This window comes from Bos indicus x Bos taurus, chromosome 28 (genome assembly GCF_003369695.1).
Source record: "Bos indicus x Bos taurus breed Angus x Brahman F1 hybrid chromosome 28, Bos_hybrid_MaternalHap_v2.0, whole genome shotgun sequence".
NCBI classification, from domain to species: domain Eukaryota; kingdom Metazoa; phylum Chordata; class Mammalia; order Artiodactyla; family Bovidae; genus Bos; species Bos indicus x Bos taurus.
In genome coordinates, this window is record NC_040103.1 from 25,772,422 (window position 1) to 25,915,379 (window position 142,958).

Genomic DNA, 142,958 nt, shown 5'->3' on the forward strand with positions numbered 1-142,958 from the left:
GCACACTAGCTCTCTGTAGAGACGCTCTGCACACTCTCTCCCACGCCCCCCAACGCGCCTTAGCACCAGCGCTTCCAGATTTGCCCGCGACCTGGTTCGCACAACCCTCGCCCCCGCCCCTGCCTTGGCCTCCTCTGGGTCCAGGGCCTCCGCCCCGCCCCAGGCCCGCCCCCTCCCCGAGCGCCCATTGGCCTCTGGGGCTGGTTGGTCCCGGGCCGGAGCTGTGATTGCAGCTCGCCGGTGTCAGTCCTCGAGCGAGCGCCGGTGGCGGGGCCGGGAGCCGGTCCGGCAGCCGCAGGTGGGGCTGCGGGCAGCGAGGGACCCAGCCCGGGAGCCCCCCAGGATGCCCCGCGGGGACTCGGAGCAGGTGCGCTACTGCGCGCGCTTCTCCTACCTCTGGCTCAAGTTCTCGCTCGTCATCTACTCCACGGTGTTCTGGGTGAGTGACCCCAGTCGGGCCCCGGGATGGGAGGGGGAGAACGCACTCCCTTGTTCACCCGCACAATGCGCCGGGGGTGGGGGAATGCGGGTTGGGTTGGGTGCAGACTTGTCTGCTCCAGGGAGGCGGCAGAAGCGCACAACTGGATTCTCGTCCCACTTTCCTTGGGAACCAGGAAATTCTGGCTGCTCGAGCTTAGCCTGAATTTCAGCCGCCGGGTGGGGAGCCTTAGAGCTTGTTGGTAAGGACTACGACTAAGGAGCTCCGCGTGGCTCACCTGTGTGCACCTGACCAGCAGTTTGGTTCTAGAGTCCACCAGCCTACGCTGGTGCGGTAGGCTGTGGTTACCACGTTGGCCGCTCCCGCCCCGCCTGCCGGGTGTTACTGAGTTCGCCTCCCCATCATTCTGTGGAGCAGTGGTCAGGCTTTGTGGTCTGGGGTTGGGAGACCTGGACTCCTTATCCTGTCCCACTATATACCTGCCGACGTCCCTGAGGATGCCTCCCCCTCGTGCCGCGGTTTCCTCTAGGGTGGAAGGAGGATGCTTTGTGGGAGGTGTGGTCAGGCGGATTCCACCAGAAGTGTCCGAGGACATCTCCAGCTGCTTTTAGGTGCTCAGAACTTTAAAAAGCCCCTGCACTTTACCTTCTTTTCTCTCCTGTTGGGGGACAGGATGGTTGTGGTTGGACATGAACCAGCTTCGAATCCTGCCACTACCACTTTCCAGCTGAGTGATAGTGAGGAAGTTACTTCATCTCCTGAGGCCATGGTTTCCTCATCTGCCAATAGAAACAGAGATGATACTCAACTTTCTGAATGGTTGTGGGGATTAACTGAAACAGGTCAAGTCCATTGCTTAGTACAGGGACCAGCAAAGAGCTCAGGAAGTCTCAGCCATTGTTATTATTATGGACAGGGGAGCTGGCCCTCCTGGTAAGCTGACCCAATAGACTGGGTTTCGCTATGGAGATTTCAGACTGGGCTGGGCCCCCTCCTAGAAATGAGGACTTCTTTCTACAGGCCAGTGCCAGCCCTGCCACTCTAGAATAGTTCCCCTGCCCCCAACATGCCACAGGGCAGACTTGCCCAGGTACCTGACACCCATCCCCTGCAAACACATGCACACTCTGGTCTCTTTCTCAACCTTCACTGAGTCTTTTCTTCTGGCGGGAAATGCTAGATCTGCCATCAGGTTTTCCTTGTGACCTCTCTGTGGATGTGACCTTACCTGGTGTCCAGATCCAGATTCTCGATTTGTTCTGTTACTGACTCAATGGGAGATCTTAGGCAAGTCACTTCCCTGTTTGGGGCCTCAGAGCTGTGAATTGACTCACCCAGCTCCTAGTTCAGTTCTCTGACTCTATGTAATGAGCAAGAGTGATGAGCGGTATGTATGGGGGCTGGAGGATGTAGCACAGACTCACTGATGGATGGTCCAGGGAGGCAGAAGTGTTTTGTTTTGTTTTTTAATATTTATTATTTTGTATTTTGGCTGTGCCAGGTCTTAGTTGGTGCACGCAGGAGCTTTAGTTGCCAACTGTTAGTTGCAGCATGTGGGATATAGTTCCTCAATCAGGGATCAAACCTGGGCCCCCTGCATTAGGAGTGTGGAGTCTTAGCCACTAGACCACCAGGGAAGTCCCTGGGGCAGACGGTTTTATATGAAACTGGGATGGGGATGATCTGAGCTGTCACTCAGTGGTTCTCTCTCAAAGTTACACCAGAATCAGAATTTTAAAAACTCAGAATTTTAAAAACACCCTAGATGCCTGGGCCCTGGCATACATATTTATTTAAACTTATTTAACCTCCCCAGGTAAGTGTATAATAAGTGTTAAAAACTGCCAGGCTAGATGGTCTCATGGGCCCCTTGATTCTGGGATTTTTTTGCCTGCTCCTTCTTTGTCTGGCCTCAGAAGCTCCTTCCCTGTAGGTCAGAGTTGGCAGGGAGAAGGCTAAAGTTGATGGGTGGGGAGATGGGGAAACAGGAGAAGACCAGGAGCCAGAAGGTGGGGGTTACTTTTTTGGCTTCACCGCTTCTCTCAACGTTGTCATTGTCAGTCGCTAAGTTGTGTCTGACTCTTTTTGACCCCGTGGATTGCAGCATGCCAGGCCTCCCTGCCCCTCACCATCTCCTGGAGTTCACTCAAGTTCATGTCCATTGAATCAGTGATGCCGTGCAACTGTCTCATCCTCTGCTGCCCTCTTCTCCTTTTGCCTTCAATCTTTCCCAGCATTAGGGTCTTCCAATGAGTTGGCTGTTTGCATCAGGTGACCAAAGTATTGGAGCTTCAGCTTCAGCATCAGTCCTTCCAAAGAATATTCAAGGTTGATTTCCCTTAAGATTGACAGGTTTGATCTCCTTGATGTCCAAGAGACTCTCAAGTCTTTTCCAATACCACAATTCGAAAGCATCAATTCTTTGGCACTCAGCCTTCTTTATGGTCCAACTCTCACATCCATATGTGACTACTGAAAAGACCATAGCTTTGTCTCCTAATTTCTTTGCATCTCCATTTTTCCATCTACAAAATGGATAACTGATATCCTGCCTCACACCTCACTAGATTGTTCTTAGGTTAGCCATGTGGGGAGAAGGTGACACGTGGACAAAGCAAGTGCTATAAAAAAGAAAGTCACACAGTTAAAACGAAACTTGAATTTTCAAGGCCCTGCTTGCCACTGTCCCTGCAGCCTTAAGAAAAGACCACTCTGTGGCCCTTGCTCTGTCTCTTCTGAAGCAGGATGGGACTCAGAACTTGGAATCCTCCCTTTTCAGCCACCTGAGACTGACTTAAAAAATCTTTAACTTCCCACCCCTGGAGGTATTAGTGCTTAATAATCTCCTTATGCATGCCAAGAACCCAGCCACCTGCCAGGGCAACTCCAGGTGCCAGAATTTGACTTCAGGGTGGAGGCCCAGTTTAAGTGATTTGTCTTAGACTGGGTTTGTGGTTATTTGGAAACCATTACAGGAAAGCTTATTAGCTCAGTGCCATCCCTTGGGAGGAGCAGTGGGGCCAAGGGTTACTTGCTTTGTAAGCCCAAGGAGCTAACATTTTCATCTCAGTATCTAAGGAGGTAAAAGTTTTACCATAGCTATGCACCTTCTGTAGGACTTTATGCTTTAAAACTTAATATCAAATAGGAAATGCAAGGACATTGTACAAAATTTAAATGTATGAAAGAGTAATCATCAGTTATAAGCCTTCCTCCAATCCCTCTCTGGTATGCCCTGTCCATAACTTTTGTGAGTTTCTTTAGTCTTCCTTTTTTTTTTTTGGCCTTGCCCTGTGGCATGTGGGATCTTAGTTCCCCAACTAGAGATCAGACCATACCCCCTGTATTGGAAGCATGGCATCTTAACCACTGGACTGCCAGGGAAGTCTCTGTTAGGAGTTTCTTGTGAGTCTTTTCTGGGATACTACCCTAGGCACAAACATGTGGATGTGTTATATACTCTTTTTTTCCCCCTGCATTCTGGACTTCCCAGGTAGCACTAGTGGTAAAGAACCTTACTGCCAATGCAGGAGACTTAATAGACATGGGTTCAATACCTGGGTCAGGAAGATCCCGAGGAGAAGGAAATGGCAACCCGCTCCGGTGTTCTTGCCTGGGAAATCCCATCGATACAGGAGCCTGCGGGCTACAGTCCTTGGGGTTGCAAAGAGTCAGACACGATTGAACACACACAGACAAAGTAGCATACTGTACACAGTTCTGTCCTTACCTTTTCACTTAAATTTAAATCCGTGTAAATTGTGGAGCTCTGATAGGGGCTGCCTCATTCTATTTGATGGCTGTGTAGAATTTACTGTGGGTGCATGCTAAGTCGCTTCAGTTTGTGTCCTACTCTTTGTGACCCCATGGACTGTAGACCGCCAGGCTCCTCTGTCCATGGGATTCTCCAGGCATGAATACTGGAATGGGCTGCCATGCCCTCCTCCAGGGGAATCTTCCTAACCCAGGGAACAAACCCACATCTCTTTTGTCTCCTGCATTGGCAGACAGATTCTTTACCACTAAAGAATCTGGGCTGTCTGGGAAGCCCAGAATTCACTGTAGGCTATGCCAAAATATATTTCATCAGTCTCCAGCTTGGGGACTCAGGACTAAAGATTAAGGACCAATCTTTAATTACTGCAAATAGTGCATCTTTGAATGTGTCATTTTGCACATGTGTGTGTATGTCTGCAGGGTGATTTCTAGAAGTGGAATTGCTGGGTTAAAGGCTATATGAATACATAATATACATATGGGTATGAGTCATCTTAAGTGTATACAACTTAGTGAAGTTTTACAAAGCGAGCATCACTGTATAATCAGCCCCCAGGTCAACCAACAGAACTGTCAGCAGAAGCAGAAACCCACCTTGTGTCCACTGCCAGTTGCTACCACCCCTCAGCAGTAGTAATCACTATTGGGATGTCTAATAACACAGAACAGCTTTGCCTGTTTTTGTATGTGCATTAAAACTTTTGATTAATGTTAAAACAGCCATACTAGAAGCTATAAGTATTATAAATTATTTATGTGTAATATTATATTACTTTAAACTGATTCACTTTTTAAACTTAAATTTATGTCCCCTGTGACTTGCAGGATCTTAGTACCCCAACCATGGAATGAACTTGTGCCCTTGGCAGTGAAAGCGTGGAATTCTAACCACTGGACTGCCAGGGAATTCCCTAAACTTAAATTTATTTTTAAAAGGAGGCTTTATATCACTACTTCCAACGGGGAAGGCTTCCTAAATGGTGCAGTGGTAAAAAATCCGCCTGCCAATGAGGGAGAAACAAGAGACTTGGGTTTGAGCCCTGATTCAGGAAGATCCCTTGGCGGTCTACATGGCAATCCACTCCAGTATTCTTGCCTGGAAAAGTCAATGGACAGAGGAACCTGACAGGCTACAATCCATGGGGTCACAAGAGTCAGATACGACTGAGCACACACACACACACACACACACACACGCACACAACGGGGAACCAAAATTCCTCATCGAAAATAGCTGGTAACAGTGGCAGTAAATACAGTGCAGGGAACAAAATAACTATTAAATCCTAGCTAGATACTGTGCATGCTGGAGGCTGCGAACCCGAGGCTTGGCTGGGTTGTCCCAAAGGCAGGTTGGCAGATGTTTTGAGAGGCGTAAAGACAAACTGACACCAAAGCCGAGATTTGCTCCTTGACGAGATTGGAAGGATCAGAAGGGAAATGAGCAACGAAAACTTCTCTTAGTCTGTGAGTCAATATGAACATGACCTTGAACCACTTACGAGATCTCTGTTGCCACACTTGGGGGCCCTTTCATTTTTTTAGAGGGTGACCCCAGGGCTCAGACAGGGCATGCCTCAAGGTCACTCAGCACAGCTGGCACTAGCCTGCAGGTGTCCTCGTTTCCAGTTCAGTGAGAAATGAGCTCATCCACAGGCTCTTGGAGCCTCCTCTTCCCACTGCACGGGTGAATCATTCTGACACATGTGCCCTCAGCCCACTGGGGACACGCCTCTAATTATAGCACCGACCACAGGGTATCCTAGAGATCCGTTTACATGACTTTTTCCTCGCTGGACTGTGGGCTTCTGGAGGTCAGGGGAGTAGCTCTTTTATATCCTCTTCCAGATACTGGTCTCAGGGCTAGGTACACAGTAGGTGCTCAGGAAAGGCTTGTTGCATTGGAGTGGCTGAGTCCCGACCTGTACCTTGGAAGCAGAGATTGGAGATATGGGCACCTGGATCAGAGGCCAAACTGGGTGTGTAGCCAGCAGTGGTCAAGTTTGCTGACGCTTTGAATTTGCAAAGTAGGCTGGACTGATCATGGAGACACTGGCTGTCTAGAAAGCACCAAGCCTATTCCCTTACAATGAGGTAGGGTTTTCGGTTGGGTAAGGGTGTCAGGGCTGAGTGGTGTCGATAATCGGGAAGGAAGTGGATGTGGATAGGTGGTGGAGGTTATAAATGCTGGAGGCAATATTAAGTCTTTCTTGTCCCTTCAAGGATGGGCCTCATTACCATAGTTCTTGTTACCCAAAGTTTAATGGTTAAGAGTGTGGACTCTGTACCAAGCTATCTGGGTTCAAATCTGGACTCTGACACTTACAGGTTGAGTGACATAGGCATTAACTTCCATCTGCCTCAGTCGTCTTATCTGAAAAACGGGTAATACCAGAACCTACCTGAGAGTCCTGAGACCCTTAAATGGATTAATTATCGGAAGGGCTGAAAGCAATGCCTGCCACATGATAAACACTACACCAGCTACTTAAGAGTTAGCCACTCTTTCCCGGCCTTCCTTTCTATTCTTCTTGGTGCTCAAGAGCCATAGACTGAGAATTAGAAGGGCCCTTGAAGCCACCTCTAGTGTGAACTTTTCATTTTACTGAGAAGGAAACAGGCCTGGAGAGGAGAAGCAAAGATCGGAAACCCCACAGCAAGTTAATGACAGACCCAGATCAGGACTTAGCCCCCCGACTTCAGTTTCTTCATGGGGGTCACCGTGACCTCTACCAGCAATGGTATCCCCCTTCCCCATCCCCCGGTGGTCCCTCCACTTGTCAGGGTTCCAGGTATAAGTGGACAACAGCATTTCTGGAAGGAGCTAGGTACCTGGCCTCCCTCTTGAGCACAGCAGGAATTTTTAAGTTTTGAAAAGAGCTTTGTTTGTGCGAAAATAATATGTGGCACATAGTTGAAAAAGAATTCCAAGCAATTCAGGTAAGCACAGAGATGAAAATAAAAGTCACTTTTGATTCTATCACCAAAAGAACCATTATTGGCATAAATACTCATTTGGACACCTCATTACACATTTGGGCGTGCGTGCTAAGTGACTTCAGTTGTGTCTGACTCTTTGCAACCCCATGGACTGTAGCCTGCCAGACTCCTCCGTCCATGGGATTCTTCAGGCAAGAATACTAGAGTGGGTTGCCATGCCCTCCTCCAGGGGATCTTTCCAACCCAGGGATCGAACCCCCATCTCTTATGTCTCCTGCATTGGCAGTCAGGTTCTTTACCACTAGCACCACTTGGGAATCCCCTTCCTTATACATATATGTAGATATTTAAATTTTTTTTTTTAATGTGTTTGATTGGCAAGTTCTATTTCTTTCTTGTTCTAGGCAAGCATTTCAAAGAGAAAATATTGAAACTCAAGAAAGTGAGGCAGCTTTCATAGTGGAGGCGGTCACCTTGCCTCATGCGCCCAGAGATGGCCTGGGCTGGGCTCAGGCCTCAGGCCCAGGGAGGTCCCTCCCCTCCCCTAGCCAGGCCACAGGACCTTTACAATCCAGAGAATCCAGAAGGCAGCCCCTGAAGGGGTTTGGAGAATTTTCTAATGCCTTCATTTTCCAGATGAGCAAGTATGGCCCCAAGAAAGTTTCTTTGTGGTTAGTCGAGGCTTCTGTGGGTAAACCCACCTTTTCCTGTAAGAGAAGGGTTGTTTATGCTGCAGGACTGGGTTGGGACCTCACTGCTACCTTCGGTTGGTTGTTCGTGAGAAGCAGGAGTAACAGCCTGCCCTTCTCCTTCCCTCTGCCCAGTGCCTCTTCTCCCTGGGTGGCTCAAATTGCTGACCTGGGGTAGGACTCAGAGTCAACCAGACTAGGGACTGATAATGAAATTTCTGGAGCAGCTGGCTCCAAATACAGGGGAAAGATGTCTTCTGGGTAAGCCTGGGCATGGGGGATTGAAAAGACAGACCTTTCCCAGAGAGCACCTCTGGATGTGAGTGGGTTGAAATCGACATCTTCATGGAAGGCAGGAGAGTCCAGTCTTGACACGCCGTTCCCTCCAGGGTGGGGACCATTTGTTTGCTTATTCAGTCAACAAAATAGTTATTTAATGCCTACTGTGTATACCAGCCACAGTGATAGTTAACCAGGAAACAACCGTGAACAAGACAGACTTGTCTGGAAGACATACAGACCACTAAATACACATAGCTGTGATAGGTGTTAAGGAGCAAATTAGGGAGGAAGTGGGGAAAGGTGGAAGTTCCTACTTTAAATGGAGTGGTCAAGGAAAGACTTTATGAGGGGCTCAAAGACTGAGAGACTTCCCGGGTGGTTCAGTGGTAAAGAATCAGCCTGCCAATGCAGGAGATGCAGAAGACGTGGCTTTGATCCATGAGTTGGGAAGATCCCCTGCAGGAGAAAATGGCAGCCCACTCCAGTATTCTTGCCTGGAAAATCCCATGAACGGAGGAGCCTGGCGGGCTACAGCCCATAGGGTCGCAAAGAATCGGACACGACTGAGCAACTGAACACACATGCAAAGACTGAGAAGGAGCCAGCCACACAAAGGCCTGTAGAGGATATCTCAGATGGAGAGGACAGCAAGTGCACAGGCCCTGAGGTAGGCAAATATGGTTGCAGCACATGAGGAAGCCTAAGAGGACTAAATTATGGGAGGAGAGACTGGTGGGAGTCTGGTCATATGAGGAGTCTGGGGTCTGAGTGACCTAGGGGGGAGGTTTCATTGTCAGGACTTGATGGCAGTGCCATCTGGAGACATGGATCAAGTGCTGGTTCTGCTGTGACTCTGGGTAAAGAGCGGACTCCCTGAGCCTGCTAGATGACTCATCTATGGATACTGTGGGGAGGATCCTGCAAGATGAGAGATGCGGAAGCTCCCAGCTCACTGTAGGCCTGGTCCACGGAGGGATGGAGATTTACCTGGGGAGCCTTACAGAGCTCAAGGGAACTGGGACATTAGATGTGATAACTTCTGGAACTTGTCTTATCAGAGGAGGTTACTTTCTGCTGGGGATGCTCTGCCTGCTTAGAGCAGATGGCTGTGGCTTTGCCCTTGGGTAGAAAAGTCTGACCCCTTGGGAGAACGTGGGGCTTCTTCTAGGAGCTGGGTCCTTCCTACACTTTAGTTCTTGGCTTTAATGGTGCACCAGTAGAGGCTCTGCACCATATGCCAAGCATGTGAGTCTAGCCTAACTAGAAGGTGCTGAGAACACCCAGATGGGAGAAGAGGGGATGGGAGAAGCACTTCCAGGAACCTAGAGGCAGGGTCTGCCCCTGCCAGAGAATGTCAGACAGATGATGTCAACAGGGGCACTGTTCAGCTCCAGGCTGGGCCTTCTTGCCTAGGCCAGGAGGAGGAGAGACCAAGAAGCAGATTAGGAGAAGAGAAGATGAAGAGGTCAGCCCACAGGGGAGATGGAAACTGAAATCAGGCAGCAGTGGCCAGCTGGAGATGGTGTGTGGTTTTCTGCCTGACTGGCTGTGATGGCAGAGGAGCCCTGGGGAGACTTCCAGGAGGTGGGATCTGGGCTGGAGGGGCGCAGAAGCCAGGCTGAAAGGAGTGGAGATGAGCTTCAGGAGGGGAGGGTGGGTCACTGCAGAATTGGATGCTTCTTGGGCCTGGTTGTTGAGGTCAGAAACACCCCCTGGGGGAACTAGGCCTGGAGGCCCAGCTCTAGGCAACTCCTTAGGAGAATTCGCGCTTCTTGTTTGATGGGTGGGGAGCAGGTCTGATTGACTGAGTGACCATGGACAAGTCACAAGCAACTCTGTGCCTCAGTTTCTTGTCTGTGGAAATGAGGTAACCCTTGTACCTTGAATAGAACCAGGCTTGGGTGGGCAATGCCTCCAGAACTCTTAGCAGGGTGTCTTGTGTAATAAGCATCAGCGTGGATGCTGGGAGAAGTGGCATCACTGGGTGGGAGCTAGGTGGCAGCTTGCTGGGTGTTGACAGAGAGGCTGGAGGGTGGGAGGAGCCTCCACTTTGCACTTACATCACTGAACTTGCACTTCACTTCTCTGGGTTCTCAGAACAACTCTGTAAGCTGGACACTCCTCCCCTTTTACAGCTGAAGGGACTGAGGCCTAGGGAGGGAGACATGACTGACACAACCCACTGTTTGCCTCCAACCCTGAGACCAGAGCTGTTTCACTGTGAAAATTGTACCTGTTGTGTTTTGTTTAATTCTTTCCAAAGGAGACTTTCTTACTAATGGAGATATTTGCATCTTAGTCTGCAGGGAAGTAAACATTTGCCCAGAGGGTAGAAGGAGGACAGCCTTGGCCTGGTCATTCTCAGAGCCCTCCCCTTCCTGTGGGAAAGCCCCTCCCAGATGTGGCGGGTGGCCTTGGACAAGTCACAGGGCTCCCTGTGCTGTTTGCCATCCCTACCAGAAGATGGGCTGTACTGGGTTCAGTGTAGGGGGCTGCGGTCAGTTCCTGTGCATCCACTGAGAGGTGGGCACTGGGCCCAGAGAAGGGAGCACTGTGCTTGGTGGTGGGCAGAGGGCAGCCTCCAGCCTGCCCCATCACAGACCGGGACCAAGTACCTGGCTGGAGTGGAGTAGGGTGCTGGCTTCTGAGGCTGGCACGAATTTAGAGACTGGGTCACTTCCTGAGGTCACACAACAGGACCTTCTAGGCCATTGGATCTGTGAGGCCTCCATCTCGCGGATTTCACAAGTACATGTGTCTAAGATCCATCTTCACAGCTGATTCCATGGGTCTGGGTTGGGGCCCAGGCACCTATAATTTTTAAACTTCCCCAGACGATTCTAAGGAGCTGCTGGAGTAAAATCTGCAGCTCATGGTGGTGTCTGTGAGGGGATTCTGGTGGAGTGGCCTGGTTTCCAAGCTGACTTTCTCACTAGCTGAATCCTGACTGACTTGCTGAACGTTTTCCCAACCTTGCTGACCATCTGGACAGTGTCTGTGGGCTGGGGAAGTCGGTGTGCCTGTTTAGGGGAAGCTCGCTGGGAGGGAGCTGTCCTGGAAGTGGAGAGAGCATGCTAGGCAGGCGCGGACAAGTTGGTGGCGTGGGGGGTGTTGGCAGCACCCAGTCGGGGCTGGTGGAGGTGTGTAGAGACCACCAGCCTTGGCATGTGGGTGACTGTGTGGAGGCTGGGCTTCTCTGGGGATCTAGATGTATCTGGTTGTGGGTGGGTATCCATAGTTCTAGAATTCTGTTTTCCTTTTGTTATCTTTACAACATCCCTTTATCTGCTTTAAAGGCAACGCTTCTCTGTAGTTAACTTTGTAACTTGAAGACGTTTTGTATAGAACCAGACTTGAAGTTTCTTGAGTCAGGGATTCATGCACTTAGAGGGTGAGCTGTGATCATTTCTCCCCTTCAATTATGTCTCCAGTTTGAGAACAGCTGATCTGTCGGCATTGCGTTGGAAGGCTGACTGTGATCTACTGAGTATCAGTGACCTAAAGTAATGACCCTACAGGGGAGGTGCGGCAAGGAGGGGAAGCAGAGTTTCAGATGGCTGTGATGAACCTGCTCAGGGTCACTGTAATGGCCCAGTTAGTGGAAGGATGAGGACTTGACTTCTGACTCTGACCATGAGCTCTGTAGTGGGTTGAATGGTTCCCTCCCCCCGACCCCCAACAACAACAGAAAAGATATGTTCATGTCACAGAACTTGTGAATGTGGCCTTATTTGGGAAAAGGGTCTTTGCAGATATAATTGGGCTCAGAATCTTGTGATGAAGTCACCCTGGATTGACTGAACATGGCTTAAACTGAAATGACAAGCATCCTTGTAAGAGAAAGGCAGAGGGCCTTGACGCAGAAGAGAAGACAGACACGCCGAGGGGAAAGCCGTGTGAATGCAGAGGCCAAGGAATGCCTGGAGTCACCCACAGAAGCTGGAAGAGGTGAGAGAGGATATTCCCCTGGACCCTCTGGAGGAGGCATGGCCCTGCCACACCTTGGTTTCAGGCTTCTGGCCTCCAGAATTTTGAGAGAATGCGTTTCTGTTATTCTAAGCCCTTTGTGGTAATTTGCTGTGGCAGCCCAGAGAACCAGTGCAAGCCCTTTCTGCTTCACCCGGTTGCCTGGCTAGGGAGGGGCCCAGTTGAGCAAGGCCTTGAAAACTCCTTTCCCTTCAGCAGGTGCTGAATGCGGAGGAGAAGGGGTGGGGCGGGGGGAGGAGCCTGGCTGGCCAGGTGGAAGGCCCATAGTCCCACCCACTGGGGCCCCGCCCCTCAAGCAGCCGGGCTCCACGCAGGCCCCGCCCCTTTCCAGCCTCTGCCCACGCAGATCGAAGGCTGTGCTCTACAACTGATTTCTCAAGGGTTTTTCCTCTGCGAGGAAAGCCTTATAGAAAGAGGGTAAAGCATGGGGAGGGAGTACAAGTTAGCTCTCAGGAAGGGCTTCTGATTCTGAAAATAGTTAAATCTAAGCTTCTTGCCGAGCGGGGCTGTGAAACACCTGCTGTTTCCCTACAGCCTCTCAGAACAGGAGTGTCACCCATCCCTTGGGGCATTTAGGATGTGGTGGAGTTCCAGTTGGGCTAACTTCGAAGGGCCATGGTGAGCATCTGGTGTAGCAACACCTTCCTTCGGGAGCAGAGGGAACTGAGACCAGACCACACAGAAAGTGCCTCTGGTTCGAATACCTCCATTCAGAGGGGACAACGGGAACTGCTTAGTGATTTCACCCCAGTGACTTCCTCTCTCGCTGGCATTATTGGTGTCCTCCCCTGTAAACGGGCCTGCTGCTGCACCTGCTGCAGAGGCCTGATGTGTGACCTGTCACAGACTGGCCTTCTCTGCAGAGCTAGAAAGAACTCAGGCAGCGGGAACTCTGTACGTGCCTCTGACCTGGTTCTCTTCCGCCTTTGACGAGGGAGCTGTATTTGCCTGACCCTATGCTGGGTCGGGGGACAGATGATCCAGTCGTGTCCCTGTTCCTTGAGAGGCTGGCACTCACTGCGTCCTAGCAGTGTGCTCACATCAGCGGCAGACGTTCTGTGATTGGGGTGGAGCCGGCCAGCAGCTCCCAGGAGGCTCCGGCTGATGGGAAGGCTTAGTCAGCAGTGGAGACTTGGGTTCTGGGCGGAAGCAGCCACTTGACTTTCCATCCTGGAGAGAAGGTAGGCTTAGCATCAGAGCAGAAAGAAGATGAGGACAGGAGTTGTTCAGGGGCCCACAGTCCTGAGACAGGAGTGGCCCTGTTTTTGCCTTTCGTTTCCACTGCAGTCTCCTTTGGTGCTCACCTTACTTAGAATTAAGCTTTCCCTTTGCAATTAGAAAACGCCCCTTGTCTGTCCTCTGTCTAATCTGGTTGTGCCTTGTGCTTCCTCCTCTTTTGTCTTTTTAATTTTTATTTCAGCTTTATTGAGATATGATTGACATACAGGACTGTATATGTTTAAGGTGTACATAATGATTTGATAATGGTTTGAATTAAATCATGAAATGATTATCACAGTAACTTTAGTTACCATCATCTTATGTATCAATAGATATAAAATTAAAGAAATAGAAAAGAGAAATTTTTCCTCATGATGAGAATGCTTAGGATTTACTCTTTTAAAAGTTTCATATATGACATACAGTAGTGTTAATTATATTTATCATATACTAAATTACATTTCTTGGAGAAGGCAATGGCCACCCACTCCAGTACTCTTGCCTGGAAAATCCCATGGACAGAGGAGCCTGGTGGGCTGCCGTCTATGGGGTCGCACAGAGTCTGATATGGCTGAAGTGACTTAGCAGCAAATTACATTTCTAGTATTAATTTACCTTTTAACTGGGCATGTGGGATCTTAAGTTCCTTGACCAGGGATTGAAGCTGTGTCCCCTGAAGTGGAAGTGAGAAGTCTTAACCCCTGGATTGCCAGGGAAGACTCTTGTCTTTTAAAAGCTAACAATGAATGAGCCCTTCCTATGTGCTAGACTGTGTTGTTTCCTAGACATTCTTTCCTTTAATCCTCCAGCAACCCTAAGAGCAGTTTTAGGGTTATTGCTCCATTCTACACTGAGGTAAAGAGAGGCTCAGAGAGGTTAGGGAACTTGCAAGTAAATGCAAAGCCTTTCTCTCTTCTGGCAAACTTCTCGATGCCTTCCTGTCCCAGGTATTTGTCCTTAGGAGGAGAACACTTTTAAGGGAGGTGGGCTGTTTGGGGATGAGTTGTTTGTTCTTTGGTTCTATCCTTTAGTCACTCATTTAACATTTCCTAGGCATACAGGAAGTACTTGGGAGCTTCCCAAGTGGCGCTAGTAGTAAAGAACCTGCCTGCCAGTGTAAGAGACGTGGGTTCGATCCCTGGGTCAGGAAGATCTCCTGGAGGAGGGCATGGCAATGCACTCCAGTATTCTTGCCTGGAGAATCCCCATGGACAGAGGAGCCTGGGGGCTACAGTCCATGGGGTCACAAAGAGTCAGACATAACAGCGTGTGCACACACACACACATCATTCCTAATTAGCAGCAGTCAGCTGACTCTCCAAGAGGAAAGTGGTCTATCCAAGGTCACACAACTCCTGAGTGGGCTCAGCTGGCACATGCTCTTTGCCAGTCCCACCAGCGCAGCCTCAGGGAGCTCAGTTCACATGGCCTTTGCCTCCTCCCATGGCTGGCACCGGCTGACCTCATATTGTTGGTTTCCATGTGCCTTTTCTCTGTTCCTAACTTCCTTAAACGATGCAATCGAAGGTAACGAGAGACCCTCTCTGTCCCTTCCTCCAGGCTTTTCCCCCAGGCATAGGGAGGAGCATGTCCCACAGCCCCGGGGGCTGTTTTCCTGTGTTCTTGCTGATTGGGTAATAGGCAGGTTCTCATCACAGCCAGTATTTAGTCCTGGTTGGCAGTTAGTGGAACATCTGGTGAGGGCATTAATTCCAGGCTAGAGGAGGCTGCCGGCCCTGAGCCCTCATTGAGCCGGCCCCTGGCTGTGGCCACTGAGACCTCCCAGGCCAAAGGGACACTCAGACTGTGAGCAGATCTTCTCTTAGAAGAAATGGAACTTGGACCTTGCTTGCTGCTTCAATATTTTTATTGTAAAAAAATTTTTAAACATAAAAAGTGAAAGAATGATAGTGAATACCCATATGCCCACTTTGCTGTGCAGTGCTTAGTCACTCAGTCATGTCCGACTCTTTGGGGCCCCATGGACCAGCCTGCCAGGCTCCTCTGTCCGTGGGATTCTCCAGGCAAGAATACTGGAGTGGGTTGCCATTTCCTTCTCCAATGCATGAAAGTGGAAAGTGAAAGGGAAGTCGCTCAGTCGTGTCCGACTCTTTGCAACCACGTGGACTGCAGCCCACCAGGCGCCTCCGTCCATGGGACTTTCCAGGTAAGAGTACTGAGGTGGGTTGCCATTGCCTTCTCCGATATATGCCCACTCAGTTCAGTCAGTTCAGTCGCTCAGTCGTGTCCGACTCTTTTCGACCCCATGAATTGCAGCAACTAAGACCCGGTACAGCCAAATAAATACTTAAAATACTTTAAAAAGAAAGAAAGTGGAGAGGGAGAGGCTTGCTGGGCCTGGATATACAAGTGGATCTGCCAGCCCTGCCTGCATGAGCCCTCTTCCTGCCTCTTCCTGTTGGAAGGAGAACTGCTCAGTGGTTGGAGCCTAGACACAGGACTCCCGAGTCCTATCCCCTCACCCCCGCCCCAATCACCAGTGGCACGTGCTGGGTCCTGTGCCAGGTGCTGTGGGGCGATGTTCTGAAGAGCTATGAGACCCGGGTCTGGCTGCCTGCAGTCTGCAGGGACACCTCATAGATGCTCTGTTTGCAGATAACCAGCGAGTATGGATGTGTGGGGTGGAGCCTCTTTGTTCCTTGGCTTTGCTGCTTGGGGTCTGGTTGGGGTGGAGTGGGAGAAGCCTCTTGTGTAAGATGGAAAGCACTAAATCAATAGTACCTAATTAGCCGTGACAGGGAAATGAACTTTGAAAAAAAATTGAAACCCATAGAAAATTTGAAAGAGAAATTCAAAGAATATCTGTATGTTATTATTAGCATCTTGTTTTAATATCTTTCTCCCTATCTTTCTTCCCCCTTCTCTCTCAATACTTGTTTTTTTTTTTTTTTTGACTGCAGCTTTTGTGACCATAGCCTTACATACCCCAGCAAGCAGCTCTCCAAAAGGGGCATTTTTCCACATGCTGCCATTGTCCATCTGAAAACAAATTACCATTAGATAGAACATCTATGCCGTCCATATCCAGATTTCCCTCCTTGTTTGCCAAATGTCTTTTGTAGTGAATATTTTACCCAATCTAGGTCCACATGTTTCGGCTGTCATATGTCTCTTTCATCTCCCCTAACCTAGACTCTCTTTACTGCTTTTGATTCCTTTGAAGCCTCCCAGGCCCTTGTTCTGTAGAACATCAGCATTCTGGATTTACTTTATGATCTCCTGGTAATTAGGTTCAGGTCATACATTTCAAACTGTGGTGCTGGAGAAGACTCTTGAGAGTCCCCTGGGTAGCAAGGAGATCAAACCAGTCAATCCTAAAGGAAATCAACCCTGAATATTCTTTGGAAGGACTGATGCTGAAGCTGAAGCTCCAATACTTTGGCTACCTGATATGAAGAGCTGACTCACTGGAAAAGACCCTGATGCTGGGAAAGATTAAGGGCAGGACAGGAAAGGAGCAACAGAAGATGAGATGGTTGGATGGCATCACTGACTCAATGGACATGAGTTTGAGCAAACTTCGGGAGATAGTGAAGGACAGGGAAGCCTAGTGTGCTGCAGTCCCTGGGGTCACAAAGAGTTGAACGTGACTTAGTGGCTGAACAACAGCAACATAAATTTCCCGTATGAGTGCTGCACAGGGTATGTGGGAGGTATAGGAGGTGTGATGCTCGGCCACTCAGCTGCTCTCCATGCCAGGCTGGACCCCCAGTTCTCTCCATTGCAAGCATGCATTTCCCCGTGATAACGAATGCCTAAGCTGTGGGTGACACCTGAGGCTGTGTGAATATTCTGTCTACCAAATAACTTTTGAAAGCAAATCTGAGCATGGGACTCCCTGCTTAAAATATGTCAGTGATCTTCCTTCAGAATATGTCCAGTCTGCCTGCTCCTTGCTACCTGCACATGCCCGTCCTGGTCCAGGCCACCATCACCAGCATCTAGGTTGCTGCAGTAGATTCCTGACCATTCCGATTCCGTATCTCCATCCCCCAGTTCTCAGCACAGCAGTTTCAGGGTAACTCATTTAAAAATCAAAGTCAGATCAGATCACTCCTCTGCAAACTTGGAGTGCCTTTCGCCCACTCAGAGCAAAAGTCAGAGTCCTCTCAATAGCTTCAAAGGTTCCGCCTGCTCTGCAACCCACACCGCTGCCCTCTCACCTCCTCCCCTCTGCTCTCCCCACCATCGGGCTGGAGCAGCTATTCTCTGAACACATGGGCACATTCCAAGGTCTTGGTATGTTCACCTGTGTATCTGTGTGGATGATAGAGAGCCCGCTACCCCTTCACGTCTTCACTCCAATATCACTCTCCCTGGCTGTGGTATTGAAAATGCCAGCCCCCTCCATCAGCCTTCCTGGCCTCCTTTCCTGTTTCTATCTTCATGGCCCTCATAACCAAGACATACCATTTATTTATTTATTTATTTATTTCTCCCCAACTGGAACATGAGCTCCCCCATAGCTGAGACTTTTGTGTTCGGTTGGTTAACTGCTGCTGCTGCTGCTAAGTTACTTCAGTCGTGTCCGACTCTGTGCGACCCCATAAACGGCAGCCCACCAGGCTCCGCCGTCCCTGGAATTCTCCAGGCAAGAACACTGGAGTGGGTTGCCATTTCCTTCTCCAGTGTATGAAAGTGAAAAGTGAAAGTGAAGTCGCTCAGTTGTGTCCGACAGGTAGCAACCCCATGCTTTATAGCCTACCAGGCTCCTCCGTCCATGGGATTTTCCAGGCAAGAGTACTGGCGTGGGGTGCCATTGCCTTCTCCGTAGCTGGGCCCAACTCCCCATCCTGTACCCCATTCCTTTTTTTTTTTTTTAATGTGGAGCATTTTTAAAGTCTTTATTAAATTTGTTACAGTATTGCTTCTGTCTTATGTTTTGGTTTTTTTTGGCCATCAGGCATATGGGATCTTATCTCCTCAACCAGGGCTCGAGCCCACACCCCCACACCCCCTGCAGTGGAAGGTGAAGTCTTAACCACTGGACCACCAGGGAAGCCCTCCGCACCCTGTTCTTAACAGCTGCTCCCAGAGTGTGCTCCAGGAATCCTTGGTGGGTGGAGCCTTTTCAGGGGATCTGTGAAGTCAAAATCATTTTCGTGGTAATACTAGGATGCTATTTGCTTTCCTGCTGTCATCCTCTCAGGATTGGGGGAATTTCAAGGACATATGATGGTGATGTGGCAGCAAATTGAGTGAGGAGCAGCTTCAAGAATCTACCAGCTCTTCTCATCAGCCAGATATTTACATTTGCAAAAATGTAAAGCCCATGCCACCCTTCCTCTTGCAATTTTTTGGGAAAATTTTTAACAAAAAATATGCTATTTATGTTAACATGTAAATCTATTATTGTTATTTCTAAATTAGTTAATAAATATTTAAAATAGGTCTTTTAATTTCTTATATAGTAAATGATCGATAGATATAATCCCCCAAAACAGAAACTCTAGGGTCCTCAGAAATTTTTAAGAGTAAAAATGAATCCTAAGACCAAAAACTTGGAGAATCACTGGCCTACACAACCTGTCAGTAAAGAGAGATCAAAGAAATGAATGAACTTTTTGGTTTAGGCTGAGAGACTTTGCCATGGTGGTCTGACTCCTGAGCTCTTCCCTGGCCTCCTCCATCTCCTGTCTGCCTCTTCTCAGTTCTAACTATGCTGACCTGCTTTCCTCGTGGCACCTTCATGGGCATCTAAAATTCCTTATCCATTTCAGAAATTCTTGCTTGTCCATTACATTCATCAAATGGAACTCAGTTCACACTCACCTCCCCCAGGAGACCTTCCTTGATCTCACTGGTATTGCCCTTGATTTAGTGTTTCCTCCTATCCAGCTCTTCTGCACACTCAGTTACCTCTCCCTCAGTGTTCCCCATTTCTGTTGCATTTGTTGGTATACAGATATGTCTTACCAGACTGAGCTTCTTGAGGGCAGAAACTAGATCTTACCTTTTTATGTCCAGTGCCTGGGACATACTAGGCACTTTCTAAAATATGTGTTGAATCAGTGAGTGATGCCTTGGAATTCAGAATTGGGACTCCCTTTCTTCTGATTTACCCTTGGACCAAAGTGCCTCTAAAGGGGGCATGGTTTCTGGCATCTGATTTGAGCCTTGAAATGTCAGAGTGACAGCAGTACTTCATCTTCACTCAGAAGAAACATTTATTGAGCACCTACTGGGTGCTGGGAACCTTTGCATGGTATCTTGTTTCAGGGGCACTGTGGTTCATTAGGCCATTGGGAACTGGCTTGGGCTCTAATCACTTTTCATATGGCTTCTGTGGAGATAACATGGTCTGGGAGCTAAGCTAAACTTCCTGTGGACTTCTGGGACTAATGCATTTGCATTATATATGCAGACTGTGAGGTTGTTGACGTCAAAGATGGTGTGGTAGGTGTGTTGCTGGGTCCTGCTACCACACCATGTATACAGTAGGTAGTAAATAGCTGGAATAATTTGTTCAATGGGCATAGTTAGTACTGGAAATAACAGTACAATGAGGGCTTCCCATTGGTGGTTTCATAGGTGATCATAAGTGGAGAGAGATCTCTATAGCTGGAGTGATCCAGGAAGTCTTCCCAGGGGAAGAGTCTTTGAGATGAACTTTGGAGGATGAGTGTTAGCCCCTTTCATTTTTGTTATTTCCAAAAACAGCTGGTCTCCTTTCCGTGGCTGCTGTGGGAGGCAGTGCCGGAGTCGTATGCCTTGATCAGGCTGGAGTGGGAAGGATATCTCTGTTCCCTGTAGGACCTACTCATGCAGAAGTGTGGCATCTCCTGGCCAGGTGGGAAAGCAAGGGCGGACCCATGCAGAAGGACTCAGTAGCGGAAAAGACTTTGGACCACCATGGTCTGCCGATGGCTGGGGTTCTTGCGAGGGCTGTCTGGGCATGGGTTTCCTGGAGCAATGAAGGGATCCTAGGGCTTGTGGCCAAACATCTCCCTTTTTGAGCAGGGAAATTGAGGCCCAGAGAGGGGAAGGACTTGCCCAAGGTCACATGGGATTAGTGACAGAATTGGGATTAAAGTTCAGGGCTCCCCTCTCATCCCCCTCCCCCACCCTCAGCGCTCCTTGTAATGTATGATGCTGCCTCTTTTTCCCTTTGACCTCTTTGGAGTCATAAGCCTTTGGAGTGAGGGACCTTTGGGTCCCCAGGGGTAAATCCTGTGCTGTCTCAGGGAAGAATGGGGATGCCTGGCCCAGTTCCTGGTGGGCAGGTGTGGATTCTGGGACCTGAACTGGAGGCCATTGTTGAGGACAAAGTCCACTTGTCACCTCTGTGAGCCTGTGGCTGCTTTTATTTTTTTTTTTTCCATTGGGTAGAACCATTTTTAGTGCGTATTCATGTATTTAATTAGCATTTACCGCAGCTCAGTTTTTCTTATGCATTCTGCTATGTACAGAATTTGGGACCTGGGAAGCTGCCAGTAAAAATCAGTAAAGCACACTGCCTTAAGGATTGACAAGTTGAGGATGGGGGAGTATAGAGAAACAATCATGTGAATAATAAATGATAATACACAGAAGAATCAGAAGTAGTCCTCAAAGGTAAAAATGACATAATAATACATGCTGATGTTAGCTTTCAGTTCAGTTCAGTTCAGTCTCTCAGTCGTGTCTGACTGTTTGCAATGAATCGCAATTGCCCATCATTAGCCAAGGAGTTGCCTCTGTGCAGTGGGTGTTAGGTCATTTCCCCAGCATCCATTCCCTTCTCCATTATCTCATATTTAATGTACAGTTTATAGGCAGATAAATACTTTCCAGGATTTGTAATCTCTTCTCTATGCTACAGCGATTGGTCCATTTGAGCAGGTCTGAGCCAATTAGTAATTCCTCTGCTTCAGGCATTGGTTTAGGAATGGAGTTGTTATTCGCATCTGGACAATGGGACCTGAGGGGTTTCCTAGAATGTCTGGAAATGTCTGAGTAAAGGGGAGACTTGGGCCCTCTTACTCACTCCTGCCAGCGGCCTGCAGCTATGAGCGAGGAGCCTGTGCCATCTGGGACAGAGGACAAAGGAATGGGAACCAGCAGTGGTTTGGCACAGAATGTACTCCTGAGTGTACTCCAGCAGGAGGCACTGTGCCTGGGCTGAGACCTGGGGAGATAATCACCCAGGTGCCATGGTAATACAGCGCCGGGAGGTGGGGTGTGACTTTCCTGGTGCTGACCTGTGGACAGTGGAGAGGAGGGGATCCAGAGAGGGCAGGGAAAAGAAAAACCAGGGAGAAGTGTCTGTTGGGTAGAGGTGACGTGTTCTTGGCTCTCCTTTGCCCCTTGGCTGTTTCTGTTTTCAGATTAACCAGATAAGTCTTGTTAGTATTATTTTTAAATGGAGGTTCCTCTGGGAAATCTGCTCTTATTCACTGTAATGAATTAGGGTTACCTGCCTCAGGTCTTGATAACATAAGACACCTATCTTTCTGAGCACCTCGATTCTCTTTTTAATGCGAGTTTTCAGGACTGTAAGTCATTTTATCCTGAAGCTTCAGAGTACTCTGGAGTGGGATCATTAGCTTCTTCTTTGGGTTTGTAGGCATCTAAAGCAATAGCATTTCTCAGATTCATTCCTCCGGTAGATCTGGCGGCTGGTCCCTGTGTTGGTGGAACGTCCAGTAGTGTGAAGTCAAACTCCTGTACAGGCTCAGCTCCAATGGACCTGCTCTCATTTCCCAGGAGGAAGTCACTGCCAGGCCTCTTGTTTCAGAATATTTTCCCTAGCTGTTTGTTATACCATTCCCCATCTGCCTGCCCCTGAACGCTTCTCAAAGAGAGTCCGGCCTCCATCAGATCTTAACTTCCAGTGCTTCATTTGTTTGTGATTAGACATTCCACTCTGCTCCTGCTGGGTTGAGTAGTTGGGGCTTGCAAACCTCCCAGTGTAGCTCTTTCACAGCCTGGAATGTGCTGCATGCTTGTAGGAGTCTTTTTATTATTATTATTATAGGAATGTGGAAGATCATTTAGAGAGAGAAAGTGACAAGGCAGACCTCCAAAAAAACTTCACAATACAGAGAACAGATATGTGTGTGGGTCTTTTATCTTTTTAATCTAATTTTTATTTTATATCAGAGTACAGTTGATTTACAGTGTTAGGTTAGTTTCAGGTGTACAGCAAAGTGATTCAGTGATATTCATTCTTTTTCAGATTCTTTTCCATTATAAGTCATTTAAGAATATTGACTAGAGTTCCCTGTGCTATAGTGGGTCCATGTTGATTATCTGTTTTACATATAGTAATGTGTATATGCAGGCTTCCCACAGACGCTTCTGGTAAAGAACCTTCCTGCCAATGCAGGAGACGTGAGAGACATAGGTTCGATTCCTGGGTCAGGAAGGTCCCCTGGAGGAGGGCATGGCAGCCCACTCCAGTGTCCAGATTCTCCAGTGCCTGGAGAATCCCATGGACAGAGGAGCCTGGTGGGCTGCGATCCATAGAGTTGCAAAGAGTTGGACATGACTGAAGTAATTTAGCACGTGCACACATGCACAAATGTGTGTATGTTAATCCCAGACTCCTAATTTATCATGCAGGACTGGGTGTTTGTAACTGTTGGTGACAGGAGGGTAGCAAAACAGGGTGTTATGTCCACTTTGCTTCTTAGAGAGAAGGCCATGTTTCCCACCCTGGGCCGAGCTGGAGAGAGAGGCAGGCCTGGGTAATACTTCAGGAAGTTTCTCCCCGAATCTGTCTAGACAGCTATGGGAAAGCTTGAGGGCGGTGGAGACCACTGTTGTTAGAGAGGTCATAATAAAGATGATATAAATAAAGAAGGAATAAACCATGCCTATGGGCAGGAAAACCTGGTAAAGGTGTCGATTTTCTCCGAAGGGATCTATAGATTCAATGTGATTCCAGTCAAACCTCAGGAGATGTTTTTCAAGGAAGTTGATAAGATGATTCTAATACATACGCAAGAGTCAAGGTCTAAGAATATCCAGGACGCTTCCGAAGAAGGCAGGAAGGAGGGGCGTGGGCTTGCAGATGCCACAGTGATATTATAAAACTGTAGTCACTACGGAAGGGAGGTTTGTTTAGAGACAGACTGACTGATGGGAGAGACTGGGAGCCAGAAAGAGACCTAGGCATGTGTAGAACCTCAGTGTAAGACAGCAGAGTTGTAGCAGATCCATGGGGACAGGAGGACTAGTTAGTAAGTGGTACCTGTTACATTCTAAACAAAAGCAGATTGTCAGAAAATGTCATGGACCAAGGGTTGCAGTTAAGCAAGTTCTCTGCATGGATGTCAAGTTTTTTTTTGTTTTGTTTTGTGTTTTAAGAAGAAGTTCAGGGTCAAGGCAGAGTTGACAGCAGAGTATCGGTGACAAAGACCAGGGGCCGGCTCTTTTGCTGGCAGTAGCAGTCTGCTGCTGCTTCCTCCAGGGCTGGCTTTGCCTTGGGCTTGAGAGGAACCCTATTCCTCCCGCACAGACTGCCTGAATTTAGCGCTGGGGCCTGGTCAATGGCACCAAGTCCAGGGCCCCAGAGCTTAGAATACTGCCCTGTCATTCTGGAGGTGGGTCTGGCACCCTCCTGGGAGACAGAATGAGCCCTAGATCAGTTTGGGTTGGGAGCTCTGGATCTGGTCTGTCCTGCTTTTTGTAGTGCAAAGAGAAGTGGGGTGGCAGGAGCTGAGCTTTCTTGGGGAAAGTGAGAGAAGAGATTGCTTTCTCTTGGATGCAAGTCAGTGAATATAAGCTTCCTAGTGGTAGGATGATTAGGGCACATGACTCTTAGATAAGGATAGTCTCTACATCAGAAAGGAGCAAGGCAGGAATGTTAAGGGGCAGCATCCAAGGAGAACTGCTCTGGAGCTGTGCTGTCCAGCACAGTGACCACCAGCTACCCCTGTCACATCTAAACTGTCTTAAATGAAGTAAAATGAAAAACCTGGGCTTTGCTGGTGACTCAGTGGTAAAGAATCTGCCTGCCAATGCAGGAGACACAGGTTTAGTCCCTGGGTTGGGAAGATCTCCTGGAGAAGGAAATGGCAATCCACTCCAGTATTCTTGCCTGAAAAATCTCATGAACGGAGGAGGCTGGGAGGTCACAAAAGAGCTGGACATGACTTAGCAACTAAACAATAACAACAAAATGAAAAATTCAGCTTTCCGGGCACACAAGCCATGTTTCAAGAGCTTGCTAGTTCCATATGGCTAGTGACTAACCACACTGGATGTTACCATCATCATAGAAGATTCTTTTGGGAGCACTGCTCTGCTACCGGCACCTTTGTATTTTGCAGAGACATTTGGGACCCATTCTCTCCCAGATCAAAGTGAAAGGCCCGTCTGGTAGATTTAGTGGCAGGCAGACAAGTTTTGGCTGTGCATGCTGACTCCGCCGCTTATAAGCTCTGTGTCACTTAACCTCACTGAGTCTGGTCTTTAAATGCAATTAGCTGTTTTTTAGACGTGCCAGGGTGTGTGACAGTCAGGGAGATGCTGGTATGGCACTTTGCAGGATGCTGGTGCCGTGTAATCACTCTGTACATGGCAGCGGGCATTACTATTTTACAAGTGAAAAGTGAGGCTCAGAGAGGCAAAGTGACATGGCCAAGCCGCTAAACTAATGCATAAAGGCCCAGAATGCCAACTCCCATCTCCTATCTCACCTCCATCCAGCCCCAGTCTGTGCAGGAGAGATGCTGGTAGAATGTGCTGAGCAGGAGCACACTCCTGCAGGGTGGGCTCAGCCCTGGACCAGGCAGGATCAGTCTGGGACCAAAGGGCTGGTGGGTATGAGGTCCAGGGCTTCCTGGCTGGATACAGGGGCCCTGCTAGCCCCACCTTATTTAAAATCTCTCTCAGGCCTTGGAGTTTATTCTTTTAAGCTCAAACCTCAGAAAAGTGCTTTGTTTGGGCCATATAGAGCCTTGCAGCCTTTGCGTGCCCCTTAGGTTGCTCCAATGTGGAGCAGTTATTGGAGGCTTCAAGAAAACACTGGCTCCTCCAGGAAGCTCATCCTGATTTTCTGACATTTCCTTTCGCCCCCTTAGTTTTGTTCAAATTCCCAGAGTCTTCCCCATGGGAGAGATTCAGCATGCTTCCCCTAGATCTGAGGTTCTTCCTCTTTTGGTGTGTGCCAGGAACACTTCAGTTGGAGGATAATGATAGTAAAGGTTGACTCTTTTCTCCATCCCCAGTTCAGAGATCCCTGAATCCCATCCATCAGACCATAGAGATCATTTCAAGACTCTCAACCTGTCTTCCCCCAGACTTAGCCCATGAATAGTCTTGTGACCCCTTGTGACCCTCAGGGTCTGGGACACAATAGGTGCCTGGCATGTGCCTTTGGGGGTAAAGATAGGCCTTGTGGGTCCCCTCTGAGTGCAGACCTGCCCCGGCTGGGGGTGAGCCAGCCGGAACCAGATGCTTCCTGAAGGAGGAGGCAGTGCAGGTGCTGGAAGGCCTCACATGCTTGCCAGCAGCAGCACGAAGCTGGGCCTCAGCTTGCAGAGGAGGAAGACGGTTCCCAGGCTGCAGGGCTCAGAGGGGACTTCAGGCCTGGTTCACAGTGGGCAACAGGCTCCCAAGCAGCCTTTTGAAGATGCCACGTGACTTGTGGCAAAATCTGGGGCTCTTAGCCTGGCCCATGGACTGCCAGCAGCATGTTCTTTCCTTCTCTGGCCCCAAATGGGCATGGCCGTGTGCCCCTCACCCCCAGCCAAGTTTAGCTGAAGCTGTCCTGCTTGACAAATGGGCCATTTGCTTCCTGTGCTGGAGCTGAGTGGCTGGGTGCCCAAAGAGAGACTATAATTAGCAGAGAAAAGGGGATGGGATTGCACACTAGCATTGACAGTTAATTTTATACTCACAGGGAAACATAAACTGATGTTCTCGGAGATGTAAATATCATTTGGAAATCATGAAGTTCCTGGGAAGGGTATGTCAGCCTCTCCCCATGCCTGCTGCTCCTGGAACCCTTGAAGAAGGAGCCTAGATCTGCTTGTGCTGTGTCTGGCGCCACCTCAGGGGCTACCCGGTGGCTTCTGGAAGGACTGAGGTGGCAGCACCCCTGGCTGGACCGGGAGAGATGAGCCTGTGATGGCTCAGCACACAGTGGTGCCGGAGTCCAGAGGTTTGGGTCTGCATTTGCTGCGGTAGCTTTCTATGGCTTTAGTGGTCTGGAAATGTTGCAAGGCTGACTCGCAAGGAAAATGTGATCTTTTGTAACAGGAGGGAGATCAGACCAAAGAAAGTTTTGTTTCCTGCCAGGAAGGCCGTTCTGGAGTGGGTCCCGAGGCTCTGGGGAGCTTATAAAAATAGAAGAAGCCACTGACTGCTTTTACAAAGAGGGCTAGGGTCAATTCTGCTCAGAATGCAGGCCTACAACAGCTTGGTGTTTTGGGGGTGGTTTCCAAAGCAGAGTACCTGAACCCAGAAGCATAGCATCAGATGGGAAGCAGGGAGGGCGGGCAGCCTAGGATGGTGGTTAGATGTCCATCCTGCCCAAGAAGAGCTTTTATATCTAAACAAACATACAAAAAAACTGAAACACATAAGTCTCAAAAGTATGTGGAATCAATCCTGAAAATATTAAGGTGTTATCTTGTTGGTTCAGTGACAACATGCAAATTACAATTTTCACCAAGATAGAGGATGAAACACCACTTCTGTTGCCCGAAGCACACTGCGTCCTTGCATATTGATTGCACGCCCTGCCGGGGCTCTGATCATGTGGGGTTCTTCTTTAACTGTCAACCCTGGCTCTAGGGCTGAAGGATCTCTGGGGTTCTGTGTCTGGTTCAGGGTTAGAGTTGAGTAATTCCTTGTAGGTGCACTAATAAGGAAGGGGAGGATTTGGCTCTCTAAAACTGCTTGCCCTTGTTCTCAGAGGACCCGCAGAGCTTAGGCTGGCCTTGAACAATGATTTCACCATGTCCTGGGTTTTGGAGCATGAACTGACCAAATAACTTTGGTTAATATTTTTCTATCAAAAGTAGATTTTATTTCTTGTGGTCCTCATTTTCCTATAGAGGGCCTTGTGTGTGTGTGTGTGTGTCCTAACTTTTTAAATTTAAATTTAAAAATTTACCCAACTGAGTGATTTGGATGACATCATTTCACTCATGGTTTTCCCGACATGGCCAAGTTCACGGCCAAGTTCGTCAATGCCTTTAGCACCTCTTGGCCTGTGTGTGCTGGGAAGGCATTCCTTTTAGACCTGGGGAGTAGGTATCAGTAATCCCAGATTATCCTTTCAAACTAAGGGGAATGGGACTTAGCAGTGACAGAGCAGAGCCCTGGACTGGAGGAGATGGCTTCCCGGTAACCCTCTGTTACCCAATGTTTCCAAATAAGCTTGGTCTGTTTGACTTTTGGCATCCTTGCCACTTGCAGAGTTTAGGGGAAGCAAGCACTTCCCTTTACCCAGAACAGTCTTGGCGCTCTTTAGAAGGCCGTTGAGGAGATCTACTCTGAGGGCACATTGTATAATAGCCATTTTAAGGTGGAGGTAGACCAGGAGTAACTGGAGGAGCCACCACCTCCTTGGTGTTCAGGATGTTGACTCTAGGGTAGCTGTGCTCATGGCATATCTTGTCTATGTCTTGTCTGTATTATCCCTCATTTCCTTTACTTAGACCTTTACTGACAGCACCATGGCTTCTGACTCCTCCCCCACACTGCCTCCCTCTCTGTAGAGAGGTCCAGTGTATCTGCTCTTGGGAATGTGTGGCCTGGAATGCCAGAATCACTGGACAGACAGAATGCTAGGTAGACAGCGTTGAACTCAAACCCAAGCGGGGATCTATTGGGAAGCCTGGCTTGCATCTGTCCAACAGACATTGATTGTAAATGCCTGTTGTGCTTCCTGAATGTCAGGGCTGTTCTGGTGCTGGGGATGCCTTAAACAGTTGAAAAATTCCTCCTAGCATGGAGCTTATGTTCTTGTGGGGAAGACAAACAGTTAAAAAAGAAAACAAAAAATGTAGAATGTTTAATACTTGTCAGTGCAAAGGAAAAATAAATCAGGAAATTGGGATTGAGAGTTTCAGGGAGAGAATTTTCTGTGTTTAAACAAGAGGACCCCAAAGGCCTCACTGAGCAGGTGAGAAGTGAGCAAAGATGAGAAGGAGGTGAGGGAGGGAGCCATAGTGCCATTTGGAGATCAGGAGAAAGAGCATTCCAGGCAGTGGGAACAGCCTGTGCAAAGGCCCTGAGCTGGCAGACTCCGTGTGTTTGGCCGGCAGTGAGGGGCCCAGTGGAGTTAAAGCAGAGTGAGGAAGTGGAGGGGAGTGAGAAGTGAGCTCATACAGGCTGTCTGGACTGTGATGGGCTTGTGGCTTTTACTCTCAGGGCACAGGGAACCAGCTTGTCCTGATTAGATCTTGCTTGGTCACTCTGGTAGGAAGAACAGGCTGAAGGGGGCCAGTTAGAACACTATTGTGAATCTCAGGGTGATGGGGCAATGCAGTCCCAGACATGTCTGAGGGTTTGGGGTGACATCCGCCGATAGGGCTCCCTGAAGATTTAGTATGAGACTTTTCCAGCTGAGAGCAGGAAGGGGTCCTCCAAGAACTTTTTTGCCTCATTTTTCCTGATGGGGAGTTACAGTGGTCACCTTTCCACTGTTAGGAAAATTGATGATGAGGAATTTGACTTAAAAATCTCTTCAAAATCTCTCCTGCTCCAACTTTCAGTTTTCCTGATGATCATTCTGAAGATAAATCCCGCGTGTATGGTGCTGAGTGCAATGCCCGTCCCCCTGAGCAGGTCTGAAATTTCCTTCAGTGTTCTGCCTGTGTAATACACACCCCAGGGCCGCATGCTTTCAGGCTCATAGTGTTTCCACTGTCCTTACCTCACTAAAGCCCTGCAAAAACCCTTGGGTGAACAGGGCAGAAATGATAGTCTTCATACCCATTTTTCAGATGAGAACACAGACTCGTGTGGTCCAGTGCTCGTCCAAAGCCCAGGGTTAGCAAGTGGCAGAGCTGGGGCTGCGGCCCAGGTTCTCTGATCCTCTAGCCAGTGGCATTTCCCCTGACTCACCAGTACTTCCCACCAAAGCAGCATTTCCAAATAGGGTCTGTGTTAATTTACTAGGGCTGCCATAATAGAGTACCACAGACTGGGCAGCTTAAGCAACAGAGGTTTATTGCCTCTCAGTTCTGGAGGCTGGATGTCCAAGATGAAGGTGTGGGCAGAGTTGGTTTTCTCTGAGCCCCTCTCTGGCTTTGCCAATGTCTGTCTTCTCTATGCATTTTAACAAGGTCTTCTCTCTGTGTGTCCGTGTCCTAATCTCCTCTTAGAAGGACAACATTCATAGTGGATTCAACCTGAGTTGTAAGACCTCATTTTAACTTCATTACCTCTTTTAAGCCTCAGTTTCCGAGTACAGTCCCATTCTGAGGTTCTGGGGGTTAGGACTTCAGCTTGTGAATTTTGGGAACACAGTTCAGCCCATAACAGGTGGCTGCACATCCGGTGACCTGGGGTGACCCCTCCAACGGCAGGCACCAGAACCCTCCCTTGAATCCTTTGTAGGAGAATCAAGCAACTGCAGTCCTTCTCCTCTCTCACTCCTTGTTTTCTTGCTGCAGTTGATCGGGGGCCTGGTCCTGTCTGTGGGGATCTATGCAGAGGTCGAGAGGCAGAAATACAAAACCCTGGAAAGCGCCTTTCTGGCCCCAGCCATCATCCTCATCCTCCTGGGGGTCGTCATGTTCATCGTGTCCTTCATCGGCGTCCTGGCTTCCCTCCGCGACAACCTGTGTCTCCTCCAAGCGGTGAGTCAGCCCCAGGCACCCATCAACTGGTGGTACTTGGGGTGTGATCCTTGGTGTCCCTGGGAGAGCTGGGAGACCACCCCTGAGCCCTCGGGCAGCCCAGTTAATCAGTCCTTGCCTCAAACCAGCTCGACTGGAGGGTTTCATGGGTCAGCCTGTCCATATTGGCCCAAGAGGGCTCAGCCTCCTCCACTTCTGCTTAGAAAGGCTGATTCAAAGACTGTTCTTAAACCCCATGTTAGTCTGGACTGTCTGTTGGAAGTGGGAGAAGGTACTCTCAGATGAGAGCAAGCAAAACCAAGAAAAGTTGTTGGTGGTGAGTCATTAGCTCATGTAACCAGCAAGCCCACCCTAGGTCCAGGGGTTTAGCTGATGCCCTTGGGCTGTCTCTCTTGCTGCCTCCCAGAGGATGCCAGGTGCTGTCCTCAGGTTCAATTTGCGATGGTCACCAGCAGCCTTAGGCCAACAGTCCTTATAGCTCAGGGTCCTGGGAGTCTTTCCTGGTAACTCTGGCCAAGATCCTAGGACTTTGATGGGACTGCTTGGCCAAGTGCCTGCCCTGGAGTCAGGGGTGGGGTCAGCCTCTCTGCCCCCTTACTGTGGGGTGAGGGATGGCTTCTCAACACAGGGGGTGCCAGATAGGATATCTATTTACTGTGCACCCACATGTGTGTTTGACCTCATAGTTCCCCTTACCCGGGAAGCCCCTAAAAGCCCCTATGAGTGTGGTCTCAGTGATGTTCCCTGAGGCTGGAAGTTGTTGACATTAGTTTGGACAATGCTTGTTTCTGTGCTAAAGAGTGATATATGTACTCAGCCTGAGATGTCCCCTCATCTGCCCTTGGGGTCTGGGAAGTCACTTTGCAGGGGCTTTGCTGGCAGAGCTGGAAATGCTGCTCTAACCTGCCTGTCAAGACAGGTCTGTCCCCTCTGGGTCAGCCAGAGGAGGACCAGTGGCTGCTCAAGGTGTGGGGTTGGGGGAGGGGATTGTGTTTTTTCACCCAGACCCCACTGAGGACTTCTGGGACAAACCTCGATGACAGTCTGGCTGGGACAGCTGAGTCACTCTTCCTGATCACAGGCTCCAGCGCCGGGCTTTCCCGGGAATGTCTGTCCACATCCTGTGTCCTCACAGGAGGAAGGGGTGAAGGCCCAGGAGCCCTTAAGAGCTCTGAGAAGATGATTTCCTTACTGTGCTTGACCTTGGAGCGGATGGCATTCCCCTTCCACTCCCGGTGACTCACTGAGCTTTGTTTTTCAGTTCATGTACATCCTTGGGATTTGCCTCATAATTGAGCTCATTGGTGGCGTGGTGGCCTTGATCTTCCGGAACCAGGTGGGCCTCTGGCACATTTATCAGTCCCGTGTATGCTGAGCACCCGCTCTATGTGCGCCCTGGGTTGCAAACTGGGAGTGCAGCGGAGAGTGGGCCGGATAATCCCTCCTGTGTCTACTGGGCTGAGGAGACAGGCACTGAACAGGTAGACCAGAAAACAAGAGAACAAAACAGGCTGATGGCAGAGCGCCTGGGGTGGAGGTGGGGAGGACGCTGATGAAAAGGAGCCAACCTGCTGAGGCTCAGGGGTCCAGGCAGAGGGAACCACTGAGGCAGAAGGGAGCTTGGTAGGTTTGTGCACAGTGTGGAGGCTGCTTGGCTGAAGGTGAGGGATGGGAAGTGGATAGAAGGTGAAGCTGGAAGGACTGGCCAGGGCAGATCATGTAAGGCCTTGGAATTTTTTTAAAAGGCAGTGGGAGCCTGTGGAGAGTTTTATGCTGGGAAGCGATGTGATCTGATTCACATTTTACTTGTTGCTTAATGGAGAGTGGACAGTAGGGAAACTCGCTGTGTGTGAGCCTTAACCACAGGCATGTCTTAGCCTTGGGATCCAAGGGTCTTCTTCCTGTTTCATGAGTCCCAGGAGAGGGGAGGGGAGATTCCCATCATATTGATGGAGTCACTGAGGCACAGAGAGGTTAAGAAGCCCTCCTAAGAGTACATAGCAAGAGGGAGGCAGCTCAGGGATGCTTTCCAATTTCTTTTCATTTCTTTTTTCCTCCACTGCCCCAGCTTTACTGAGGAATAATTGACAAATAAAATTATGTTTAAACTCTACAATGTGATGATTTGATATATGCATGCATTGTGAAAGGATTGCCATAATCAAGTTAATAATACATCCATCACCTTGAATAGTTAACTTTGGGGGAGGGGGTAAGATCTTAATCTTTAAGATCTATTCTCTAAGCAGATTGCAAATATATAATACTGTATTATTAACTATAGTCACCATACTGTTCATTAGATCCTCAGAACTTATTCATCTTGTAACTGAAAATTTATACCATTGACCAACATCTTCCTGTTTCCCCCACCTCCTGTCCCCTGACAACCACTTTTCTGCTCTCTGGTTCTGTGAGTTTGACTCTTTTTTAGATTTCAAATATAAGTGGCCCCACATAGGAAGTGTTTGTCTTTCTGTCTCTGACTTATTTCTCTTAGCATAATACCCTCAAGATTTACCCATGTTGTTCTAAGTGGCAGGTTTTCCTTATTTTTTATGGATGAATAATATTCCATTATATATATACATCCTGTATACACAAACAATGGAATATCTGTATCTATCTCACATCTTGATCCATTCATCTGGCAAACAGACCGGTTGTTTCCATATCTTGGCAATTGTGAGTAATGTTGGGATGAACGTGAGAGCTCTTTTCATGGCAGATGACTCTTTGAGATAGTAATTTCATTTCCCACGAGTGGGATTGTACCACATATGGTAGTTCTATTTTTAATTTTTTGAGAAAGCATCATACAGTTTTCCATAGTGATTGTACCAATTTTACACTCCCAGCAACAGTGCACAAAGGTGCCCTTTTCACCTCACCCACATTTATCTCCTGTTTTTTGATAATAGACATTCTAATAGGAGTGAGATTATATCTCATTGTGGCTTTAGTTTGCATTTCCCTGATGTTTAGAGATGTTGAGCATTTTTTCATATATCTGTTGGTCATTTGTATGTCTTCTTTGAAAAACTATTCAGGTCCTCTGCCCATTTTTTAATCAAATTACAGCTGAACAACATGGATTTGAACAGTGTATATCCACTTATACACAGATATTTTTCAATAAATATAGTACCTGTATTTTCATTTTACAGATCTTTAAATCAACTAAGTGTGAGAAATGTGTTCAGTTTACAGAACTTTAAATTAACTAAGTGTAAGAAAAGTTTATGTTCAGTTAGAGATCACAATAAGTGGAGTCAAAAGGACTAGGGTTTGAGTCCTGATTGTATTTAAACTGTTTTAGCTTCCTGCCCTTCAGTGAGTTATTTATCAGTTCCTTTGTTTAGAGGCAGAGATAGCAGTATGCAGATGCTCAACTGTATTGGGGGTTGGCATCCCAATCCCTGCATTGTTCAAAGGTCAACTGTATTTTTTTTGCTATTTTGCAACTGTAGGGGTTCCATATATATTTTGGGTATTAACCCCTTTTCAGATATATTGTTTACAATTATTTTCTCCCAATTCATAGTTCACCTTTTTACTTTTTACATGGTTTACTTTTTAGCAGAAATGCTTTAGTTTAACATAGTCCCACTTATTTTATTTTATTTTTTTGCTATGGGCAACATTGCCTATATATTTGATGTCAGATCCAAGAAATCATCGCCAAGACCAATGTCAAGGAGTTTTTTCCTATATTTCCTTTAGAAGTTAGTTCTACTACTTGAGGTCTTCTGCCACATTTAAGTCTTTAACTCATTTTGAGTTGGTTTTTGTCTATGATATAAGGATCCAATTTCATTCTTTAGCATGTGGATTTCCAGTTTTCTCAACACTATTTATTAAAGAGAGTCGGCATCTTTGTTGGGAATTAGTTGACCATATATGTTGGGTTTATTTCCAGACTCCCTTTTCTGTTCCACTGATCTATGTGTCTATTTATATGTTAGAACCATACTGTTTTGGTAACCATAACTTCGTAATATTGAAATCATGGAATGTGATACCTTCAGCTTGACTCTTCTTATTCAAGATTGCTTTGGCTACTAGGGTTTGTTGTGATTCCATATGAATTTGAGCATTTTTTTTTCTGTATCTCTGAAAGATGCCATCTGAATTTTACAGGGGGATTGCGCTGAATCTATAGATTGCCCTGACCCATTGGTTGTCTTCCCAATTCAGTTTTGCCTCTTGTTCCTCCCTTTTCCTCTTTTCTGCTCTTCAGACCATCTGCTCTGGGCTGGCAGATCCAGGGTACTGGTTCATTTTTCAGCAGCGTTGAGGAGAGAGAGATGTTTATTCCATTTGCCCATGGGGATGCCTTTCTGTGCAGCCAGCAGGGCTCCTGGCTGCCCACAACTTTCCAGAGTTATGAGTTAGTACTTTACTAACTAGAGCCCAAGTCCAGGCCACGGTCAGCAGCATCAGTGTTTTAATAAACAATCTCCTAAGTGAATAGTGGTTCTCGTTTACAGGGTGCTTTCACAAAGATTGATGACTTATTTTCCTTGCCTGTAGCTCAACAGGGGCCGTGACACCACTCCTTTCCAGGGAAGTGCTAAGTAAAGGCGAAACCTCCAGGGACCTTTAGTCCTCACAGCTGAGGATGCCATGGGCTTGAGGTCAGGGCTGAGAGCTTACATTATCCCCAGACACGGAGGGCACCACAGGCTGAAGTGTGTTCCTTCTCCTTGGGTATTGTGTCCCCCCATGGAACTATGTCAGTCCAGGAAGGACCCTCATCGTCAGGGCTCTCAGCTCTTTGGAGGCTTATGACGGGCTGTGCTCTCATATGACAGTGATACATAATTCAAAAACTTAAAAATGAGATACAAAACTGTAAGTGTAGGGACTTCCCTGCAGTCCAATGGTTAAGACTCTGCTCCCAATGCAGGGGATATGGGTTCAATCCCTGGTTGAAGAACTAAGATCCCACATACTGCGCAGCATGGCCTAAAAGAAAAAGAGAGAAAGAAAGAAGAAAAAAAAAAAAAAGCCCTGTAAGTGCAGTAAGATCTCCACAATGAAAAAAAAAATAGGCCTGGAAAAATCTGGAAGGAAATAGAAATATTAACATATTAACTCATATTTTCCCTGAGGGATGGGACTAGGGTGATTTTTATTTCCTCCTAAAATTTATATTTTTTTTCCCTAGCTCCCAAATTTTCTTTTTCATTTTTTATAATCAAGAAGAAAAATACCATATAAAGAAAAATAATGTCCCTGCCAACAGTAATGCCATGTGATTTCGTAAAACAAGAAATGGGCCAATGGCGAGGATAGGGAAGGAGGAGCCTGGCCATTGATGGTGGGGAAAGAGATGAGGCACAGTCAAGATCGGGTTCCAGGTGAATTCCCAATTCTAGTTTTTCTTCCCCAAGAGGAGAAGACAGATTTCTCTGAGTCACAGTGTAACAAGTTCAGTCTCCAGCCCCCCAGGCTACCTCTTAACTCTAAGAATCCACTTGTAGTGACAGATGAGGACAAATCATCAGGCTGATGACTACACACAGGGCTCTCAGGAAGGTACAACCATGGTGACCTCCAGGCAGTGAAAGAGAAACAACTCCCGGGTGTGAGGCAGAAATTCTCCATCAGTTGCTGACCCTGGGCACAGTTTCTGCTGCTAGGCATGACCCAGGAGTTGGACTGAAGCAGCTTCTCTGCTTATGTAGGGTGGAGTGGCTGTGTGATGGGGAACTTGGTGCAGAGCTGGTGGCCCCAAGGATCCGGGCATTAAAAGCAGAAGTGCAGCAGCCTGAACCCAGCAGTGGGTGGAGAACCTGGATGACTTCCACAGGTGTCTGGGTCTCACTGCTCTTTATTTTTTTTAATTAATTTATGTTTTGGCCATGCAGGGCTTGCCTGGTGGCTGAGTTGGTAAAGAATCTGCCTGCAATACAGGAGACCCAGGAAGATCCTGGAGAAAGGAATGGCTACCCACTCCAATATTCTTGGCAGGATAATTCCATGGATGGTGGAGCCTGGCAGGCTACAGTCCATGGGGTCACAAAGAGTCAGACACAACTGAGCGACTAACACTTTGACTTTGGGCTTCTCTGTGGCTCAGATGGTAAAGAATCTGCCTGCAGTGCAGGAGACTTGGGTTCGATCCCTGGGTTGGGAAGATCCCCTAGAGGAGGAAATGGCAACCCACTCTAGTATTCTTGCCTGGATCTTACTTCCCTGACTAGGGATTGAACTCGCATCAGGGAAGCATGGAGTCTTAAGCACTGGATAGCCATGGAAATCCCCAGGTCTCTTGTTCTTGACCTGACATCACCCCAGCTTGCTCTGAGCCTCCCTGAAGGAATATTGGGGTGTTGGAGGTGCGCAGCTCCTGCCCATGTGTTCCCAGCGAGGCAGTGCTGAGCAGGGACACCCAGAAGACACTGGGCTGTGGCTGGTGTGTCTGTACCCATCCCTGGCCTCCTTCCCTCTACCTCCTGGACAAGTGGAGGAGTGACCTCTTTTCTGGCCTTGATTGGATGGTGCCGTGGTCACACCCAACATCAGCCAAGGAACAATGGGCAGCACCCAACCTGTTTATCTTGGCACTGTCACCAGCTGGCTCTCGGCGTGACTGTGAGGTTGGAGCAAGGAGAAAGGAGACAGCATGGCCTGCTTGTCTGGCACCTGAGCATATGTATCCTTCCCACCTGGAGCAAGTAGAGAAAGTTCTACACTAATGTGGACGGACTCCTGCAGCTGGTGCATCCCACTGTGGACAGCCGTTTGGAAGGGAGAGCTGGGCTCCAAACACCTGGGAAACCAAAGCATTACCTCCCCCACCATGGGGATTAATCCTGCGACTTCCAGCCAGGTGTGATAGGCTTCCCTGGTGGCTCATCTGCTCATGGTGGCTCGTGGTGAAGCATCTGCTTGCCACGGAGAAGACCTGGGTTTGCTCCCTGAGTTGGGAAGATTTCCTGGAAAAGGAAATGGCAACCCACTCCAGTATTCTTGCCTGGAAAACCCCAAGGACAGAGGAGTTCATGGGGTTGCAAAGAGTCAGACACAACTGAGGGGCTAACACACAGTCCAGCCAGGTCTGAGGAAGGGACTGGCAGATATTCCTGAGAACCTTGCAGTGTTCACACCTCTTTTTTTCTCACTCTTTGGGTTCCTCTCAACCCTTGGTTGTCTGATAGGGCCCATCTCAGGGCTGGAGCAGAGGCTGGGGTCTGGAGGCAACAAGGATGAGTCTTTACCTTCTGGGGGATGCTGAGGGGAGCCCAGAGATGCTGGCTTAGCCCAGGCACTGAGGGAGGAAGGAAGTCCGAGCCTGAGCACCCGCCTCTGCGTTGTGAGAGCTGAGCTGGCGAGGGTTCCCGCTGAGCTGCCGGCTACTGGGCCTCCCCAGAGTGGGCCCCAGAAGCTAACGTGAATCGATGGAGCCCGGCTGGCAGCATGCAGGAAACTAGGCAGCTCCGTCCCCAGAGGCCTGGTGGGAGGCTCCAGCTGCTGGCTCTTCCACTCCTCCTTTTCTGCTCCTCATCCTCCCATCCTGGGGAGCTGCCACCCATTCCCCGCCCCGCTCCAAAGCCTTATTTATTTGTTCTTCAGGCTTATAAAAGGCTTTATTGATGCGTCATTCATATACCATACAATTCGGGTTTCCCAGGTGGCTCTAGTGGTAAAGAATCCACCTGCCAATGCGGGAGACCCAAGAGATGAGGGTTCGATCCCTCGGTTAGAAAGATCCCCTGGAGGAGGAAATGACAACCCACTCCAGTATTCTTCCCTGGAGAATCCCACGGACAGAGGAGCCTGGTGAGCTACAGTCCATGGTGTCGCCAAGAGTTGGACACGACTGAGCGACTGAGCATGAACACCATTCAGTTCACTCATTAGAAGTGTTCATTCATACATGACCTGTTGATTTTAGAACATTTCCGTGGCTTTGAGAAAAAATCCGCCACCCCTGAGCTAGCCTCCTCGTTCATCAACAAACTGTCCGAGTGCCTCCACTGAGGGGAGTGATGCAGGGGCTTTGGGTATCTTTAAAACTAGATTGAAAGACAGACCTAGAAAGGGCAGTGCTCTGTGGCTCGAGTCTGGTAGCTTGAACAATGTGCTGTGAAAATCGCATGGTTTTGATGACCGCTTACTCTTTGTTTTATTTAGCCCGGGCCACATGCCTCTGAGGTCACGCCAGCCATTCATGAAAGGTGGTTTTCAGGTCCTCACTGGAGCTGCCCCACTGCATGACCTGGTTTAGAGCCGGGTGGGGGTGGCCCTGGGTGCGTTGGCCTCTGAGACAGCAGAGGAAGCTAAAATTTGCTTTTCCCTGCCGAGCTCCCACAGGACACGTCCTCTGAGTGGCTCCCCCAGTCCCTCAGAACATTGTGGAACATAGCAGCGCACTTTACAGTTGATTATAGTTAATTAATGAACCATACAACCCCCACCCCTGCAGGAACCACCCAAACATTCTACACGTCTCCCTGGTGTGGACACATCCACACACACACACAGACGTGGTGCCAAGGGCAGCACGCATGTGTAAGAGCCAGCACAAGCCAGAGAGCTCCCTGGTGGGAACGGGGGCAGCTGCCGCCCGTGGAGTCTGGGACCATCTGTTCTTCCTGTCCGTCCAGAGAGGCCTCCAGTGGGGCCTCCCTCCCCCGCAGGGTCCAGCTCAGCTAACCAGATGGAAGGCCTGATTTGCACAAACAAGGCCTCTTTCGGAGTCCGCGCCTTTGGAAAATACCCAGAGACTGAGACGGTTTGGGGAGAGAGGTCAGGGCTGCTCACCAGAGAGCGGGGGAGAGCTTTTCCCCGTGGGGCTGCCGGGCATCCGCTCTGCTGCTTGATCTTCCTCCCCGCCCTGGGCCTCCTGCCCTCATCCCACCCTGGCCCCTAACCGCATGTGACCCCGTGGGAGGGCTGAGGGGTGACCCAGCAGAGGGACTATGAGGTGGCCAGTGGGCTGGGATAGGAGGGCCAGGACGGCCTGCAGTGCCTTGAGACTGAAGGGAAGCCACCTCACCCGCCATGAGTGTGGCCCTTGACATATCCCTGACTTTGGACATCACCCCCTGCCAAGAGCCCCTTACAGCATGCCATGTAATCCTGTGAGCTCATTCCCTGGGTGACAGACTGATCCAGCCTGGTGTCCTGTTTCTTAGACACCCCCAACTATTCCCCAGCTGGCTGGCCTTTCCCTTCATCATCACCCCAGGGAACAGGCACCCAAGACTGGAAAGGCTGCAGGACCTGGGGACCTCTGGGAAGGGTGGACCTGAGAACCAGGCAGGTCCCTGCTCTGCCCAGGTCGGGTGGCCAGCAAACAGCTCTTCCCCTGAGCCCCTGCCCCAGGATCCAGAGCCAGACCTGGGCAGGGCGGATGGCCTGTTACAGGGGAAGAGGTCTGGCCTGGTGCCTCCCGAGGCTGGCGTGATCCTGAGCGATGTCTGCTCCTGAGCGGTGATTATCATCAACAGAGGGTTTTCCTTCTGACCATGGAGACTGGTTTCCTTGAGCCAGTCTGCTTTGTCACCTTGGCTTTGAGCAGTGTGTGAATGTCAGGAAGGAGGTGGCTATCACATCCTTGTTTCTCTCTCCCTGATACTGGAGATAGTTTGGGAAGATGGCCCTGAACTCAACCTTGGGTTCTTGGCTTCTTAAAGTATATCAGGATGCGATTTTGACTCTTGATTCCAGCATCTCTCTGCCAGTGATCATGGGGTGACCTTAGACAAGTCACATTACCTCTTGGGGCTGCAGGGAGTTTGGGAGGGGTCCCAGATCCAGGAGTGGCTCTTGGACAAGACTTAGGGTCTTGATTTCTTTTGGGATTAGCCATTTTCCACTGATGACATGATCGGTATGAAGTGGTACTACCTCCTGGAAAAAGAGAAAAATCTATCATAATAATACATAATAATGCTATGTGTCTGGCATCGTGCTAAGCGCTTTCGTTGCTCTAGTTTGTTTGAGTCTCAAATTCCTCTGAGGCAGAGGATCCCCACTCCCACCCTGTAGGGGAGGAAAAGTGTCAGTCACTCAGTCGGGTCCAACTATTTGGAAGCCTGTGGACTGTAGCCTGCCAGGCTCCTCTGTCCATGGAATTCTCCAGGCAAGAATACTGGAGTGAGTTTCCATTCCCTTCTCCAGGGGATCTTCCTGATCCAGGGTTCAAACCCAGATTTCTTGGATTGTAGGCATATCCTTTACCGTCTGAACCACTGGAGGTCCAGAAGTTAATTGATATTCCTGAGGCAGGTGTGGGTGCAAAGACTGTTCTTGACTATGAGGCGTGACAGCCCCTCGCACCTTAGTCTTTGATCTTTGGCGCTGGAAGGTGTCTTAAAGACAGGCTTGCGTGACTGATTCACAAGTGGGGAGCTGAGAGTGGAAGAGTAGGGTGGGGCCTGCAGTCCTAGGGTGGGGCCTGGAACTCAGGACCCTCTTGTCCCCAAGAACCCTGAGGGCGCCTCCCCCGGGAATCGTCTGGCTCCAGAGCTGAGAATGAGCCCTTTGTGCCAGCACAATCTCTGATGATCCACTGGCCTCCCTGCTCTGAAAGCCCCAATTGTCACTGTGAGTGTGGAGCTGGGCTGCCCACACTCCCGCCCCGTCCCTTCCCGCTGTGGGGCCTTTTGTGCTCCTGGATCTCGGCACAACAGCCGGGCTGTTGATCCCGAAGGCCCAGCGTGACTGGGAGAGGGTGGCCGGCCAGCACCCTTCCCAGTGGGGATTGTCCCGGTCCGAGAGGGAGGTGGGCCCTGTCATCTGGGCCAGAGCACTGCAGTGACAGAGAGAGGCCCGAGGGAAGTCAGGACACCTGGTTTCCAATCCTGGCTGGGCCCCTAACCAAAGCCGACACCTGCTTGGTGACCTGGGAAGAGTCAATCTCCCTCTCTGGGCCTTTTCATCTGTAAAAGAAGAGCTTATATAGGAAAGAAGTGTGGAGAGGGGGCTGGAGGGCAAAGGGAAGGTTCCGGTGCAGGCCTGTCTTTGGCTACAGTAGAAGGAGCATCTGGGCAGCCAAGCCCCAGCCCTGGCCTGGCTCCTTCAGAACGGTGTCCCCCAAGCAGGGCCTCACCCTCATGGGGCCTGGGTTGCCTGATCTGTAAAGGAAGGGGGTGCACCATTCCTGCCTCTGATGGGCACTGGGGACATGGAGAGGGTGCTGGTGCAGGAAGGTTGTGGGTGGGAACGGAGGTGCTCTGTGCAGGTCGTTGGGGGAGGCTCCCTGGGCAGGTGGGCTCTCTGGTTCAATCCTGACTTCTGGGAAATCTTGGGTTGGACCCTGGGGTCGTGCACTCTTCCTCCTTTATAATTTCTCTGTCTACATAGACCATCGACTTTCTGAATGACAATATTCGAAGAGGAATTGAGAACTACTATGATGATCTGGACTTCAAAAACATCATGGATTTTGTTCAGAAGGAGGTGAGTCAGGTGCTTGGGGTCAGAAATTTGCCTCCCACGTCCTTTGCTCTGCCCACCCTCCTCTGCCCCCAACTTGGGACCCTGCTCAAGAGGGTGGGGGTGAGGGGTCAGGTGGCTGGCCAAGTTCGGAGTTGAGGGTGGGCCATGGACAGCTGCCAAGGGAGGGGATGCCAGGGCATGCCTGGTCCAGCATATACTTGCCCTGCCCATTCCTTTCCAGCTACACAAACCCTCCCCTTCTGAAAAAAAAAAAGAAAAAAAGGTCAGAGGGAGCTACAAACCACGTGGCAGAGTCTCAGGGTGCCTCTTGTCAGTGGGCAAAGAATCTTCTTTGAGGTGAGAGTGACCTCCAAGCCACCCAATTCAAAGTTCCCTCTGCCGAGACCGTTCAGGGACGGGGAGCTCCCTCCCTTGCCAAATCAAGGACAGCCCTGGTGGGGAGAGAGCTCTTCTCCGGTTCCATTTAACCCTGCACAGGAAACAGAACACGTCTTCTCCTTTTCTCCGACGGCACTCCTTTGAACGTGTTGATGGTCATCCCTCCTTCCCACGGTCCACCCAAGTCTGTGGCTGAAGCAGTAATAGCAGTGCCTGCTGCCCTCGGGGGCTTCTACACACCAATCTCACTTAGTCCTGAGCCTCAGGTTCCACACCTGCCCCAGCGGGATACTGATGGTCCCTTCTACTTAGTGTCGCTGTGAGATTTGCCTGGATTTATTTCAGAGGTGGTTAGAGCAGGGCCAGGTATGTGGTGAGACTAAAGCAGTGTCAGCTGGGGTGATCATTGTCTGCCTGTCCTGCTAGGTGAGGATGAGTGGAGGCAGCGCTTCTCGGGACATGACCTTGGGGGCGTCAGCTGACCTGATCCCCGTGATAGCCCTCAGTGGGGGACCAACATCTCTCTGCACCCGGGGCCATCCATAGTGGCCACTCCCTTGGCTCAGGCCTTCTCTGTAGTCATAACAGGTGCAGCCTCTGGGAGGCCCTTCTCTGCCAGGGATGCGTCTGCCAGCTCTGGCCATCGGGTGGGGCAAGATGTTTTTATTGGAACCAACCTTCAGCTGGCTTGCGAATTTCATTTCTCCCAGGGTGGAATGGCGGGATGACTCATGCTCACTGGGCACCTGCTTCAGGCCAGGTCCTATGCTGTGTGCTTCATGCTTTGCTTGTCTTTGTACTTCTCAGCTCAGCTGTGCAAAGATAGCATTGCTCTTCCTGCTTTACAGTTGACCTCTGAGGCCCAGAGAGGCTGATTGACTTGCCCAGAGCCACAGAGCATGGAGTGGTGGTATGAGGATTTGAATGCTGGCCTGTCAGATGGCAAAATAAATACTCTTTGCATTGAACCCCACAGAGGCACTTCCTGGACCCCTAGACTGATGGCCTGAAAGGCTCTGTGGAGACTCTGGAAGGGCATCTTCTTTGTTTCTACTAGAACCTCTGACCATATCATTCCCCTGGTTAAACCCTCCAGGAACTTCCTGTCACTAAGGATACTATCCCCGTTCCCTGCTTATTCTGGCTGACAAAGCTTTCATGGTCTGACCTCAACCCCTCTACTCTGGCTCACTCTGCTCCAGTTTTTACGCCTGCTGCTGAAATATCAATACAACTAACTCATCTCTGTGCGAGGTCTTGGCATGTCTTGACTGTTTTTTTCCTGTTCATATTTCCAATTAAATGAGATCTCCTCAGGCCTTTCCCGACCTCCCGCCTCCTTGCCCCGTTTGCCGTATCCCTGGTACCCAGCACTGCCTCACACCTTTTTCATGTGGTGGCTAACCCTCTCCATCTCCCTCAGGGCTGTGGCGCTTTCCCTCCCCCTTGGTTTTCGCGCACACAGAGCAATGCCCAGCACACAGCAGCGGCCCAGTGAAGTAACTGCTTCCCCCAGGCGTTGGCATCTGTACAGGGGGACATGCAGGGCAGAGCTCAGCCAAGGGGAAAATGACGCCAGCTGTGCCATCACTTCAGTCCTGAGCCCTGGCCAGGGTGTGTGTGTGTGCCCCTTTGCTAAGGGTGGGGCAGGCAGAGTTGGGTGGGTGAGGTTCAGGGGCCCCATTGTGGGGCTCCCCTGGAATCCTAGTCTCTGGGACTTTAAAGGCCAGGTCCTGGGGTGGAGCATCTGCACTGGGGATGTGAAGATGGAGTCCGGTTGGCAAGGAAGTGCTTTTCCTCCAGTGTTTAGTCACCACCCACTATCCCACCAAAAGGCTACCCAGCCTTGGCTTGCATGCCTCCCCAGTGACGGGGTGCTCACTACCTCCTGGGCCACCATTCTGCTTTTGTTGAGCTCTGACCTGTAACGATGCCTCACATGCTCCCCATAATGCCCCCTACCTGTGTGACCCGCATCATAAATCACATCGTTCCCTGGCTGGGCCGCTCCCTGCTGTCGTCCTGGGGGCCTTGGTGGTGACAGCAGGTCTCTTCCCCACTTGCTTCCTCCTTCAGTTTAAGTGCTGTGGCGGGGAAGACTACCGAGATTGGAGCAAAAACCAGTACCACGACTGCAGAGCCCCCGGACCCCTGGCCTGTGGGGTGCCCTACACCTGCTGCTTCAGAAACACGGTATCCACTGCTCCGGGGGCCTCCTGGCTGGTCAAACGCTTCTCTCACCTTTCAGGACAGGGGCGGTGGGGCTGGATAGGGGGGTAGGCAGGAGGTGGTGGTCCTTGCCAAGGCGAGGCTTCCTGAGCCTCAAGGGCTACTGAATGGGGTGAATCTGGGGGTAGAGGATGGGGAAGACTGGTCTTATTAGCAACGGCTGTTGATATCTATTGAGCACTTACCACGTGTGGCCTGCTCTGGGTTCTTTAGTTGTTTTGACTCGTTAAGTCCTTTCAACAACCCACTATACAGATGAGAAAACTGAGGCACCAAAAGGTGAGGTTCTTGGCTCAAGGTTGATAGAGCTAGGATGAAATTCAGGCAGCTGTTGTCAGAGCCGTGCCCTGGACTACAGTGCACGCCAGGCGAAGAGTGGGAGAGAGTCCAGGCCAGGGGGTTTAGCAGGGTGGCCGGCTGGCAGCCATAGCTGGGGGCCAGGGCAGGGCCTGCACTTTGAACGTTGCTGGTGGACTCTGGGCTTGACGTCCTGGCGATCATCAGCAATGAGGTGCTTGGAAGCGGTCTGGTGATGTAAATGCCAGCCTCCGCCTCTCCCCAGTGGGATCCTCTCAGCTCTGTTGCCTCCTTGGCCACTTGGGAGGCTGCCCTGTGCCATTACTGCTAATAAATGAGAGGCTTGGTCAATCCTGTGTTTGACTAATGTGTCCAAAAGCTGCCTGGTTTCTGGATTGGAATGAGGCGGGGAGTTTTGCAATTACTCATGCCTTGAAGAGTCATGGAAAATTTCTCTTCTGATGTCTCCACATTCTGTGCCCACTGCTGGATTCTGTAAACTGGGCAGCTGCTGGTGGGGGTGGGGGCCTCACCCATGACTCAGGGAGGCAGTGCCAAGTGCATGAGCCCTAAAAAGGCTGGGCCAGGAGGGAAGGTTTGTTTGGAAGTTGGAGCTGCCATTTTAGGGTAGCTCTTTGTGCAGGGGGAGTGCTGAGGAGGAGCCCAGGGTTTTCAGAGAAGCCTGTGGAGGGGGTGGGGATGACTCTGAACTTCGTCATCCAAGGCAGTGGCACCTGAATGTCCAAGCTGAGATGTGAAAGCCCAACATGCATTCGTTCATTCATTCATTCATTCAACAGGTATTTACTGAGGACCAGCCAGATGCAGTTGTGTGTTCTAAGGATACAGGAAACACACAGAGAACTCTGCCCACATGGAGCTGACATTCTTTCCAGTGGAGAAAACTAATAAGCAAAATAAATAAGTAAAAGAGATAATATTCTAAGAGATGATAAATTCTAAGGAGAAAAATAAAACAAGGGCATGGAGGATTGCATTTTAGATACTGAGAAGGTTGGTTCTCAGTAAAACCCTGAAAGAAGTGAGGGAGTAAGCCATGCTCTCTGGGGATGGGAATTCCTGGCAGAGAGAAGGGCAAGTGAAAAGGCCCTGAGGTGGGACCTGCCCTTGTGAATTTAAGAAACAGCACAGATATCAGCTCCAGTGTGGCTGGAGCAGAGTGAGCTTGGGGGAGGATAGTTGTAGATGAAGTCAGAGGTCATGGGTCATGACCCTGAAGGTCACAATCAGGACTTTGGTTCCCTTGAGTGTCAATAAGTCAAGTGACAGGGCTTTAGTGGACGAGTAGCAGATCTTCCTTAGGCTTTACCAGCACCACCCCGTCTGCTGCGGTGGCAGAGATGACCTGGGCAGTCCGGTTAGGGGCTCGTGCAGTGATCCCAGTGTCTCAGCCAAGGCTGTCTGGAAAGTGGGCCCTGAGATGCTGGTTAGTGAGCAGGAAGCTTAGGAGGAGGTGTGCTCAGGATTGACACCTGTAAGGGAGGGGATAGCAGCTGGGCTGGGCAGAGGGAGAGGTTGAGCAATGATGCAGTCTCAGGGGGCGCCTCAGCCGAATCCATGGGGATGTCCGGGGATGATCCTGCAGAGTTGTCCCATATTGGGGTGAGATGGGCAGGCCTTCATACCTCCACATTCAGCAGGCATTACGTGAGTTTAGTGTTTCATCCAGGAAGGGACTTCCTGGCTTGTTTAGCAGAAAACAGAATCAATAGGATGTGTGTGTGTGTGTGTGTGTGTGTGTAAAGAGATTTATTATAAGAAATTGATTCACAGAATTATGAAGACAGGCAAGTCCCAAGATCTGCAGAGTGAGTTGGCAAGCAAGAGCCCCAGGAGAGCCAATGGTTTACTTTCCAGCGCGAGTCCACAGGCCTAAGAACCAGGAGAGCTGATGGTGTAGTTCCTGTTTGAGGCTGGCAGCCTCAAGGCCCACGAAGAGCTGATGTTTCAGTTCAGGTTTGAAATCAGACAGGAAGAATTCTTCCTTACTTGGGGGAAGGGTAGCCTTTTTGTTCTATTTAGGCCTTCAACTGATTGGATGAGCCCCACCCACATTAGGGAGAGCAATCTGCTTTACTCAGCCTACTGATTTTAATGTTAAAAATGCCCAGAGTAATGTTTGCCTAGATACCTACATCAGTTCCCCTCCACCTCTGGGGCCTAGAGAAGAGTTTTTTGGCTCCAGGTGTAAGGGAGGCCTCTGCCATAGCATGTCTGTTCCCCAAGGGCAGGAGCTGTGGTTCTGCCTCCAGGTCTGGAAGCAGCACAATGACGAGTAAAGTTACTCTTGTCACGGTCTTACGTATCATACAGTTTCCTTATTTATTATGTTCATCGCCTGTCTCCCTTCCTAGAATAAAAGTTCCATGAAGGCAAGGATCTTACTTTGTTCTTCTGTATTCCCAACTTCTAGAACAGAGAATGGTACATAATTGATGCTTTGTCTGTTCAGTAATGATTTAATGAGTGAACAAATTAGGCAGGAAGCACCTGCTCCCATCCTGCCCTCATACATCTACTACCCAGGCTGGAGCTTCTCCACTGGGGTCATGTTTATGGCCTGGAGGGGCCACTGATACTGACTGAAGTGAGGTGGATCCTGGGTGTTTTGGGGTCTGAGGGTTCCTGGGGGACAGTCTAGACTGAAGGAGGTTATTTTGTCCACACATCAAGCCTTGACATTTAGACTGATCTAGATGACATCTGCAGAGAAGGCAATGGCACCGGTCTCCAGTACTCTTGCCTGGAAAATCCCATGGACCGAGGAGCCTGGTGGGCTGCAGTCCATGGGGTTGCTACGAGTTGGACACGACTGAGTGACTTCACTTTCACTTTTCACTTTCATGCATTGGAGAAGGAAATGGCAACCCACTCCAGTGTTCTTGCCTGGAGAATCCCAGGGATGGGGGAGCCTGGTGGGCTGCCGTCTATGGGGTCGCACAGACTCGGACACGACTGAAGCGACTTAGCAGCAGCAGCAGCAGCAGATGACATGAGGTTCAACTCATGTTTTTAGAAAGAGTAGCAGCCCTCCTTGACTTCCAGGGTCTGGGATTGTGTTCAAGGTCAGTCCAGCCAGTGTGCCCTGCCCTTGGACAATCATTTTATGTATATATCTCACTTTATATTCAAAACAGCCCCATGGGGTACATTCAGAGATTATGATTGCTTTATTGAAGAGTTCAGGGAACCTGTCCATTCATTCATTCAACAAATCCTTATTGAGTGCCTCCGTGTGCCTGTCCCTTAGCACCACACCTAAGGTTGGTCACAGAGCTCCTAAGTGGCAGAGCAGGGCCTGGACTGGGCAATGTGATGCCAGAGCCCACACTGGCCACTCTGCCCTCCTACATCACTGCTGGCTCCTGTGGCACCCTGATCCCACAGTAGCTGTCACTTAGATGTGGATGGGTAGGACACTGAGCTCTCTCTCACCTTCTAGAAAGCAGCAGAGGAGACGCCACAAGGGCTCAGGCTGTGATGGGAAGTGCCCCTGCCAGCCCTGTGACCTAGGTTAGCTGGGAAGAGATTTGATGAGCCCAGGGCCAACCACAACTTCCACCGTGCCCAGATTAGTCAGCAGCTGGAAGCTCCTGAAGGCAGCTGTCTTCCTGGGCAGGAGGTTGAGCAGCCCTACTGGCGGGTAGCAGTCTGCAGGGTCCGGGAAGTGTGGTCAGAGGCCTGGCCTTGCCCTCAGGTAAACCCCAGCTGGCCAGGGGCCTGGCTGTGGTCTGGGATTTTCTTTCACAAGAGCCAACAGACAGGCAGCAGCCCAGTCCTGACTTCAGCACATGACCATCTCAGCAAAGTGAGGCTCTGGCGGCTGCAGCAGAAGAGCCTGGGCTGTGCCCTTTCCTCTGGGCTCCTAGCCTGTCACTGGTGGAGCAATGGGTCTCCCACCCAAGACCCACAGAACTGGTCTTCCCACCTTGTCTCCCTGGGCATTTCTTGGATCCAGAAGATTAAGATGCAGACTTGAACCAGGCAGCTGGGATGGGAATCTCAGCTCCATTCATACTGGCTAGTGCAACTCTCCATGCCTCAGTTTTTTCATCTGTAAAATGGGGGAGTTGGGGGGGGGTGCGGAATAAGTGTCTTCTGCAGTAATCACCATGTAAGTGTTAGCTAATACACATTTCTGTTTCAGACAGAAGTTGTCAACACCATGTGTGGCTACAAAACTATCGACAAGGAGGTAATGTCTTTGAAATTTCTTTTCCCCAGAAAGGCTGCTCTTCCTATTCCATCCCCAGGGTGATCGGAGGGGCTTCCAGGGGTGAGGCTCCTGGCTGTTGAGATCTCCCAACATTCCTGGCTATGAACAGGAGCCAGGGACTGCCCACGTTTTTTGCCCCTATCTAGACACAGAAGGACTTGGGGAGCCAAGAATTCCCCCCCACTCCAGGTTGGGAGAAGCTGGCTGCCAGAGTTGACTGAGCAACTAATGTGTGAGGCCACCATGCCCTTGTCAGTGCCCCCAGTGTGTCCCCATGCCCAGCTGCATTCACCAGCCCACCTCTGCCCTTGGAGCTGCCAGTTTGCAGATACACACTGGCTCCCTCAGCCTGGGACCCAGGAGTCCCTGGGGGAAGAGAGTCTTTGGCTGGTACCTCCTGGGTCAGCTTCCTGGGCATTTCTCCTGGACTTGGAGAGAAGATAGGGTTGTGTTGAGAAGGGAGGTAAAAATAATGATGACTTGAGATGGTCTCTGAGCACTGTTTCACAAACTGAGATCCCCAGACTAGCAGTAATAGCACCCCAAGGAGCTTGTTAGAAACGTGCACTCTTGGGATGGGGCCAGTGGGTGACTCTGACAAACATCTAAGATGCTGAACCACAGACTAGCAGTGGTTCTCCAAACACGGGACCCAACGGCTAGTTTTTATAATAAACACTTGGTAATGCCCTATTTGGGCTTCCCAGGTGGCACTAATGGTAAATAACTCGCCTGCCAATTCAGGAGATGTAAGAGATGCGAATTTGATCCCTGAGTCGGGAAGATCCCCTGGAGGAGGGCATGGCAACCCACTCCAGTATTCTTGCCTGGAGAATCCCATGGACAGAGGAGCCTGGCAAGCTATAGTCCATGGGATCGCAAAGAGTCAGGCACCACTGAAGTGACTTGGCATACACAATGCCCTATTGTTTTTTGTTATTCCAAAATGACACTCACAGATATTATAACCTACCTACCTATACACCTGATTTCAAAACAAGTGGCATAATGATTTGAGATAACTGAAAGTAGCTCAGTCACGTCCGACTCTTTGAGACCCCCACGCCCTATACAGCGCATAGAATTCTCCAGGCCAGAACACCGAAGTGGGTAGCCTTTCCTTCTCCAGGGGATCTTCCCAACCCAGGGATCGAACCCAGGTCTCCCGCATTGCAGGCAGATTCTTTACTGCCTGAGCCACAAGGGAAGCCCAAGAATACTGGAGTAGGTAGCCTATCCCTTCTCCAGTGAATCTTCCCAACCCAGGAATGGAACTGGGGTCTCCTGCATTGCAGGTGGATTCTTTACCAACTGAGCTATGAGGGAAGCCCCTGATTTGAGATAAAGGGAGAAATAACATAAAATGATTTATAACCATATACTGTATTTCAACATGTACATGCTTAGGTGCTAGATAGATACAGCAGAAGACAGCAAAGTTATCAGATGTTTGCACTGCCAGGGGCTTCTGTTGCCTAGGAGGGGTGTTGTGTGGGCAACTTGCATAGCATGGGCATATTTTTTGCCATGGACATGGTTTTTAAAATGGTGAACAATTCTTGGATAAAGTTCCAAACAAAATTGAATATAATTATCCCTTCAGATCGGATCAGTCGCTCAGTCGTGTCCAACTCTTTGCGACCCCATGAATCACAGCACCCCAGGCCTCCCTGTCCATCACCAACCCCCAGAGTTCACTCAGACTCATGTCCATCGAGTCAGTGATACCATCCAGTCATCTCATCCTCTGTCATCCCCTTCTCCTCCTGCCCCCAATCCCTCCCAGCATCAGAGTCTTTTCCAATGAGTCAACTCTTCACATGAGGTGGCCAAAGTACTGGAGTTTCAGCTTTAGCATCATTCCCTCCAAAGAAATCCCAGGGCTGATCTACTTCAGAATGGACTGGTTGGATCTCCTTGCAGTCCAAGGGACTCTCAAGAGTCTTCTCCAACACCACAGTTCAAAAGCATCAATTCTTTGGCGCTCAGCCTTCTTCACAGTCCAACTCTCACATCCATACCTGACCACAGGAAAAACCATAGCCTTTGCTAGACGAACCTTTGTTGGCAAAGTAATGTCTCTGCTTTTGAATATGCTATCTAGGTTGGTCATAACTTTCCTTCCAAGGAGTAAGCGTCTTTTAATTTCATGGCTGCAGTCACCATCTGTAGTGATTTTGGAGCCCAGAAAAATAAAGTCTGGCACTGTTTCCACTGTTTCCCCATCTATTTCCCATGAAGTGGTGGGACCGGATGCCATGATCTTCGTTTTCTGAATGTTGAGCTTTAAGCCAACTTTTTCACTCTCCACTTTCACTTTCATCAAGAGGCTTTTGAGTTCCTCTTCACTTTCTGCCATAAGGGTGGTGTCATCTGCATATCTGAGGTTAATTATCCCTTAGTTTACCTATTTCTATTTCTGTAGAATTCAATGTATAGTAAAGCCAAGCAGAAAACACTGGTTTTTATGTCCCTGGAATTAGGCTTTGGGCTCAGATAATTATGGATGGGTTGTCACCCATCCAGATGCCCGGGGGACATCTATGAAGCAGACAGTCTGGGTGGCTGTCCCTCGAGAAGGATTGCCCTGAGCTCTGTAGTCCTTCAGCCCCCACCCCTATCTCTGTGACAAGCTTAAGTTCCACCACAATGTCAGCAGGCTCTCTAGGTAACAGTACTGCCTGTTGAAAGGCTTCCCCGGTAGCTCAGCTGGTAAAGAATTCGCCCGCAATGTGGGAGACCTGGGTTCGATCCCTGGGTTGGGAAGATCCCTTGGATAAGGGGACGACTACCCACTCCAGTATTGTGGCCTGGAGAATCCCAAGGACAGGAGCTTGGCAGTCCAGGGGGTCGCAAAGAGTCAGATACGACTGAGCGACTTTCACTTTCTGTTGAGACCCTGTGGTTTAGAGTCAGCTTCTCAGGTTGCATATGAGAAACCCAGAGAGGCTGAGGGACTCGCCTGGGCCTGGGATAAATGGCAGAGTTGGGACTGGGGCTGCCAGGCGGGCGCTCAGCCAGGCTCCTCCCCGCAGCGCCTGAGCGTGCAGAACGTCATCTACGTGCGGGGCTGCACCAACGCCGTGCTCATGTGGTTCACGGACAACTACACCATCATGGCGGGCGTCCTGCTGGGCATCCTGCTCCCCCAGGTGGGCTGGTCCCCCCTCCACCAGGGAGGGGTGCGGGGGTGGGGTGGGCAGGCTGTGGGCCGCGATGGTGTGTGGCTTGGTGATTACAGAGTGCAGAGGAGGGACAAAACTAGGGTGAAGAGGGCTCGGGTACGCTGGGCTCGGACGGCATGGGCTGGGGGGCTGGAAAGAGAGGGCGAATGGCCCAGATAGTGACACCCACCGCGCCCCTTCTCCTCAGTTCCTGGGAGTGCTGCTGACATTCCTGTACATCACCCGGGTAGAGGACATCATCACGGAGCACTCTGTCACCGACGGGCTCCTGGGGCCCGGCACCAAGGCCGGCGTGGAGGCGGCAGGAACGGGGTGCTGCATGTGTTACCCCATTTAGGGCTGTGGCCTGAGCATCGGCTCCAGAAGGACCGTGACAGGACAGCTCTGCTGAGGCCGCGTCGGGAGGCACATGGGGGGCTGGACAGGCCTGCGGCTCCTCTCTCCATACTCAGCACTGACCAAAGCCCCGGCTGTGTTTGCTCAGGGCTCCCGGACTACTGCGTGTCGGGAGGCAGAGCCACTCCCCAGCTGCGGGACTCTGTCTGCCCAGCCCGCTGGGCATGGGGAACCGGGCGCCCCTTCTCCAGGCTCCGGCCGCTGGGAAAGGGGAGCTCAGTGCTGGCTTCAGGCCCACTTCATTTCTGGTAGTGCCTTGGCCTCGGGGTTTGGGCCCTTGAAGGCAGTTTTGTACTGACTTGTAATCGGGGAGCGAGGAGACACACGTGCCCCGTGGTGAGGGAGGGGAGGAGTGCCGTCCCCGGCCCCTGTCCTTTGGCCTCACTCCTGAGGCCAGGGTGGGCATTCTTCTCAGCCTCCCAGGTGCCTTGAGCCCTCCCCAGGGCTGCTGCTTTGCTGACCTGTTTTTTTACATGATTTTTGTAACATTCATTTTGTACACTGTTAGGACTTTCTGACTAATCAAAGCTGGATGTTCCCCGCCCCCTTACATTCTTCCCTCTCCAAGCCAGTTCATTAATCAGACAATAAAGATGTGATTTTTTTTTTTTTTCCTGGTGTTTCATTTGTGCTGTTTGGGTCAAGGGTGGGTGAAGAAAACCTCAGGTTGGGCTTGGAAGTCCCTCATTGGTGCAAAGATTGAAGGGGGGCCGTCCTGGAGCCAAGTTTTGGGACAGTGCAAGACACTGAGGCTGGGAGGAGGGAAGATCACCGAGGCTGCCTGCTCCCTGCCTGGAAACACCTCCCCCATCCTTTGGTGTTGCTGCTTCAGGAAATGGCTTTTCCCAGCTGTGCTTGTGGGCAGGGCATGGAGCCTCTCCTGCCTGTCATTCCTGCTAAGAATTCACTGTGGGACCTCAGGGAAAGAGGCAGTGATGACAACCTGTTTTACAGACTGGGAAACTGAGGCCAAGCCACTGTGGCATGAGTCTCTACTTCCAGGAAGTGGAACAGATTGAAACTAGGGAAGTCAGAAGTCCAGGAGGGAGCAGTGCCCACAAATCCGCCTGTGGCCATTGGGCTATAGAATTAAAATGATTCTCCGGCTGTAAACAGCCCATTGTTCCCAGGGCCTGGGGTGGGGCTGGACATTGCTCATCATTAGCAAAGGGTGGTGGGTGCTCGTCGCCCCCTGCTGGAGACGGCAGGACCTGCATGATCAGCCCTCCCAAGCCTTCCTGCCCCAAGACCTGGGTTCTAGATTTGCTCTGAGGTTCTTGGAAGCCAGAGCAATAGAAATAAACAGCATGAGCCCCAAACCTGAAAAAATCAGTTTAAGAATGTTAAGGGAACTGCCCATCACACCCAGCATTTACATAGTGGCCATATGTACAAGCCTGCATTGTCTGACATGTGGGAAAGGGCAGAAGAGGGCTATTTTTTAGAATAATAGCAAGCACATCAGTGAGCACACTGTCTCAGAAACTTGTCTAAACACAGATGTCAACTCCTTTCACCCTTAGTTGCTGTATGTGGTAATTCTTGTTATCTCCATTTTATTGATGGAGAAACTGAGGCATGTTGTGGTTAAGTATCTTGCCCAAGGCACACGCTGGCAAGTGTCAAAGCTATGACATAAGCCCGGGTGGAATCTCCCGTGCACTCAGCCCCTCTGTCCCACTGCCTCCATTGCCTCGTGTGGACACATGGTACTAAGCATGAGAAACCAGTGATAGTTGCTACTCCAGCTGTCTCCAGCGGGTGGTGATTGCAGCCACGGCTGGAGTCTCTGCCTGGTCCCCATTGGGACCAGTGCACCCAAGACCAGGTCAGACTCTGTGGCTGGCGGCCTCATGGCTGCTCTCTGAGGTTTCTCTCTGTGCTCAGAGCGGGTGGCAGCTGCCTCGGGGACAGCAAGATGGACAGCAAGATGGCAGCAACATTGAGGAGGCTGGGACAGCACAGAGTCTGCTTATCCAAAGTCACGTTGCCCTGGTACTTGTAAGCTTCTGGTTACCTTGACCTCCCTCTTTTCACCACTGTTCACCAACACCCCCAGCTCCCACTGTTGCTTCTGTGGATCAGGGATCACAGATTGGTACCCACAGGTGGCTGAGCTGCTGTGGACACTTAGCTCTTCTTTTTCTTCCAAACCTCAGCCACTCACGTCTCCAAAAAGCAAACAGAAGCCACAGAGAGGACTTTTTCAGTCCTGTGGTTGGGGTGCCCCTGATTTGCACCCTTTGTGCTTCCAAAGCAGTTACATAATCCTGACCTCTCATCACACAAGGATGGAAGAATGACCTTCAGAATGAGTCCTTTTCTCTCACCATGGCACACAGACACAATGACGATCTTAATGCAGCCTGCAATAGCCGTGAAATGGGGGGATTTGTAGGCTTTGATTTTGGACTTTTTTTGTTGTAATATATTTATAAGAAAAAACAGTAAAATGCATTAAGGAAGATTGGGTTTGTATAAAAACTGCAAATACAATATTCTCCAAACTTATTTTCAACCTAAAAAAACCACACATATTTCAAGTGACAAATATATCACTAATGAAACCATCACCACAATCAAGATAATGAACAAACCTATCAAGCTGAAAAATCTCCTCTTGCCTGTTGGCGATGCTTTCCTCCTCGCCACCCCCGTCCCATCTCCAGGCGACCTTGGATCAACTTTCTGTCTTTATACACTATTTTGTATTTTCTAAATTTTTATATAATGGATTCATACAGCATAGACTTTTCTTTTTGTCTGCATTTATTTTTGTTCAACATAATTATTTGGAGCTTTATCCATTTCATGGCATAAATCAGTAGTCCATTCCTTTATATTGCTGAGTAGTAGTCCGTTGTGTGGATATGCCACAGCTTATCCATTCGTCTATTGATAGACATTGGTGTTGTTTCCAGTGTTTAGCTGTTGTTAATACAAATAAAAGCTGCTATAACCACTCATGTGCCTGTCTTCATATACACTTTCATTTCCCTTGGGTAAATATCTCAGAGGGGAATAGCTGGATCATATGCTAAGTGTATGTGTAGGTTTATAGGAAACTGCCAAAATATTTTCCAAAGTGATTGCTTGATTTTATATCCCCACCACAGTGTAGAGTCCCAGTTCTTCTACCTCCTTGCCCGTATTTGGTACGGCCAGTCTTTTAAATTTTGGTCATTCTAATGGGTGTGTGATGGTAAATCATTGTGGTCTTATTTTGCATTTCCTTTTTTGTCTATATATATATAGAGAGAGAGAGACATATATATATAAATAGAAGCATAGTTCATAGTTGGTTTACAATATTGTGTTAGTTTCAGGTGTACAGCACAGTTACACATATATAACTGATAATATAGTATAATATAAATATATTGCTCTTCAGATTCTTTCCCCTTACAGGTTATTACAAAAATTATTGGGTAGAGTTTCCTGTGCTATACAATAGATCCTTGTTGATTAAATGTTTTATATGTAGTAGTGTGTGTATGTTGCTGCTGCTGCTGCCAAGTCGCCTCAGTCATGTCCGACTCTGTGCGACCCCATAGACGGCAGCCCACCAGGCTTCCCTGTCCCTGAGATTCTCCAGGCAAGAACACTGGAATGGGTTGCCATTTCCTTCTCCAATGCATGAAAGTGAAAAGTGAAAGTGAAGTCGCTCAGTCCTGTCCGACTCTAGCGACCCCATGGACTGCAGCCCACCAGGCTCCTCCGTCGGTGGGATTTTCCAGGCAAAAGTACTGGAGGGGGGTGCCATTGCCTTACCTCCTAATTTATCCTCCCTTCCCCCAACCCCCCATTTTTGAGAAGATGACTCCTTCTTTGGGTGACTTCTCTCCAGGCAGAGTGTCAGTTAAGCAACAACTGCCTCTTTTTCATGTTTGTTATTCACCAGCTCTGTGCTCATCTCTTCACCTGTAATAATAGTGTATAATAACCATGCTATGGAAAGGGGGATTGGGATAAGAAGGGTTGAGGAACGTATCTAGGGTCCCCCATCTAGTAAGTGGTACTGCCAGGATTTGAAAACATGTGTGAGCCTGGCATTGGAAATCGTACCTACCATTCTGGCTGCATCTCTGAACCTTGCTGCCAGCAGCAGGTCCCTGGACTTACCCAGTTCATTCTTAACTCACATGGTTTTGCCTATCATCTCACCAGAAAGATCCAGCTGTCAACTCTTCCATATTCCCTCTCCCCATTTTCTTAGTGTCTCACTTCAATTCTGTGTGTTCAGTTCAGTTCAGTTCATTCACTCAGTCGTGTCCGACTCTTTGTGACCCCATGACTGCAACATGCCAGGCTTCCCTGTCCATCAACTCCCAAAGCTTGCTCAAACTCATGTCCATAGAGTCGGTGATGCCATCCAACTATCTCATCCTTTGTTGTCTCCTTCTCCTCCTGCCCCCGATCCCTCCCAGCATCAGAGTCTTTTCCAATGAGTCAACTCTTCGCATGAGGTGGCCAAGGTACTGGAGTTTCAGCTTTAGCATCTTTGCTTCCAAAGAAATCCCAGGGCTGATCTCCTTCAGAATGGACTGGTTGGATCTCCTTGCAGTCCAAGGGACTCTCAAGAGTCTTCTCCAACTCCACAGTTCAAAAACATCAGTTCTTTGGTGCTCAGCTTTCTTTACAGTCCAACTCTCACATCCATACATGACCACTGGAAAAACCATAACTTCGACTAGACGGACCTTTGTTGGCAAAGTAGCATCTCTGCTTTTTTAATATGCCGTCGAGGTTGGTCATAGCTTTTCTTCCAAGGAGCAAGCCTCTTTTAATTTCATGGCTGCAGTCACCATCTGCCGTGATTTTGGAGCCCAAGTAAATAAAGTCTGTGACTGTTTCCATTGTTTCCCCATCTATTTGCTATGAAGTGATGGGACCGGATGCCATGTGTGTGGGAAGACTTATTTTTATGGTTACCTATTTTGCAGATGGAGAAAACTGAGGCCAGGCTAGTAAACTGTATAGCAAGTGGCTTCACCAGGAACCCCAGAACCTGGCTCCTTCCATGCCCCTGCCCTGCCTACCACCCCCCCTGGGGCCTGGGACCTGCGCAGTAATAAGGGGTTGATGGCTCTGGTGCCCAGGTCCTGATTTCCCACAGTGAGAGCCCTTGGTGAGAGACTGATTTGCAATCCTGAGAGCCCAGGAAGGCAGAAAGCACGTCTCCTGGCAGGCCGCATGTTGCCACTAGGTGGCGCTGCAGGCCCGCCTATTGGAGCCCAGCACGCAAACTCCACTGCTCTCGCTGTACACCCCCGACAGCCGCGCCGGCGCTGTGGCGGTTGCTGGAGTGTGCCCTTCAGTCCCTACCTCAAAGAGCGGGCTAAAAGGTGAGCGAGTCTAAAATACTGGTATCTGCGTATAGTTGTTGTTGTTCAGTCGCTCAGTCGTCTCCGACTCTGCGACCCCATGGACTGCATCACTCCAGGCTTCCCAGTCCTTCACTATCTCCTGGAGCTTGCTCAGACTCACGTCCGTTGAGTCGGTGATGCCATCCAACCATCTCATCCTCTGTCGCCCCCTTCTCCTCCTGCCCTCAATCTTTCCCAGCATCAGGGTCTTTTCCAGTGAGTTGGCTCTGTGCATCAGGTGGCCCAAGTATTGAAGCTTCAGCATCAATCTTCCAATGAATATTCAGAGTTGATTTGCTTTACGATTGACTGGTTTGATCTCCTTGCTGCCCAAGGGACTCTCAATAAATCATCGTTAACTGAGAAACGGAGGCTGGATACTAACAAGAGGTTTCTATTACTGACGGTCGTTTGGACCTGTGTGTGTGCGCGTATGGGCGGGGTGTACACGGTGCTGAGCACACTCTAGGCTTCGTCCTCTTTAGTCGCTGCAGCAGGGAGGCAGGCTCTTTAGTCCCGTTTTGCAGGTGAGGAAACTGGGGCTGAGTCAGTTAGTGGTAATAGAGGGAAGAACCAGGATTTGAAGCACGCTGCCCGCATCCTCTCAGGATCGCCTGTTGGTCCAGTGCTGCCCCCTCGTCCACCTCAACCGGGACCCCAGGTGAAGTCTGCTCCACCAGCACAGCCTCCGGGCCCCAGCATGGTGTGACCACCAGAGGGAGGCCTTGGCCTTTAGGCGGCTGCAGAAGGGCCTCAGGTAAGGCCCTGGGAGGCTGGCAGGCACCTATATGCCAGAGAGAGGCCGGGAGGCAGCAGGACTCTGGAGGGCAGTTTCTGTCTGTGCAAGGATGATAATTGCTCCTGCCCAGGTGAAGGGGAGGCCACGCATGCCAAGCTGCTGCTCTGTGAGAGCTCTGCAGCTAACCCTGTCCCCAGCCCTTGCCCCTAGCCCTGAGCAGGCCCACTGACCAGCAACAGTCTTAACTGTGGCCGGCGCATGTTTTATCTGTTTACCTGATTTGTTTTGCTGTTACCAGTCTCAATGGCACCCCACTCCAGTACTGTTGCCCGGAAAATCCCATGGATGGAGGAGCCTGGTAGGCTGCAGTCCATGGGGTCCCTAAGAGTCAGACACGACTGAGTGACTTCACTTTCACTTTCCACTTTCATGCATTGGAGAAGGAAATGGCAACCCACTCCAGTGTTCTTGCCTGGAGAATCCCATGGACGGAGAAGCCTGGTCCATGGGGTCGCACAGAGTCGGACACGACTGAAGCCACTTGGCAGCAGCAGCAGTCTCTGTTACCAGTCTCTGACAGGCGGGGTTTTGCCTGCATCATGCACTGCTGTCTGCCCAGTGCTTAGATTAAGGTGTCTGGTGCGTGGTGGCTTCTCAGAGAGCAGGTGTTGGCCAAGGGATCGTAAATGACCTGGAGCATGGGGCACCTGTGCTCGGCGAGGCCCCCTGGACTCAGTGGACACCACCCCCCGACTTGTGAACCCCAGAGGGCCAGGCTTGTGCGTTGCACTGTTGTACAGGCTGTTGGGCTCGTCACATCTTTGTCCCTCTCAGGGCTTCTCTCTCCTCCTCCCTGGAGGAGCATCTAAAGGTTTTCAGGTGTGGTGGCTCAGGAGGTGGCTATGCCAGAGGTAAGGATGACCTTTCATGACACCTGTCACTGGTCATGGCTTGCCACCTCCTCCCGCTTCCTGCCCCTGTATCCTTTCCTCTATCCATCAAAGTGAACATGCTATGACTTCCCCTCTCCCTTCCAATATGCAGTGAAAACCCCCGTGCAAATAGAAATATGTCTGCATAAATTTAAGAAACTAAGCCTGTGCTTGAGGCAGATTTTGTAGCAACTTCTAGCAAGGACCCAGACTGAGATACCATTAGCCAAGAGCTGGTGGGGCTTGGCCTCCTGGATGGGGTTTTTATGATTTGGCCTCAGCTGTCCAAGGCCATGCTGATGGGTAATGTTGGGGAGCCTTTAGCAGTAGAGATTTCTTCAAAATCATTTGGACCCTGCTGGCAGCCAAGGTGGGTCTCAGAAACCAATTCCATTAAGAAGAGCCACCCACATGCATGTACCATGTTGCCTGGAGAACTGGAACTGGGTCTCACACCCAGAAGGGGAAACAGCCCATGGAGAATATCGGCCAGAGCTTGGCTGGGTACCACATAATCCCACATCTTCCACCATAGATCTGTGAGGAAGATTCTGCCTGGGTCTGGGGGTCCTAGGTGGGAGCTGGGACAATCCATGAATCCAACAAAAGGCCCATAGAAAGAACTCTTCATTAGAGGAGCAGTCACCGGGAGAAAAATGTGAGCCTATGAAAAAATATACAGCCAAAAGGAGAGGATGATGAGAAGGCGGGGCTTACATCTTATAACTGTAGCTCTAGCACCTCATAAGACCCACACAAATTCTGCTCAATAATATGTTAAGTGAATATGTGACTCAAGAGTATAACCTTCCTCAGCCATGGATTTTACTGGCAAAATTAGAATATTTGGACTTCAGGCTCTATATAAGGTACAAGAGAATACAGCTGCTATTAAATAAGACAGTTCATGGGAAGAGGTCTGGTAAACAAAAAATACAGGAGCTGAGTTACAGTTTGCACTGGATGCAATAAATAGTGGACCTGAAGGTGCAAAAATCAGATGAGAGGTCGAAAGGGTCAGGTGGAGAGGCATTCCCAGGATGCACAGGAAAGGGTAAGGACAGAGCACTGTGAAAACGCACAGGGATGAGGACCACGAAAGCCTTACTGAGGGCAGGCGTTCTCTGCCTGCCCCACTTCCTCGCACCACACACACATGCACACACTACGGGAAACAGGCAATAAATCTTAAAAGAAGTAAACTCTTGATAGAAAAAAGAAAAGGACACAATAAAGGTAAGACTGTGCAGTTCTGGCACTTCTTTCACTTTCCCCAGTGCTTATAATGTGATAATATTTATGAGCTCTCTGGATAAAGAGAGAAGGCTCCCAGACCCTGGTTTCAGGGACGAGAATGGGTGAGCCCTAGACGCTCATGTAGGTGCCCTAGGAATGGTGACAAGGATGTCCATGAAGTGCTGTTTGTAAAAAGTGGGAAACCACTCGAGTGTTCACCAAAAGGGAGTGAATTCCTAGTGGGTGGTGGGTCCTTGCCGTGGACTCCTTTACAGCTTTAAAGGAAGGAACCCAAGCTCTATGCATTAGAGCTGAAGAATGCAGTGTTGAATGGAAAAGTTAGCTGCATAATGACACATAGAATACAATGTCATTGCATTGATTTAAAAATGATAGATTTCTCTAACGCATATATATGGAATTTAGAAAGATGGTAACAATAACCCGGTGTACGAGACAGCAAAAGAGACACTGATGTATAGAACAGTCTTATGGACTCTGTGGGAGAGGGAGAGGGTGGGAAGATTTGGAAGAATGGCATTGAAACATGTAAAATATTGTGTAAGAAACGAGTTTCCAGTCCAGGTTCGATGCATGATACTGGATGCTTGGGGCTAGTGCACTGGGACGACCCAGAGGGATGGTATGGGGAGGGAGGAGGGAGGAGGGTTCAGGATGGGGAACACATGTATACCTGTGGCGGATTCATTCTGATATTTGGCAAAACTAATACAATTATGTAAAGTATAAAAATAAAATAAAATTTAAAAAATTTAAAAAATAAAAATGATAGATTTCTTATGGCTATCTACATAAGTAAAAGTATAAAAATGAGGAATGGGTGGAGATAGGTCAAAATCATGAGACTCTGTAAGAGGCAAAGGAAATGGGGTGAGGACCAAATAGAATTCAACCTTTTCTGTACAGCTTATTTATTTTCTTTAAAGCTGGAAAGAAAAATGTTCAAACCTGAGTATTTGTCCATTTGTTATATCCATAGATGAAACTTTATGTTATTCTCAGTAGCTGTCTGTATTTTTCTGGTTGGTCTTTTTTTTTTAGTTGAAGTATACTTGATCTGGACTTCCCTGGTGGCTCAGAGCATAAAGAATCCGCCTGCCAGTGTAAGAGACGTGGGTTTGATCCCTGGGTCCAGAAGATCCCCTGAAGAAGGGTATGGCAACCCACTCCAGTATTCTTGCCTGGAGAATTCCATGGAAAGAACAGCCTGGCGGGCTACAGTCCATGGGGTCACAAAGAGTCGGACACAACAGAGTGATTAACACTTTCTTCAATGTCAACGTTGAGCATCTTTTCATGTGCTTGTTGACTATTTGTATATCTTTGAAGAAATGTCTGTTTATATCTTCTACCCATTTTTGATTGGATTGTTTGTGTTTTTTTGAGCTTGAGTTGTATAAGTTGTTCATATATTTTGGATATTGATCCCTTCTTGGTTGCATCATTTGCAAATACTTTCTGCCATTCTATAGGTTGTCTTTTCTTTTTGTTGCTGGCTTACTAAGCTGTGCAAAAGCTTTTAAGTTTGATTAGGTCCCATTTGTTTATTTTTGCTTTTATTTCTTTTGCCTTGGGAGACTGATCTAAGAAGATACTGCTAAGAATTATATCTGAGAATGGTTTGCCTGTGTTCTCTTCTAGGAGTTTTACGATGTCATGTTTTATATTTAGGTGTTTAAACTATTTTGAGTTCATTTTTGTGTCTGGTGTGGAGGATATTCTTTTCCATGTGGATATCCACTTTTCCCAAAGTATACTGTTGAAAAGATTGTCCTTCCCTTACTGAATAGTCTTGCATCCTTATGGAAACTCTATTGACCATATATGACAGGGCTTTTCCCAGACTCTCTACTTTATATGCTTGGTTGGTACATCTGTCCTTCTGCTAGTGCTACGCTGCTTTGATCATGGTAGCTTTGTAGTAAGCTTTGAAGCCAAGAAATGTGAGTCCTTCAGCATTGTTCTTTTTCAAGATTGTACGGGCTACATGGGGTCACTTTTCAGTACTTCTTCTTTTCAAAAGAAAAATCACAAGACTGATGGGTAAACTCAGAATTTACTCTGTACTAGGCAAAAATTTAAGAAGGAAATCCACAGCCTGGTGGATGTTTTAAGTATAAGACATAAATAAAAATCTCTAAGAATATAAGCAGAAAATAAAGGTTATCCACAAATTAACAAAATCAGGGTGACTTTACTTGATGGTTTAATGTTAGGAGATTTAGTTGTATTGTGTCAATAGATCAAGTCCGATACCCATTTCTAGAAGAAAAACTTCTTTCTTACGGAGAACATAAAATAGTCATAAACTTTTGCCAAATTACACAGCAGCAAAAACATCTAAAATTGCAAACAAAACTTGAAAAATAAAGAACTAAAAAAAAAAAAAAACCCTTACAATCATGTGGGTGATCTAAAATGAAAGCTTTTCGAATATGACAATTCAGTAAACAAAAAAGGCAAGGGAATGGAGGATTTGAATAATTATAAGATCATATATAGATGTATCTTATATGTGTAAATGCATCTTATATGTACATATATATGCATCTCACATTAGTTTGTCTTATATAAAACTATATTAAACACTAACAAAAGTTTATTGTTCACTTTATCAAAAAAAACCTTAATAAGTTTCAAAAAGTAGAGGTTTCTTTAGGCCATATTCACTTACCTTAATTCATTGGAATGATAGCTGAAAGGTGAGAAGATTACTTTAAAAAGAGTGTAACTAATTAAAAAAAATAATAAATACTTTAAAACTAACCCCTCAAAGGGTAAATCAATCTGGAAATTTAAAATTAATAATACAAGGGGAACAAATTATATAAGACTTACCAGATACATTTAAGACTCTTCACAAGAGAAAATGTATATTGTTGGCAATTTGATCTCTGGTTCCTCTGTCTTTTCTAAATCCAGCTGGAACATCTGGAAGTTCTTGGTTCACTTACTGTTGAATTAAGATAGAGAACAATAAAGGAAATAAAATAGAAAGGACAGCATACAGAATTTTTTAAAAGTAAAAAGTTGAAATAAATACATAGAAAAAAATATAAAAATATTAACAAAAATCTATTTTAACTTTTATAAAAGAGTTAACCTCTGACAAACCTGATTAAGATTGGGAGACTAGATGAGAAGAAGTTGAAATCTATAACATTAAGAACAAGAGATATGATACAACCACAAATATGAAAAGAGATGAAAAGAATTATAAATGAATATGATATGCAGCTGTAGTGAGAGAGTTCCAGAAAAATATCTACTTCTGCTTTATTGACTCTGCCAAAGTCTTTGACTGTGTGGATCACAACAAACTGTGGAAAATTCTTAGATGGGAATACCGGACCACCTCCTACCTCCTAAGAAACCTGTATGCAGGTCAAGAAGCAACAGTTAGAACTGGACATGGAATAACAGACTGGTTCCAAATTGGGAAAGGAGTATGTCAAGGCTGTATATTGTCACTCTGTTTATTTAACTTACATGTGGAGTACATCATGAGAAATGCTGGACTGGATGAAGCACAAGCTGGAATTAAGATTGCCAGGAGAAATATCAATAATCTCAGATATGCAGATGACAACACACTCATGGCAGAAAGTGAAGAAAAACTAAAGAGCCTCTTGATGAGAGTGAAAGAGGAGAGTGAAAAAGTTGGCTTAAAACTCAACATTCAGAAAACGAAGATCATGGCATCTGGTCCCATCACTTCATGGCAAATAGATGGGGAAACAATGGAAACAGTCACAGACTTTATTTTTTAGGGCTCCAAAATCACTGCAGATGGTGACTGCAACCATGAAATTAAAAGATACTTGCTCCTTGGAAGAAAAGTTATGACCAACCTAGACAGCATGTTAAAAAGCAGAGACATTACTTTGCCAACAAAGATCCATCTAGTCAAAGCTATGGTTTTTCCAGTAGTCATGTATAAATGTGAGAGTTGGACCATAAAGAAAGCTGAGCACCAAAGAATTGATGCTTTTGAGCCTGTGGTATTGGAGAAGACTCTTCAGAGTCCCTTGGACTGCAAAGAGATCCAGCCAGTTCATCCCAAAGGAAATCAGTCCTGAATATTCATTGGAAGGACTGATGCTGAAGCTGAAACTCCAATACTTTGGCCACCTGATATGAAGAACTGAGTCATTGGAAAAGACCCTGATGCTGGGAAAGATTGAAGGCAGGACAGAGAATGAGATAGTTGGATGGCATCATCGACTCTATGGACATGAGTTTGAGGAAGCTTCGGGAGTTGGTGATGGACAGGGAAGCCTGGCGTGCTGCAGTCCATGGGGTCACAAAGAGTCAGACATGACTGAGTGACTGAAATGAATTGAATAGCAATACATTTAAAGAACAAGAGAAATGAATGCATTTTCAGAAGAGTATAAATTACCAATACTCATTCAAAAAGAAAAGAAAACTTGGCTAGATCCATAACAATATGCAAGATTAAAGTGTGATTATAAGTCTATGTATTAAAAGTCTGTGAAATTAAAAGACTCTCCTTGGAAGGAAAGCTATGACAAACCTAGACAGTGTATTAAAAAGCAGAGACATCACTTTGCTGACAGAGGTCTGTATAGCCAAAAGTATGGTTTTTGCAATACTCATGTATGGTTTTGAGAGTTGGACCATAAAGAAGGCTTAGCACTGAAGAATTGATGCTTTTGAATTGTGGTGCTGGAGGACTCTTGTGAGTGCCTTGGACTACAAGGATATCAAACCAGTCATTCCTAAAGGAAATCAGTCCTGGTTATTCATTGGAAGGACTAATGCTGAAACTGAAGTTCCAGTACTTTGGCCACCAGATGCAAAGAGCTGACTCATTGGAAAAGACTCTGATGCTGGAAAAGATTTAAGACAAAAGGAGAACGGGGCGGCAGAGGATAAGATGGTTAGATAACATCACCAACTCAATGAACCTGTATCTGAACAAACTCCAGGAGGTAGTGAAGGATGGGGAGCCTGAAGCGCTGCAGTCCATGGGGTCGTAGAGTCAGACATGACTTAGCAACTAAACAACAAGAACTACAGAAATGACTTAGTACATTTCTATGACTTAGTACAACTCAGTAATAAAAGACAAATAACACGATTTAAAAACAGCAGATTCTGAACAGACATTTCTCCAAGGATGATATGTAAATAGCCAGCAAGAATATGAAAAGATGCTCAATGTCATTAGTCATCAGGGAAATATGGATCAAACTGCAATGAGAGGCCACCTTCACACCCGCTAGGATGGCTAGAATCAAAAAGTCAGATAATACTAAAAATGAATGCTGGTGAGGATATGGAGAAATCTGAACTCTTAGTCACTGCTGTGCGTTCGTGCGCTAAGTCGCTTCAGTTGTATCCGACTCTTTGTGACCCCAAGGACTGTAGCCCACCAGGCTCCTCTGGCCATGGGGTTTCCCAGGTAAGAATACTGGAGTGGACTGCCATTTCCTTCTCCAGGGATCTTCCCAACCAGGGACTGAACCCATGTCTCTTACATCTCCTGCACTGACAGGCGGATTCTTTACCACTAGTGCCACCTGGGAAACCCAGAGTTACCATATGACCCAGTAATTCTACTGCTAGAAATGAAACACAAAAACTTGTATATGAAAAATTTTATGGCTGCATTGTTCATAAGCCAACAGGTAGAAATAACCCAAATGTCCATTGATAGATGAATAGATAAAACATATTATATCCATATAATAGAATGCTATTTAGCCATGCTGCTGCTACTGCTGCTAAGTCGCTTCAGTCGTGTCCAACTTTGTGCAACCCCATAGACAGCAGCCCACCAGGCTCCGCCGTCCCTGGGATTCTCCAGGCAAGAACACTGGAGTGGGTTGCCACTTCCTTCTCCAATGCATGAAACTGAAAAGTGAAAGTGAAGTCACTCAGTAAGCGTCCGACTCTTAGTGACCCCATGGACTGCAGCCTACCAGGCTCTTCCGTCCATGGGATTTTCCAGGCAAGAGTACTGGAGTGGATTGCCATTGAGTAATAAATTCTGATACACGCTACAACATGGATAAACTTTTAAAACATTATGTTAGATGAAAGAAGCCAGTCCCAGAAGATCATACAATTACATGGTTTGATTAATAGGGAATGTCTAGAATAGGAAGATCTACAGAGACAGAAAGTAGTTAAGGGGTTGCCTAGGATTAGGGGTAGTGGTACTTGAGTTAGGGGTGATAGCTGAAGGGTACAGGGTTTCTTTCTGAGGTGTCAAAATGTTTTAAAGTGACTGTGATCATGGTTGCAGGTCTGTAAATATACTAAACCCATTGAATCATGTACTTTAAATGGATGACTCATATGCTAATGAATTAGATCTCAATAAAACTGTTAAAAAAAACTATGACTTACAAGTGCATCAGGTCTAGATGATTTAATGTTGATTTTAGTATTAAGAAGGCATTACTAGCTCAACTTCCCTCCTTTAATCTTAGGGGCTTAACACAGCAGAAGTTTGTCTTTTACTCACTTAGAGACCAGGTGTTCCTGGTTGTTTGACTGTTTCCCAATGGCAATTCAGGAATCCCTGTTTCTTCTATCCTGTGTCTCCGCCATCTTTAATGGATAGCTACTGGGATCATTGCAAAAGACAGGGCAAGGAGGATGGAAAATTGGAGGGTTTTCTGCCCCAGAAATGGAAGGGGTCTGCTTTTGCCCGATTCCATTAGCACAAATTTAGTCTCCTGGTACCCTAACAGTTCTGCCAAGAGAACGCACTGGTCATAGCAAACACCCTCTTCCAACAACACAAGAAAAGACTCTACACATGGACATCACCAGATGGTCGACACCGAAATCAGATTGATTATGTTCTTTGCAGCCAAAGATGGAGAAGCTCTATACAGTCAGCAAAAACAAGACAGGGAGCTGACTGTGGCTTGGATCATGAACTCCTTATTGCCAAATTCAGACTGAAATTGAAGAAAGTGGAGAAAACCATGAGACCATTTGGGTATGACCTAAATCAAATCCCTTATAACTATACAGTAGAAGTGAGAAATAGATTTAAGGGACTAGATCTGATAGAGTGCCTGATGAACTATGGATGGAGGTTCGTGACATTGTACAGGAGACAGGGATCAAGACCATCCCCAAGAAAAAGAAATGCAAAGAAGCAAAATGGCTATCTGAGAGGCCTTATAAATAGCTGTGGAGAGAAGGGAAATGAAAAGCAAAGGAGAAAAGGAAGGATATAAGCATCTGAATGCAGAGTTCCAAAGAATAGCAAGGAGAGATAAGAAAGCCTTCCTCCGTGATCAATGCAAAGAAATAGAGGAAAACAATAGAATGGGAAAGACTAGAGATCTCTTCAAGAAAATTAGAGATACCAAGGGAACATTTCATGCAAAGATGGGCTCAATAAAGGACAGAAGTGGTAGGGACCTAACAGAAGCAGAAGATTTTAAGAAGAGGTGGCAAGAATACACAGAAGAACCGTACAAAAAAATCTTCATGACCCAGATGATCACGATGGTGTGATCACTGACCTAGAGCCAGACATCCTGGAGTGTGAAGTCAAGTGGGCCTTAGGAAGCATCACTACGAACAAAGCTAGTGGAAATGATGAAATTCCAGTTGAGCTATTTCAAATCCTGGAAGATGATGCTGTGAAAGTGCTGCACTCAATATGCCAGCAAATTTGGAAAACTCAGCAGTGGCCACAGGTCTGGAAAAGGTCAGTTTTCATTCCAATCCCAAGGAAAGGCAATGCCAAAGAATGCTCAAACTACCGCACAATTGCACTCATCTCACACGCTAGTAAAGTAATGCTCAAAATTCTCCAAGCCAGGCTTCAGCAATATGTGAACTGTGAACTTCCAGATGTTCAAGCTGGTTTTAGAAAAGGCAGAGGAACCAGAGATCAAACTGCCAACATCTTCTGGATCATCGAAAAAGCAAGAGAGTTCCAGAAAAACATCTATTTCTGCTTTATTGACTATGCCAAAGCCTTTGACTGTGTGGATCACAATAAACTGTGGAAAATTCTGAAAGAGATGGGAATACCAAACCACCTGACCTGCCTCTTGAGAAACCTGTATGCAGGTCAGGAAGCAACAGTTAGAACTGGACATGGAACAACAGACTGGTTCCAAATAGGAAAAGGAGTACGTCAAGGCTGTATATTGTCACCCTGCTTATTTAACTTATATGCAGAGTACATCATGAGAAATGCTGGGCTGGAAGAAGCACAAACTGGAATCAAGATTGTCAGGAGAAATATCAATAACCTCAGATATGCAGATGACACCACCCTTATGGCAGAAAGTGAGGAGGAACTAAAGAGCCTCTTGATGAAAGTGAAAGAGGAGAGTGAAAAAGTTGGCTTAAAGCTCAACATTCAGAAAACAAAGATCATGGCATCTGGTCCCATCACTTCATGGGAAATAGATGGGGAAACAGTGGAAACAGTGTCAGACTTTATTTTTGGGGGCTCCAAAATCACTGCAGATGGTGACTGCAGCCATGAAATTAAAAGACGTTTACTCCTTGGAAGGAAAATTATGACCAACCTAGATAGCATATTCAAAAGCAGAGACATTACTTTGCCAACAAAGGTCTGTCTAGTCAAGGCTATGGTTTTTCCAGTGGTCATGTATGGATGTGAGAATTGGACTGTGAAAAAGACTGAGCACCGAAGAACTGATGCTTTTGAACTGTGGTGTTGGAGAAGACTCTTGAGAGTCCCCTGGACTGCAAGGAGATCCAACCAGTCCATCTGAAGGGAGATCAGTCCTGGTGTTCATTGGAAGGAATGATGCTGAAGCTGAAACTCCAGTACTTAAGAGCTGACTCATTTGAAAAGACCCTGATGCTGGGAAAGATTGAGGGCAGGAGGAGAAGGGGATGACAGAGGATGAGATGGCTGGATGGCATCACCGACTCGATGGACACGAGTTTGAGTGAACTCCGGGAGTTGGTGATGGACAGGGAGGCCTGGCGTGCTGCGGTTCATGGGGTCGCAAAGAGTCGGACACGACTGAGCGACTGAACTGAATTGAACTGAACTGAACCCTAACAGTAAGAGAGTCTGAGAAATTCGGTCTAGTGTAGGCCAGGTGGAAGAAATGTTGAGTTCTAACTAAATTTTTAAACACTGAACCATTGTTACTCAGATTATTCTAGGTTATTTTAAAAGACTGAAAGTTCCTCCAATCCACTTTATAGGCAAGCATAATCTTAATAACAAAACTTGATGAATATGAACCAAATAACTAGAGACCAATTGCACTTAAGAATATAGATGCAAGAATTCTGAGTATACAAAATTTTAAATTAGGATATTTATCATTAAGTGAAGAATAATTTAAAAGACAAAGATCACACAATTTGATCAATAACAGCCAAAAATAGTACTGATAAATTCCTGCTATTGATAAATAGTGATCCCTAATAACAACTCTAACAGAGGAATGCAAAGACTATCATTAAAGGCTTGGAGTGGAATAAAAATTGTTCAGGACAGGAACAATATAGATGAAGTAAAGACTTGATCCAAGTAAAAATAGGGCAAGGGAGACAGAACTGGGAAATCTCTTAGTAATCAACACACTGTATTTTTAACACTATATAAAAACAACAGAATAGAGATTTATGTAGTAATAAAAAACATTCTGAACCATGCCTTCTTCATAAGGTTCAGGAAAACTTTTACAGAGAAATAAACAATAAAAATATTGAGGTCAAATCTTGCTCGAATATATTATAAGAAAGAAAAAAAGAGAACAAGGATCAGAATACTGTTGCTACCTCAACAAAAGCATGGCAGAAAGACAAGCCTACACCAAGAAGTATACAACTATAGCCTGTTATCTCAGAGTGGTTAAAAAAAATGCATTAAGAAATTGATATAAAACATGAAAGATTAACTTAAATTAGTATTAGAAAAATCTGAAATGTGATGGCAGACCTCCAGGAGAGAATTAGAAACAAAAGGAAAAACATCACTTCATAAATTAAGACTGCAACAGAAGGAGCATAGTGAATAAACACAACAGACATGTGTTAACAGAAACAAAAGTGACAGATATCAAAATGGAAAAAGAAGATCCAACATATCCCTGAAGAAGAAAACCAAAACAAGAGTACAGAATACTTAACATTATTACTTAAGAAAACTTTCTTGAAATAAAGATTAGAAGCTATGTGTGAAGAAAAGAGCACACTGCATTTCTGAGGGTATCAACCCAGAATGAACTGTACCCAAACCTGCTATAAGAAAATCACTGGACTTGCTTGTTGCTGTCGTTCAGTCGCTAAGTCATGTTTGACTCTTTTCAACCCCGTGGACTGTAGCACACCAGGCTTCCCTGTCCTTCACTATCATCGCGAACATTCAGTCCGTAACAAGAATGGACTGGAAAGAGTCTGATGAGGGGCTCGACAGGGTTGGTGATGGCTGGATGTGGGCAGGAGGAGGAGGCGGGGGCTGAGGATGACTCCCATGACCCCGGCTTTTCTGAGGGGGTGGGTAGTGGCCCTTCGATAGGCAAAGGGCTAACAGAGGAACAGAAGGTCTGTTTCGAAGCTGGAGTGTGGTTGTGGCCACAGACTGTGCAGACAGACTGCCTGGGTGTGAATCCTGACCCCCTCACTTACCAGCTGTGGTGACCTTGGGCAGGTCCTGTAACTCGTCTCCGCCCCGGGGGAAGTGACAGTACCTCAGTCACAGGAGTGGGAGATTTCGTGGAGGGCAAGTGCCCACGAAGAGGGCCAGGACAGCGGGGCCCACAGGAGGCGCTCAGTCATGAAAATCGTCATCATCTTTATGGCGATGCAGATGATGCCACTAGAGAGGCTCCACGGGCAGCTGGCAGGAAAGGAGCTCTGCTTCTGGAGGCAATGGTCAGCCTGGGAGTTAAAGCCTCAGCAGTAGATGAACCCGCCAGGAGGAGTGTGCAAGTGAGAGAGAAAGGGAAATGAGCCACGGTGAGAAGCTTGAGGCCAATTAGCCTGAGAAAGCAGAAGAAAAAGGAAGAAGGAGAGATTCCCAGTGAAGGGAGTGAGTAACAGCATCCAGCATTTTTTTCACTTTGCCCTCATGGTCCTCCAGAAGTACTCAGCCAGATGCCTGAGTACATTGTGATCCATTTCCCCCCCATCTCATCTTTCTAGCTAGAGAACTCTGAGGATAAGCAGTTTGTGCTTGTCCGTGGTTCTAGCCAAGGTTGGGTAGCTCCAAGTCTCCACCATGGCTTCCGGTTTGATTGACTCTACTACTTACAGTGATCTCCTAGGGAAGGTCAATGTATCCATCCTTGTGTGCCAGCATCTGCCCTTTGCAGTCTCTCTCAGTCTGCTTCTTCTGCTTGCTTAGTCGCTTAGTCATGTCCAACTCTTTGTGACCCCGTGGACCATAGCCTGCCAGGGTCCTCTGTCCATGTGATTCTCCAGTCAAGAATACTGGAGTGGGTTGCCATTTCCTCCTCCAGGGGGTCTTCCCAACCTAGGGTCTGCTTTATAAGGGCCCTAGAGCCTTAGAACGTGTATTATGAGAACTTCCCTCCACCACCTTAAAATATGGGGAGTACTCTTAAAATCATATTCCACCAGTGCCTACTTGTGGGATGGGTGGTGGTGATCTTGGAGCCTTAGAATCCAGCCCCCTAGCCCTGGCCCTGTCAAGGCCACTTCCGAGCTAGGCGCACTGGTGGGGCAGAAGCGAAGGAGTGCATTGTCAGGGAACCGCAGCTGCAGGCTGGAGGCTGGGAGTCCTGAATAGCTTCACAGCTCTGGGCCAGCTCGCTGAATGGGAGAGTGCCCCTCCCTGGAGGTGGCCCAGAATAGATGACATTTTCATTGCAAAGTAACAAGGGGAGAAATCCAATTACCTTACAAAGGAGCTCCCAAGGGGCCTCACAGCTTAGAGAAAAAGGGAGGGGAAGGAAAGGGAGAGGGTGTGTGTGTGGGGGTGTGTGTGTGTGTTTGAGGCGGGCGGGGGGGGGGGGCGGTGTATGTGTGTGTGTGTGTAGGCTCCCACCCAAGCCAGGAGAAACAAAGTCCTAGGGGGCATGGGAGATAGGCTGAAGGCTGGAGAGGTGGAAGAGGGGGTTTTAATTCATTCCATTAGGCCAGAGGGTCTGCCAGGGAAGCTCCAGGTCCCTGGAGGCTCTGGGCAGACAGACCTCCTTCCTTGGAGACACATGGGTAGTGCAACTCCCCCAAGACAAGCCCTAGCCTCTCTGAACCCCTCTCAGACCGGGATTTCCCAGACTTGAATCATCAGGAGTTCATGCACACATTGCCACATCCTGCTAAACTATTAATCTTTTATCTTAAAATTTATTTAGAGTGTATTATTTAAGTTTAGATTTAAAAAGAAAAGTTTCTATCCTAAATGCAAATAGGAAAAGTAGAAGATAATTCTAAAATGAAATATGATTCAATAACCAATGTTTTAAACCTCAACTAGGTATTGGGGTGACTGAGAGCTTTGGGGCTGGAAGCTGAGATAATCGAGGAGTGGGTGGGGTGGGAGTGGAAAGGGGTGGGGTGTTAGCAAGTGTTTGCAACAGATACTGATTTCTCCTAGGTCTAACCCAGGAGGATTAAGAGAACTGAAAAGGAACACCTCTCCTCTAGGCCCTTCCAGCCCTGGCCCTGGAGTGGCAGGCGTGGCAACATCAGTCTGGTTGCCCTTAACCTTGGTTGCCCAACTGCTTAGTGGGGATTAGGGGCAAAGTGGAGATCTACTGTTCTACTGGACAGACCTGCTTTCTGTGCTTTGTGGGGTGGCCACTGGGGTCCCTGAAAGTGTGAGCCGCCTAAGGGAGGGGGAAGATGATGGTGGTCCCAAGGCAACAAGAAAGTTCAGTCTCCTGCTTTCCTCTTTGGACTTGGCAGGAAGGGCCGCAGACCCCCTTTGGAAGGAAATTATCATTTGCTTCCTCCGGGCCAGCCAGAGCAAATCAGCCTTGAAAGGCTGTCCTGCCTTGAGGCCACACAGCTTGCCCCTCTGTGGTTCCTTTCTGGCCCCACTCTCCCTACCCTAGTGAATTGAACTCTCCAGGCCAGACGCCTGAAAATTAGCTTTCTGAGGCTCAGGGACCTGGGAGCTCTGGTTGGAGGGGGGCAGTACTTGGGATTATAGAGACCCCTCTGCCAGTGCCCTTTCCAAACCAGGGACATCATCTGTTTCTTCTGTCAAATGGAGGCTTTTAGGGGAGCTTTGGTCCCAGGGGAGCTTGGGCCCAAGGGTGGGACAGCACCAACTCCCATCCCTCACTCTCACAGCCACCCCAAACCTTGGAGAAATTAAAGCAAACTGAGAAAGTGCTCACTAGGGGACCAGCTAAGATTAAGCCCCACTACTCACCACTGACCAGGCAGGGACGCTGTGGGCTTTGGGGGCTTCCTGCTCCCTCCTGCTCCTTGGGCCAGCCCTGCTTTCAGGATGCTGCAGGAGAGGAGGCTAGCAAGGGAACGCAAGCCTGAGTCACGTCTTCAGAGGATTCTCCAGTCAATGAGATACTTGGGGAGGGAGGTAGAGTGGGAGGTTCAAGAAGGGGGTGATCTGCACAGGCTGAAGTAGTCAAAGAAGCTTAGAGAGGGAAAAGACAGTAGTCACACCTGATAAAGCACTTCCTAATCGGTTATTCTGCATGGTGTCAGGCATTTCAATATTCTAGGAGGTGTTGAGGCTGGTGGCTGACTTAAGAACACCATTTAGAAAATAGAAGAGTTCACTCTGTATTTCCTTCCCATATACCCATTTCTAGTCTCTATTTTTCACCTCCAGTGGCATTTGACTGTGTTGAAAGCCCTTTCTTTTTATATTCAGACTTCTTTGCTTTCAGGGCTCCAGTCTCTCCCTAATCTTTCCCTACTCTGAGCATTCTGTGTGCATCTTCCAATGAGTCCAGCCTGGGTCTCTGCTGCCAGGGTTTTGTGTGTGGGTGTGTGCGTGGGTATGGATGTGTGTGTGTTTATATTTAGAAAATACAGGTTCCCTAGATGACTGTAGTACTGTAATTTTGCAGGGTTTGTCCCATCCTCTGGCTGTACCTGGAGTTCATTCCTTAACCTTCTCATCTATAACCAGTCTTATTGTTTTGATCTTATCTCTCTCCTGAGGACTCCCAAATTTATTTCCATCACTGATAAATCCCACAACCTATAAGATACATCCACCTGGACATCTCAACTCAAAAACACAAGAGACCCACAACTGAACTCGTGTTTCCTCCAAACTTTCTTCTCACCATGAAATCTTCTGTCCCAGGCTCCCAAAGTGGAAGTTCCTGGGTCCTCATTGATTCACTTCTCTCTTGATACCTCTCACCCTCCTTTGTGACCAGAATCTCTCCCACACCCCATTGTCATCCTGCTCAGTAACCAAGGTAGTTCCACCTCTTAAATTCCTCTTGTGTCAGCACCTTCCTCACTCCCTAGGTCTCTAGCATCTCATACTGACTATTGAAGAAGACTTGGAACGAGTGGCACTGCTCAGTCTTTCTCCAGCAAAGAGAATCCCTTATCATAGAAATCTCCTTTTTCTTTAGCATAGAAAAATCCCAGGTAAGGGATTCCTGGGCCCCTGCCTCACCAAGATGCATATTATCACTCTTCTGAATTTGCTTGCCTGTGTATCCTAATCCTTCTATAAACACGTATTTATACACTCCTGTCTTTTCCCTATTCATTTGTTTATCCAACAAATATTTGTTTATTTTAGAAACTTATATTTAATCAATCTTAGTTTTATTTTCTCTTTAAGAGGCTGGGAAAGTATAGCTTAAGACCACTCAGTGGTTGTTCCTATCCATTCAGTGGCCTGAGCAGTGGGAGCTGTAAACCCATTTTGAGCTACAGGCTGAGGGCTCTATCTTCCATTAGGAACTGAATAGGCATGGCAGGGCCCTGTGCCTTCAGACCCACCTGCAACTTCAGAATGGGCTACCCTGGTGGCTCAAACAGTAAAGAATCCACCTGCAATGCGGGAGGCCTGAGTTCAATCCCTGGGTTGGGAAGATCCTCCGGAAGAGGGCATGGCAACCCACTCTAGTATTCTTGCCTGGAGAATCCCCATGGACACAGGAGCCTGGCGGGCTGCAGTCCATGGGGTCACAAAGAGTTGGACATGACTGAGTGACTAAGCACACATAGCAGTGAGTCCAGGAACTGGAGCAGTCCATTCACCCTGAAATTCCTCCTTGTAACACAGTCTGCTCTTCCTCTCCCATCTGTTCAGGACCTCTGCAGAAGTAAGAGATTGTGCACAGCCTCCCATGGGTATGCAGATGGTGCCGGGCATCTGCAGAACTTCCTGGGCCTGTATCTACCACGTCAGACCCTCTGGGGGAGCTCCCTTGCTGGCGCATGTGATAGCAGTGTCCTCATGGCACAGGAGAGTGTCTTCATTACATGGGGTAACAGTGGGCAGGTGACTATAAGATGCCTCTGTGAGAGGCTGGCAGTCAGCCTAGGGATCAATAACCAATAACCAGCTGTGAAAGACAGCTCCCAGAAAGCTGCCTGGTTCTGAGTAGTGAAGGTTCCAGGAGTGAAGCAGCCAGCAATCGGAGTGGCCCCAGTGGCAGCAGCAAACTTCAGTACAGCCTGGTGGCCAGTATCCCCGGGGAGTGTGACACTGATGTCAGCCATCAGTTTTCCATGGCAACAATGGCATGAGCCACCAGCAGAAGCTTCTCCCAGGCCCTTTCCAGGATTGTGATGTACATGCCATCACTCTTCCCTCTGAAGGTTCTGTTTCATTTGGAATTCAAGGTTCATGCCAAGTAGGGCTCCAGACATTGTAAAAGTTGCTCTTTGAGTTATGTCAGGAACCCAGAACCATGCTGTATGAACTCCTGTATAGTTAGTGTAGTAAGACCAGCAACCATTTATTTGATGTCAGCTATGAGTCAGACCATGAGCTCATGGTGGGGGAAGATAAGGACGAAGCAGATCCCGGTCTTGGCTTCATGGAGTATGGAATCTAGTCTTCATGCCATTCCACATGCTATTCTGCCATGCAGATATAGGTCTTTGCACTGGAAAAATGCCTGCTCATAATTAGGAGATCTTACGCTTCCTTCCCACTCTCTGATGGATCATCCTATGCCCCCTTGGAGTGTATGCAGTGCACTTTGAAGACACCAGGACCAAGACCTAGAAATTGAAGGTAAATAGGCAGATTTTGTTGTTGTTGTTGAAAGTGACAGAAAACCCACTCAAACCAGTAAAAAAGGGAATTGACTGGTTCATATAAACAGAAAGTGCAGAGGTGGAGCCAGCCTCTGGGACTGCAGAGACGTCACTCACGTTTTGAGGACCCCTTCTTCCCTGATCTTCTTACTCTAAGAATGAGGAGAGGAGTGGGATGTGGCTGCAGAAAACTGAAGGCTTACCACTATTCAGACAGTGATGCCTCTAGAAAAAGCTTTTTACTCCTAGCATCCATGTAAATATCTTAAAGATGGGTGTGATTGGTGCAACTTGGGTCAGGTCCTCATCCCTGAATAAGTAACCAAGGTAGAGGGATACAGAGGTCTGACTAGCTGGGCAGGGATCACATCCCCATCACTGTCTCCTGCAGAGCTGGGCAACATGCATGATTGCAGCCCAAGCAGAACCACATGGAATTCTCCAAAGGAAGGTGGGTACTGTGACCAGGAGAAGGAGGGAAAGGATGTGGGGCAGATAAAAATTTTAAATGCTGCTACAGATAGTGAGGGGCAGAATGAGATCCCTGCTCTATGATTCTCTCCATTGTACCACACAGCCTGGTAGCTAGATAATCAAATAGAACACTCCTTAGCCCAGGTATGAGCCTAAAATGGTCCAGGTCCTCATTCTTGCTCATTCTTATACAGGAACTGTTAATGGCAGAACATTTCCTCACTCCTAATATTTCTTTCTAGGTTTCTTCCAGCCATGAGGGAGTAACAGAGACAGACTTACCTAGAACACTGGATAAAACATATGATACAACAAGTTTTTAGACAATAGACAACAGATAGCACTGGATTATGATCCTTGAAAGAACAGAAACAGATGAACCCCATAAGCACCTGGCTTATGCCAGGAGGTGATTCTGATCTGTGGTGTACAGACAAGGAAACTAAACAGAGACTGATGGTCTTGTGAATTGATGAGACAGAGACTAGAGTTCAGGAAATTGAGGTGGCCAGGATTTGCAGGGCAGAGTAATGGAGAGGAGGGATCTGTGTAGAGAAAGCCCCCAAATCTGCACAGTATTCACAGCATTGTTGAATATATGAGGCATCTTACAAATGTGATGACAGATGCCCGGAGGGTCATATTTCATAGTAGGACTAAACTACCTCTAGAAGAAAAGCTACTCTAGTCTTACCTTTAAAAACAAGTTTCTAAAAGTTCATCCTGGTCTTTTAATGGCATGCCAGAGTGAAGTGCAATCCTCTTTAAAGGATTACAACAAAATCCAGTACTCAAAAGCAAACTTACATTGTGCAGCATTCAATCAAAAATGAATAGAAATGCAAAGATGCAGAAAAATTTTACCCATAACTGGAAGAAAACTAAATAAATGGAAATGTATTGAGAAATGACAGAGATGATGGAGTTAGTATTTAAGGATACTAAAATAATTCTTGAAAATGTACTTATTATGTTTAAATGATTTAAAGGAAAACATGAACATAAGGAGGAAGTAAATAGTAAAAGCCCCAAATGAATTCCCAGAAATGAAAAATATTTGAAATGAAAATTTCATTGGACAGAATGAACAATTATTTAGACACTGCAGAAGAGAAGATTTATATACTTGAAGACATAGCCTAAGAAACTGTTCAAAATGAAGCAAAGAGAGAAAAACATTGAGAAAAAAATCGAGTCTCAGTGACCTATGGGACAATATCACATAGTCTGACACACGTGAAACTGTAGTTCCAGGAGAGAAGTAGAAACAGCAAAAACATCTGAAGAAGTAACAGGCAAAATCTTTTCAAATTTGATAAGCTGTAAATACACAGACCAAAGAATCTCAATGAACCCCAAGCAGGATAAACACCAAGGAACATTATAATCAAATTGCTGAAACCAGCAATAAAGGCAAGATCTTGAAAGCAGTCAGAGAAATTAAAAAAAGACGTTATGTACCCAGGAACAAAGATAACAGCTACACAGACTTCTCGTTAGCAACTAGGCAGATCAGAAGAGATTTCAACAACATCTTTGAAGTGCTGAAAGGAACAGAAAAAACCCTATTAAATCTAGAATTCTCTTTCCAGGGAAAGCAGTTTTCAAAATGAAGATTTTTTTTTTTTCATACAAATGAAAGGGGATAGAATTTGTTGCCAGTAGACCTATGTAAGAAAGGTTATAGAAAATTCTTCAGGAGAAGGAAAATGATACCAGGTAGAAACTTGGATCTACACAAAGGAATGAAGAGAGCAAGAAATGATAAACGTTGGAGTAAATAGAAAGTATTTTTTAAAAAGGTAGTTGACTGGTAAAAAAGATAATTGACTGTATAAAGTAAAAGTAAAACTGCAATATTTGGAGGTTCATAATATATGTAGAAAATGCATGACAACAATGGCATGCAGAATGGAAGTGTACGGCTCTAAGGTTCTTATACATGAAACAATATAATATAATTTGATGGCAGACTGTGATGTGTGATAACAAACTGCAGAGCAAACACTGGGAGAATAACAAGAATAGTACTAAGCCCAAAACAGAGACCAGCTTCTCTGGTGACTCAGACGGTAAAGCGTCTGCCTGCAATGCGGGAGACCTGGTTCAATCCCTGGGTCGGGAAGATCCCCTGGACAAGGAAATGGCAACCCACTCCAGTACTCTTGCCTGGAAAATTCCGTGGACTGAGGAGCCAGTCCATGGGGTCACAAAGAGTCGGACGGGACTGAGTGACTTCACTTTCACTTTCGAAACAGAGACACAATGGAATCTTGATGTTTCTTTCTGTGTATAGGGAGTGCCATCAGCATAATACAGCTGGCCTCTCTTCTCTCTCTCTCCCTAATTCTTTTTAATTAATTAATTAATTTTGATGGTTCTGGGTCTTCATTGCTACTCAGGCTTTTTCTAGTTGCAGTGAGGGCTACTCTTTAGCTGCAGTGCATGGACTTCTCTTTTTGCAGAGCATGGGCTCTAGGCAAGTGAGCTTCGATAGTTGTGGCTTGAGGGCTTAATTGCCCTAAGGCACGGGGAATCTTCCCTGGGGATCCAACCCATGTCCCCTGCATTGGCAGACAGACGTTTAACTACTGGATCACCAGGGAAGTCCCTCTTTCCCTCATTCTGCTCCAGGAAATGGCAAGTGGGTTACCTGATTGTGAGTCAGACTTGTGTGGCCCAGCCCTTTACTCTGGGTATAAACTGCCTGCCAGGAACACATGTTTCTGCTGTGCCCCAGTGTGTAGGGGAGGCTGGTGACAGGGCACACTTGTCTGTGACTTTGTCGGTGAGTCTGACTAGTTCTAGGTTTCCGCAAGGATGCCCACTTACCTGTAGCCATGAGCCTTGTTCTTCAGGATTTGCTTCATGTGAAGTAAATGTGATATTTGGTCTCCATCTGTTTTGCTTGGTCTAATTTCTTAATTGGTTTGTATGTGCTAAGTTGCTTCAGTCATGTCCAACTCTTTGGGATCCTATGGACCTTAACCCCAGGCTCCTCTGTCCACGGGATTCTCCCAGCAAGAATACTGGAGTGCGTTGCCATGCCCCCCTACAGGGGATCTTCCCAACCCAGGGATCGAACCCAAGTCTCCTGCGGCCCCTGCATTCCAGGTGGATTCTTTACCACTACCACCACTAGGGAAGCTCCTTAATTGGTTTAGAAATCAGTATTTATTGAGATACTCCTCTGCTATACACCACAGATAGTGGTTTATCAGTCAACTCCCTGACAGATCAAGGGTGCCCCATCTGTTCCGCACCTGCCTCGTGTGGTTGGCATGGAACAGGGAGGGAGCGGCAGTGGAAAAGGTGATGAGGAGCCCCCTGGTGCTGGACTCCGGGAGTCACAGAGGACTGGAGGGGCCTCAGTGAGCCTACAGGGAGGGAGCATCTCAGTTTTCTTTCCCTCACTTCCTGCTCAGAGTCTCCAACACCTCCCCAGGTCCTCCTAGCCAGGCCAGTTATGACAGTGGCACAGACTGGGAGCCGAAGACCTGGATTTCTTGCCTAGCCGGGCCACTAACTCACCCTATGACCTTAACCAGGTTATGCCTCTCTCCCCAGTCTGGCCTGAGTTTCCCCATCTGAAACAAAAAGGGTTATTCTAGACAGTATCTGGGCTTCCCAAGTGACTCAGTGGTAAAGAACCTTCCTGCCAATGCAGGAATCACAGGAGACAGGAGTCTGATCCTTGGGTTGGGAAGATCCCCTGGAGGAGGAAATGCAATCCACTCCAGTATTCTTGCCAGTATGTTCCATGGACAGAGGAGCTTGGTGGGTCACCTGGGGCCGCAAAGAGTTAGACATGACTGAGCATGGAGCAGAGAGTATCTAATAGTGGTTCCTCTGGTCTTCATGGTGTCTGCATCTAAATGACAAACTCCAGCCTAGGCTACGTGTAGACTTTCTGTGTTCCATTCTTCTTTTTTTCTCATTCTCTTTTTCATTTGATTTTTTTGTTCCTAGGCAGTTGCTGACATTGGGAAGACTTCACATAATAGTTGGAATTTCTAGCTTTTCTTGAAAAGGTCTTTGTTGTTGCATGAGAGTCACAAGCTGGACTTAAGTGGCCGTTGGCTCTTTTAGGGGTGCATGGCCTCTCCAGGGGGCTGCAGTGCCCCTTGGCCATCTCCATCACGTTGCAGCCTGCTGGCCTGGCAACACTTGTCCTGGGGCCTCCGCAGAGATGGTGGGGAAGCTGTGATGTGAACCCTGGTCTCTGGATTCCCAGACCAGGGTGATTTCTACGATATTCTGTGGCCAGTTTGACTCTGCCCAGATGGGACAAAAGAGACGATTGAGTATTTCAGAACTGCCCCATGTTACACTCCTGGAACCTGAACCTAGAGTGGAGAAGACACAGAACTTTATGGGCTCTGTGGGTCCTGGTGTTCTACAGTGGACACCCATGCAGGAAACACAAGCGCAGTCAGAGGTGCCTGGGCTCTCCTTAGGTCCTCTTGCTCCCACCCCCCCAACCAGTGGCTGAGCCAAGAGGCTGGAGTTAAAGCCCTTCCCCCATTGACAGCTTTATAGATTGCTCCCAACCCCCCACCAGTGTGGTTAAATCATTGTCAGAGGCACAAGGTCGGGTCACCAGCTGGCTGCCCCATGCAGAGGAGACTAGTGGTGGTGTTAGGAGGGGTGGAGAGCCTATGGGAGTCCCTGCCTTCTATCTCCACAGCCCCAGGCCCCACACTCCCCGGTCCTGCATACCCTGCTTATAATCCAAAGGGCTCCTATCCTATTAATAAGTGATGCTGAAAAGTAATCTCAGCTCTGGTGACATCCTGGCCCAGGGAGGGAATAAGGGCTCTGGGAACGTCAGACAGACCTGTAGTTGAATCCTGGCTGCCCACCAGCCGTGCCCACCAAAGTCAGTTACTGAATACTCCGAGCCTCAGTTTCTTCACTTGTCACCTGGGACAAATACTATCCAATAACTCTACATCTCAGGGATTCTATATAGATACAATAAATGATAGGAGTGTGAACGTGCAGTAGCAGTGGCAGTTAATAGGCTCTCAATAATTGTCCGTTTTCTTTCCCTTCGTTGAGCCTCTGGGAGCTGCTCCTGGGAGTTCTCGGTTAATCTGTTGAGTCTCTGTGTCATATGTGTGCGTGCATGCTAACTCGCTTCAGTCATGTCCGACTCTTTGCGACCCTATGGACTGTTGTCTGCCGGGCTCCTCTGTCCATGGGATTCTCCAGGCAAGAATACTGGCATGGGTTGCCATGCCCTTCTCCAGGGGATCTTCTTAATCCAAGGATTGAACCCGTGTCTCCTGCAGCTCCTGCATTACAGGAGGATTCTTTACCACTGAGCCATGGGGAAAGCCCCCTCTGTGTCATGTAGGCACACTGAATAGCCTAGAATGAGAACTTTTAGGACAGAAAACTAGAAAGCAACCTCTATTTAAAAAATTAATCTCTTTAACATATACACACTACTACATATAAAATAGATAATAGGCGCCTACTGTATAGCACAAGGAACTCTACTCAATCCTCTGTAGTAACCTGTATGGGGAAAAAAATCTCAAAAACAGTAGATATATGTTTATGTATCACTGATTCACTTTGCTGTACAGCAGAAACTGACACAACATTGTAAATCAACTCTACTCCAATAATTTTTTAATTAAAAAATTAATCTCTTAGACTAGCCACAACTTACAAAGACCTGCCCCCTGCCTCTCACTCAGTCCCCGCAGCTATTGTGTGAGAGTGATATAACTGTCGTCCCCCCATTTGCAGATGGGAAAACTGAGAGACAGAGTAATTCAGTGAGTTGCTCAAGGTGACAAAGCTAAGTGTGGGAGGCGACCTTGGCTGTCACAACAGGTCTGGCCGTGGGGCAAGGCTCTGCCCTCCCAAAGAGTCAAATAACATGGTGGGGGATTGTGGCTACAGCTGAGGGCAGGTTCTGGCTGCCTCCATCTCTCACCTCCCCCAGAAATGTGCTGTACTTCTCCTGTCCCCTACCTGGTGAATACTCCTGCTGAATAAACGCATCCTTCTCCCCTTTCAAGGCTGGGAGAAATGTCACCCCCTCTGAGAAGCCTTCTCTGACTTCATCTCCCCTGAAGATTTTCTCCTCTCTACTCTTACTTCTATGCTGCTCCCAGGGCTCACCTCCCAAGCCCATGGGGCTTCTTATCTTCCTACTCAATAGCTTCTTTCCCAGGTGGAACCTGGATGACAGCCCCCTGGAGGGTGGAGTCCATGCTGGTCGGCCTTATTTCCAACCTCTGTCCACAGGGCACCCCCATCCTACCTCTCTCCCTCACCCAAGTGTGGGATGGACAGGCCACAGGCTCCAATAAACACAAGTCTAACCCTTTAGCAGTATGTATCAAAAGCCTTTAAAAATACACATGCTTTGACCTACTTATAAGATCTACTTCTAGGACATTTTCCTAAAGAAATAATAAAAAGATATATGTATTAAAATGTTCATCTTGGTGTTATTTATAAAGGACAAAATTTGGACAGAACTTAAATGTCCAGTAAGGAAGCTGACGTTAAATATATGATTATGCTCGGGACTTCCCTGGTGGTACATTGGTTAAGACTTCTGCTTCTGCTGTAGGGGGTGCACATTGATCCCTGGTCGGGGAGCTAAAATCCTACATGCCTCTTGGCCAATAAAACAAAACAGAAAACAGAAAAAATATTGTAACAAATTCACTAAAGGTTTTAAAAGTGGTTTACATCAAAAAACACTAAAAATTATGATACTATGCCTGAATACTTGGAATATATGTAGTAATTAAAATGATGAGATGTATGCTGTGCTTAGTCACTCAGTTGGGTCCAACTCTTTTCAATCCCATGGACTGTAGCCCACCAGGCTCCTCTGTCCATGGGAATTCTCCAGGAAAGAATACTGAAGTGGGTTGCCATGCCCTCCTCCAGGGGATCTTCCCAAGCCAGGTATAGAACCCAGGTCTCCAGCATTGCAGGCAGATTCTTTACCATCTGAGCCACCAAGGAAGCCCATGAATACTGTAGTGGGTAGCCTATCCCTTTTCCAGGGGATCTTCCCAACCCAGGAATTGAACCAGGGTCTCCTGCAATGTAGGCAGATTCTTTACCAGCTGAGCTAGGGAAAGCCCAAAATGATGAGATAGATCTATATTTCATTAAGACCAAAAGATGTTCATAATGTGGTCAAGCTCAGTTGCTAAGTCATGCCCTACTCTTTGTGACTCCCAACAGACTGTAGCCCACCAGGCTCCTCTGTCCATGAGATTTCCCAGCAAGAATACTGGAGTGGGTTGCCATTTCCTCCTCTGGGGAATCTTTCCAACCCAGGGATCAAACCTGAGTCTCCTGCGTCTGTCTCCTGCATAGGTAGGCAGATTCTTTACCACTGAGCCAATGATGTATTAAGTGTAAAAAGAAGATCATAAGAAAAGAAGTATAGAATGATCTCTCTTCATATACGTGTGTGTGTGTGTGTGTGTGTGTGTGTGTGTGGTGTCTGTGTGTGGATAAAGACAGGTATAATATCTACCAAATGTTAACAGAGTTATCTCTTGGTGGTGAGATTAATGGGTGATTTATAATGTTTTACTAATCCACGCTTTTCTTCAGTGGGTTACTTGGGAGATTGAAGAAACAGGAGAAACATTTATTTTAAAGTTGAGTGTCACAGGTTGGGTGCCAGGAGCCTCTCTGAGGCTTCTCCCATTAGAGACTGAATAAGGCCAGGTGAGGCCAGGTGGAAATGGGGACAGGGTAGGCAGCAGGGGCACTGTAGCTGAGCCAGCTACGCTGCTTCAAGTCTGAGCCAGGCTGAGTGACATCAGGTTTGGTTCTTGGCCTGGGTCGGGCTCCAGGAGGCACCCTGTAGCCAGGTGATTGTCCCGCCCCAGCCCGCACCTGCTCCATTAATCTTCCTTGTCCCAACCCGGCCGACAGAGCCCACTCTGTCTGTTGACCTAAGAGGAGGGTGCCAAGGGCCCAGGGAGGGGCTCCTGCTCCATACCTGCCGTTGCTCAGCAGCTGAGCCTGGAGCCCTCACAGGGGGCCAGGTTTGTCAGCGCTGATGGATGGGGGCTCAGGAAGGCCGCTCTGTCCCGCCACCATTGCCCTGCCTTCCCTCGCCCATGCTGTTCCTTGGAGCTTTCATCCCCTAGACAGGACGGCTAATGAAGTCCAATCTGCAGATGGCCATGACCCACACACAGACCCCTCCCCCAGTGCACACCTGTGGCCCTACAAGTTTTCTCATTTAAAAGTCCTCTAAGCCCGAGAACATAGCAAGTCAGATACTAGCTTTTTTATAGATAAGAAAATGGAAGCAATTAACATAACAATTCAAATAACAAGGTAGATGTATATTTTACTGAGATCAAAAGATATTTGTACTATATTAAGTGAAGCAAGCATAGTATGACAAAAGTAGAATATCATTTTCCCCATGTAATATACATACATATATATACATGCACATATATGGAAGGACATCTACCAGCTCTTAAGAGTGACTGAGCTGGTATTTGAACCAGGTGACTGGGCTCACATCCATGCTCATTTCACTGTCTGTCATTCCTCTTTGTCCTCAGGTTCTTCCCTCCTTCAAAGCTCTACCACCACCTCCAGGTGGCCTCGTGGGACTCCTCCTCCAGCGGAGCTTGGACCACCTCACTACAGCATCAAGTTTGTGTTCATCCCAATGCCTGTACCTCTGAGAGCCCCCAGCTGGTGCCATGGGGTCTTTGCCCCACCCCACTGGATGAGGCCTCCCTGGTCCCCATCCCCTCTGGCATCACCCTGACGGCACCAAGTCCAAGACTCAAAGCTCACACACTCAAGAGGAAAGCCTCCTCCCTTGGATGCCATTTATTCTTCTTTTGCATATAATCCTTCTCAGCTTGGATAACTGACTCCCCAGGCCACAGGTTTCTAGATATTTTGTATTGGAGTAATTTGCAAGTTGCCTTGCCTGGCATCTTGCTTAAACTCCAGTTTTTCCCACTTAGCAATATATTATGAATATTTCCCCTTTTAAGAAGCATTATTTTACAACATAATTTTCAATGGGGTATAGTTACCCCTTTGAATATATATAACAATCCAATATATATTGTGTACTTGGGCATGATCAGTCGCTCAGCGGTATCTGACTCTTTGTGACCCTATAGACTGTAGCCTGCCAGGCTCCTCTGTCCAAGAGATTTTTCAGGCATTAATTCTGGAGGGGGTTGCCATTTTCTCCTCCAGGGGGTATTCCTGACCCAGGGATCAAACCCACATCTCCTACATCTCCTGCATTGATAGGAGGATTCTACTGTGCCACCTGGGAAGCCCTATATGTTTTAGAATATACAATAATCTAATCTGTCCTCTATGACTGACCATTTCTTTTGTATTCAACTTTTAGATACATATCTAATAATCTAATATTTAAAATATAATGTCTAATATATAATTATATAATTTTTTATCTATGGTTGGTGACCGCAGTCACGAAATTAAAAGACGCTTACTCCTTGGAAGAAAAGTTATGACCAACCTAGATAGCATATTCAAAAGCAGAGACATTACTTTGCCAACAAAGGTTCGTCTAGTCAAGGCTATGGTTTTTCCAGTGGTCATGTATGGATGTGAGAGTTTGACTGTGAAGAAAGCTGAGCACCAAAGAATTGATGCTTTTGAACTGTGGTGTTGGAGAAGACTCTTGAAAGTCCCTTGGACTGCAAGGAGATCCAACCAGTCCATTCTGAAGGAGATCAGCCCTGGGATTTCTTTGGAAGGAATGATGCTAAAGCTGAAACTCCAGTACTTTGGCCACCTCATGCGAAGAGTTGACTCATTGGAAAAGACTCTGATGCTGGGAGGGATTGGGGGCAGGAGGAGAAGGGGATGACAGAGGATGAGATGGCTGGATGGCATCACTGACTCGATGGACGTGAGTCTGAGTGAACTCTGGGAGTTGGTGATGGACAGGGAGGCCTGGCATGCTGCGATTCATGGGGTCGCAAAGAGTCGGACACGACTGAGCAACTGAACTGAACTGAACTGAATATTTGTATCTAACTTTTTGCCATTCTAAAAGATAGTATTATAAATACTTTTGTTGATACATTTTTATGCAGTTTCTGATGATTTCTGTAGGCGGAATAACAAGGCCAAGAATTTTGACCATTTTCAGGCATTTGATAATTCCATCAGCAAGAAAGGATGGGTCAATTTTTAAAATAATTGATGTAATATATGAACATGGTAAAAATTTTAAAATACCAAAGGACAGTAATCATGACAGTCACCATAGCTAACTTCACTGATGGTCTCATACAGGCTCCTACTTTTGTATATTATTATATTGTATATAGTGTAGACTTGTTGGATATTGTATTCTACTATAGATCCTATGAGAGAAGAATTACAATTATTTCTATTTCACAAATGACATCAAGGCTTAAAGAGGCTGCCTATGGTCACCACACTGTAGGTGGCAGGTCTATCATGCAAGCCAGGGAGCCCACTCCTAAGCCACGCTGTTGACACTACGGAAGAGAGGTGGGCAGCTCGCCTCTCCTGTGCCGGGAGAATGACAGGAGCTACAGTGAGAAGACAAGGCTGTGCCCTGTGGGCTGGACCAGAGGGAGAGGGGACAGGCGGGCTGCAGGCAGGGGCCTCTGTGTGGCTGCACAGTGCAGTCCAGAGCTGATGGAGAGCCAGGGCGGCTTCATGGACATTGCTGAGGCAAATCCACAGGGCCGGGGGGAGGCTGGGCACCCAGGTTTCTAGTGTGGGAGGTGGGCGCTCATGGTGGTGCCATTCACAGGGGTGGAACCTTGAGGAAGAGGTGTGACCAGGTCAGGGAGGAGAAGCCTTGCACTGGGGGTGTGCCTTTCACCTGACCAGGCCCTCCCCCTGAGGCCCGTGTGGCTGTCTCTTCCCACAACTCGCCCAGGGCCTGGCATGCATGCGGCACACTGAGGGCTGATGGAGCCAGAGCCCCTGTCAACCCGCCTGCTTCTCTTTCCCCTCCTCCTTCTCTTTTACTCCCTCCTGTTGCATGTTGCCCTGGTGTGATGCCCATTCTACCTCTCTCCCTGTCTGAGGTTCTGATGATTCTGACCTATTTGTCCTGCCCCTGGAGAAGGGCGGGTACACCCCTCTCCTTTCCCCCAGTGTTGATCGTTCTTGGAAGGGGAAATGGCTGGAAGGGGGTCTGACTGCTAAACACAGAACCCTTCTTACGTACTCTCCCCTCTCCCTGGGTCCAGGAAGCACCCTGGGTCCAGGGAACATCCTGGGCCTGGCAAAAAAACTGCAGCCCAAAAAGTGACTGATAAAGAGGTCCAGAGAATAGGGAGCAGCCTGGCTCCTGCATTCCTTTAGGTCAGTTTCATTAAAAGCATCATCACTGAATGCCTACCATGTGCTAAGCATCCAAGGGACACTGGGATGAACTGGACATGGTGCCTGCCTTTGAGCTATGACCCTCTCCTCCTCAGAAAGCTGAGTCATAAAAGAAAAGTAAACTCAGTACCTTGGACATGGAGGGGTAGCCTTAATTCTGCATGGTGAGTCTAGGCTGCGAAGCTGGAACACTCAGCCCTGGACCCTGATCTGCCACTAACTCTGCCTGTGACCTTGAGCCAGTCTCTTCCCCTTTCAGGGCTTCGGTTTCCACAGCTGTGAAGCCAACATCCCATCTCAAGGCTCCCTGAGGCCATTTCCAGCCAGAGCAATAGGCAGTTCTGTTCCTGGACCTGAGTCCTTTTTTAGCTGCTGCTGACTTTTTCCTCCCACTCTTTAGAAGCAATGAGAAGAGGCTGGGGTGGGGGCAGGGGACACGGGGACTGTGAAGAAATTCCCAGACTGATCTGTTGCTTTTTGTGTGTGGACAGAGGAACTGGGGAATGCTGGGGGAGGGCGGAGGGGAAGGACAGGGATGAAGTGAGGAGGGGGTGAGGAGGGTGCCCAGAGGAGACAGAAGAATGAAATAAAGGCGGATCCAACAAAAGAAACTGAAAAGTGAGTGACAAGTTTGAGGCTGCAGGCCTGAAGCCGGCCAGGCCTTTAGGGTGAAGAATGGAGACAAACGAGCTAGATTTTCATGCTTGGTGGACGGTGAATGAAGAGCATCTTTTAAAACCCTATCAGGAACTCTTTGGATTGTCATTAGATCTGGAGAGGGGAAAAAGACAGAGGGAGGAGACTGCTGAATTTGGCCCCCTGGGTGTGAAAAGATACTGATTCTCTGCTGGCTGCTGGGGGCTTTGGGCCTTCTTCTTCCTGGACCCAGGCACGCCTGGGCCCCCTCAAAGGTTTTGATAAATTAGTTATTTTGAGGGCTCTTGAAATTCAGTGGCAGGCTCCCCCTGCTCTCGGTGGGTGACACCACACTGGAGCTAGGAGGGAGAGGGAGGGCTGGGAGGACACGGAGTTTCAGGCTCCTTGTGGGGTGAACCAACCATTGGGGTTTGGTGGGGACAAGACTTGCAGTTCTGAGACTGGCAAAGTCCTAGGCAAACCAGCAGGATTGGTCACCACACTTTGGGGTGAGACTGGTAGGTAAGGGAGGGAACTGTTTTGTCCAAAGCCAGTCCCACTAAGGTGTGGAGTCAGGGCTGGCCCAGTCTTGGTCATGGCCTTGGTCCTGGCCTGCAGCTGACTGCCCAGCTGACCTGCTCAGCAGGGAGAGAGGAGATTCTAAGATGGAGGTTCTTTGTCTAAAAAGATGATTGGAAGCATTTGAATATGACTGGATATTAGATCATGTTGTCGTTTAGCCACTAAGTTGTGTCCAGCTCTTTACACCCCATGGACTGTAGCCCGCCAGGCTCCTGTGTCCATGGGATTCCTAGGTAAGAATACTGGAGTAGATTGCAATTTCCTTCTCCAAGGGATCTTTCTGACTCAGGGATTGAACCCACATCTCTTGCATTGGCAGGAGGATTCTTTACCACTGAGCCACCAGGCCATATTAGATCATCTCACAGAATTGTTAATTTTATTAAGTATAAAAACTGACTTAGTGTTTTTTTAATGTTCTATTATTAGACATGGACATGGAAGTCCTTACAAGTGGGATGGTAGATATCTGGGACGTGTTTTAAAAGATTTCACTCAAATAAAAATAGAAGTGTGTGTGCAGGGTTGGGGTGGATGGGAGCAGGGTGAACAGATGAAACAAAGTTGATCGTGACTTGATGGCTCTGGGAGCTGAGTGACAGAGCATGAGGACACAGGATTCTGTTCTATTTTGTGCATATTTGAAAATGTCCAAAACCAAAACTTAAAAAGAGGAAAAATAGAGCATTGCAGTGGTGCAGTGTAGCGGTGGTTAGCACTGCTGTCTCCAGGGCAAAAGAGCTTGGGTTCAATCCAGCTCCACCTCTCACTGGGTAACATGTAACATGTTAATTGCTCTCAGCCTCAAGTTCATCATTTGTAAAATGGAATGATAAATCTGATCTCATAGATTAGTTAACAGAAAGCATTAGAACTGTACTTAGATATAGTAAATGCTCAATAAAAATTTATTGCTATCCAGAAAAGGGGATAGGGCTTCCTGATAGTTCAGTTGGTAAAGAATCTGCCTGCAATGCAGGAGACCCTAGTTCGATTCCTGGGTCGGTAAGATCCGCTGGAGAAGGGATTAGGCTGCCCACTTCAGTATTCTTGGGTTTCTCTTGTGGCTAAGCTGGTAAAGAATCCGCCTGCAATGCAGGAGACCTGGGTTCAATCCCTGAGTTGGGAAGATCCTCTGGAGAAGGGAAAGGCTACCCACTCCAGTATTGTGGCCTGGAGAATTCCATGGACTGTATAGTCCATGGGGTTGCAGAGAGTCGGACACGACTGAGTGACTTTCACTCACTCACCCAGGAAAGGGGAAATTTGAGTGAGCCCTTTCAGCCCAAGAGAACCCTTTGGAGCTTTGATGCTGGGGGAGTGGTTGATATCCTGAAATAACCTTTCTCGGATCAGCTATCAGGACTTCCTATATTGTGCTCAGCTGTGTCCGATTCTTTGCAACCCCAGGGACTGTAGCCCATCAGGCTCATTTGCCCATGGGATTTTCCAGCCAAGAATACTGGAGTGGAGTGCCATTTCCTACTCCAGGGGATATTCCTGACCTGAGAGGCCATTATTAGGACTCAGGCCTCCTCTATACAGTGAAACTAGATAGGCTGCGTCCCTTTCCCTTCCTGCAGCTTCCATGGAGCCCCCGCCTGCCTCTCTCTTCTGTTCTCAATCTAATGCGTTTGGCCAACCTTAGTTTCTCCCTACCGTCTCCAGGAGGTCTCAGTACCATGCTCATGACTTCATACTTTTATTTGACCAGTTTTAATCTGGTCTCTGTCCATCCACCACAAATGTAAGAGGGCAGGTTTTAGTCTCCTAGTGGAGTCTCTCTCACAGGCTGAGTGCACAGAAGCATGAGAACATGCTGGTTTGCACATAGGGACATCACACACTCAGACACACGTGCACACACACAGAGGCATGGGCACATGCATGCACACACATATACATGCAACTTTAAGGTAGGTGTATTGATAACCTGCTCATAATTGGGACCAGCTGCCAAGAGGTCAGAAAGCCTAAAGTTACAAGAAGAGAAGGGGGATGGGGCCTGGTCTTGCTGGTCCAGGGGTCCGTGGTGCAGAGCTGAGCAGGGTTGCGAGTGGCAGAGACTGGAGGCTGTCAGCACTGATACCAAGCTCTCTGCTGAGGTCTGTGTTCTCAGAGTCTGGTGCCAGGCAGAGAGTGGTAGTGACAAGCCTCTTGCCTCTAGGCCAGGAGACAGCATCAAGAGACTGGATGTTGGAAGGCAAGAGCTGACTTCCTGCCAGACTAGAGCCATTGCTGATGGTGCAGTGGTGGCAAATATGGAAACAAAATAAAAGCCTCCATCTGCACTGCACCTGGCACAGATGCTGAGCACTTGCATAATTTCATTTAATCCTGACAGTTACCCTCTGAGGTGTCATTGCATCCTTTTATAGTTGAGGAAACTGAGGCTCAGAGACATTAGGTTACTGGCTGAAGGTCACACAGCTGGGAAAGAGCAGATGTGGGATTTGAACATAGAGGATCTGCCTTCAGAGCAGCTCTCAGCTGCTACACTCTATTATTACATTTACACTGAATAGAAAACAAACAAAATCTAACACTGGGGAAGGATTTATGTTGAAATTGTATGATGTCTCAGGTTTGCTTCAAAATAATCCACAGAAGTAGTGCTGAGTGAAGTGAATAGTTATGTGAGTGAAATACAGCTGCCTTTGAGTCAATGACTGTTGAATTTGGGTGATGGATACATAGAATTCATTATACACATCTATTTGTAATTTCTTCATAATACATTTCACTGGTCCTGGGTTCTACCTTGCCTTTATCATCACTGGATGACTTTGAACATGTTGCTAAACCTCTGTATGCCTCTATTTTCCCACTGGCCTTGTCCCATCTATTTCCAACTCATTGCAGGACTGCAGTTATGCTCAATTTATGCCCATGGATTAAGGGGTGTGAAACCTGGATCTGCTGAGACACAACCTCCCCCCCCATTTAAGGACAGCCATGGACCCCTTCTAACTGAACATCATTCTTTGCCTTTCACTTTCAAGAAAGAAAAATTATGGAAGAGATGCCTTTGTGTTTGGTCTGTGTCAGGAATCCTGGAGTGGAAAATAAAATGTGTGTGCGTGGGTGCGTGCGTGCGTGTGTGTGTGTGTGTGTGTGTGTGTATGGTGGGGAATGGGCAGTACACTGTTCACTCCACCTGTGCGGGTCTCCTCTTCTCTTCCAAGTCGCCACCTGTTCATTCCTCGTTCAAAAGGAGCGTAGGGGCCCCAAGCAGAAGGGTGGTACTCAGACCCTGGGGGAAGCAAATGAGGCTCTGGGCCTCCCAAACACTGAGGATGATAAATGGGATCCAAGTCTTTCAGGCTTCATTATAGAGTCACCATGGGTTTGCCCAAACCATGGCAACCAATTCAAGCAATGATTAACCTAATAAAGCAGAGGCAAAGGGGAAAAAGATGCCTTCAAGACCTCAAGTCAGGCCCTGGTTCTCTAGAGGCAGTAAATTTCCCTTCAGTGGGTACGGTGTCCAGGCTCCAGACGTCCTAAATCTCTGCCTCTGGGAGTGGGGGTGGGGAGGCCTGTGAAAGCATAAATGAATGGCAGAGATCAGCTGGGGTGGCTCCAGTGCTCACTTGGTGGTGCCCCTCCTCGGCCCTTCTTGGAAACAGGCCCAGCACTAGGGGACACGGAGGCATCTGCTTTAACCCCTGGAATCAAATCACCTAGGCTTTCTTCTGAATTCTGATCTATTTGGTCCTAGGGAGGTGTATATCTGTGAGTGTGTGCATGCACACTTGTCATCTGTTTGCCTATCTCTGGGGTGTAGAGGGCAGGCAGCAAAGATTCTGCTACTGCCTCTGTGATGGGCACCCCCTAAGATGGACCCCTGTGATCCCTGCCTCCTGATATCCATGCCCTTGTGCAGTGCCCTCCCCTTAGCTGTTGGCTGGATTTAGTCATTTCTAGTGAATAGAATCAGAGAAGGCAATGGCACCCCCACTCCAGTACTCTTGCCTGGAAAATCCCATGGACGGAGGAGCCTGGTAGGCTGAAGTCCATGGGGTCGCTAGGAGTCAGACACGACTGAGCGACTTCACTTTCACTTTTCACTTTCATGCATTGGAGAAGGAGATGGCAACCCACTCCGGTGTTCTTGCCTGGAGAATCCCAGAGACAGGGGAGCCTGTTGGGCTGCTGTCTCTGGGGTCGCACAGAGTTGGACACTACTGAAGTGACTTAGCAGCAGCAGCAGTGAATAGAATGTGGCAGAGGTGATGAGATGTCACTTGTGAGACTGTTGTTTTTGTTGTTCAATCAGTAAGTCATGTCCGTATCTTTGTGACCCCATGAACTGCAGCACTCCAGGCTTCCCTGTCCTTCACCATCTCCTGGAGCTTGCTCAAACTCATGTCTGTTGAGTTGGTGATGCCATCCAACCATCTCGCCCTCTGTTGCCCCCTTCTCCTCCTGCCTTCAATCTTTCCCAGCATCAGGGTCTTTTCCAATGAGTTAGTTCTTCGCATCAGGTGGCCAAAGTATTGGAGCTTCAGTTTTAGTATCAGTCCTTCTAATGAATATTCATGATTGATTTCCTTTAGGATTGACTGATTTGATCTCCTTGCTGTCCAAGGGACTCTCAAGAGTCTCCTTCAGCAGCACGGTTCAAAAACATCAGCTCTTAGGTGCTCAGCATTCTTTGTGGTCCAACTCTCACATCCGTACATGACTACTGGAAAAAACACAGCTTTGACAATATGGACCTTTGTCAGCAAAGTGATATCTCAGCTCTGTAATAGGCCATCTAGGTTTGTCATAGATTTTCTTCCAAGGAATGAGATTAGATTACAAAAAGATTAGCTTACAAAAGACCACGCCTTCTGTCTTGAGTGTCCCCCTGCCTCTTGTTTGTTTGCAGTGAAGGAAGCCAGTTTCCATGTTGTGAGCTGACCTATGGAGAGGGCCATGTGGCAAGGAACTGAGGAAGGCTTTTAGTCCAAAGTCGCTGAAGAACTGTGGCCCTCAGTCCAATGGCTCTTGAGGAATTAAGTCCTGCTAACAGTCACATGAGTGAGCTTGGACGTGGATCTGGCCCCTGCAAAGCCATCAGGTAAGACCACATTCTTGGCTGACACCCTGACTGCAGCCTCATGGGACACTTTGAGCCAGAGTCACCTGTCTAAGGTATACCTGGATTTCTTACCTACAGAAGACCCACATAATAAATGTTTCTTGTTTTAAGTAGTAGAGTTTTGGGTAATTTGTTATGCAGCAATAATAGATAACTAGTCCAACAGAGGTAGTATAGCTGGTGATGATGTTAGAATAGCAGGGGTGTAAGTTTCTCTCCATAATTAACAAGGTTATGGGCAAGTCATATAACTTCTCCATGATTAATGGGAATTCGGTCCTGGTCCATGCCTTCTTAGTTAGTCTTCTCTAGGAATAAGATAGAGATAAGGTGGGTATTATAATGAGGTCTGCTTCAAATTGCAGGCAGGCTCATGAAGTGTATGGACATATCTGCCATCTCATCTGAATCCTCATAAAACTCTGTGAGGCAGATGTAATTTTCTGCATTTTTATACATAGAGACATTTTTATATGTGGAGGCTTAGAGAAGCTAAGTAACTTTCTCAACTGATGGAATTAGGAAGTGCTGGAATTGAGATAGATGTCAGGCCCATGATCTAATGGACTATCTCAGGAGACATCACCCACACCTGACTATTGGAATATTTGCTGGTGATCACCAAAACAATGGTTCTCTTGTGATAACCCAATTTCACCAAATCACATGTGGCATCTTCTGAAATGAACCCATAGGCAGCCAAAGACAGGTTATTTTGGTGCTGAGGAGGGTATGAGGGAGGAGAGGTAACAGGTCTCTATATAACTAATTAATTTATTCATTCACTTGTTCAATAAATATTCATTGACCTTTATATAGCAGCCAGTCAGAAGAAGGAATGAAATTTCTAAACAAATAATTGAAATACCTTCCATTCAGTCAGTCAATTTACTGACTCATTGAAAGTGAAAGTGAAAATATTCACTGCTCAGCCATGTCTGACTTTTTTTGACCCCATGGATTGTAGCCCACCAGGCTCCTGCGAGGAAGCATATACACTACCATATGTAAAATAGATAGCCAACGGAAATTTGCCATATGACTCAGGGATCTCAAACTGGGGCTCTTTAACAACCTAGAGGGGTGGGAAAAGGTGGGAGATGGGAAAGAGGTTCAAGAGGAAGAGGACATATGTACACCTATGGCTAACTCATGTTGTTATATGGCAGAAATCAAACCAATATTGTAAAGCAATCATCAGTCAATAAATTGATACATTTATTTTCAATAAATAAATATAAGTTTTTTAAAAAAGAATACTGGAGTGGGTAGCCATTCTCTTCTCCAGGGTTCTTCCCGACCCAGTAATCAAACCCGGGTCTCCTGCATTGCAGGCAGATTCTTTACTGTGTGAGTCACCAGGGAAGCCCTATTGACTCAATAATTCATCCTAAAAACATGTGGCATATGGTTAGAATAAGTACTCATTGGAGACATGGAGGATACTTCCTTTTGTCAGGAGGGCACAAATGAGTGAACAGATAATTACAAATGCTACCTGGAAAGTTCAAGGATGTTCATATGCACAGGATATTATGGGAGCAGGAGCAATGAGGGAGAAATAGTTCAGAGAAAGATTCTGGAAAAAGGTGATATCCGCACTGGAAATTTGGGAAGAGAAGAATGAGGGTTTGGGCAGAGACAGCATGGTGGGAAAAAGGGTGGGAGGGGTTCTGACTGTGTGTGAGGGGAAGACTTCAAGCAGGTCAGTATTCCTGGAGGGTAAATGCCAAGGCAAACAAGGCATTGTGAAAAAGAGGCTGTTGCAGCAGGACTGTAGTCGTAAGCTTAAGTGATTCACAATGATGAAATAATAGCATATATAATCCAACTTAATCCTGACAACAGTCCTGTAGACTATTGCTGGAGACTGCTCACTCACCCTTTCTTTACTTCTTCCTGGCACATAGCCCCTAGTCCAGTTAACTTGAGGGAATATGATCATGTATTCCTAGAGGAATATGAGCATAGATGAAACATGTTATTATACCTCTGAGTCTAACCTTTAAGACTGTGAGTGAGGTTCCCCATGACTTATTTCCTATTCCCACTGCCTCAAACCCATGGCAATGAGCCTCAACCATGGATGGCAAGGGCCCAGCAGCTGAGGGAGGAAGAAGATGGGAGGAATGTAGGTCCCTGAATGATGTCACAGAGCAGAGCTATCCACCCACATGGAACGCTCACCTCAGATGAATTATTAGTGAGTCTGTCATAGCACCCTGGCTTACTCTATCAGGGAGTATTATAGTGGGAAGGACAAGTCAGTAGGATTTAAGGATTAATTGGTTGTGGGTAGAAAGAGAGAAGGGTCAAGACCAACCCTGTGCTTAGTCACTCAGTCGTGTCCAACTCTTTGTGACCCCATGGACTGTAGCCTGCCAGGATATTGTGTCCATGAGGATTCTCCAGGCAAGAATACTCGAGTGGGTTGCCATGCCCTCCAGGGGATCTTCCCAACCCAGGGATCGAACCCAGGCCTCCCACATTGCAAGAGGATTCTTTACTGTCTGAGCCACCAGGGAAGCCCAAAACCAACCCTAGATTTCAAGTATGTATGACTGGATGATGCTAGTTAGTGAGATCAGGAACAAGAGGCAACATTAGTCTGAAGTTAGAGGAGAGTAATTCTATTTTGGACATGTCTCATTTGGGGTGCCCAAGTAATGTCTGGATATATAATCTTGGAGCACAGGAAGGGTAGATCACATCTGGGGAGGGTCACAAGGAAGGGGTGGGTGGCCCTTGGCCTTTATGCCAACTTGCACTGCACAGGAATGCAGAAGAAATTCAAATTCATACAAAAGCAACCTCCCTACCCTCACCACCCCCACCAAAAAAAACCCTTGTGAGAATGAGAAGAATTTGAGACAAATGAAGATGATTATAATAATAATTATTATTATTATAATAACCATTTATGGCAGCTTAATATGCACTAAAAGCAAGCACATTTAATCAACCCAATTAAATGGCTACTATTTATTGTCCCAAATCTGCAGGTGAGGACAATGGGCCTTAGAGAGGCAAAGGGATATAATTGAAAACCACCAGTTAGTGGCAATACCAGGCTTTGAACTAGTGTCTGTGTGATCTGAATTATTCTTAACTACTCTGCCATTAGTGTGTGTGTTTGGAGGACTTCCTTGTGCCTTTGTTCTTGGAATAACTAAAACTTCATTTTAACCCAAAGAATGAGACCGCTTTTTTTAATATATATATTTAAGAAACACATTAAAGCATCTTATCACAAAGATAGAAGCACTTACAAATTAGAAACATGCAACCGTCTTCCACAGTCAAGTTAAAATGTTATATATATACATATATATTTTCCTGTTTTCATAGCTGAAAACTTCAGATCTTATGCCAAACTCACCCACCCTAAAAATTTAATTCATTCTTTCTGAAATTATCTAGGCCAGCAAATAACCAAAATATAAGCTATTATATAAGGAAAGCACAAAGTTAAAAAAGAATAAATGTAGAAAATACCCCCTTTCCACCTGTCAATCAAAGGCAAACAATGGCTCTTTGCTATTGCTTAACCTAGATTGTCTTAAAAAACTATTTAATTGCAAAGTTCCAAGCCAGTTTTCTCAATTAGGGCTGCTGCATCCTAAACTTCCAATGTTGTTCCACTTCAGACCTCTTAGACCTCCTCATCTGGCAACTCAACTCTAACTCCATCATTTATAAAGGAGAATGTTTTGGACTAGCTAAGAAAGGGGCTTTTCTGGGGTCACACAGTGAGTTAGTAGCAACAGAGTCCACACTTTCCCCACCACATCAAGGAAGCCAACAGCTTTCTGGGTCTATATGTCCACAGGGATTCCCTAGGTACTCGGGCCTGGAAACAGGGGCAGAGGCAGTAGATAGGTAGTTTTCCTTATGAAGAATGGCCATGTTTCTAGGAGTGCCTCTCGCTCTGAACCAACGCAGTCATTTCAGCACCATGGTCAGGGGCACGCCGCTTTTTTTTTTTTTTTTTCCACCAGGACCTCAGACCCCCACCAAGTTAGCCTTGCAGATGCTCTCTCTCTCTGACCGCTTTGGTCCTAGGATCCCAGAAGCAGAGGGGTACACAGCAGCCCGTGAATCTCACTAGCGTTCCAGTGGGTAGTCAAAGCATAAGAGAGGCTCTTGATCTTACAAGACACAGAGGACCCAGTTCAAGCCAGAGCACAAACTTACTATAAGTTGTGTTGGCACAGAGGAGACGGCTCTAAACTAAGCCTAGAGCCAAGGTCATGCTTTTGGTTTGCTCCAATAACTCCATCAGTGACTCAGGGCTTTGGGCAAGTCACCTACTTCCAAGATTTTGGCTCTCTATTTCCATGGGTGTCACCATCCTGCCTTGACCACCTCACTGAATGTAGGAGGAACTGAGATGAGTGTCCAGCCCCCATATCTCCCACTACCTGTGCTCTTGACCTTCCAAAGGTGGGGCAAGCAGGCCAGGTTAGTGAATGTCCCTACACTGCCCCACCCCCTTCTAGATCACTGGCCGCAGATATGTGAAAGGGGAGGAGCGGGAAAAGAAACACAACAGAGAATACTAATTACATATATGTAAAATGTACTTATAGTATACTCAGTGTTTATTCTGCAGCACATTCTCAGCCAACCCCCACTTCTTCACTGTTCCACCGGACCACACATCTCTTTCCCACTGCTTTCAGTCGCAGGGGCCTATAACTCCATCTTTCGCAAGCACAGCCTTCTTTTCGGTTCCCAGAAACCCAGTGAAAGGGTGTTAGAGACTCTCTCCAGCTTCTCATGTGTATCAGCTGAGGCTCAGAGACCCGTTCAAGGTCACACGGCTGGGCAGAGTGGCCCGTGGATGAGAGGTGGAGCCGAGTATGCCTGTGGGGTCACGTGCTCCCTTGGCCTCACTTGCCTTCGTGCCAGCCCAGCGGCCAGGCTCCCAGACATTAGCATTCCAATGGCCCTGGGAGGCTTTGTCCTCCAGCTACTGCCGGCTTGGGGATGGGGTGGGTTGGAGGCAGGGCACCATAAATCTACCTGCCTGTGTGTGGGGATGGGGTGGGGTGGGGTGGCTGCAAGATTCATGTGCTGTTTTTCTGGAAGCCAGGGCTCAGACAAAGGCAGAATGGCAGGAGTGGGGGGAAGACTCTTTCAACCAGAGCATCTTTCCTGCCCGCACATGGGACCCTGTCCGGGTTTGAGGTAGCTGGGGCACAGGAAATGACCTCAGACCACAGGAGGCTCCACACTCACCGTGGCTGAGGCATAGTGGTAGGGGCCTTCTAGCTGAGATCCAGAGCAGCCTGACTGATTTTAAAAGCTGGTGAATGCAAAATGCCTGGGGATGGATGAGGGTGTGGTGGTGATGATGCTGGGCTTGTGTGTGCCACCCAGAAATGTTTCCTAAACCCTTCTTGATGTGGGGCTCTTTGGAAAAATGGTGAAGTCTCCCACCTCAAGATGATTTCTTTGACTGTGATGGAGCTCATCCTTGGGAAGGAGCCCTAAACCACCTCCTCCTGACTTGGAGAGTTCAGCTGACAGCTCTGGGGGTTCAAATCCTGCCCCTACCCAAGGTGACCATCAAAGCTGGTTAAATAGTACTTTTTAAAAATTTTGTAGGTTGGAGGACCAGTCTATGTGCATTGGGTAACTAATAGCTTCTTATTTATTTATTTCCCACTTAATTTATTTAACTGAAGGATAATTGCTACAGAATTTGTGGTTTTCTGTCAGACATCAACAAGAATCAGCCATAGGTACTCCCATGTCCCCTCCCTCCTGAATCTCCCTCCCATCTCCTTCCCTATCCCACCATTCTAGATTGTGAGTGACTAATAGCTTCTTAATGAGCACCCTCACAAGCAGGAGAGGGGCTGGGCAGTGGGTGCCTCCACCCAGAACACAGGGTTAATATTTTCTGCTTCTGAAAGTTGTTCGCACCAAAGGAATCCCCTGCCTATTTGAACACTGCTCCCCACAGCCTTTCACAGGAAGAAGGATCTTCCTGCTTGAGGACCTCCTCTCCAAATGTTTAGTCCTGGCCCAGTATACAGTGTTCTCTGGCAAGCTTCCTAATCCAGCCACAGAGAACAGTCCCACTGTCCTTCCTGTGGCTCCTACCTCCACTTAGCTCCAACGTTTTTTCACCCTTGAGTGATTTTGTCTGTACACTTGCTACTGTCCCAGGAGGACAGAGATGGACCTTCCTGATTTTTATGTCTGCCCATCTCTCCCCCCACCCCACTGCCCCCCCTTAGTGCCCAGTAAGCGGCAGACCCTGCCTTGGTCTGTGCAACTTGGAGCTGCTGACACCTGCCCTGGGCGGTGCCGCAGGTGGAAAATTGGCTGCTGCAGAAGTCATCAATAACCCATTAATCTTCTCCTCCCAGATTAAAGCCATGAAATGAAACTACACCTTTGTTCATTTGTTTGCAGAGTCCCCCTTCCCGCCCCCCAATCCAGCCCCTGATAACTAAGACATATCTCCTTCAAGCTATCTTTAGGGACCTAGGAATAGAGGAGAGGAAAAGTTCAATTTGAAGCATTGGGTAGCGGGTGCAGTGCATAAGAGATAGATGCAAAAGACATTAACCCCTGCAAAGCCACCACCTTTGTGCTCTAACACTGGAAAGCAACCTACTCTATGACTCCTGGTCCCTGCCTCTGACATGTGCACCCCATTGGTGTTGGCCTGCTTCTTCCCTGGGCACCATGGGCTAATCCAAGGAGGCCTCTGCGGTTCAATTCATAGGGTAGGGTGCCTACCCTCTGTGGGTTCTTGGAGCTTAAACCTGCTTCCTGGACATCCTGGAACATCTTGGAAGCTAATATAGAGCTGCTCCAGCAGTGCTTTGGGGACTTTCAGTGTCACTGTGCATCAGCCCTACTCTACCTTGGAAGTAATAGAGAACACATGGCTGGAAACCTTGAATACTTTCTCGAAAAGAATAAGAATTTGTTCAAACAAAGCTACTGGTTGTTGGGAGGTGTCAGAAACTACAGCCAGACCCTCCACCTTCTCTGCTCTGTGCCACTGGGGATCACAAGTCACAAGGTCTTGTCCCCAGCACCAGAAATGTAAAATGAGCTCTGACATTGTTCTTGGTCTCTAAGCACTCAGGGACTATTCCTAGGATGCTCAGCCTACCAGGGTTTCTGACCCTGTTGCAGGGTTGTAGGGTTATTATTCCCTCCCTTTGGCAAAAAAAAAAAAAAAACAGTTACTCCAAATCAAGCTAGTGGCATAACAGAAAGGGCCAGCACCATGTGAGTAGCCCTAGTTGCAGGCTTATCTTACTCCTAAACCACTTTTTGGAATTAGACAAGTCACTGCTCCATAAATAAAACAAGGAGGCTGAGCCAATGATTTTTAAGTCTTCCAGTTCTTCCTTTCCAAGTGTGTATAGCTGACTTGCAATCTGCCTGGCCTTCAGCCTAGCAACCATAGTTTCTCGGGTCAGGCCTCAGCAGGGGCCCTAGACCCCCAGAAAGTATCTCCTCCCTCTCCTTAGACAGGGCCCGCTCCCCCAACCCCAGTCACAGGGGCTGGGCCCTCCCCTCCACACAATCAAGTGACCTTACTCAGGCTTCTTGAGAATCGTTTTTTATTGGTTCAAAATCTCATTCACCAGTCCCTAAATAATCTTATGTACAAAATAAAGACTTTTCCCACTGTGAAATCTCATCAATAAATACAAACATAAAACAGGGGAGAGGCCATATAATTTACCAGACAACAATTCATTTCAAGAGACATTACATCATTTACAAGCTGATTTTTTTTTTTTTTAAGACAAGGGCGCTCCAGTTTGCAGGGTGGTGGTAGAGTCGCTGCCCCAGCTGGTCGCCTTGCCTCCTGCCCCTGAGAGGGCAATGGCTCCGGGAAAAGTGCACAAGGGGAAGGCAGAGCATCGCCTTCATGGATTAAGGCAGAGTAGAAAGGCCCAACCCCCCGGGACCTGACAGGGACTAGAGGAGGTCAGAGGCAATTTTGAAGAACACAACTTGGGGAACAAGAGCGAGCTCTGAGAGACCAAATATTGGATGAAGTAGTATTGGGGGAGGAGTGGTAAGAGACCGGCAGACAGACATCAATGAGGGTAGGGGCGGGGAGACAGTGGGTGTCTCCTGCTGTGTAGTGCTACCACGCTCATGTTTTTTTGCAGGAGATTTTGGGGTGGCCACGGGGAGAGGGCTTAAAATGCGCGGAGTATGCCGTGCCCACTGGCGCGGGCAGCAGCAGAGGGTGTAGAGCAGAAGACCAAGGCATTGAACCCGGCCTGCCACTCTGGCCCTCAGGGGCCAGTGAGCCAGAGGCAGGAGGAACAACTAGGTTTGAGAGCCGCCTCCGCGCATCTCCGACAGCCTCCGCCCCTGCCCTTTCTCCCAGGACCCACTGCCCAGCGGCGGACAGGCCCCTTCATAGAAAGTCTGAAAAGGCCAGAGCGCCAGGGTGCAGGCAGGCCGGAGAAACAGGCGCCTGCAGCCCAGGTCGGTCCTCCAGCGAGGCGGCGGGGCTCAGGCTTCCCGCCTGGGAGACCGGGGAATAGAGGGAGCCCCAGTCTCCCGGGGAACCGCTGTCTGGGCTGGCCAGCTCCTCGCAGGGCGGCGCCAGCGGCTCCAGCCCGTAGAGGCTGTGGTCCGCTATGCGCAGCGTCTGCGTCAGCGCCCAGATATAATTGTGGGCGAAGCGCAGCGTCTCGATCTTGGTGAGCTTCGCGTCGTCCGGAAAGGTGGGCAAGACGCCGCGCAGCGCGTCCAGCGCAGAGTTGAGGTTATGCATCCGATTGCGCTCGCGGTCGTTGGCCTTCTTGCGCCGGCTCCGTCGCTGCTTGCTCAGAGCCAACTCACTCTTGGGGCGACTGCGCCCCCCGCGCCGCGCCCGGAGCTTCCTCGAGGCCCCTCGGCAGGCGCCCCCTTCCGTCTCGGTGAAGTTCTCCAGCACGCGAGTGGGGCTGGGTGGAGTGGATGCGACGCAGGTCACTGCGTCGTCCGAGGCTCCCGGGAAGCGCTGCTCCGTCTCGTGGGTCACTTGGACAGGGGGCGCACACGAGGGATGAGGCGCCATCCTGCGGCGGGGTAAGAGGTAAGGGTAAGAGTGGGTCGGTCACTCCCAATCCTGGGGCCAGGTGGGAGAAAATGCGAGAGAAAGCCACCTCCTGCCGGCCAGAGGACCCGCTTTCCCCTCCTCCCATCACTCTGTGGCTCCAGGTGTTACCTTGTTGTAGGGCGCAAAGGGGTAGAGAGTGGTGGGCAGTGAGAGCAACGGTGAGCTGAACTGGCTTTTCCGTCTGCAAGTTCAGTTGAGAAGCAGGCTCTGCCGCTCGAAAGTTTCTCTGGCCCCAGAGAAGATACGTGTAAAGGAGGGTCCTGGGCTTCTCTTGCTCTCTCTTGGCGCAGCTGCGAGACCCTGCGGATTTTCTGAGCCGAAAGTCGTGTGCCCCTGGGCACGCTTTATCTGCTGCGCCCTGGGACAGGAGCGTGCCTGCCCTGCTGCTGCCCGCGCCGCCGTCCAATCAGCGTTCGGGCCAGGGGGCCGCGCCACGCGAGCCCGCTCCGCCCTTCAAGGGGCACAGCTGGATTCCGGACAAAGGGCTGGGGTCGGGGGAGGGGAACGCCGCTCTGTTTGCTCTCTCCCCGCGGGCTCTGTCCCAGCAACTCTCGGTTCCTCAAAGAGCCTCGCCCAGTGAGAAGGGTCTTGTCTAGCTCGCGTCTGGCAGCCTCAAATCGCTTTGCTCCTATTCTGGTTTTCCTTGGCATCTGTCCAGACCTTTTCTTGGTATCCTGAAGGGGGCTTTGGGAAGTCAGTCGGGTGGGTCCGTCCCGTGAGTTATACAAGGCGAAACAGGTTCAGAAAGGAGGCAGCTTGCTCCAAATCACTCTGCAAGGACAAGGAGCCAGGAATACTATCAGTTTAAAGGAGTGTCCACTATTCCTAGTGCCATTCTCCTCTCCTCCACTTTGGGTCAGGTTAGCAAATACTCAGAGGGGGTGTTTCATTGACACTCCACTTTGGGAGGGGCGGGGGCAACCACAGAGAGAGATCCTGCCTACCTCCCTGACACTTAGAAACCTTCACCTTCTGGGGATGCTGAGTGCCATCCCTCAGGCTTTGAGATGACACTGCCCACACTCCTTAGATGTAGGTGCTTAGAACCTCTCCCCTTATCCCCTCACCATTCAGAAATCTAAGACATTATCTTCGTGCCCCAGAGGCAGCGAATGTCTATGGTGAGACCTCTAGGAGGCATTCCACCACAAACAATTCCAGACAGTACTCTAGGGATCCGATGGGGCATGTAAAGGGAGAGCTCAGAAGAGAATGGGTCAGGAGATGGCCAGGAGTTCACTGCAAGCCCCTGTGTCTTTTAAATGCCCCTGGAGTGCCGGTGCTTGCAGAAGCAGATCAACTCTTTCTCTCTTAGTCCTCCTATCCAATCACAGATGGGCGGGGGCTGTCTGCACTAGCTGGTCCTGTCCCCTTGGCAGAGGTCAGGCAGTGAGCACAGGGCAGGGACTCTTCACGACTCTGGTTAGTGCCATCTGGAAAGCTTTCCAAAGTGAGCCTGAACACATCATCCCTCCTTTCTTTCCCTACTCATCCTTTTTGTCCCCTGCCTTGGACACTCTGTGGTCTTCTGCTTCAAGGTAAGTGTGACCTGGGGGAGGATGCCCTCAAGCTAACCCAGCCTCTCTCTGACCTTTAATGATCTGCCCATTGCAGGCCCAGAGCCCTCAGCCATCCGCTGCCACTCCTGCACCCCGCCCCCTGTACCCCCCCCTCCACCAGCAGGGCCTCCACACTGCTCCTAAGAAGCTGGGAAAACTGGTGTCTGGATTCAGTCTCTGCAGGCTCAGAAGGCATTACTTTCTAGGAGGTCCAGATACCCTGAGCTGAGCCTCCAAAGCTGGTAGAGGAGGTAGGATCCTGCAGGGAAACTGAGGGAATGAGGTGAGTCTGCATATCTACCCTAGTGACAGCCAGCCTCTCCTTACTTGCTCACTCTGCTTGGAGGGCGGAATTACCTCTGAGGCAGAGAGAGGGTGGATGTGCTTGGGAGCCAGGGAGAGGGAGCTCCAGGACTGTGTGGAGATGAAGGTGCTGTCCTCAGGATCTCAGGTGGGGGGCTGTTGGCAGAGGCGCCTTGCTTGTTGCCTGCGAACTGAAGCTCGGGGCCAGGCTCCAGACCAACAAAGGGACCCTTCGGAGACTCCCGAGTTTCACATTTTGCTGCTGCTCCTCCCTTGGGTCACAATTTGCTCCAGATTTGTCTTCTAATTATAAGAATGAGAAACTGAAGCCCATTTTACAGATGGAAAGTCAAGGCTCAGAAAGGGGAAGTGACTTACTCAAGATCACACAGCAAGTTCTAGCAGAATCACATACATAGAACGCAGGTCCTAAGACTCCTAATACTAGATTTTCCCTTGCACCTCTTTGTTGCCTCTCTTTGATTGGGGGGAAAATACTTTTCCAAGGCAGAACTAGACATCCCAAAATGTCAAAGATAGAAGGAATGACATGGTCAGAGTAGATAAGGACAGTGGCCCCATCTCCCAGTGCCAGTGGGAGCCAGTGTCCAGTCATGTTCTAGCTCTCTACTTTCTCACCCTCTATGCCTGCCTTGCTTGATTTCTATCCTGCAAATTAGGAACTGAGAGAGGAAACCCAAAGTGTGCTTCCCTGGGGCTAGGGGACCTAGCCTGGCTCCGAGGAGTGTGCCCTGGCCATAAAGGATCAGAACACCCCTATGGGTCGCTGGAGGCCTGAAAGTAGCCCACTACTAGGGCTCTCATCCCGCAGAGGCTCTCAGATGATAACCCAAGGCAGGTCTCACCCTTAGCTCAGTCTTGCCTCAAGCGGCTCATGGGTAGTGATGAGGGCCGCGGGGCAAGCTTTCGGCTTGGAAGATTTTGGGGTTATTTGGATACTTTCTTGACAGGGAGAGAATTCTGGCACCCGTTGAGAATTCTTATCTAGCTTCCCCGGCACCACTCCGAGTCAGGGCTCTCCACGGCTTGCGGACCGCCACCACTTCGGCTTTGCGCAAAACAGTCAGGGCGAGGAGCTGCGCGCAGCGGCCGAGGTCAGCAATTTCCGTGCGGAGAACTCTCTGCAGCTCTTCTACTGGTCAAGAGGGCGGGGCCTGAGGTCGAGGAGTCCTGGGGGATTAGAGATCAAGGATCCACGTCCTCCCTTTCAGCGGGAGCGGACGCACAGGCCCCTCTCCAAAGTTAATTCCTGTGCTTTTGGCGGCGGAGGCGCAGGCTGTGACAACTCAGTGCGCGCTGGCGCTATTTGTGAAAGGACTCTTCCAGCCGGCAGCAGAGCTTGTTCCTGAAGCCCCCGGCGGACCACCGCCTCTAAGACCTTTGGGAACCCCGCGCCCTTCGACTCTCTGAGACCTAAGCCCCCCTGCATGCTGAGGCGGTCCAGGAACGAGGCGACAGCCTGACGCCTGGACACCGCGGGCAGAATGGAAAAGAAGGAAGGCAGCGGTCCGCCCTGCCGCCTTCCTGTCGGCGGGGGGAATTTTAGCAGTGCCTGGGGGCGCTTTGAGAAACGAGAGGAAGGGAAGGGGGCCACAAGAGGCTGAATAGCTAATGACTTGCCAGAGGAGGGGGCTTCTTTCTCTCGCCTTCGCCTCGACGCTGAAAGAGGGGAAGACAAAAATCTGGCGAGCGGGCTGCCCAGGCCGAGACTGGCCACTTCAAACAGCCCTTCAAACAAAAGGAGACGACGAAAAGAAAGCCCCACCTGTCTCCAGTGTTTGCTAAAATAATAATAAATAGATTTCGTTTAATAAATAATTACAAGAGATTGTAAAGTGGAGTGCTTTGGAAAACATCTACTGCGGGAGTCCCGCAGCCAGCCGTCACCTGCTCCCAAGGCTGGCAACTTTATTGTTAAGCCACCCCCCAACTAGTTTGCCTCTGATAAACTCTCCCTCGTTTTCACAATGACTGTTTACTCATAGTTAGCACAATATTACCTTTGCCGTGATAAACCCAGAGGGGGGAGACCTGGCCCCTGGCCCCTGGGCGCACCTGTCCCAGAAGCTGACACATGGATTTGGCACGGAGCAGGCCTCCCCCCGGGCCTTCCCCCGTGTACATTGGCCCAATTGCCACCCATTTATAACAGGTTGGCTGCAAGGCCTATCTCGGTCCTATTTGTCTTCTTTTATTGAAAGCATATGGTCTCCAGGGGCTCACCAGCCCCATATTTCGTCTGCCGGGAGCTGGGGCGCTTCCGCAGGCTGGTGCAGCTCTGCGCGCTGCTCCCCACCCAACGGCTGCTGCACCAGCTGAGAGGATGGCGGAGGTGGGGTGGGGAAAGATAAGGAGGACTCCTCCTTCGCGTTGGGAGAGAAGCTATTCCCCCAGAGATTCCCCCTCCCCAGCTCTGGGACCTCGTGCGCTCTTGAATGGCGAGCCAGTTCTTTTCTTGGGTAGGTGAGAGGGCGCCATATGCCACCCCCCAGGGCGCACGAGGGAGCTCCGGCCCAGGGAGTCCTCAAACAAAGAGAAGAGAGGGCTGGGACCTCAGGAGCATCCGAGGTCTTTATGTGCAGATCCCCCTCCCTGCCTAGGGCCGCCTCCCCCGCCAGGCATCCGTAGCTCGCAAGCAGGGCTTGGAAACAAAGTGTCTACATTATCTCCGCCGCCGACAGAGACAGTGAATGCGTGAAAAGGTGCATTGCGCACCAAGACACCTGTTGAAGCGGCGCCTCTTCTCAGCGCCTCTCTCTGTTTTGCCCTCGGTCAGGAGGGAGTGGGGGGTGGGAGGAGGGAGAGATACTGTGATTTGTGGCGACATATGTTGAGCAGATCGGTGTGTACTCTTCACAGGGACGCATGCACCCTCGCTCCCATACACACCCCGAGAGAAGGAGCAGCTGCTCCCCTTACCTTGTCCCGACATAATACCTGGGCCAGGCGCTTTGGCATAGCGTTTTGAGACTCCAGCTCTCACCCACCCTCTTTGCCTTCCGCCCCCACCCCCGTCCCAATCTTGGCAGCTCCGCTGTAGGACTTTATTGTCAAATTTAACAGATGCACGTTTGTTCCCAGCGCCTGGGCCTCACACACACACACACACACACACATACACACGCAGCCATCCACAGAAAACGCGACGGATGACACAGATGCGGAGCGCGACGTGTCCATATGCCAGGCTCTGCGCCCGCCTCGGCTGGGGAAACAAACAGGGCTGTGTGATTTTCCCTCCCCAGAAAGGAAGAAACGGGAACCGCCGGGGGGCCGTGAGGCCACCTCCAGGCACTTCTAATTTCTCGCTAGCCCTTTGGCGCGGTGACGCACTGCGAGGCACGGCACTGGGAGAGTGCAAGGTTGGAAGCAGAGCTCAGACGCAAAGGCTGCCCTTGGGAGAAGCCCTGAGGGCTGGACGTCTGGCCCTCGCATGACCTCTGGGTTTCTAAACTCCTGAGTGGGGCAGACGCCTCCGTCCTCCCGGGATTCCAGGGAGTGAACATCCACCTGAGGCGCACTGAGACTGGAGGAGTCCGTTGGGTACCCTTTGCCTGCCCGCTCGTCTTCTCCATGGGGGGCGCGCTCTCAGAGCAAGATGAGATGAGCACTGGGTTGGGAGAGGGGGCCTGTCTCTGCCAATAGCCCTGTGCCACCCTGAGCGAATTATTTCACTCGGACTGCAGTTTTCCCTCTATTAAAGAAAGAAGTTGTGGGGGAAATACTTTGTAATTTTTAAGTTTTGCAAAATTTAGAAGTCTTGGATAGCAGGGGGGCCTTGGGCTGTGAGTGAAGGAAAGCCAGAAAGAGTGCATCTCTCCTGCCTCCACACCCACACTGGTTCCTGGCTCTGAATTTCTGGGTGGATAACTCCCCAAAAGTTGTGGGGAAAGACAGGCACCAAGGGGTGTGGGAGCTCTCTTCTGTTCTTCCATCTTTCAATTTTCAGGGCACAGGCAGTCTTTGGGTGTCTCAGGACACTCAGGCATACCTGATGATACCAGGCTTTCAGACCTTCATTTCTTCCAATGCCAAGATGGAACTGGGAAGCTGGGTGGGGGGTGTATGGCTCTTAAGCCCCTTAACCTCTCCAGGCTTGTTTTTGGAGAAAAACATTCTCTTCCCACCTTCATGGACTCAACGGACATGAGTTTGAGCAAACTCTGGGAGATAGTGAAGGACAGGGAAGCCTGGCATGCTGAGTTCATGGGGTTGCAAAGAGCTGGACATGACTTAGGGACTGAACAGGAACAACCCACCCTCATTGTGAGCTTGGATGAACTCTGCTCATTTTGAAAGATAGTGATCACCTCCCTCAGTCTTTCACAAATTGTCTTTATTTTCTGTGCCTTTTTTTTTTTTTTGGACTGTATGTGGTTCTGACATTTCTGATATTCCCTGGCCCACAGCAGGGGGTAGTCTCCTTTGGTAGAAGTCTCCTTCGTAGAAGCCAGGGCTTGCACTGGCAGGGGAGCCCTCTGCCTGCTGGTCTCTCTGTTCCCCTATGCACCCACCCCAACCCTATGGGGATTCTGTCTAAGGAGTGGGAATCTTAGGGTGTCAGAACTGCTGAGGTGGGGATGAGGGCACATCGCTTCTTTAGGTCACCATAGATGAGATACTCACCCCTTCTTCAGATGTCAGGTCGGGAAGGCAGCCTGGTAAAGGGATAGGGTAGAAGGTGGGGAGGGTCAAGGATTAATTTTAGATTAACTCCATGGAGAAGCAACAGAATGTAATACAGTGCAGTTTTCCACAAAGTCCTTAATAACATTTGTGTTCATATAGAACCTTGAAGGCAACAGATTACTTTCTCACTCAACCTGTTGGGGTGCCAGGAAGGGATTTTTCTTGTCCCTGTTTTGCTCCTGAAGCTCAAGGTCATAGAGTCTGGAACTCCTCTTTCCTGTGTCCCCTCCAGCCAGCTGGCAGGGATCCTTCATTTAGTCACCCTCCTGGCCCCTGCCCACTGCTCAGACTCCAGGGACTTCATTCTGCCACCCCATGGAGCCCTTTGGAGGTGGGCAGGTCTCAGCCAGGGGATTGGGGACACAGGAGTGGGAGGGCTTGGGAACAATAAAGAAGGCAAGCTTTCCCTTCTCTCTTGTCTTTGTCTTCCTGTGGCTTCCAGGAGCCTCCCTTAGCTCCCCAGCAGCACTGTGGAGGTGGGACCAGGCTTGTAGGATCTTGAGAGGGCAGGCCTTCTTAATTTGTGTGCCCAAGGCACCTCACTTAGCCTGACTGCAGCCTCAGCCCTGCTGAGAAGGCAATAAGCTTCATATTCCCCCTTGTTTAGATCATAAAGCAGATGGGCCCCAATTGTGTTTTTTTTTTTATAACATGGCACTATCAGAAAATTATTTTAGGCACACACTTCAAAATATGTTAGCTACTTATAATTCTTCACATATTATGTACAATATAAAGCATATGCCAATATAATTTATTATAAATGATAGCTGTCTTTCTGTACTAGACAGTATAAGCAGTGGAAAAGAAAATGTGATTTGAGCCAGACATGCTGTGTTCCATTTTGGATTTCTGCACCTAGTAGCTGTGTACCTTTGGTGAGCTGACTCGGCCTCTGGGAGCCACCTTCATTTCCACACCTATGAAATGGGCATAATAAGAAAGTACCTAGGTCATTGGGCTTAAATGATTGGATTCATGTAAAGTGATCAACATTACCACATAGTGTGTGCTCAGTCTTTATGAATATAATGTAATATGTATGTTGTTAAACATACCTTCAAAGAAATTTGCATCCAAGAAATAAAAATACATATATCTAGATGTTCTAATATGTGATTCTCCTCATGCTCCCCTGTTCAGGCAAACCACTTTGAAGCCTGCTGTGTTAAGCAGCTTTGAAGCCTGCTGTGTTAAGCAATGTGTATAACAGTGTCATCAACAGTTATGACACAGATTTACATTTGATGGGCACTTTATCACCCATTATTATTGCTCAGCATACCAGTGAGGCCACATGGTCAGAGATCTTAGTCCCAATCTCTGTAGGAAGAAATTGAGGCTTCAGAGAGCTGACATGACTCACCCAAGGGCACCCAGTCTGTACTGTGGACTCTGAATAAGAATCTAGGTCTTCTGACCCCAAGGCTGTATCTCATCCATCCCGGCTCTCCCTTACACTGTGGACCCCACTTATGAGCTGGTTTTAATCCCTCCCCGCCCCCCCCCCGCCCCCCCCCCGCAGTTAGGCTTTTGCAGAACAACTATCAAGGAAGGGGGTGCAGGCTGATCAATGAGCTGGTGGTTTGTGCATTCACTCTTGTCCAGCAGAAACCATAGTGGGCTTGGAGGTCCCTGGCATGTGACCCTATTTGGTAGGTGGGTACACTTTGCAGATGTAAGTATAGAAGGGAGACTCCTATGCAGAGCTTCGAGTCTACACAGGAAACTTCAAATCAAATTCCTGTCAGTGCAATTGCCCAGACACCAAGATGGCCCCAGTCAATTAGGCATAACCTTCCCTGGTGGCTCAGATGGTAAAGCGTCTGCCTGCAATGCGGGAGACCCAGATTCGATTCCTGGGTCGCGAAGATCCCCTGGAGAAGGAAATGGCAATCCACTCCAGCACTATTGCCTGGAAAATCCCATGGACGGAGGAGCCTGATAGGCTACAGTCCATGGGGTTGCAAAGAGTCGGACACGACTGAGCGACTTCACTTACCTTTGTCCCATAAATGTTATGAAAGGCCATTATGGGAGGTTAGTGGCCAGCTGTTCCCCACAGTCACTGAGGTTAGACTTAGGAGAAGGTTTGAATTGAAAAAACAAACAGGGATTTAGGTTATTTATGACCTAGGTTAGGTTAGGTTTAGGCTATGTCTTCCCTAGTAGATAAACAAAGCGAGAATCCTCTTCAGATGAAGTAGAATCCTCTCTGTAAAGACCTCCCTTTCTCTGGGCTAGAATGATTATGCAGTCTGCTTAGAGGCAGGGGAATGGACTGGGTGACCCCAGGAGACCCTGTCCATCCCCATGGCTTCACCGCTGTGATGTTCAGTTTTGTAGAACACACTTGAGGAGCCACTTGCCACAGGAGCCTTTCAAGATCATGGGTGGAATTTATTACTATAGTTCTTAACCTGAGTGAATTGGAAGTAATAACAGGTCCATCCTGAAGAATTACAGCACAAACCCATGATGTGCTAGGTGTTGTGAGAAATATCAAGAACCAGAGGGTTAGGCTGAGAAAGACCTTCACTAGTATGTGGTCCCCAGCACTAAGTCGACACATGATTGGGAACTGAAGCTCAGAAAGGAAATGTGTCTTGTCCAAGGTCACATTGCAAGTGTAGGCATGTCAGAACCCAAGTCACTTTCCACTATACCATGATCAAGTCCCAGAGCCCTCCTTGCTCTGTGTTGTTCTCATCTGGGACCCGTCCTTCTTTGCCTGGTATATGGAGGTCCTTGTCCTGTGTCTCCTGAAATAGAGGATGAGCTCCCTGAGGACAGGGGCTGTGTCATGTTGAGAATTTAGCAGCCATGTTGTAAATGGTAGGTCTCCAATAGAAACCAGCTTGAGGGGCTCAGACAGGTGAACATTATGTGAGACCTAGACATCTGGGCAGCAGCCAAAGGTTGACAGACTATGGAAGGAGTGGAAGAGGCTGATCAGACTCACGGTGCTGTTGTAAACTCTGATACAGGTGGTGGAGCCAAGGCTGTGGAGGTGATGGAAGCAGAGAAGGGGAGACACATGTTCCGTTTAAGGACCCAACCTAGAAGTTGTGTATATTACTTCTGTTTCAGTTTCGATCAGCTAGTGCTTAATCCCAAGCCTCTGTGTAGCTGCAAGGGAGGTTGGGAAATGTTGTCTGAAATCTGTTTGACTGTATGCCTAGTTGTAAGTTGGAAATCTATTAACAACAGTCTTTATCACACTTAGTTATTGGAAAGGACAAACTTTTCCTCTTTGGGCTGCAATAGGCAACCCACTTCAGTACTCTCGCCTGGAAAATCCCATGGACGGAGGAGCCTGGTGGGCTGCAGTCCATGGGGTCGCTAAGAGTCGGACATGACTGAGCGACTTCACTTTCACTTTTCACTTTCATGCATTGGAGAAGGAAATGGCAACCCACTCCAGTGTTCTTGCCTGGAGAATCCCAGGGACGGGGGAGCCTGGTGGGCTGCCGTCTATGGGGTTGCACAGAGTTGGACACGACTGAAGCAACTTAGCAGCAGTAGCAGCAGCAGAGATCCTTAATGTGGTGGCCATTCCCCCAGACTAGGGGTTCCCAAGGATTGTGAAACCTAGAAGTTGGTAGGCAATGTTCTGTGTATGCACGCATCCTTCTGGGCAGATTCAGAGTTTCATCGGGTCACCAAGGAGACTTGGCCCAATTCCCCAAACATTAAAAATTAGCTGTCTGAAAGTTGCTGAGAAATTTGGGGCAAGTCACAAAACCTCTTTGTGTGAATAAAGAGCTTGAATAAAGTTCTGGTGAAACAAAATGACGGTCTTTAAGGCATTTAGCATATACACACTGAAATCTAAAGTGGGCCAAGCACTGTGGCCAGCACTGGGAATAAATCCAGTCTTGTCTCCAGAGCTCAGGGTCCAGTGGGGAGATAGCAGGCACCCAGATTAGGAATTACAGAACCTTTCTGTGCCTACTACACCAAATCAGGCCCTCTGGTAGCCCAGAAGTCTGAACATTTAGCAAGTCCTCCAGGTGCTATTGATACAAAGCCAGAGTTGGGGTGAGGCCACAGATGACTAACTTATAAGCATTTGATGAGGTCACTGCAGGCAAAGGTACGGGAACCAAGGCTGGGGAGGAGTCCTGGGCTCCAGGTTCTAACTCCAGCTTTGTGGAACTGTAGACAGCTCTCTGTAGACTGCTCATTTATCTATGAAGAGGAGGTATTGAGAGCAATCAAGAATAGACTCTGAAGTAGACTCTGAAGCTAGGTAGGTTTGAATCCATGCTATGGATGGGTCTGAATCTCTTTGTAATGTTGGACTAGTTACTTAATTTCTCTGACTTTGATTATTTTATCTAAAACTGGATGCAATCATAGTGCTCACATCCAAGGCTGTTTTAAATGAGATAATAGATGTCTAGCACTTAGAGTAGTGTCCAGCTCATAGCAAGGGCAATGCTTTATTGAAGGTTACTGGGTGCTAGCTCCTGGGTCCTGAACCAGTCTTTGATGGTCCATATTTCACACCCTGGGAAATGCCATGAGGACATGAGAGAAAGTCTGGAGACAAAGGACAAGCGAAAAAGACTAAGAGAAGGCAAAGGGTGATGTTCTGAAATATTAAAATATGCAGTATTTTCAGAGCCATATCTTAGGAGAAAAGGTTCTTTCTACTTTTCTAGAGGTCTTTCCTGGCATTCCAGCTCCAACATAAATCTCCTGTCTTAGGATACCCACGTTTCTTTGTGTATGATCGAGGGGCTTATGTCATAGAAAAGAAGGTGAGGGGTTGGACACAGGATCATGGCATCCACTGGTTATTTCACGTGTGGCACCTCTGAGAAGCTGCTGGCTTAACAGAGTATTGGAATGGGCTCCTGAAGGCACCCCTGAGTCATCAACGATAGAATACCATCCTCCAGAACGTATTATACAGTTTTGTTTGCTTGTTGAAATATAGTTGATGTACATTATGTTAGTTTCAGGTATACTACACAGTGATTTGACATTTGCATATATTATGAAGTGATCACCACAGTAAGTCTAGTAACCATCTGTCTCTATACAAAATTATTACAGTATTACTGACCATATTCCTTATGTTGTATATGACATTCCTGTGGCTTATTTATTTTATAACTGGAGGTTTTAACCTCTTAATCCCCTCTACCTATTTCAACCCTTTCTATCCTGCTTGCCTCTGGAAACCACCCATTTATTGTCTGTGTCTATGAACCTTAATTTTTTTAGGTTTCACTTATTTCTATCTTTCTGTCTGACTTATTTCACTTAGCATAATAACCTCTATCCATCCACACTGTCACAAACTGAAAAATTTTATTTTTTATGGCTGAATAATATTCCATTGTGTATGTGTATATATATATATATCTACATCTGTATTTACATCTTCTTGATCCATTCATCTATTAGCAGACATTTAGGTTGCTTCCATATCTTGGCTATTGTAAATAATGCTACAGTGAATACTGGTGTGCATTTGTCTTATTGAATTAGTGGTTTTGTTTTCTTTGGATAAATACCCAAAAGTGAAATTGCTGGATCATGTGTCAGTTTGATTTTTTATTTTTTGAAGAACCTCTCTACTGTTTTCCATAATGGTTGCACCAACTTACCATCTGTACCAACAGGGCATGAGGGTTCCCTTTCCTTCATATCCTCACCAACACTTGCTGTTTGTTGTCTTTTTGATGATAGCCATTCTGACAGAAGTGGGGTGATATCTCTCTGTGGTTTTGATTTGCATTTCCCTGATTATTAGTGATGTCGAGTTTTAGCAAGCTCCAGGAGTTGGTGATGGACGGGAAAGACTGGTGTGCTGCAGTCCACGGGATCACAAAGAGTTGGACGTGACTGAGCAACTGAACTGAACTGAGTGATGCTGCGCATCTTTTCATGTGTCGGTTGGCCATCTGTATGTCTTCTCTGGCAGACATAGTCTACATTCTAAATCGACACTATATGGTGCTGTGTACTCAGTAGGGTGGAAACATGAGTCCAGGGGTTGAGAAAGGAGAAGCAGGAGTAGCCCTGCTTTCTGTCACACTCTTGACTCTTGGGGAATTTAGCTTTCTGGCCCCACCATTTTGAGTATGCAGACCCTATGAACACAAAGGGACAGTGCTCCAATAGGAGATAGAGCATGAGTGCATGGAACTGCAAATTTAGTTTGCAGCCTCGGCATATCAAGTTCCTTGAAGCAGGAAGATGAGTCATCATTTTGGCAGAAGTAATTTATTTCAACCCCCAGAATGATGTAGACTGTTACTGAAAGTGGAGGCAGGGAGTCTATCTGGATGATATACTTGGACGAATCTTGGTGGTAGATGGACAAGTGTAGCAGCCATAGCCCAAGTGGGGCATGGTAATAAGGGCTCAGACCTCTCAGGGATGAGGGGCAAATCGTGCCATCAGGTAAGCTACTGAGCCCAGCAGAGATGCTGTCTATGGCAGAAGGAAATCTAGAATGGATAGAAATGGATAGTTGTGCTATCAGCTGTAGCCTGGGGTCAGATACATCACAGTTATTGTTTTGACAGCATTGTTGTTACAAGTTATATCAGTTGTTGCCTGGAATCAGATACATAGCAACCCCAGATCAGATACATAGCCTTCATTTTCTGAGTTTTCCCCTAGTAAATAAAAACTTTATGTAATTCTAGAGAAGTTGCACTCAGAATTTATACAAAGAAATTAATCTGAGATCTGAGCAGCATGAGGGGGTGGACTGTAGTGAATGCTACACTGGTGCTTCATCCAGATTGCTCTTCAACAACGAGCTTACTCTTCTAGATACTAGGACTGCCTTTGTCTGGCAGCCGTCTTCAAAGACTGCCCCAGGTTAATAGAGTTGCCGTAGCTAACGTCATGTTCGTGTCTTGCAGCAGCCTGCATCTGATGACTGGTCAGAGTAGGGTATAGACAGCCATCCCCATTACCTGCCCCAACTTGGGAAAACCTTAAGGACCATCCCAGATTCAGAGCTTTGTTGGCTGGAATGAGACCTTTGTTAAGAACATATCACAGCCCAATGTCACCCTCTTTCCAACTTTGTTTTCTTCCTTTCCCCTCCATAGGCATTGGTTCTAAGGGAACTCTCATGCAGACTCCCCGCATAGTAATCTCCATCTCAGAGCCTGCTTCCTGGGGAAGCTGACTAGAGACATTGCTTTGCAGATTTAGTGTTTTGGAGATAGTAACAGAACCACTGAACTTCTAGAGTTAGAAGGGATCATAAGGGTAATCTTTTAATAGCTCAACCACCTCATCTTATAAATGACCCCAAAGTTCAAGAGCAGACTATGACTTGCCCAAAGTTAGAGACTGAATCCCATCATCCGGAACCATCTGCATGATGTAGATTGTTTAAGAATTTGCTTCCTGATTGAACTCTTGGTTTGACACAAGGGCTAGCAAACTACAGTTAGCCACCTGCTTTTCTAAATAAAGTTTTGTTGAAGCATAGCTATGCTTATTGATTTTAGGTTATACAACAGCAGAGTTCAGTAGTCACAACAGAGATTTTATGGCCCACAGCACCTAAAATATTTACTAACTGGCCCTTTACAAAAAAGTTTGTTGACTACTCTTCTACCAGATGAATCTGTCAAGGTCCTGTTAGAGAAACTGTATACTAGGTACCTCAACTGAGGGAATTTAATATAGGAAATTGATCAAGTGCATGTTGGAAGCAAAAATTACCTGAAGGGAAAAAAGCAAAAAAGTTGCACCAAGAACGCAGAGTAATAACTACAGGAAGCAGGTACTGCCTCTAGGACTGTGGGTTAGAATATACAAGTTTAGAGCGGAGGTTCCATGAAGCCAGGGCTCTGAGGAAGGTGTTGGCTGGTGCTGATACTGATAAGCTAAGGAAGAGTGATGAGAGTGTGACAAGAGTAACACAGAGAAGCCAGAGATGATTCGTCTCCAGGCTGGAAAGGCAACTCAAATCATAAGCTCTGCTGGCGACATGGGGTTTATCACACCACGGGGATGCTGAGATTGCCAGAGGAAGCTAGAATCAGTTTCTATTGTCAGGGCCATTCCTGGGGCAATGCTGATAGGAAACTCCAGCAAATAGGGAATTCTCACCTTTTTTTGTCTCCCCGTCTCCCTCTAGTGTTCCCTGTGGTCAAACCTTCAAGAAGCTGGCAGGTAAAGCAGGTATGTGGCTTGCACAGTCGATTCTAGCACAGCAGAGCAGAAAATAGAGGAAGCTGGGAAATAAAAACACAATTGACCTGCCCTGTAGGCAAGGATGATTTGAAAGCTGCCAGTTAGCTGCCATCTCAAGCTCTCCCCAGGCCTGGCATTACTGGAGAAGGAGTAGGGTGTCAGGAGAAATAGTCCTACACCCCACAGATTTGCCCTGCTTGGGCTCTGGAGGTCCTCTCCTATTTGTGGGCAAGTCATAGGGAAAGTGGTCAGATTAATGGGTGAGTCAAAGATATGCTTTAGGGACTGTCAGAATAAGCCTATAAAGAAGCATTCTTAACCAGCCCAGGATAAAAGTGAAGTGAAGTGAAGTGAAAGTCGCTCAGTCGTGTCTGACTCTTTGCGACCCCATGGACTATACAGTTCATGGAATCCTCCAGGCAAGAATACTGGAGTATTCTTGGGTAGAATACTGGGTACCGGGTAGCCTTTCCCTTCTCCTGGGGATCTTCCTAACCCAGGGATCAAACTCAGGTCTTCCGCATGCAGGTGGATTCTTTACCAGCTAAGCCACAATCGTGCCCCAGGATACGTCTTGCCAAATATATCTGCTTCCTTCACAACTCAAATTAGTATTATGAGTCTCATTAGCTCTGACTGGGACAAGAGGAATGAAATGCTCTGACTGGTTTAGCCCAGGGCCCCGCTTTATCCCTGGAATACTGCGTATGATGGTGGGGAGGGGAAATGAGGGGTCCAGTTCATCTGAATCAAATGGATTCAGAATGGGAAGGAGGAGTTCCTCCAAAGGCAAGTCACCATAGTGTTACCAGTGCAAAAGTCCTTTATCAGAGGGAATGGTCAGGGCCCTAATAGAGTGTGAACAGAGTGTGGCGAGACTGCTGAGAGGCCAGAGATGATTTGTCTCCAGGCTGGGAAGACAGCTCAAATCATAAGTTCTACTGGCAACACAGGGGTTATTACAGGACTTGGCCAGAAAATCCAGATGAGCCTGGCTGACCCAGAGCTCAGACAGACTCACATGGTACAGTGACTGACTGGGTGACCTCAGTGTCAGGCAGGATGGAGAGGGTATGGGGTGAGGTGGGGCTGGGTTGCCAAGTATATCAGACTTGGGTACACTTAGCGACTCAACAGGTGGCTGTGTGAGGAGGAAGAGCTCCAGACTAGCAGCAGGAGGTGAGCCAAGATAGAAGGATATGACTAACACAGGTGGCCCTAGCTACGCAGGGCCGAGCTCACCCTCTTCTGCCATGAGATATGGTGATTTCCCAGCAGGTGGCAACATCTCTGAAATTGTCCCTGCTTTCCCTGTAATCCCCTTTGTCATTCCCTGGCTCCTATGGGTTATGTTTCCTGGACTCTCAGCAGAACTGATTTCTGTCTGGGATCAGCCAATTGGAGACACTAGTGGGAGATTAAAGAGTGGGAAGAAGAGAAACTAGACTGTTTCTCACCTTTCCTATCTATCTAAGGCAGTATCTCCAGTGGCAAATATACCAATTAAAATTTTTTTAACTTCTCTTCCATGGCTCTAGTCTTTCACCACTATCAGATCAGATCAGATCAGTCACTCAGTTGTGTCCAACTCTTTGCGAGCCCATGAATTGCAGCACACCAGGCCTCCCTGTCCATCACCAACTCCTGGAGTTTACTCAAACTCACGTCCATCCAGTCGGTGATGTCATCCAGCCATCTCATCCTCTGTCGTCCCCTTTTCCTCCTGCCCCCAATCCCTCCCAGCATCAGAGTCTTTTCCAGTGAGTCAACTCTTCGCATGAGGTGGCCAAAGTACTGGAGTTTCAGCTTTAGCATCATTCCTTCCAAAGAAATCCCAGGGCTGATCTCCTTCAGAATGGACTGGTTGGATCTCTTTGCAGTCCAAGGGACTCTCAAGAGTCTTCTCCAACACCACAGTTCAAAAGCATCAATTCACCACTATGCATGATGCTATTTGGTAGGTTTTTGTCAATGGCCTCTATCAGGTTGAGGAAGGTCTCTTTTATTTCTAGTTCACTTAAAGTTTAAATCATGAATGACTGTTGGACTTTGTCAAATGCTTTTTGTGCATCCATCAAGATGATTGTATACTTTCTTTTATTCTTTAATGTGGTGAATTATATTATTGATTTTTAAAAATGTGAAACCAGCCTTGCAATACTGAGACAAAATTTATTTGGTCTGATATGTTATCCTTTTTATACACTGTAATTGATTTGCTAATGTTTTGTTAAGGATTTTAACCCGTGTGTTCAGGAAGGACATCGGTCTATAATTTTCTTGTGTAGATTTTTTCAGTATTGTTATCAGAGTTTTCCTGGCCACACAAAAATGAATTGGCAGACTGTGCCAGTTATCAAACTATGGCTTTTCAATTCCAAATCCATTCTTCTTTGCCTGCTCTGTGATCAAGGAGATGGTCATTTGAATATTTCTCCTCAGTCAGCATGTTGTCAGTAGAGAATGCTAGAATGATGCCGGAGGAGTAAATCATGTTCTCTTCTTCCTGCAGCTTGAGCCCCCAGTACTTAGGTGCATCAGCATGGTGGCTCCTCCACCTCCCTGGTCCTGCCGCACATGGCAGCCAGCAGCCTTCCTGGGTACCTCTCCAGGTGGCTTGGCGGTGGAGTGCTACTGGTGAGGCCCCTCCCAGCAACTCTGTAGCAAGTTCCAAAGCACAGTGCCTTGCTGTGGATGACATGCTTCTGCATCCCAGAAGGCAGGTTCCCATCAAGTCGCATGGCACCTCAGGCACCTTAGCAACCTCTCTACCATCCAGTGAGCCATGCCATAGCCTCTTCAATGAAGTCCGGACCTCAGCCCAGGGAGGGGGATCTTTATGATAGCCAGAGCTCAGCCCCTAAGGAATAGTGGCTACTCATTATGTTCGCTATTCCTGTATTCTCTAGGGTCCTCTTTCAGTCTTACTAGACAATTTCTCCTTATCCCTCTGCTTATTGTTACCGCGTTTTCTATTAAACTTCAATTTACCGTTTGAATTACCATGTGGTTTCTGTCTCCTGATTTGACCCCGAACGATACAGAAGTTCTCCTTCCTTTTCTATTTTACAAAAGAGTTTAAGATTGATATTTTATTCTTAAAATGTATTCACAATATTTCCTCATTATTCTTTTAAAGTCTGTAGGATGTCTAATAATTCCACCCACTTCATTCCTGATACTGGTACTTTGTTCTTTCTCTTTCTTCTTGATGAGTCTAGCTAGGGATTTATGAACTTTATTACTCTCTTCAAAGAACAGACTATTTTTTCTATTTCAGTAATTGTAGCTCATGGGCTCTAGAGAGCAGCCTCAGTAGTTGTGGCACATGGGCTCAGTTGCTCCACAGCATGTGGAACCTTCCTGGACCAAGAATCAAAGCCATATCCCCTGCATCAGCAGGTGGATTCTTATTCACTGTGCCACCAAGGAAGTACTAGCATAGCTTTTTATTGTTCATCATTTTTGTTTCTCTTCACTTCTTCCTATAGACCTGAGTTATCATTAGGTAACATTTCCCTTCAGTTTGAAGAAACTCCTTTTAGCATTTCTTACAGCCCAGGTCACTGGAGACATATTATCTCTGATTTGATTTATCTGATAACATCAAGGCTGTATATTGTCACTCTGCTTATTTAACTTATATGCAGAGTACATCATGAGAAATGCTGTGCTGGAGGAAGCACAAGCTGGAATCAAGATTGCCAGGAGAAATATCAATAACCTCAGATATGCAGATGACACCACCCTTATAGCAGAAAATGAAGAACTAAAGAGCCTCTTGATGAAAGTAAAAAGGAGAGTGAAAAAGTTGGCTTAAAGCTCAACATTCAGAAAACTAAGATCATGGCATCTGGTCCCATCACTTCATGGGAAATAGATGGGGAAATAGTGGAAACAGAGTCAGACTTTATTTTTCTGGGCTCCAAAATCACTGCAGATGGTGATTGCAGCCATGAAATTAAAAGACACTTACCTCTTGGAAGGAAAGTTATGACCAACCTAGACAGCATATTGAAAAGCAGAGACATTACTTTGTCAACAAAGGTCCGTCTAGTCGAGGCTATGGTTTTTCCAGTGGTCATGTATGGATGTGAGAGTTGGACTATAAAGAAAGCTGAGCGCCAAAGAATTGATATTTTGAACTGTGGTGTTGGAGAAGACTCTTGAAAGTCCCTTGGACTGCAAAGAGATCCAACCAGTCCATCCTAAAGGAGATCAGTCTGAAACTGATGTTGAAGCTGATGCAAAGAGCTGACTCATTGGAAAAGACCCTGATGCTGGGAAAGACTGAGGGCAGGAGGAGAAGGGGATGACAGAGGATGAGATGGTTGGATGGCATCACTGACTCAATGGACATGGATTTGGGTGGACTCCAGGAGTTGGTGATGGACAGGGAGGCCTGGTGTGCTGTGGTTCATGGAGTCGTAAAGAGTCGGACACAACTGACCTACTGAACTGAACTGAACTGATAATGTCTTTATTTCACTCTTAGCTAGAAGGATGTTTTTGGTGGCTATGAATTTTTGGTTGACTGCTTTTTTCCTTGACGCTTGGCTTGCAGGATCTTCGTTCACCAACCAGGGATGAAACTATGCCCCTTGAAGTGGAAGCATGGAGTGCTAACCACTGGACCTCTGGGGAATTCCACAACTGACATTTTATCTTTCTGGTTCATCATTCTAAGATGTCATTTTATTGTTTTTTTGGTGTCTTTTTCTCTGGTGGAAAGTTACATGACATTTATAGCATTGACTTTCTATACATAATGTGTCTTCTCTAATTGCTTTTAGGATTTTTCACTTTATCTTTGGTTTTCACTTTGTTTGACTATGATGTGCCTACATGTGTTTTTCTTCATATTTACCCTACTTGCAGTTTGCTGAGCTTCTTCAATCTGAAAGTCAATATTCTTCATCAGATTTGGGAAATTTTGGGTTGCTATTTCCTCAAATTATTTTTTCTGTCTCAAGTTTACTCTCTTCTGGGACTTGACTCATACGCATGTTAGGTGACTTGTTATTATCTTGCAGGTCTCTGAGATTTTGTTTAATTTTTTTCAATATGTTTTCCCTCTGTGTTTTAGATTGACTAATTGCCCTGACTTTTTCTGCTCCTATCTCCATTTTTATTATATCACAGCAAGAGTGCATGCTTATTAGCAGCATGGTTTATCATTAAAAGTATTAATCATGATTATTTGGGTGAGATAGTGTTTGTTAGATTTCTCCATTGTAGTTACTTTTTTTTCTTTGCACACCATGTTTTCTGGACACAAGTCACTAAGTGCAGTCCACACTTACGACAGGGAGAAAGAACCTCCCATTTCTGGAGGAGTGAATATTTACACATGACTTGGAGTTCTTCTGTATGGGAAATTTGTCTTCTCTTGCTATTTGTTTTTCAATCATTTATTTAGATCAGTGTGGACTCATAGCTGGCAGGATAGAATACATGGTCGGGCCAGGTCTGGTCCGTACGATCACCTTTGGAGCTGGGAGTGGGATTAGCTCTACCTGAATTAAATATAGCAACAGTGAAGAAGGGCCCATTCCTTCAGAAGGAACTGGGCTGCTGATATCAAAAGATGGGAGAACACATGCCGGGCAGGTAAAGCAACAGGTGAACTCTCAAAGATCTTTTACAGGCAAAATAGCCAAAATGTCCAGGATACAGTTGAAAGTCACAATCCAGGACTGTAAGAAAGTCCTGAAGACAATTTATGTCAGACTCTGGAGAAGGACAGGAATATGGACTCATGGTATAAAGAGTTAGAAGCAAAGAATATGTGTGTAGTAACTTTAACCTGGTTATTAATTTTTTTTTTATTAAAAAAAATTTTTTTTTTGCTGCACTGGATCCTCACTGTGGTGTGCAGGCTTTTTGTGGGACACACAGGCTTCTCTAGTTGCAGCACGAGGCTCTCTAGTTGTGCTGTGAGGGCTTAGTTACCACTGCATGTGGGGTCTTAGTTTCCTGATCAGGGATCGAACCATGTCCTCTGCATTGGAAGGTGGATTCTTAACCACTGGACCACCAGGGAGGTCCCATACTTGGTGACCTTAAGCCTTAAGTTACATCAACGTGATTATGACGTGTGACAAACAGTAACTCTCCCTGTGTGATCAATTGCCTAAAAGACAAAAGAGGGCTCATAGAAACAGAACATTAAATCATCATCACATATTAACCTGAAAGTGAAAACTCATTATTGCAATAAGATACTGAGCTTCATCAACGGTAATTTAGTAATTTTAAGTTATGCAACTGTCTTAGTCAGTTTTGTCTTTTATAACTAACACACCAGAGATGAGATGGCTTGATGAACAAGCATTGATTTCTCAGAGTTCTGCAGACTGAAAGTCTGAGATCAGGGTGCCAACACAGTTGGGTTTTACTTTCAGCAAAATCTAATTTTCAATCTTGTCTCCTTCCTCTTATTGGAAACCATTTTTATTAGTTTTATTTTATCCTTCCACTGTTAAATATATAAGGAAATTTATTTCATTTACTTACATGTTTGTATTTATATTTTCTCTTTTCTTAGGTAAAAGACACCATTCTACACTGTTCTATACCTTGCTTGGCAATTATCATTCCATACATGTGTATCTGCAACTGGATTTTGAATGGGCTAGACTTGCTAGGGGGCTTCCCAGGTGGCTCAGATGGTTAAGGTCCACCTGCAGTGCAGGAGACCTGGGTTTGATCCTTGGGTTGGGAAGATCCCCTGGAGAAGGCAACAGCTACCCACTCCAGTATTCTGGCCTGAAGAATTCCATGGACTGTATAATCCTTGGGGTCACAAAGAATCGGACACAACTGAGTGACTTTCCCTTTTACTTTCCGACTTGTTAGGATTCGAAAAGAAAGCTGCTGTATATATTGTTTCACCCCAGCCCTTTAAAACTGGCTTTCCCATCTTATTCTTCATTGCTCTTGGGTGAAATCTGTGGCTGTTCTCAGGGCTTCTCCTGTCACTAACAGGTAATGAACAGCATCTTTTCCCAAATCTTACAGTGTCTAGTCCAGTGTATTATAAAAACTCCAACTTTATTTAAGGCTTGTCTCCTCCCTCATCTTGGACCTATAGCATATTGGGAGCCCTGCAGGGGGACAAGTGTGCTTTTGGGAGATGGGATCAACTTCTGTCTTCTCTTTCTTCTCCTGCCACCTCCCTAGCTGCTGGTTTTTACCCCAGAGTGAGAAGAATCAGGAAAGTTCTTGCTTGACTGCTATAACTGTCACTGCTCTGTGGCTGTGGCTCTTTCCAAATGCATATCATCACACTTTAGAAGTAGCTTCCAGGGTTCCTGGAGACCGTCTCTCTCACTCAGAGTTTCTCACCTCCAGTCCCTTGGCACAAGCATTGTCTCCATTTGCTATTTCTGTATAAGACCCCTGCTCTGCTCCTTGGTTTCTGGGGAGTCACCTAGTCCTTCACATTCTCAAGGTGACTCAGCCTGGCTTCCTTCTTCAGGTTCCACATATGACCCGGAGGAAATAATGGAGGCTTTGCCTATCCACTTTCTGCTTTCCTCCCCTCAGCTATCCCAGGGCAGTTGCAGCCCGACTTATTTCTTTAGACTTTTCATATATGAGTTGGACAACAGTTCCTGCATCCTTCAAACTCCAAGGAACAGATGTCAAACTCAACATGGTTTTCCTGAGGTCTCTTAACTTGGCTTGACATGCCAGAATGTAGATGAAATGCTTAGCATGCTTAAAGTCTCTTAAAAATTCTTCACAGACCTCTTCTACATCTTCAGCAATGTCTTTGTCTTTTTTATTATTTCATCACTCTCCTCTGAGTGTGCTCCCAGGCTTGTGTCAGGGCTACAGGAGAGGAAGGTCACATGTAGTGATGAGGGTTTGCAGATAAGAGTAAGTGTGCATGAGGCACTACATGCTAAGGGCCGGACAAGGTTCATCCTCACTAATTCCCATTGCAAACATAGAGGATGGGAGTTATCCCCATTTTACAGATGAAAAAGCAGATTCAGAGAGTTGAAGGCACTTGTGCAAGGTGACTAGTTTGCAAGCAGCAGAATGAGTGGTCAGATGGGAGTCTGACCTTGAGCTCAGTCCTTCACCCTTGGCTGTCTGGCTGCTGGGATGGGGTGGGTTGGGGGATAGGAAGTCAGGGAGGATGGGGGGGCAGGTCCTGCTTGTGGCAGTGGCAGATACTGGTGACCTTTTCTTGTCCTAGACAGCCTCACCTGGACGGCACATATTGGGAAACAGTCCCACAGAGGGTCACAGCCCACTCGAGTGACAAAGCTTTCTTACCCCATGGGCATTTCCCCACACTGGGGTGGGGGCTCTGCCACCCCTTCTGGTTGTTTTATTTCCTGCTCTGGAAATGGTGGAAGATGACTCTGGGAGATACTCTCAGTTCTTGCAGAGCTTGGAGATGGTCCCCCTCAATTCCCCCCACCCATCCTATCCTGGCTCCCCTCCCCAGAAGGCCACAGGGCCCAGTACCATTGAAATTTCAATCCCAAACCTCAGGCAGGCCCTGAACATATGTTCCACCCTGAAAGGAACAATGGGGCTTAATTAAGACCCCACAAAAAGCGCTTGGCTGGGCTGGCCTCATTCTCTGCTTTTGGTTCTTTTTTGCTCACCCCACCCCCACACTTCTGTTTCTGCTGCTCCGTCTGTGGAAGGGATGAAAGGCATCCATGACCCTCCTGGCTCCTCTACTCACCCTACTTGTCTCTTCTCACAGTCTGAGCTCTCTACACTCTTCTGAGCCCTGGAGTAGAAGAGGTTGCTGGTTCTGGCACCAGAAGCCCCCATGTCCAGCCCAGCTGTGGAAGCTGGAGGCCAGTGAGAGCCTGCCTGGCTTCTTGTCCCTGAAGGGCTGTCCCAACCTGGGACTCCCTGGCTAACTCTCGGGCTCAGCCTGGCCCAGACCAGCAATCTGATCAGGATTCTAGTGGGAGGTGGCCTCAGGGACTCTAAGGTAGAGCTCCAGTTCTTGGGCCCAACCAAGATCATGAGCCTGTGAAGGCTTATTCAAGGGCCCAACACAGCAGAGGTCCATGAAGAATTTTGGTGTTGAATGACTGTACAACTTTTTGCTTATTTAACAATGTTCATGCCCAGTTTACTGCATGCTTGAGAGCTATTAATCTTCACATTAGGTAATATTATTATCCTTATTTTTACAGATGGTATAGTTGAGGCACAGAGAAGGTAGGCAAATTGCACAAGGTCACACACCAAGTAGGTAGCAAAACCAGATAATTCAAATCTAAGTCCACTGACACCAGAGGCCATACACTTAATCCATTCCTAAGCTGCCTCTGATGAAAGAATAGATCCATTTGACCATGACCTGGATAAACTGACTCCTTCCTTACTTCTGCTCCTTCCTCTTCTCTTTGCAGTTTAACAAATTATTATAAAGTGAACCTTCATGAAACCATCAATCAGGTCAAGAAATTGAACATTGCCAGCTCCTTATATCCTGCCCCTGCCAGGTGCAATGCCTCCCTCTCCTCTAGAGCCTACCACTAAGTTTTCGTAATGATTTCTTTGCTTTTTTTTTTTTTTGGTACTTTTATCACCCAAGTATGCATCCCTAAACAATAGAATTCACTTTTACCTTCTTTTGATTTTTATATAATTGAAACTATACAGTAAGATTCATTTTGTTTCTGGCTTATTTTGTCCAATATTGTCTTTTTTTTCTTCTAGCATGGTTTATTTTGATTTAAAGCAAGGTCTACAGTGCTGTAGTCCATGACCTGGAAAGGCTTGGCAGCACGCAGGAGCCAACTCAGGCAGCCTGAGGAGTTGTGAGTCAGGGTAGTCTGTCAAATTGGAGAAGCTGGAGAAATATTAATGATCACTTACCCTGAGTGAGAAGCTTTCTTCTGGGTTGCACAGCCCTCCTTTATTTTCCTTCTGGGTGTGTGATAAGTATCTTTTCTGTACCTCTGCAAATTCTTTTCATTCAGCTTCTTTCTCAAGCTATTGCTTCAGTACCATTTCATGCGGGCTTTGATCAGTTTTATGCAGGTGAAACCTGAAGGTCTCCTCACACTTGTGCCACTGTGGGTCTTGATGTCAGCCCTTCATTTCACTCTTGATCGCTGTTTCTCTGACTCCCCAGCACGGAATGCGTATAACACGGTAAGCAAAAAGATGGGTAAATAAATCAAGCTTTCCTTCTCCTCTTAATTTTTCTAAATTATGTTTGACTCTTTGAAACTAAAATAGCACTGTCTGATGTGGTTCTATATATATATGTTCAGTAAATATTTAAGACAATTACATTATAATTGAGAGGGTAAATGGATGTAAAAGAAAGTAAGTTCTTACAGACGTCACTCAAACTAGTAAAATGATGTCACTAGAAGACTGTGATACGTTATGTATATGGATTTCCCAGGCAAGAATACTGGAGTGGATTGCCATTTCCTTCTCTACAGTATCTTCCTGACCCAAGGATTGAACCTACATCTCCTGCAAGTCTGCATCTCCTGCATTGCAGGGGGATTCTTTACCTCTGAGTCACAAGGGATGCCCATAATTCTTAGAGTAACCACCAAATAAGCTATGTAAACAGATATGCTAAAAATACTATAGAAAAATGAAAATGGAATTCTAAAAAATGCTAAGTAGCCCACAGGAAGCCAGGAAAACAAAAACGGATATATGAAAACAGAACAGAAAGAAAACGAAAACAGACTTAAGATCTAACATATCAATAATTACATTAAATGTAAATGGTCTAAATACCCCAAATATAAGGCATATTGGCAAAGTGGATTAAAAAACATGCCATCAATAATAAAATATAGAAATACAGGCAAGTTGAAAGTAAAATTATGGGAAAGGAGATACCATGTAAATATTAAAGAAAAGAAAGCAGGGTTAAATAGACTTCAGGGAAAGAAAAATTACCAGAGACAGACAAGGACATTATATATGTTAAAATAGTCAATCTGCGAATAAGATACAACAAATCTAGACACGTATGCACCAAATAACAGAGCTCCTAAATATATAAGACAAAACCGAGAACTGAGAGAAGTAGACAAATCCACAATTACATTTAGAAACTTCAATACCCCTCTCAATCATTGATAGAGCAGCTAGACAGGAAATTAGCAAGCATATACAAGGGTTCAAAAACACCATCAGTCAACATATCTAGTATGATTGAGATTTGTGGAATGTTTCACCTAGGAGCAGCAGAGTACACATTCTGTTCAATCACCTGTGGAACATTCACCAAGATAGCTTCTCTGAGAGGTTGCAGGGCAGGGGTGTGGGCAGCACCATCATCTCTCTGGAGGGTGAGCCTTTGTCAGCCCCCTCCAGCTCTGTGCCTAGATCATTTGGCAGCCCCAGGGAGTTGCAGTCTGCCCCTTCCTGCCAGACCAGAAGGGCTGGAGGGTTCCCAGCAGGGGGAGTACAATCCCTTCACCCCAGTTGCCAAATAGCTCTTCCCAGCCCACCCTCTGGAGGAGAAGCGGGCAAGAGAGGATGAGATGGTTGAATGAGATGGTTTTCATTCATCACCAACTCAATGGACATGAGTTTGAGCCAACTCATGGAGATAGAGAAGGACAGGGAAGCTTGGCATTCTTCAGTCCATGGGGTCACAAAGAGTTCGACACGACTTAGCGATGAACAACAACAACAACCCCACCCCCTGGACCTTCCTTCCTTCTCTATCCCTCACAGTTCTGGCCTTCCCAAACCACTTAAGAAAAAAAAAAACTTTTCATTTATATTATAGTTGATTAACAATGTGTTAGTTTCAGATCTACAGCAAAGTAATTCAGTTGTGCATATACATGGATCCGTTCTTCTGCAAATTCTCTTCCTGTTTAGCTCAAAGCACTTTTGATCTGATTCTTCTTGGCTTGAAGCAGACCAAGTTCCCCCGAGACACCCCAGTTTTGGGGGGACTATATTTTATAATGACACAACTCCCCACTTGTTTCTCATCCTTCCCTCCGCTTTCCCTTGCTGCCAACTTCTAGCCACGGTGGTGGGGAAAAAAAAAAAGAGTTTCTTTGGACCACAAGACAAACCTCAAAAAAATCTAAAAAATTGAACTCATCAGAGTATGATCTCTGACCACAGTGGAATTAAACATTGGAATTGAACAGTGGAAATGAACAACAGTGGAATATGAACAACAGAGCAATATGAACAACAGTGGAAATGAACATTGGAATTGAACAGTGGAAATGAACAACAGTGGAAATGAACAACAGAGCAATAACAGGGATATTTCCAAATACCTAAAGACTAAATAACACTCTTTCAAATAATCCATGGGTCAAAACACAACATATCAAAATTTGGGGTACACAGCTAAAAAGTGCTTACAGGAAAATTGATAGCAGTAAATGTTTACTGTAGAAAATTGGTTAAATCTAAAACAAATAATCTAAGCTTCTACCTCAAGAGCTTAGAAAGAGAAGAGCAAAACAAACCCAAAGCAAGCAGAAGGAAGGAAACAATAAAGAGCAGAAATCAGTGAGATTGGAAACAGAAAGACAATAGAGAAAATCAATAAATTTCAAATTTATTATTTGAATAGAACAATAAAATTGTCAGATCTCCAAGCAAGAATGAAATGGAAAAAAGAGGGATGACACAATTACCAGTATCAGGAAGGAAAAATTAGTTTTTTAGTGTCTCCTGAGCCTGCAGACACTAAAAAGATAATAAGGAAACACCACAAACAACTCTATAAACAAATTTGACAACTTTGACAAAATGGATCTATTTCTCCAAAAGAACCTGAAAGCCTCAGTCAACCTCAAGAGGAACTATGGAGCTGAAATGGCTCGTGGATATCTCCTACCTCCATCAGTCATTGAATGTGGGCAGCCTCTGGAAGGACTTGACCTTGGGTGATGTGTCTCTGTAGTGAAGCAATCTATGAAGCAACTGAAGCCTGCCCTGATGCTTCCCCCAGGAATTGGCAAAATCCTTCCTTGGAGGGGGTCTGGCCAGCAATCCTCATGTCTCCCACAGTCTAATCCTTGTACCACTCAGATCTCCTTTCTCAGTATTCTGGTGGGTCTTCCTGAGAAATACTAGTGGGACAAACTATAGTCACTGCTGTTGTAGCTGCAAATGGTCACTCCACTACCCCTCAGCTAGCACCTCTGGTAATTTCAGTGATTCACCTGGTATTATGACCCAGACCCTCGTTCCTGAGGGCTCTGGGCTTCTGGCCGTATGCTCTTATCAGGACAGACTTGCTGCACCTGTCCTTAACCATTATTGTTGTTTAGTCGCTCAGTTGTGTTTGACTTTTTTGCGACTCCATGAACTATAGACCACCAGGATCCTCTGTCCATGGGATTTCCCAGGCAAGAGTACTGGAGTGGGTTGCCGTTTCCTTCTCCAGGGCCCTTAACCATTACACTGGGAAAAAGGAGAACCCAGAGGCATCCAAGTGGATCACCTAGGTGTCATACATGGTCCTCTGTCCCCATTTTGTAAGAGCAGTCCTACCTCCCCCTGGTGACCAGGACCAGTTACTCCTGCCAAGACAGTGACTCATGCCTGCAAGTCTCCAGACACAAGAACCCGAAGTACTCAGGTTGCACTCTCGGTTTAACAGGACTCTTGTTGTGTTTTCTGGCATCAGTTACTGCTGCTTCTGTTCCTTGGCTTCTTAATGCATTTCTAACTGGAGAAACAACAGCTTGTAAAGGTCTTTGATTAAAGGTAAAGAATGCATCTTTGAGAATGGCACCTCTTTGCAGAGAACCACCTCTGAGCTGGCACTTGACTGTGTATTCAGTGGGCTATTGTAATTTTCAATCCGGCCAGTAGTTTCCTTCTGGTGACGCAAGTAATATAACCAGTGGGTTCCATGGTCATGAGCATGATCTGCACCTGTTTTGCTGTAAAAATAGAACCTCTTGGTCTAATGCAGTGTAATATGGGATTCCATACTTGTAGATTAAACACTCTGTAAGATGTATGGGGCTTCCCAGGTGGCCCAGTGGTGAAGAATCTGCCTGCCAATGCAGGAGATGCAGGAGATATGGGTTTGATCCCTGGGTCAGGAAGATCCTCTAAACTAGGAAATGGCAACCTGCTCCAGTATTATTCCCTGGAAAATTCCATGGACAGAGGAGCTTGGTGGTCTACAGTCCATGGGGTTGCAAAGAGTTGAACATGACTGAGTGATTGAACACACACACAAGACATATGGTGTTAACTGAGGCCCTTTAGGCCAGAAAGGCACACACACTCCTGGAGTGTGTTTTCATCCCTGCCAGAAGGGATCTTCAGCACTTCCAGGCTGGAAGGGGCCCAATGAGATCAACTTGTCACCAAGTAGCCAGAGAGTCTCCTTGAGGACTGGTACTGTACTGGGGACTCAGTGTTGGTCTTTATTGTCAGCATTTGGATATTCAAAGGAGGCAAGTGACTGTAATTATGATGATGTACCCTGGCCAATGTTTCTATCTGGGGCTTGAGCTATTATACAAGTTTATCTTTGTTGCTGTGCCTGCGTGCTTAGTCGTGTCCGACTGTTTGTGACCCTTTGGACGGTAGCCCACCAGGCTCCTCTGTCCATGGGGTTTTACAGGCAAGAATACTGAAGTGGGTTGCATTTCCTTCTCCAGGGGATCTTCTTGACCCAGGGATTGAACCCACATCTCCTGTGCATTGCAGGTGGATTCTTTATCTGCTGAACCATAGCAAAGTGGAATTTGCTGCTTTGTATCTGAAGAGGCTTTAAGTTTAGGGGTAGCCATCTAGCAAAGGAGCATCTACCACAGTGTTTTAAAACAACACACCAGCGTCCACAACCTTGAGTGCCTGTTCAGTCACCTAGAATGGAGATGCCTAGGCTTTACCTCCTAGAGGTTCTGATTCAATTGGTTTGGGCACCCACAGTTTATGAAAGTTCCCTTTGGTGATTCTAATATGCAAGGTGGTCTGAGAGAAATCAAGTGAGGTCTTGATTAGTATTTTCTTTCCTACAGAATAGAACATGTGGCTGTGTAGCTCATATCAGAGAAGGCAACGGCAACCCACTGCAGTACTCTTGCCTGGAAAATCCCATGGATGGAGGAGCCTGGTAGGCTGCAGTCCATGGGGTCGCTAAGAGTCGGACCGGCTGAGCGACTTCACTTTCACTTTTCACTTTCACGCATTGGAGAAGGAAATGGCAACCCACTCCAGTGTTCTTGCCTGGAGAATCCCAGGGACAGAGGAGCCTGCTGTCTGGAGCCAGGGACAGTGGGCTGCTGTCTATGGGGTCGCACAGAGTCAGACCCGACTGAAGCAACTTAGCAGCAGCGGGAGGAGCAGCAGCTCATATAGCAAGGATATTGCTTGTGGGGAAATTAACAAGATGGCACCAGTCAGGCTCTCTTGCCCCACACTCTCATGCCCTCTTGTCCCCTGTTTTGTAAACAATGACTTTGCATGATTATGTAACAGCTGAGATCAGTCATAGCACTGCAAGTGCACTTCACCAGGTACTCACTTGGTTGGTCACTGGCTACTTTGTGCGGTATGACTGTATGAGCTTACCACGAAGGCCCTGGCTGCGGCTGCATCAGTGCCACAGCTGAGCGGCATCGTGCTTATGTTGTATGAGGTTATGTTATGGCTGCTGCTATGGCTGCTGCGTCAGCCAGGAGAGAGGCTGTGTTATGGCTGCCATGCCAGCCAGGAGAGAATAAACATGTACGCAGTCCCTGTGGTTCCTGGTATCTTCTTCCAACCTCTTAGCTTGCACCTTGCCTACCCTGGGTTCAGCAAACAGTGTGAACAGTAAGACAACTGGTGTCACAAACAGGATGAGCAATACACTACTATTTTTGAAACTTCTGTTTCTCACGCATGTGTGTATGTGTGTGTGTGTGGCTACTAGGTTGTGATATAAAATGTATAAAGAGTTTGAAAAGCCACTGGTCTAAAGTAGTGCTTGTCAAACTTCAGTGTGTAATAGTAACTTTGCAAAGACCAGACAAGCCAAGAGCACATTTTTACCGGGCACCTGCTGGGAGTAAGCCACGACCTGGGGCCAGTCTTGTGCTAACAGCATCCGATGGGGGAGCACAAAGTAAAAGGGAAGCAGAGATGGGACAGAGCAGGGGGAGGCTGTTTGATGGTTGGTGGGTCCAGAGCTGGGAGAATCTGTTCATTTGAACCCTGGCTCTGCCACTGACCTTGGGTTGGTCATCTAGAATCTGAGTCTCAATTGTTTTTATTTTTTTTTTAATCAGCAAAAGGGGAATGATAACATACACTTTTCCTATTTCATAATCAAAAAAGATGATGTGGTCTCTGGAAAAGTATTTGAAAGGGGTAGGGACTCTGCACACTTAGAGATTATTATTATCCCATGGAACAATTGGAACTGAGGTTTGTATCGCTGGCATTAAAATTGGGGGATGGGGGTGGGATTTAGATTAGGCGGGGAGGGCATTTGGACAGATAGGCCCAAGCAAAGCATGACTTGGGGTGATGTATATCAGGGAGAGTGAAGAGACTGGGCAGGCGGAGCTGAGGGAGGGGTTTGGTAATAGTGTACTGGGGCCAGATTTGGAGTGTTATTGGAGCCTGTCAATGAGTTGGTTCTCACTGGAGCAGATAATACGGAACCACTGCAGGTTCCCGAGCACAGGAGACACCCGAAGGAAGTGGAGAGGTAGGAAAGGTGACTCACAGTCCTGAAGCTACTTTCATTGGTAACGACAGGGCTTTTCCAAGTGCAGTCAAACACGACTGCCTTCTAAAGCTGCTCTAGAGCTCCCCTCACTAAAGGGACTTCCTCCTCTGGGCTCTCACCATTATCTCCAGCTGGACTCTATCTCCTTGGCAGCTGTTGTACCAGCTCAAGCCTTCCTAGAACCATCTCTTATTTCCTGTTTCCCCCCAGCCCACAGAGGTTTCTCCCTTCCTGGGACTTCTGGGTTAAGTGTGCCTGCGTGGTCACTCAGTCATGTCTGACTCTTTTGTGACTCCCAAGGACTGTAGCCCACCAGGCTCCTCTATCGATGGGATTGTCCAGGCAAGAATATTGGAGTGGGTTACCATTTCCTCTTCCAGGGGATTTTCCTGACCCAAGGATCGAACCCACATCTCCTGAGGCTCCTGCTTTGGTAGGCAGATTCTTCACCACTGAGTCACCTCAGTGACCTCAGTCACCTCACTTATGCAGCTCTACTTATGAAAGGTAGTGGTTCTCTGCCCTGGTTGTTCTCTAGAATCAGCTGAAATTTGTTTCTTAAAACCTCTTCAGGACTTCCCTGGTGGCCCAGTGCTTAAGACGGTACTTCCACTGCAGGGGGCACAGGCTTGATCAGTGTTCAGGGAACTAAAATCCCACATGCCATGCAGTGCAGCATCCCCCCCGCCCCCCCCAAAAAAACCTCTTCATGTTCAGGTTCTATCCCATATCAATGGCATTGTCATCTCTGAGGTGGCACTCAGGCATCAGGATTGTTTTTAAACACCCCAGATAATTCCAATGTGCAGACAGTTTTGAGATCCACAGACCACCTCTGACAATCGGGCACCTTGCCTTGGGATCACCCCTTCCATGTATGTGCTATATCCACCTGCATTAAAAGTGTAGGAAGAAAGTATTAGGATTTCAGTTTATATTTATTTGAAATATCATTCAATATTTCAAATATTGAATGAGGGTTCAGGATGGGGAACACATGAGAAATAAAGAAAAAATTAAAAAAAAAAAAAAACAAAGAGCTAGGAAACAAGGGAGACAGAAGAGGCTGGTTTCAGAGCTAGAAGAGCTGTATTCAAATATGTTAATATCATAGATTGATTATTATTCTATTTAATAATCTCATCATTTTATATTATAGATACAGATATACTGTGATAGTTTCTAAAATTTGCTGGAATAAAAACACCATCTATGGTTGCAGCTACAAAAAAAAAAAAAAAGTAAAGGAGTCCCAAGCTCAGGAAACCCCAATCTTTTATGAAAGGCCACATATGAAACCTGCCCAGCATCTGCCCCCAAGAGGACATCATCTTAGTTAGAGTGGACAACAAACATACATACATTCTGCTTAGGCAAATACCACACTACCTTTGTCTTTCAAGGCTGTGCATGATACAGTATAGACTGGAAAAGTCCAAGACAAAAGGTGGCATTGCCGTGCTCATAGAAAGGGCAGAAACACAACAGGCTCCCAGAGAATAGCTCCTAACAGGCATGCCCTCTGTGTGTGTGGAAGGGTCTACTAAGGAGTCTGGGTATACAGTTAAAATGGACATTTAATAAAGTACACTCAACAAAATAATTTCATAATTGCAGTGGGAAGAGGGGGGGAAAATCTTGTTTTATTTTAAATAAAATTTAAAGAAAAAAAAAAAAAGAAATATCATTCTTTTCTAATGTACATGCTTTACAATTGACTTAATGTAGTGGAGCAGTAGAGATGACAGTGACTACTGAGAACTTACTGTGGCCAGGCTCTCATCTAAGCACTTTACACCAAGCACTGAATGCTTCACAAAAGCTTGATAAAATGAGTACTGTTACTATATGCATTTTACAGACGAAGGAACTGAGGCCAGAAAGGTTGAGTAACTGGCCCATCACACCATCAGAAAGCAGCTGTGCCAAGATTCCAATCCAGGTTGGCTCTAGCATCCACATTTTATCAATAATACCAATCTGCTCTCACAGCACACATGTATAACTTATAAACAAATAAATAATACACAAATAATATACAGATATTGGGGGGCCTGCTCAACATTTTTTACTAAGTTTTCTTTTTTCTTAAAGATTTTTAAAGTCTTTATTGAATTTGTTACAATATTGCTTCTGTTTTGTTTGGTTTTTTAGCCATGAGGCATGTAGGGTCCTAGCTACCTGACCAGGGGTCGAACCCTCACCTCCTGCATTGGAAGGTGAAATCTTAAGCACTGGACTATCAGGAAGTCCCGTGATAAGTTTTCATAATCAAATAATTAAACCATATTGACAGACGATGAGCCCTTGAAGCAAGGTCTAAGTCTCAATCTTTCTCTTACTCCACCTAGGGGCCAATGAGCACCTAGGTCCTTATATATGTCCTTATATATATCTGCTCCCAGAAATGGCAACCCACTCCAGTATTCTTGCCTGGAGAACTCCATGGACAGAGGAACCTGGAGGGCTACAGTTCATGGGGTTCATAAAGAGTCAGAGAAGACTGAATGACTAACACTATATACATCTGCTCCCAGAAACGTCTACTGATTGATAATCACAACAAATGGTTATAACACTTGCCATGTGCCAGAGACTCTCAATTCTTAATCTTCTTAACTAACCTTAATTAAACCCTTCTTAATCTTCACAGCAATACTGAAGGCAACTGCTCTGATTAGCCCCATTTTGCAGATAAGGCAACTGAGCAGTTCAGTAGCTTGCCAGAGTCTGACTCACCTTGTGGACTGCAGAGTTCACTGCCTCCCACTGGTGAACAGGTCCACTGGGAGAAGCTTAGGCTGGGCAGGGATTGAAAACATTGGGAAAGAGGCAGAGGTTGCCAGGTTCCCTTCCCTATTTGCCCGGCAGGTAAGATCCTATCTACCGTTCTGGTTCCAGTTCAAAGACCACCTCCTCTAGGAAGCCTGCCTTCTTCCTTCACATTACAGTTAGTTGCACTTGTCCTGCGTTTCATGCCTCGTCTTCCCCACTGGGGAGTTCCACACTGGAAGTGGGGTTGGAATTCCTTGAGGGCAGGGCCGTTCAGTTCAGTTGCTCAGTCATGTCCGACTCTTTGTGACCCCTGGGATTGCAGCACACCAGGCTTCCCTGTTCATCACCAACTTACAGAGCTTGCTCAAACTCTTGTCCATTGAGTCAGTGATGTCATCCAACTATCTCATCCTCTGTTGTCCCCTTCTCCTCCTGCCTTCGATCTTTCTCAGCATCAGGGTCTTTTCTAATGAGTCAGTTCTTCACATCAGGTGGCCAGTATTGGAGCTTCAGCTTCAGCATCAGTCCTTCCAATGAATATTCAGGGTTGATTTCTTTTATGATTGACTGGTTTGACCTTCTTGTTGTCCAAATGACTCTCAAGAGTCTTCTCCAACACCAGAGTTCAAAAGCATCAATTTTTCAGTGCTCAGCTTTCCTTATGGTCCAACTCTTGGACCATGGATATACATGACTATGGGGAAAAACCATAGCTTTGACTAGATGAATCTTTGTCAGCAAAGTGATGTCTCTGCTTTTTAATATACCGTCCAGGTTTGTCGGTTTTTCTTCCAAGAAGCAAGCATCTTTTAATTTCATGGCTGTAGTCACCATCTGTAGTGATTTTGGAGCCCAAGAAAATAAAGTCTGTCACTGTTTACCCAGCTACTTGCCATGAACTGATGGGACCAGATGCCATGATCTCAGTTTTTTTAAATGTTGAGTTTTAAGCAGCCTTTTCACTCTCCTCTTTCACCTTCATCAAGAGGCTCTTTACTTCCTCTTTGCTTTCTGCCACAAGGGTGGTGTCATCAGCATATCTGAAGTTATTGATAATTCTCCCAGCAATCTTGATTCCAGCTTGTGCTTCATCCAGTCCATCTGCATATAAATTATATAAGCAAAGTGACAATATACAGCCTTGTCATACTCCTTTCCCAATTTTGAACCAGTCTGTTGTTCCATGTCTGGTTCTAACTGTTGCTTCTTGACCTGCATACAGATGTCTCAGGAGGCAGGTAAGGTGGTCTGGTATTCCCACTCTTTATGAATTTTCCACAGTTTGTTATGATCCACAGTCAAAAGGTTTAGCACAGTCAATGAAGCAGAAATGATGTTTTTCTGGAACTCTTTTGCTTTTTCTGGAACTTGCTATGATCCATCAGACGTTGGCAATTTGATCTCTGATTCCTCTGCCTTTTCTAAATCCAGCTTCAACATCTGGAAGTTCTCCGTTCATGTACTGTTGAAGAATTCTGAGCATTACTTTGCTAGCATGTGAGATGAGTGCAATTGTGTGGTAGTTTGAACATTCATTGGCATTGCCCTTCTTTGGGATTGGAATGAAAACTGATCTTTTCCAGTTGTGTGGCCACTGCTGAGTTTTCCAAATTTGCTGGCATATTGGGTACAGCACTTTAACTGCACCATCTTTTAGGATTTTAAATAGCTCAGCTGGAATTTCATCACCTCCACTAGATTTGTCTGTAGTGATGCTTCCTAAGGCCCACTTGACTTCACACTCCAGGTTGTCTGGCTCTAGGTGAGTGATCACACCATCGTGGTTATCTGGGTCATGATGATCTTTTTTGTACAGTTCTTATAATCTCAGATATGCAGATGACACCACCCTTATGGCAGAAAGTGAAGAGGAACTAAAAAGCCTCTTGATGAAAGTGAAGGTGGAGAGTGAAGAAGTTGGCTTAAAGCTCAACATTCAGAAAACGAAGATCATGGCATCCGGTCCCACCACTTAAGATGGGGCAACAGTGGAAACAGTGTCAGACTTTATTTTTCTGGGCTCCAAAATCACTACAAATGGTGACTGCAGCCATGAAATTAAAAGACACTTACTCCTTGGAAGGAAAGTTATGACCAACTTAGATAGCATATTCAAAAGCAGAGACATTAATTTGCCAACAAAGGTCCGGCTAGTCAAGGCTATGGTTTTTCCTGTGGTCATGTATGGATGTGAGAGTTGGACTGTGAAGAAGGCTGAGCACCAAAGAATTGATGCTTTTGAACTGTGGTGTTGGAGAAGACTCTTGAGAGTCCCTTGGACTGCAAGGAGATCCAACCAGTCCATTCTGAAGGAGATCAGCCCTGGGATTTCTTTGGAGGGAATGATGCTAAAGCTGAAACTCCAGTACTTTAGCCACCTTATGCGAAGAGCTGACTCATTGGAAAAGACTCTGACGCTGGGAGGGATTGGGGGCAGAAGGGGAAGAGGACCACAGAGGATGAGATGGTTCGATGGCATCACTGACTCGATGGACATGAGTCTGAGTGAACTCCGAGAGTTGGTGATGGACAGGGAGGCCTGGCGTGCTGCGATTCATGGGGTCGCAAAGAGTCGGACACGACTGAGCGACTGATCTGATCTGATCTGATCTGTGTATTCTTGCCACCTCTTCTTAATATCTTCTGCTTCTGTTAGGTCCATACCATTTCGGTCCTTTATGGTGCCCATCTTTATATGAAATGTTCCCTTGGTATCTCTAATTTTCTTGAAGAGATCTCTAATCTTTCCTATTCTATTGTTTTCCTCTATTTTTTTGCATTGATTACCGAGGAAGGCTTTCTTATCTCTCCTTGCTGTTCTTTGGAGCTCTGCATTCAGATAGATATATTTTCTCTTTTCTCCTTTGTCAGGGCTTCCCTGATAACTCAGTTGGTAAAGAATCCGCCTGCAATTCGAGACCCCGGTTTGATTCCTGGATTGGGAAGATCTGCTGTAGACGGGATAGGCTACCCACTCCAATATTCTTAGGCTTCCTTTGTGCCTCAACTGGTAAAGAATCCGCCCGTAATACGGAAGACCTGGGTTCGATCCCTGGGTTGGGAAGATCCCCTGGAAAAGGGAAAGGCTACCCCCTCCAGTATTCTGGTCTGGAGAATTCCATGGAGCGTATAGTCCATGGGATCGCAAAGAGTCGGACACGACTAAGCGACTTTCACTTCACTTTCTCCTTTGCGTTTCACTTCCAGAAGTTCCGCACTGGAAGTGGGGTTGGACTTCCTTGAGGGCAGGGGTGGGTCCTACTTAAAGGGGTGGGTCCTACTTAAAGGCTCAGCAACTCATAGCGGCGGGCTGAGCCTGTGCCAGCCAGGTCAGAGGCTCCCCCACATCCTAGTTTTTCCTCCTCCTCTTCTCCCTTCCCTTTGCTTTCCTTCTTCCTCTGCACTCCCTCTCTCCCAGCCCTGAGGTGCACCGGGTCCTCTCTCAGTTCCACTTCTGCCGGGTGTGCCTCCCTCCTCCCGCTTCTTGCGCCGCCTGGGTCCCGGCAGCTGCAGTTCCCCCAGAGGCCTACAGAGGGAGCTGCCGCGCCACCTGCGGGGCAGTGCGGCTGCGGCGCGCGCTTCCTGTGAGGTCAGGTGGGAGGAAGCGGCCTGGGAGCCGCGGGGAGTGGACGCCACCGAGGCCCGGGAGCCGCGCCCGCAGGTGAGTGTTCGAGACCCTGGGCGCGGGGGAGCGAGGGTGCACTCCTCCCTTCCCCTGGGCCTGGTCTCGGAGTCGGGCTCGGCTGCCCGGGCAGCGGCCCCTCCCACCCCGGCAGCGCGCCCTGCCACCCCCGTTCCCCACCCCCACCTCCCTCAGTGCTGGAAGGGCCCACCGCACCCTCAGCCCACCCAGCGGGGCGGGATGGCAAGGCACAAAGGGACTGCGGAGGACCTTGGACCCTCTTGGTTATTTGCAGGGGCCAGCAGGCTTCGAAAAGGGGATCCGCCTGTCCATGCCTTGGGCAAGGGAAAAGGGCTCTTAACCCCTTTTGGCGTGTGTGTCACGAGTGCTTTTGAAAATTTAGACGAAAACTGTGGCTCATATTCTGAAAAATAATGGCCTTGACCCAGATTCGGGGAGAAGCGTGGAAGGACCCCCACCTCCAGCCATGGACTCCCTTGGGGCCCTTCCCCCTCCTTTTCTCCCTTCCCCTCCCAGATCCGCAGCAGCACCCCCGTCCTGTATTTCGGGAAGGCTGGCCCCGCCCTCCTGGTGTTACCTGAGAGGTGAGGGGCTGCTGAGGGTAAGCCCTTTGCAGGAAAGCAGCTCTGAAGTGGGCCCTGTCTCCTGCGGGCAGAAGGCCTGAGTCCCTAGCATCTCCCCGAAGAACAGCACACTGGACCATTGCTTAACGGAAGGGAAATGGAGACACTGAACTCCACACTTAGTAACAGAGAGGGACCTTGGGCCAGAGTTCTTCGTTTCATGCTCTTTCTCTGCTGCCCATGTATGGGTGGTCCTAGGTGAGTGAGGTAAGCCCCTCTGGGTCGCTAGCTGTAGCAGCCCTACAAGATTGTTGGGAGGTGTGAGTGAGATGAGCCTTGGTGGACTTGATGAGCAAGAGTTGTCATCTCCTTTGTTGCTGGCGGTGGTGATTAATAATAAAACTTCCTTCTCCAAGGATCTTTTTTTTTTTTTGGCCCTGCAGCAACTGGGAACTTACACGTGCCCCTACACTGGGGTGAGGAGTCTTAACCACTGGGCTGTCAGGGAAGTCCCTCCAAGGGTCCTTTTGATAGTTTTCCTAGTGGGCTCTTTCAAACAGTGAGTATTTGTTTCTCTT

At 47.6% G+C, this 142,958-nt stretch overlaps 3 protein-coding genes and 1 pseudogene across 5 annotated transcripts in view; 2 read left to right on the forward strand and 2 right to left on the reverse strand.

Annotated features, from left to right (window-relative positions):
* The first annotated feature begins 220 nt into the window (after positions 1–220).
* On the forward strand, positions 221–52,848 carry TSPAN15 (tetraspanin 15). Of its 2 annotated transcripts, none has more exons than XM_027530894.1 (8): positions 221–439; positions 29,913–30,098; positions 31,360–31,434; positions 41,418–41,513; positions 43,968–44,084; positions 48,586–48,633; positions 51,690–51,806; positions 52,027–52,844. In XM_027530894.1, exons 1-8 carry the CDS (start codon positions 344–346, stop codon positions 52,174–52,176), a joined length of 885 nt encoding a protein of 294 aa, XP_027386695.1. In that variant the 5' UTR covers positions 221–343; the 3' UTR covers positions 52,177–52,844. The 2 variants fall into 2 exon arrangements, with proteins under 2 accessions (XP_027386695.1, XP_027386696.1); XM_027530895.1 differs by lacking the exon at positions 221–439 and adding an exon at positions 11,898–12,075 and having other exon boundaries at positions 52,027–52,848.
* A 22,796-nt stretch (positions 52,849–75,644) lies between these two features.
* LOC113885229 lies at positions 75,645–76,306 on the reverse strand (annotated as a pseudogene).
* A 26,152-nt stretch (positions 76,307–102,458) lies between these two features.
* NEUROG3 (neurogenin 3) lies at positions 102,459–104,306 on the reverse strand. The gene is made up of 2 exons (XM_027530830.1): positions 104,071–104,306; positions 102,459–103,921 (listed from the first exon to the last, which is right to left on the reverse strand). Exon 2 carries the CDS (start codon positions 103,918–103,920, stop codon positions 103,273–103,275), a length of 648 nt encoding a protein of 215 aa, XP_027386631.1. The 5' UTR covers position 103,921; positions 104,071–104,306; the 3' UTR covers positions 102,459–103,272.
* Positions 104,307–141,563: 37,257 nt separating this feature from the next.
* The window catches only part of FAM241B (family with sequence similarity 241 member B), a 3,104-nt gene continuing 1,709 nt past the window's right edge, over positions 141,564–142,958 (forward strand). The window contains exons 1-2 of one of the 2 annotated variants that reach the window (XM_027530731.1): positions 141,728–141,835; positions 142,824–142,939. The gene's annotated coding sequence lies outside the window, so the exon portion shown is untranslated. Of the gene's footprint in view, positions 141,836–142,823; positions 142,940–142,958 lie in introns of both variants that reach the window. The other variant, XM_027530730.1, reaches the window with a different exon arrangement.

What these genes read in the sequence shown, in the direction of transcription:
- TSPAN15 (XM_027530894.1), top strand. Translation starts at nt 344, where the DNA reads ATGCCCCGCGGGGACTCGGAGCAGGTGCGCTACTGCGCGCGCTTCTCC. An exon ending in TCTACTCCACGGTGTTCTGG is followed by an intron (nt 440 to 29,912) that starts GTGAGTGACCCC and finishes TTCTTGCTGCAG; the next exon opens with TTGATCGGGGGCCTGGTCCT. An exon ending in TGGGCATCCTGCTCCCCCAG is followed by an intron (nt 51,807 to 52,026) that starts GTGGGCTGGTCC and finishes CCTTCTCCTCAG; the next exon opens with TTCCTGGGAGTGCTGCTGAC.
- NEUROG3 (XM_027530830.1), bottom strand. Translation starts at nt 103,920, where the DNA reads ATGGCGCCTCATCCCTCGTGTGCGCCCCCTGTCCAAGTGACCCACGAG.